This window comes from Mesoplodon mirus (assembly GCF_964341445.2).
Source record: "Mesoplodon mirus genome assembly, chromosome: 14".
In the NCBI taxonomy this organism is placed as follows: Eukaryota; Metazoa; Chordata; class Mammalia; order Artiodactyla; family Ziphiidae; genus Mesoplodon; species Mesoplodon mirus.
This window is the reverse complement of record NC_138990.1, coordinates 23,905,980-24,027,177: the sequence shown is the minus strand read 5'-3', so window position 1 is coordinate 24,027,177 and position 121,198 is coordinate 23,905,980. Positions and strand designations below refer to the sequence as shown.

Here is a 121,198-nt window from a genome sequence, read left to right as displayed (position 1 = left end):
TGAAGGTAATGTTGTTTGTTATTATGCTCAAGTCGACAGATAAGGAAACCAAAGGAGTGGACAGGAAAGCAGCTTTGCCAAGCACACGTGGTAAAATGACTACCTTTAATCTGTTTTACTAGAACATACTGAAAAGGAGTAAGTCAAAGAGAAAACCTTGAGGCACTCAAGAGGCTTTTCTTAAATACATTTATTAAGCTTTGAAACTTCAGTTTTCACCAAATGGGAGGATGAGTCTGTCCTGCTGGGCTTTAAAAATAGACATTCTTCTCCAGGAAGATGTCCATCCTAGCCCACATCTTTTCCCAGCATGGACCAGATCCATCCCAACTTGTTCTCACAAGTAATTATCCTTCCCCCAAATCACACAGCTAACTGTAATGTTCTCTACGAGGACCACCTTACCAGTGGGATGGATTCCACTCTAATGGCTGCATCACTCATGTTGATGCATTGCAAATTTCATTCAAATGAGCGTTGAATCCATAGAAATATCTGACTTATGACGTCTTTCATCAGCTGCAGTTTTACCTGATTAATCTGAGTCCTCAACTTCTGAACTAATTGAACTGACAGGCATCCAGCATTGATGCTGATCAAAATCAAGAGTTTTCTCATCTCCTCAAGTCCCCTTGTCCTCTATTGCTCGTTATCATCCCTGGCAGACACCTTGTCTTTCATGTAATCACATGACTCTTTCTTTCTTCAGAATCACTCATATTGTCAGTTCATCCCATCATTTTCTCAGCGCTCTTATTTTGTGTGATTCTACAGTAATCCTAAACTACTTGTAGGTAGCACTGTGAATATTCTCATGACTTTTGAACTTAGGAGACACGACGAGGTTAAAACGTTCATAAAGAACCTCAGAAACAGGAGGAACCGACAGGACTGCACGTTGCCACCGATGCTATCTTTTGTTCTTGGACATAATTAAGTTTTCATTTTAAAACTTTTGCTTTCATCCCATCTGTAAAAATAGAGGCTTTTGTACATGCTACTCTCAGTGTCTGTACAACCTAAACTGCCTTACAGGTGCAGAAATGGATCTTTCACCCATGAGCTGAGGAAGGATTTAGAACTATCCCATGATAGCACAACCCTGCCTGGGATCATGGAGGCAGAGCTTGCACAAATCATAAATTAAGAAATGTGTATACACACACGTATGTATATGCATTTGTATGTGTACATCTATATGTGTATACATCTATATGTATGTATATGCACGCACATGTGTGTTTGTATGTAGGTGTCTCTGGAAATTGAAGTCCCTAACTCAGTGCTGTCTAATATAAATAAAATGTGACCCAACATGGATTTTTAAATTTTCTAGAAGCCACACTTTAAAAAATAAGAAGGAACAGGAGAAATTAATTTGAATAGCCTTTTATTCAACCCAGTGTGTTTAAAACATTATAATTTCAACATGCAGTTAATATGAGCAGATTGTTAATAAGCTATCTTACATTCTTTTTTTTGTACCAAGCGTTCAAAATCTGATCTATGGAAATTGAATCTGTGTTTAGATTTCATAAAATTTAGGGTTGAAAAAATAGATTCCTATACCCAAGTTGTTCCAAACATACTTAGAAGTTATCAATAATTGAATTGAATAGCAAATTTTAAATTTTAAATGAATTAAAATTAAATTAAAAATCCAGTTCCTCAGGAGCACCAGCTACATTTCAAGTGCTCAATTGCCATGCGTGTCTGGTGTGTTGGATGGCAAAGCTCTCATAATTCTATTGACGTCGAACTTAAAAGGGAACAAGTTGTGTTGGAAAATAGATACTACCTGTAGCAGTCAGTGTGGCTGACAGAAAACCCCAAAACTACAGCGTCCCAGAAGCTAAAACACAGAGCTTGAAGGAGAGAATAATCAACAGTGTAAAATGCTGCAAAAAGATCAGGAATGATGACTGAGGAAAACTCTTTAGACTTGTTTCCTATAAGTTGATTTTTGAAAGAAATGGTGCAGGCAAAAAGCAGCCTACAAACGGTTGAGGGATTAGGTGGTGAAGAAATGAACGCACAAAGTGATGATTACTGTCTTTTTAATAGGGAAAACTGACGTTGGTATTTTTGGTAAATAATCACATGGAAAAAATGCCCATTTGGGGGGTGTATAGTTTCATGAATTTTAAGGCATGCATAGATTCATGTAATCACTACCACAGTCGGGATACAGAACAACTCCATCCTTCCCCAAACTGATTCACACGACTGCTTTAGAATCACACCCTCCTGGCACTGATCACTCCCCACACTATAGTTTTGTCTTCTCAAGAATGTCTTATGGATGGAATCATACAGTGTGTTTTCACACTGGCTTTGTTCACTCAGCATAATGCCTTTGAAATTCATCCAAGTTTTTGCATCCTCAATAGTTCATTCTTTTTCATTGCTGAGTAACATTCCACAGGTGAACGGACCACAGGGTTATCCATTGACCAGTTGTAGGGCATTTGGGTTGTTGCCAGTTTCTGGTGGTCGTGAAGAGAGCTGCTGTAAACATTTTTTTACCAGTTTTTTCTTCAATGAACACAAGTTTTCATTTCTCTAGGGCAAGGGTTTGCAAACTATGGCCTCTGTGTGGACTGGCTGCCTGTTTTTTTTTTTTTTAACAAATTAATTTATTTGTTTTTGGCTGCGTTGGGTCTTCGTTGCTGCGTGCTGGCTTTCTCTCGTTGTGGTGAGTGGGGGCTACTCTTCACTGAGGTGCGTGGGCTTCTCACTGAGGTGGCTTCTCCTGTTGCAGAGCATGGGCTCTAGGCGCACGGGCTTCAGTAGTTGTGGCACGCAGGCTCAGTAGTTGTGCCTCGCGGGCTCTAGAGCGCAGGCTCAGTAGTTGTGGCGCACGGGCTTAGTTGCTCCGCGGCATGTGGGATCTTCCCGGATCAGGGCTCGAACCCATGTCCCCTGCATTGGCAGGCAGATTCTCAACCACTGCGCCACCAGGGAAGTCCTTGGCTGCCTGTTTTTGCAAATAAAATTTTTCTGCAACACGACCATGCCCGTTCGTTTATGTGGTGTCTTAAGGCTGTTTTGCGCTGTGACAGAGTTGAGTAGTTAGTTGTGACTGAGACCTATGTCCTATAAGCCTAAAATATTTACTCTCTGGCCCTTTAAGGAAAACTTTGCTTATAAGTCCTCTAAAGAAAGACTCAGGCCTCCAAGCCAGAGTCTCGCCCACGCCTCTCACCTCATTCGTGCCACCTCCCTGCCTTTCCAGCACCCACCTCTCCCACGCCCTCCTCTCTGTGTGCCTCAGTCTCCTGCCGGAAGAAATGGGTTGAGCCCCAAGGAGGCTCTCTGAGGAGGGATGGGGGAGGGCCTGGGGAGGGTTCTACCCACTGCCCACCCCAAGCCATAGGGGCTCTAGCCAGGGCCTATGAGAGGAGGGAGCTGGCTCTGGGGGGTAGCTGCCCCCATTACTGCTGCTGCTGTCTTGCTGCAGCCACCTGTCCCATCCCCTCCCTCTTTCCCACTGCCATCCATGGTGAGGAGGAGGGAGGTGCAGTCCCCAGTCCCTACCCCCCAGGTCTGTGTTACTTGGTTTTTAAACAACTGGTTGGGATAAAATCCTAAAGAAATAAAACTTCCAGTGGATTAAAATAAAAAAGAAAAGACTCAGAAGTGGGATGGTTAGATCGTATAGTGGGTGTTATGTATAGCTTTATAAGAAACAGCCAAGCTGATAGAGTGGCCACCTCAATTTTGCATTCCCATCAGAAGTATATGAAAGATCTGGTTGCTCGGCATCCTTGTCATCACTTGGTATTGTCAGCATTTTTTAATTTAAGCCATTCTAAAAAGTGTGTAGCAGAATTTGTCATGGTTCTGTTTTAGCCCCTCACAGGTAATATTGCTGGACATTTTTTCATAGGCATATTTGCCATCCATATATCTTGTTTAGTAAACTATGTATTTTACTTGTTGCCCATATTTTAATCAGGTTGTTTGTTGTGATGAAATAAAATCTACATTTTAAGGCAGGACAAGAACATTTAAACATCAAGTTCTCTCTCTCTGTGTCCCCTGGGCTTTCCCCCTCCCTCCCTAATGAGCAGTGCGCATCTGCATTACACATTAACCAGACCTCCTCAAAGACGGGAGTGCCTGCTCGAAGGTAAAGAGCTTTCCTTTTTCCTTTCTTCTGAGCTAGCAATGTGACTTCTTAAAAGAATCGTGCTCTTTCCCAGCTCTGCATGGGGTCATGGTGACTTGCTCACCTGGGCTATGTATCCTTGGTGAACTTTATGCAAAATATCAGTAAGTCATTTTGATTTACGATCCTTTGTCTTGAAAACGGTTTATGACTGTGCCTTCGACATCTAACAACAGGTAGAACGGTTCTCAGATCTTCTGAGAGTCGGCTTCCCAGGTTATAATCCTCAGTTTGGCTCGAATAAAATTCCTTTTTTTTCTTCTTACCTTGATTGTTAATTGCATTTTCATCAACAGTTGTCTCACTGTTGAGTTTTGAGTGGACTTTAGGTATTCTGACTGCAAGTCCTCTGTCAGACATGTAACTGGGAAACATTTTCTCCTAGTCTATAGTTTGTTATTTTATTCTCTCAACAGTGTCTTCCACAAGGCAGACATTTTTTGATTTTGATAAAGTGCAGCTTATCAATTATTTTGTTTCCTGAATCATGCTTTTGCTGTCACATCTAAGGACTTATGACCCCTGGTCATGAAGGTTTTCTTCTGTCTTACACTTTATATTTAGATATATGACCCACTTTGAGTTACTTTTTTCACTAAGTGGAAGGTTTTTGTCAAGAATCTTTTTGCCTATGGATGTCTAATTGCTATAGCAGTATCCTTTTCCATTAAATTGCTATGGCCCCTTTATAGAAATCAAATGACTATGTTAGCATCTGTATCTGGAATCTCCCTTTTGTTTCAGTGATTTATGCATCTAACTTTTTACAGATACCTCACTGTCTTGATTGCTGCAGCTTTATGTATGTTTTAAAATCAAGTAGTGTGATCCTTCCAACTTTACACTTCTCTGTCAGAATTGTTATATTCTAGTTCCTTTGCCTTTCCACATCCATTCTACAATCACATTTTCTGTATCTATAAAATATTCTGTAGGAACTTGATTGTAGACTTGTTTAATCTGTAGATTAGGGCAGAGAGAATCACCATCTCTACCATGTCTTCCAGTCTTCAGTTTCATCAGTGTTTTGTGGTTTTAAGTATACACATCCTGACATGTTTGTTAGGTTATAGCTATTTCATTTTTCATAGAGCTGTTGTAAATGTTATTTTTTAGATATCAGCTTACAATTGTACATTGCTCATATAGAGAAATACAATTGGTTTTTGTCTGTTGACCTTGTATCCTGTGACATTGTTAAAACTCATCTATTAATTCAAGGAGTTTTTAAACATTTTTTTGTAGGTTACTTGGGATTTTACACATAGACAATCATGTTATCCAATCTGTATGCCTTTTATTTCTTTTTCTCGCCTTACATCATGGTCTAGGAATTTTAGTACAATTTTGAATGAGACAGGTGAGAGAGGACATTTTTCCTTGTTTCCAATCTTAAGGAGAAAGACTTTCACCAATAAGTACAATGTTAGCTATAGGTTTTTTGTAGATGCCTTTATCAAGTTAAGGAAATTTCCTTTTATTCCTGGTTTGCTGACGGTTTTTTTTTGTTTGTTTGTTTGTTAGTTTTTGCGGTACGCGGGCCTCTCACTGTTGTGGCCTCTCCCATTGCGGAGCACAGGCTCTGGACACGCAGGCTCACGGCCATGGCTCACGGGCCCAGCCGCTCTGCGGCATGTGGGATCTTCCCGGACCGGGGCACGAACCCGTGTCCCCTGCATCAGCAGGCGGACTCTCAACCACTGCGCCACCAGGGAAGCCCTATAGTTGTTTTTTAAATGGTGGCTCTAGGGCTTCCAATATAGATAATTATTCACAGAGTACTCAGAACGAATACTTCACCATTTCAAGTAGAGTGTAGAAACTTTATGGCCATATAGATAGCTTTACCTTCCCCCCTTTATGTTGTAGATGTCTTATCTTACATGTACATGAACTGTAAATGCCACTGAACAGTGTTATAATTTTTCCTTTGTCATCAAATATATTTTAAAAATAGAGGACAGATCCACTAGACAGAGATCACCAAGGAAAGAGAAGACTTTAACAATACCCTAAACAAACTAGACCTAAATGACATCTATTGACAACTCCACCCAACAACAGCAGAATACACGTGCCTCTCAAGTGCACCTGGAACATCCTCCAGCATAGACCATATGCTAAGGCATAAGATAAACCTCAATAAGTGCAAAAGAATTGAAATTATACATACGAAGTATGTTTTCCCACAACAATGGAATGAAATTAGCATTCAACTAGAGCGGAATTTGAGAAATTTACAGATATGTGCAAATTAACAGCATACTTGTAAATAACCAGTGAGTCAAGACATCACAAGGGAACTTAGAAAACACCTTGAGATGAATGAAAATGAAGAGGCAACATGGTCTGTCGTGGCACGTATGTGTCCCAGGGCCAGCTGGGGGCCGTGGGCGCTGCTGCTTCTGAGCTCTAGAAGTTCTGATAGCTCTGTGGAATGCTGGAAACTGTGCTCAGGGTGGAATGTGCTTTGCCAAGTATCCAGCAATCGCCGAGCTCCTCCTGTGGGTGGCAGGGGTACGAGGACAAAATGAGTCCTTCCGCTGGGAGCCATCCTTCTGGCAGGAACACAGACCAATACGTACAAGTGCTCAAAACAACTGCTGAATCAGAGGTGTGAGCAGGGGGTCCGGGGAACAGAGGAGAGTGACTAGTTTTGCTTGAGGAAGTCAGGAAAGGTTTAAAAAATGGGTTGAATTTGATGTGAGTCTCAAAAGTGAGGAGGGTACATGGATCTCAGGAGGGCAGGTGAAGGTCTAGGAAAGATAGTCCTGCGTGATGGGCATGGCCATTGGGAGAAAACAGACTCAGCAATAGGTTGGGACCTGCTTGTTCGGTGAGCCTAATGAGGCTGGTAAACAAGGGGAGTCAAGTGATGGCTGCTTGGAGGTCAGAGCAGAGTGAGGACAGCGTGGAGCCAGCCAGGGCACCAGGTGGGAGGAAGAAGGGCTCTGGGACCTTCTGCAGCTGAAGGGCTGGACTTTGGAGTCCTTAGCTGTGGGGATGGGAGGGGTGGGGGAGGGGAGAACAGAAGGCAACTCGACCTTAGCCTGGGAGCCTGGAGAGATGGTGATGCCACTAAGGGCAGTGGGAAAATGGAGGAAATGGGAACTGGAAGAGGGCCAGGGCCCCTGCTCCCAGGCCGGGCTAGTGGGTATTTATTCTCCTTTCAAGATCCAGCTCCAGGAGACCCTCCCCCGCCACCTGCGGGGTGCTGCCCGTGTGATCTTGCAAGACCTTATGCTTCCTCCCATGCTGTGCTGTAATCGCCCATCTCTCTTTCTTGGCCAGGAGGAAGCCAAGGCCTGCACCTGCCCAGGGGAGGACAAGGCGTGCAGGACTCAGGTCGGACATTTGAGGAGGGGAGGAGGAGCCCGGGCACGATGGAGCCCCAAGAGCACGGGGCAGCTGAAGGGTGTGAAGATAAAGAACTGAAGCAGGTCAGAATTCACAGTGAACCGTGGGAAGACTCCACCACCAGCCTACATGGTTCTAAGATTTGCCTTATATACAGCAATCAGCCCATTTGCTTTTATTCGTATACATGAATGTTTCTGTGATATACTCAAGAAGACTTGAATTTTTCACACACACAGACATCCACCAAGTAACAGGGTAGAAATGTGCACAAGCTCGGAAGCACAGGAACCACCTGTGTTCAGGTTCTGGACACGCTACGTCTTGCCGTGCAAACTCAAAGGGCCTCCTTGACTTCACAGCCCTGGATGATTGTCAGGATTAAGTAACACCGTGTTGCCTACAAGGTAGCTGCCCTGTGAATGCACAGAGGCTGTTTGACATTTTTACATGGTTTTAGATATAGTACCACTTAAACTGTTTTCCAGAAAAAAACTACATACAAGTAAAAGTTTAAAATGGCTTTAAAAAAAATGTAGAACTCTTTTTAAAATTGAAGTGTAACTGACCTATAACATCAAGTTAGTTTCAGGTGTACAATATAATGATTCCATATTTGTACACATTGCAAAATGATCACAATGTCTACTTAACATCTATCACCATGCAGTTTTTTTTCCCAGAATTTTTTTTTTAATTAATTAATTTTTATTTACTTTTGGCTGCATTGGGTCTTCGTTGCTGTGCGCAGGTTTTCTCTAGTTGCAGCGAGCGGGCCTCTCATTGCGGTGGCTTCTCTTGTTGCAGACTCTAGGTGTGCGGGCTTCCGTAGTTGCAGCACGCGGCCTCAGTAGTTGTGGCTCATGGGCTCCAGAGTGCAGGCTCAGTAGCTGTGGCGCACGGACTTAGTTGCTCCGTGGCACGTGGGATCTTCCCGGACCAGGGCTCGAACCGGTGTCCCCTGCATTGGCAGGTGGATTCTTAACCACTGCGCCACCAGGGAAGTCCCCACCATGCAGTTTTAACATTTTTTTCTTATGATGAGAACTTTTAAGATCTTTTAGCAACTTTCAAACATGCAACTCAGTATTAATAACTATAGTCACCATGCTGTACATGATATCCCTATGAATTGTTTATTTTATAACTGGAAGTTTGTATCTCTTGACCCTCTTCACCCATTTTGCCCACCTCCACCCTCCCACCCCGCCTCTGACAACCACCTATCTGTTCTTGTTTTTTTTTTTATGATTTTTGCTTTATGATTATTGGGTTTTTTTAATGATTCCACATATAAGTGAGATCATACAGTATTTGTCTTTCTCTGACTTATTTCACTTAGCATAGTGTCCTATCCATGTTGTCATAAATGGCAAGATTCCTGGCTTACGTCTAGCTGAATGATATTCCATTGATATATAGACCACAGTTTTTCATTCATTCATCCGTCGATGGACACTTAGGTTGTTTCCAAAACAGCTTTCTTAAGCACTAGTCCTATATTCTCATGGTTCCATGTCTCAAAGCCATTCAAGTTAAGCAAAACACAACAGTTATTTTTAACAAGTATGAACATTTATTAAGCACCAAGGGTATACTGCACTGGTTGCTATGTAAAAACACAATTATTGACATAGTGTCCCTGCCACTGAGCTTACAATCTAAAATGAAATACAATAACAATGCTGTAAGCCGACCTCTAAATTTCCTTAATTTAGAAATTGCTATTTTGGCAAATAAGTGAGGCAAAATGATCTACCATCAGTTACAATGTTAATAAGGCTTTGAACATGATCCAAAGAACGTTTGACTTGTACCCAAACGTTTTCCCAATTATCTTAGGCTTGATAAGAAAAAGACCACCTAGAAGTGGTAAACAGTGAATTATTTCAAACTGCCTTGTAGGATTTTAAGCCAAGATTTGCTCACTAGCCAGTTTCTCTCCGGCCAGAGGAAGCCGTGCGAAACACCATAAAGTAAGCAAGTCCGTCCTCTCGTCCACTGACAACTGTTCAGCTCTTCCTCTCCCCACGAGTGAGGGCTCTGTGTCCCCTACAGCAGAGAAGGTATGTGCCTGGATAAAACACCCCACAGCCCTGGAGGCTTAATGAGGCTGACTTGCAGGAAATACGAACTCGTATTTTATGAGAGGGGTGAGCGGTGGGACCTCTGCTACAGGAGAGATGCGAACCGAGCAGCAGTTCAGCCCATGCCTCTTCCCAGTGATCAGAAACACAGGCAAATGGGCGCCTTCTGCTCCGAATTTCTGGTGTGAGAGCATTTAGGAATTGAGCATCGAGACCCCAGACTGAAAACCCTGCACTATTCTGCCTGTATCCACAGTATAGTATTTAATAAATACTTTGAAGATTTTTGTTGCTGGTCATATATTAGCTGACAAAGGCACGCTGAAGGGATTCTGATTCTTGCTGTCAAATGCAAAGACAGTTTCAGACTTCTAAGCACAGTCTTAAACTATATATTGATTATCTTCAATCACTGATAATTCTTTGAACTCTAAAAGAACACTAAAAATAAAGCAATTGGTTATACATTAACTGAAATACAGTTTACTCTGTAAAGTGCATGCACAAATGTTTAAAAAATACATGCATACAAATATTTTAATGGCAGACTGGTAGCATCCTGAGATTTTTTTTTTTTTAATGGTAAAACAGTATTTCAGCAATTTTTGGAAAAACCAATAATTTTCCCCTAAGTCCATCTTGGCAATTTTCTTTTACATGATAACATAGCAGCAGCAACATTTAAAAAATGTTCACAAAATTTGCTTTGCATACAAGTTTATCAGGAAAGACTGGTCCAGAAACTTCAGGATAAAACTTTTTACAAAGTAAAGTAATTCACTACTTTTGACCTAAAATTGATACTTAAACATTCCTCTTCCAATTTAAAAGTGTCATTTATGCCTCCTACTTATAGTAAATAAAATCTAATTATGAGATTTGTAATGAAAAATTTGAAACACACATCAACATCCTTCTCTTCTAGTAAGATTACAGAAATTAATTTCAATGTGTTTCCCCAAAAAGTGAAAAAAAGTTTAACATATAATCATAGCTGTGGTAAATGAATTTGAGTTTACAAATCTCAGTCAGTGCACTTGTTTTTAGTTTGTAAGGTGTGAAACAGCTAGAATTCCTGATTAATGTATGTATTTTTCTAAGGCAAGGCAAGTTCATTTATGTATAAAGCACAGATATTAGCTGGTTATAAAGGCAATATGAGCAATACATATACATTCACTTTTTTTTAAAGTGATACATTCCAAACTACATAACATTTAATTTCATGTCCTATTCTAAGACTACATCTTTGACCTTAACCTTAGAAGCATAATTGATGTAATACATTAAAAAATACTTCATTTCCCCAATATTATAAAGTATACTGTATTTTCAAATACCTAGTATAAATTTTTTTGCACAAAATTTAAAAAGGAATACTATCAGCTAACTATAACTACTATGATAAGTAACTGTATGAAGAAGTTCACAAGGAGAACAAAATATAAAACTAAGCACAGTAATTACGGCATTTATAACCCTAACAGCAAAAACCCCCAAATCACGTACTTCTGAATGTACTTGCTTCTTATCTTAGTAATGTGTATATTCATTTCACAGCCACTAGTTTGATAAATGTACTAAGATTCTGTAAGGTCTGTTTTTCTTGGTTGGTTGTTTTTCTTTCTTATATCCTCCCAAACTGCAGTTGCAATTAATTTGCTTTTGAATACAAAGTAAAATAGTGTTTATATTTTTTATCTGAGTCATGTAAAAGCTGACTCCTTACTTTCATTTTTAAAAGTTATACTTAACTTTTTGGACCTCAATTAAAATTTAACATTTAACCATGTTTCTTTTGCTATTAAGTATAGTTGACATTTCAAATTGATAAGGGTTACTAACAAAGGCAAATTTTGATCTCATCCATGTTTTAAATATGATTACACAAACTTTTTTTAATGAGAAAAAGGAGATGAAGAAAACCATTCAATAGGTCCTCTTCACTCTCAACTATTTTGCGATACAGCTTTAAGTAAGGGTGTATCAGGTCAACCAATGTTGTAATCTCTTATCTTTGCATAGAAGAGAAAAAATAAAATGAAGTTATTTCCTTCCTAAGGTCTCAGCTAGCTTCTTAAGTCTTTTTTTCAGCTCCAACGGGAATTTCTCATAGCACTTCTTACAGACTGGCTTCATGTCAAACTCCACAAACTTATTCCTAAAGATAACAACAATAATAATAAAAAAGAAATTAGTGGAAATGTAGTCAATGATTTGTATATAGACAGACAAATAATGTGCAGTAACTTTACTGAAGTAAATGAAGACACTATGCATATTACATCTATATTCGTATTAGCAAAAAACTATAATTCTAATCTCAATTCTAATCATTATGGTAAACATAAAAAATTCACAATATCATTTGAAGGAAGTTGCCCTTGTAAATTGATCTTGTACATCTATCTAATACAGAATGGATATTATCGATCCATTTTAGTCTGTGCTAAGTATATAGGGAATATAATGTAAATAAAATTCAGATAATTAAAGTCAATCACATTTTAAAGTACCATGAGAGCACTTTTAAAGAACAGTCATTCAAAGCAAAGAACTATATTTCTGTAATTTGAACGATCCTCTCTTTACTGAAGGCAAAATCATCTTACTTATTAGTATTTTATATCATGTAGCTGTGAGGTTTCATCTTTCCTGGCCTCCCATCCCCAAAACAACAAGAAGAAGCATCTTGAAAAAAATCTAACATAATATATAGGTTATTTTGGTTGGCTCTCCTTTAAATCACTTTTCAAGAGCACAAGTGGACCAGGTGGTCACATCTGTGACCTGTGGTCTGTGGTCACATCTGTGAACGGCGTATATACGGAGAACTCAACTCTTTTTTAAAAGCCAGGGCAATACATACTCTCAATTCACTTGTAAAACAATTGTGGACAGGTGTTGAGATGGCCTCCTAGCTATGGGTGATACATCTCCAGCTGACAGTTATGAGGGCTTATCACCGTTGAAATCATGGGTCCTTAATTGTGAATGGAGCAAATGCAGAATTTTACAACCTGCTCATTTTCTGTGAAATTATGTTTAGGAAGCATTTGTGGGACAGGTCCAGTGATACACTGTCAGCTGTGACAAATTATTATATCTGCTGATATAATTTTAAAGAACAACATTAATGACAAAGTTAATTCCTGACCACACATTTAAAGGGAAAAATCTTTTAAAGCACCACATGGGAATTATTTTCTACTGTTTTTCAGAGATCCTAATGCTGACAGTTATTCAAATGATGTTACATCTCAACTGGCAATTTGATTTAAATAGTACCATTGAGTTAAAAGTTCTCCCAAAGTCTTCTTAGAACAAAAGCTATTAAAACCACCATGTTTTTGATGAAAGAAATAAATTATCCCTGCTCCCAGAGATAATGCTAAACAAACCTTATGTTGTTTTAATCTTATATCTGAATTTTAATTCCTCTTTCACTTTAAACAATAAAAAAATTTTAGAGCTCAGAACACAATGGTACTATGAAGGAACTGGGACAATCATGCTAGCAATTCAAGAGAATTCTGAAGATTGAAATATTTCCCATAAAAATCAGGAATACAATTGAGTTTGAAAACATCAAGAAAATGAGTTCATAACCAGCAGCATGTGGGCAGTGAATGAAAGCACATATACACACACCAGAGATGCCGTATCTTATTATGTACCTTAGAAGGTCTCTGCTTAGACAGGAAACATGCTTGAGAGGATTCAGTTTAATATAGAACTTAGAACATGCAACACTGGAATTGATCAAATTATATTATTATAGGCAAAGAAACCAAAAACCAGGATTTTAAAAGCTGCAATTATCAGACAAGAATACTTTGAAACTTTTCCAGTATCTATTAGGAGATTAGAATTCTTCCCTTTGAATCCACTGGAAAAAGAAAAAAGAAATCTATACCATATTGTGATTTAAAAAACGAGCTGAGAGAGTCTACAGGTTCAGAGACAAAAGTGAAGTACAAGCCAGTGTTAAGTGTGAACCCTTCTCAAGGTGTGTAACTTTAATAATTAGGCAAAAGGACCAGCTCTACATGGGACAAATGCTTCTACTTCAATCTCTCGTGGCTACAGATACATGCCCAAAAGTAACGAAAAAAGCAAGAGACAAAAAACAGAATGAAAACATATTCTAAAGGACTAACCAAAGGAGAAAGCAGTGAAAATGATGACACAGGGATAGAAAAGTTTACAAACAGACTGGCTTTTTCTTTTTCTGCTTGTCCTTATCCTTTGCTTCTCTCTCCCGTTTGGCAAGTCGCCTCTTAAATTCTTCTGGCATTTTCTCGTAACAGTGTTTGCAGACTGGTTTTAGATCAATTTCAACAAACTTATCCCTTTGCGCAGGACAGAGAAGGAACAGGAGAAAACAGGGAACAATTAAAGGAAGAAGCTTTGCTCTTAGAAGGCCTGAACAGAAAGAAGAAATAAGGCATCAGATCATTCTTTTTAAACTCTGTTAACAACGTCCCCCAAGCGTTCGTCGCAGGGCTCGCGGGAGCCGAGGGCAGACTTACTTGAGCGTTAACTTGGCGCTGCAGGTGGAACAGGCGAAGCAGTGCACGCACCAGGCCTTGTTGAGGGCGGAGACCACTAGGGGACAGGAGGGGGACCGTCACTCGCCGCACCCACCCTTCCCGGGGTGGGTGCCCTCCTCAAGGGCTTTTCTCACCAAAGAGCCACACACAGCACTAAAAATCTCAGTGCCATTAATGGACGCTCACAGGACCAGTCGACGTTATTCATTAATTTATCTCATCCTGTTGTCAGAACACACAACCCCAGCTCTGCATTTGTCTCCCACGACTGTAGGCTTCCCCTTAGGGAAGATCACCATTGCCTTTTCAACCCGTGTTGGTGGTTCATGTTTTCTTCTCCCGTGAGGCATCCGAACCGGCAGGTACCAGGTCTTCATGCCCACAACCCCCAGCCCCGCCCCAACTGCCAAGCTGTGACGGCGCGGCCTGGCTTTCCTAGCACAGCAGGTAATTAAAACGAAGTCCAGACACTGACTCACCGGCCTGCAGGAGCCTGTCTTCCAAGCCAACACTAAGGCAAGAGCTTCCCTCCCCTGGCAGCTGCCTCCCGTGGGCGGGGGTAAGATTTATTCCCAAAGGCGCTAGAGATCACTTTCCTGAACCCACCCCTTCGTGAAGGGCACACGGGCAGTGTTTCAGAAAGCATTTGCCGAGTTAGGCTCCCTGCTCAGAGGCTGAAGCAGGAATGTTTGCGACTTCTCCAGGAAGCTTCTGGCAGAACTTGCTGCGCCTGTTGGCAAACACAGCTGCTTCCTTCCTGTCCACATCAATCAGGGACAAGGGGGCGGGCCCTGGAAACACCTAGATATGACTGCCAGGGTGCAGGGGACCCTTCCTAAGTGCTCCCAAGAAACACGCCCTGCAGCTTCCAGAAGGAGGGACTGCACGGAGAAGAGGCCTTGGGGTCAGCCGCTCCTATGGTAACGACCGGACCCCTAAGGCACTGGCTTAGAGCATCACCATAAATGAGCAACAAGCCCACCTCTTAGGAGTTAGCATCTCCCTGCTGGAGAATACTTGGAAAATATGCAAAGAAAGAGGAAAAGTAACTGCTAACGATCACATTCCAAACAACCTTTTTCAATCTTCACATGACCCAAGGGTTTTTGTGTCAAAACGGTGCCCTACAGGTTAAAATCCCTGCAGGTACTTACCATCACCTTCTATAACACGGTTGCAGTGGAAACAAACATCACCAAATAGCTGAAAATGAAAAAAAAAAAAAAAAAAAGTAAAGATGTGTTACAACTAAGTATCAGAACACCAAACACTTAATATAAATAATTTCAGTTCTTTGTACAACTTAAAAACACACAGCTGGCTACCTAAACCCAGAATTTGCCATTACTAGAGAGAGAATCAGTAAAAGTTCACTGACTAGTTTTTACTTCCTACAATGAAAAGAATTTATTCTTCATCATGATCAAAACCAAACAAAGGCTCTGGAAATGTTCTGGATTTCAGGAAGCTAAAGGAGCATGAAAACCCTACACTGGGTCTGGTACTGGAGTGGAAAAAAGGCCAGAAGGACTTTATTGGGTCAAGTGACAGCACTGGAATGGATAGATTGAAGTAATCAGTACAGGTAACCATGGTTACATAAGAGATTCCCGTATTCTTGGGAAATGTACACTGAAGTATTTAGGGGTAAAGGACCATGGGGAACTCATCATCAAATGCTTCTGAAAAAATACGCATGTGTTTATATGTGTACATAAATTTGTATATAAGGAAACGTGCATTCACGTAAGTGTCATCTTCATAGATAGGGCAGGACACACACACATGCTGAAGCAGGTAGTAAACCTGAGTAAAACAGGTAGGTATTTTCTTTGTATATTTTTATTTTACAACCTTTCTGCGAGCCTGAAATGATTTTCCAAATAAAATGTTAAAAAGCAATCTCTATAGCCCAACGTACATTTTCCCAGAGCTCTCCTTGTACTTAAGCATTGAGAAGCTCAAGCTCATACATGTGTGTGTAGTATTCCACGAGCCCCGTCACTACCTGGTTGTAGTGGGTTTCACAGTACGCCAGGCCCTTCCTCTCGTAATGGCGATGTCCGAGAAACGGTTTCTCACACTTGGCACAAACAAAATGCTGAAAGAAATTGCGTTAGGTCATACTTGGATTGCTGTGTTTTATTTACACAGTGAAGCAAAACCCCAAAGCTGAAGTAGCTCAGAGGAGATCCATGACAGCCTGGGGTGCTTATGTCATTTGGGCCACAGGTGACCCTGTAGTGCATCCAGCCTTCGTCCAGGCATCCGGAGGCGTAGACGCGACAGCACAGAGTGAGAACAGAGGTGAACGTGGGGACACATCTCTGGGCTGGACCAGGACACGTTCTGCCTCAAGGATCTAGGAACCAAGAGCACTGCTCGCCTCGTCACTTGGAGGTCACAGAGCCGTGCGGAGTCTATGTTCTTCGTCTTCCACGAGGTCCACATGCACCCCTCAGCATCTCCCAGCCTCGCCAGCGCACCTGAGCCTCGGGCGTGCGAGGGACCCGGTCACCCCTCCGCAGGGAACTCACCTCCACGTGCCACTGCTTGCCCATGGCATTCACCACACGCCCTTCGATGGGCCGGCGGCAGGCGCCACAGATGGGGACCCCCATCTTGTCGTGGCACGGCAAGCAGTACAGCTCCCCCTTCAGCTCCCGGGCGTCGGCGGTCAGCTCCTTCCTGCCCACGAGAAAGGGACCAGCTGAGCAGCACCACCGCAAGGAAGGCAGGCAACCGGTGCGGCCCATGTGCCTCCGAGAAGGTTTCCGAAGAGAACCCACAACAACCCCTGTAGCTGCTTTTCTCCCCCTTGCAGGTGGTCAGAGTAGTCTGAGCAAGAGGCTTGAACAGGCTTCAGATTCGTATCCAAACATCAACATCATTCACTGTTGATAAGCCGGACACACACCACCACGCCGGCCACAGTTACCGTCCCCTGTCTGCTGTCACTTTAGAGTCCCTCATCTTCCTTAAAAAGCTGGGGAGGGGGATCCCAGTCGTGAGGACAGACCCGCCGATGTTATCTTCCCAAAATAACCGAGGAGTTTGGAGACTAGTTCTACTTACTGACACTCACTAGCAAGCTGCTAAGAGTAGTTTTAGGTTAATAGAAAATACACAGACGAAATGCTCAGACTGTTCCTCTTCCAAATGCTTAAGTTCATTACTATTGTCAGCCTCCTGAGTCAATAAACAGAGATGGCCCCAAATCAAGATGAATTTCATCGGTTTTAAAAGATTCTTTACAAGTGCTCATGAAAAATGAACCGAGGGAGGACAGGCAAGAGAACGAGATTAGGTAGAAACTGAACTCCCAAAAGAAGCTGTTTGTCAGCCTTCACCTCAGCTCTCCACTCCCTACCATAAACTTAGCACTGATGGTCATGCTGACTACAGTAAAGTATCTTTTCCATTAAGTTCCTGAATTAGATGGCAGATTCCGAAGCTCATAGCCTAACAATTTATCACGAGCTTTTGAGGGAAAAAGAAAATTCCCTTTAGGTATAAATACAGCAAAAGTAACAAATGTAATTTAAGATAACACTCTAATTGTCATGTACGAAGATAAGACCTTTTTAAGTTTTTTGTTTGTGGGGGGATCCTGTATCGGAAGAACACAGTGATGAAAAACAGTTGTGGGAATCATTAGGGGTATTTTCATATGAGCTGACTGTTTAAAGGTATGTGTATACATTCATGTGTACACGCACACACACAAATGTGGCAACATGTTGCCTGGTGAAACTGAATGAAGGGTATGGCAGTTCTCTATGTGTTAGTCTCCTGACTCTTCTACAGGCTTAACGTTTTCCAGATTAAAAGTTGAAGGAAACCGATTTGGGTGCCAGAGTAACAGAAAGACTCTAGATCAGTGTGATCACTGGTTCCCTCCATGTGTACAACGAGAAGGAAGACACTGCAATACCCGCAGTTGGCACAGTTGAAGTGGTCTGGATGGTAGGGGTCGTTCTTGAATATCAGAGGCTGCTCGTCAATGATGGCATGACACTTCTGGCAGATGTATTTCCCGAGGCCTCGGGCTTTCTCTCGGTTATGGCAGGGGCGACACAGATGTCTAAACAGACAGAGCCAAAACTGTTTTAGAAACTTAAATTTAAAATCTAAGGTTCTTCCTAATAATTAAAAAAGAAAAAAGATTCCCATATCTATGAAAAGAAATTAAAGAAACCATTTCTTTAAACATCACCACTGGGCTTAAAAGAGCAGAACCGAGCCCCGACTTTTCACACGGAAAGTTATTTATCCCTCCCAGAGGACCAGACTGATGGCTGAGAAACTCCCTGCAGTAGCCTCTCCCGCAGACGCCGGGGCCCACGCCCCACCTCCGTGTCCGAGGCCCCAGGGAGCACGCGCTACCGCGGAGCGCCACTGCCCACCCGTGCCCGACAGGTGACAGGGTGCCCTGCTCCTACCTCCCGGCGCTCTTGACAAACCCGATGTCTGCCAGGACCCCCTGGCAGAGGTCACAGCGGAAACACTCGGGGTGCCAGCTGTTGTTCATGGCTTTGATCACTCGGCCGATGATGAATTCCCCTGCGGAGAGGAGCGCACGGGCTGCAGCGCGGCTTCGCCGCCTTCAGCCGCTGCTGGCAAAACACCTGCCCCTTTCCCCACGTGTGCGGCTCCCGCACAAAGCGCTACGTTAGAAAAGTGCTTCCGTGTCATCTGAGTCCTTGTTTTGGGTTCTGTAGCTGCCACACTTTCAGGCTGTCTATCACATCTCTGAATCTGCTTTTCCAGAGGAGGTACCGGGCTCTCCCTCTCCCGAAGGTCTTTTTGTTTTTTTCTGGTCATAGACACAGAAAACAGAAATCCACCGCATGTTTTCTTGTACCACATACTTAATTGCTTCCTTCATTCAACCTTGTCAGCATGCTACTCGGTGTCCCCAGTCTCTCCTGCTGTGTGACACGCAGGCCACCCCTGCACGTCTCAAGGTTCCCGCTGAGGCCGCCCGGGCTGCACTGAGAGGGAAGAAAGGAATCCTACGGGGCATCGAACAGAAGTCCGGTGAGTCCTGGGCTTACCTTCACCCTACAGGCCCTGAGAAGCGTCACTAACATTACTGACGGGAAGAGGGCTGACAAAGCACCGCGCCTGCACGCTTTCGTTCCTACGAGCACTGCTATGAGGTCGTTCTGAAGGAAACTTACTTTTCACGTGCACTGGGCAGTGAAACTTACCACACTGGTGACAGCAGGGTGCAAAGAGCATCTGAAAGTCATGTTCACAGTACTTCCTTCCTTCAAACTGAAACAGAAAGTACCAGCGACTTGTAAATAGGAAGCAATCCCGGGATGAATGGAATTTTTCTGCGGAGACTGTAGGAAAGAGGTTTCTGGACTAGAGCTCTGCCCAGAATCTGTAACCCTCCTGAGATACGTAAAGGCAGACACACTTTGGTACCGTCCCGGCACCGAGCACGGGCACCGGAAAGACCCGCTGAGGCCAGAACCGATCCTCTGCCCCCAGAGAAGGGTGAGCTCCTCCACACTGGCTCCACCTGGAGGGTTCGGACAAGAGCCACAGACACCCCCCCAGAAAATGTGCACAGACGTACAAACCTCCCCCCACGCTGAGAATACGTACTTACGAACAGTAAATACGTTAGCATATTTTTTTAAAAAATATAAACATTTTTAAATGGGGCCAAAACCCATTTTAAAAAATATTCTTTTCCTACAGGTGGAAAATTATCCTTCATTTCTCTCCTTGACCTGTTTTCCTTTCATTTCCCCCCAAAAGTTTTATGCTACAACAATACTTTTTCCACCAAGGTCCTTAACTGATCATCCTACCGTATTTCTCTGCAATTAAAATGTATTGTGAAACTTTAAAATTTGTTTTACTTTCCAAATCCATAGGCCCTAAAGGTTAACATTCTTTTTCTTCTGGATTAAGTTATCATTACAATGATTATTGGTATACAAATGATGAAAACATAGGTATGTTACAAATGTTACATTTTATTCACTATTTAATTATTTACATGAGAAGCAAACCCTAATGAGATGAGCAGGGCCACTCTTTACCCTCACCATTATTTCATGCTTCCATGGATAAAGATGACTGACCACTGGAAGACTCAGGGTTCAACATTAATTCTAGATTTATTTTCTATTTTGGGGGTTGCTTGTACCCTTTTCACGTAAATAAGTCGTGGGAATTATATAATGCGTCCCTTTGAATCTCTGAGCTCCTTACCAGTTATTTGTCAAAATCACATATTGTTTGATTATCAAAATCCATGCTTAATGACGTTCCAGTTGTCAACTCAATCTCCTCAATTATGGAAATTAGCTGCAGATTTAGCTCATTCAATTTAATGACCATATCCCCTACAGCTTAACTGGCATTCCGGGCAAAGCACATTTATCTTGTGCCAGAAAAATTCTTACTTCTTTTTTAAACTCGAATGAGCTCTGATACATTTAATGAGTCTATTTTTTAAAGTTACAAACAGAAGATATTAACTCAATACACTATTACTCAATATTCCGTCACAGTGCATTGTAACGTGTAGCCCAAAGCAGAAGTTATTTATAAGTGAGATATGTTCCTTTACTGAGTGTACATTGTGTACATTCATAGAAATCTGATATTGAGCTTTTAGCAGTAATTTTTTAAACAAACATAATATAAAAATGAAGAAATAACTGTACTTAGAAATGATCGACTTTTTATCTGCCACTCCGTCTTGTTCAGTGGAGGAAGGAGACTCAAACTGTCTCAATTTGCCACTTAAGTTTACTAGTGAAAGGCTGGGTAATGGTAACAAGTCGTCGTAAAGGCTTCAGAAGGATAGTGTTTTGTGGCTTGTGTGCACACGCGAGTGGCAGTTTTAATTTATCAGTTTATCAGAAAATCAGTATTTTCTATGGAAATAACTCGATCAAAGATCTGTCACAGACTTTTGAGACCCATTAAAATCAAGTGTAAGGAGAAAAATAAAAGAAATGATCAGCAATGACTGCATTTAATGAAAAGAGAAAGACACATATTGCTTAAAAAAATAAAGCAACAGGAGGCCAGCAGTTGGCATATATGCTGTATCTGTTAGTAGAAGACTGAAAAGCTTAGGGCTGGTTGTGGTTGGAGTAAGTCTTCAAAGCTGTGATTCAGGCGGGCAGGACGCGGTGGGGCTTAAGGACCCTGCCTGCCCTGGACGCAGCCCGGCTGGACCGTGACCTGCTCGGGGCCCCGTGAGCGTCACGCCTGCTCTGCTCGGCTCCCACCACGCCCGCCCTTCCGCAGGCTCTCTGCACGCCTCTCTCTGCCTTAAAACGATGAGTCCTTTTGAAATTAGGGCAAAGTCCTAAAAGACAGTTGTCACAACGACTTCCCACATTCCCAAACCTGCCATCTTTCTGCATACAGAACACCCAATACAACGGTTCCTCAGCTGGGCTGCATCCTTAGCAAGAGAATACATAAGGCCGGGAAAGGTGGGTAGCCCTGTGGGTTTAGGGACCCCCCAAAATCTCTTCTGATTGGGGTCCTAGAGCAATTTGTCAGAGTAGGATTTCACATCCCTTCCTTTCGTCAAGGGCGAGGACTAAGCGCTATCGGGAATACAAAAATATCATCAGGCAAATCGATTTTAGGATGAACAGTCCCTGAGACCAGAATCTGAGGGTCCAGAAATGGGCCCTTGAAGCCATCCCTATGGCAACCCCCCTGCATGCCTGGGGTGTGCTCCCCCAAATGAAGACTTCTGAAAAGGGAGAGCTTCTTTTGCTAGAACAAGCTGCCTCTTTTCTAAGCATGTAGAAATGATCAGACATACTCTGGCTCGATTTCTGAGCGCAGGAGAAAGGCCGGAGGCTGAGTAAAACTCTAGGGTGTGAAATGAAGAAAAGTCAGAACGCATCAAGTTGGAAGAATCAAACTTCCATGAATACTGTCTTTCTAGGTACAACCCAGAACTGGTTTATCATAGAACAAGTCTGTAGAATAAGAAAAATTAATGCTCCAAATTCGCAGCGTTTAACAAAATGCCAAAGAAGCCTGGGACCTGCCAGGATGGGGAGGGGACCCTGGCCAAGAAAAGCCCTGCTTTTAATGGTTCTAAGTTTGGTTTGGAGTTCCGTGAAGACTCTCTTTGGGGGAAAAGAAGAATGCTGCCGCTTTAAAGAAAGCTCAGAATTTGAAACTGTGCTGATGGTCTCACCTCCAGCCACATGCAGATGTGAGAAGTCTTCCCAGGTTTCCTGTCCACCAGCCTTGCCCCCAAGGTCCAGCTTCCTGAGGAATCATGATTCCTTCCTTATTAGAGGAAATGAGGGAAGTAACCTCTTTGTAAAGTCTTCCCACTAAATCACTCACCACAAATTGGACTTTCCTGTTATGCATTTGTGATGGGGGGTGGGGGTCACATTGGGGGAATTCACACTAAGGAGAGAGAAAGGTGAGGTGTCCTGAGCGGAGCTGGGCAGGCTGCCTGGCCTCCCCCGCTCCATCCTGTCGGTAACTTTTTTGGAATCACGTCACTCTGGAACTGTTGGTTCCACTTTATTTCACAAACCATTTCCTTTGGGGAAAAATTAAGATAATCCCTTTGGAGGAAATCCTGATGTCACAAAATGAGATTTAGGAAGTGGTGTCATGGCCACACACAGTGTCAGGGCCTGGGGCCCAAATGGGTGTTTCCCCCTGGAAATGGCATTTAATCAACCGCCTATGACTTGGCCATTTTACAAACACTTCTCCACGTTATTGGAGAATGATGGGCAACACTGACAGCCCACGAAGACAGGCTTCCCTCTCGAGATTTAACCTCAACACCAAAGTAAGGATCACGAATCACACGCAGTGTTTTATTCTTATTTGATCACTGTCTTCCGATATGGATAAAGTTAAAAGATGGATAACTTTCGGGGACTTGCCTGGTGGTGCAGTGGTTAAGAATCCGCCTGCCAATGCAGGGGACACAGGTTCAAGCCCTGGTCCAGGAAGATCCCACATGCCGCGGAGCAACTAAGCCCGTGTGCCACAACTACTGAGGCTGCGCTCTAGAGCCCTCGAGCCACAAGTACTGAAGCCCACGTTCCTAGAGCCCGTGCTCCGCAACAAGAGAAGCCACCGCAATGAGAAGCCCGCGCACCGCAACAAAGAGTAGCCCCCGCTCGCCGCAACTAGAGAAAGCCCGTGTGCAGCAACAAAGACCCAACGCAGCCAAAATAAATAAATAAATAAATAAATTTATATTAAAAAAAAAGATGGATAACTTTCATAACCATTAGTAATTAAAAGTTATTTAAAATTAACATGTAGAAGTAGAATCTTTGAAAAGAGAAAACTGAATTTCAGTTTGGGGAGCCGGTTCTAGTTACTACACAGAAAGTGTGTCTTGGCTTCTGGTGAATGACGACGATATTTTCGTTACAGCTGAGTGACGAGCTGCCCAAGGATGCGTACAAGCACATCTCATTTAATTGCACTTCGCAGATAGCGTGTTTTCTACACACTGAAGGTTTGTGGCAACCCTGCTTCCCGCGAGCCTGTCGGCGCCATTTTTCCAACAGCATTATTTTTAATTAAGGTGTGTATGTTGTTTTTTAGCCATTATGCTACGGCAACTTAATAGACTACATATAGTGTAAATATAACTTTCCTATGTTCTGGGAAACCAAAAAATTCGTGCGACTCGCTTTATTGCAATACTCGCTTTCTTGGGTGGTCTGCACCTAAACCCACACTATCCGAGGTCTGCCCGTACTTATCTCCCTGTGCCAATTTACACAAGAAGGTGTATGCTTTCTTTAGGGTCTTTCTTAAGTGAGTTCTTTCTAGAAACACTTTCTAAGTACATTTTATGGCACAAGAATGCACTCTGACCGCAGTTGGATTCTTAGAGACAGACCACAAGGAGGTCTTGTTCTGTGTGGGGCTCTGCGTACACGGCCTGGGGAATGAGCCATTTAGAGCCAACCTGCTGCCAGCACAGGGAAGTTTATTACCTATGGGAAGAGGTGTTAGTGCAGCAGTCCTCAGCCGAGGGTGGCTGTGCTCCCCAGGGGAAAGCCGGCAATGTGTGTAGGTACCTCCGGTTGTCACAAGTGGGTATGTGAGGGGAGAGACTAAGGACGTTTCTAACACCCTACGACACACGGGATGCCCCACAGCAAAGCGCCATCCAGCACAGAGGGCCAGCAGTGAGAGGACGGGGACGCTGCTTGGAGCGCGTCCGGGGCTGGCTAACCGACGGGCACTGCGCATGCCGCCTGCGTCACGCTCATCACCCGGTGCTGCTGCCCAATGTGGCCGGCAGACGCCCAGCATGGGAAAGAGAAAGCGACAGAGAGGGAACAGCGGGCCATGGAAATAAGAAAAATGTTTGGGAAACAGAGCCTGCCTTTCTTCTCTGTTGCTCCCCTGGAATCTCTCTCCTAAGCCCTTTGTCATAATTACTCGTTTCAATAAAAAGATCTTAGATTTGAAAAGAGTATGTCAGGGAAAGAACACCATATCGGATATTAGAGGACCAAACTAGGTTCTAATCCCATTTATGTCACTAATCTGCTGTCAGCAAGAGCATTTCAGCCTCTCTGGGCCTCAAGGAAGAAAAGGCTTTCCAGGGTGTGGAGACCAATGTCTGCTTGGGGGCAGGCTCCCTGGAGCCCCGTAAATGTGCTCTGGGTCTGACCGCCCTGCTCCGGCTTAGGGGCCAGAGAGCCTCATGAGACCTCAGCCCCCGCCCCACCCCCTCTCCCCCTGCTCCCCTCACCCTCCTCGGCACCCAGGGCAGCCCCACCCTCCGGCTGTGGGTCACTAGGTCCCCTCTTCCACTCAGCCCCCCAAACTGTCCCTGCCGTTCCCAGCCCGAAAGCCATCGCCCTTCACGGAAAGAGAGATTCTCGTTCCAATTGCACGGGTTTCTGTCGTAGGGAACGTGTGTTTCTGGGACACAGCAGGAGCTGGAAAAATGCGTTTGAGTGAATAACATGGTGTTCCCTGAGCTGTGTCCCGACACGCTGTGCCGCAGGCTGGCCGGGAGCTTCCCTCCCAGGGGCACTGTTTCTATGGGAAAATGCTGTCGAGTTGGCCAACAATTGACTTACTAATGACCTTTAAAAACCACCGTTCCTTCCTCAGGAATGGCCTGTAAAACAGAAAAAGTTTAAAATCTGCTTGGTAGAAGGAGAAGGAGAAATCAAACAGTGGCCATCTCTGGGTATCACATAACTCTACGTATACGTATCATCACATAGAGAGACATGCAAATGCGTAAGGAGGTGATCACACACGCGCGCACGCACACACACTCTGTCGTCCTCGCTCACAGCTCGGGGTCATCCCTAGACCAGCCCCCCGAAAGCAGACGTGAGAAGGGGGTTCCAGGACTGGTCGGAATGAACACAAGCGAGCGCGGGCCACGTGGTGACACCACAGGATCAGGGAGAACAAGTGTTGGGGAAGAAGAGGAGACACAGAGAAGAGCTGGATACAGAGGGGGTGCCCCCTTCCCCCCCAAACAAGAGCCCCTTTAGGACACAGGTGCTGGGAGTCGTGGGGCAAGAGGAAGAGGGCCGTGCTGGGGCGGGGCGGGGGGCACCTGCAGGGCCGGCAGGCGAGCCCCAGGGACCCGCCAGCGTCACTGCCCAGGGCCACCCCCGCCCTTGGGCACCGCCTGTAGCTGCCGCCCCCCACCCCCCACCCCCCACCCCGGGCACACACCTCGTAGAAGAGGCCCTCGGGGAACTGCTGGAAGCACTGGGCGCACACGAAGCACTGCTCGTGGTACAGCTCGCCGTTGCTGTTGACGATCTTCTCGGCGGGCGCGAAGCCTCCCCGGCAGCGCTCACAGCTGGCGTTGGCCAGGGCGTTGGCCATGTTGCTGCAACACACAAGGAACACAGGTCAAGGACGGCGGCCCTTCCCGGGAGCTCAGTCTGAGGCCACAACAATCATATCTTGTCCATAAAGCCCGTTTCCCGCTTGCGACCCAAGGTCTCAACCCCACCCAGCGTCCGGGGTGCAGACCCTCTGGTTCACGGACATTCCTGCATCCCCTGCCAAATGCCCACGAGCGCACCCACACCGCCTTCCAGGAGGCAGGGATGCAGGGGGCACCGAGAGCCGCCTCAAGGGCTGAGCTGACAGCCTGACAAGCGGCCTCACTAAGTCCCCCTCACGTGGGTCCGGACACGCTGAAGGCCCGGCCAGACACAGGCCCCCTCGCACCCGCCGTGAGGGCTGCCGAAAGCAGCTTCAGTAGTTCTACAACCCGCCAGACGCCTCAGCCCTATAATCCAATTGGGAAGACAAATGTTGAACACTAATATTACAAAACGTGTCTTAAAAGCACAGAATTTTCCACTCTGAAGATCATTTTACAGATGGTGAAGTGCAGGTTCAGAGACGAACGAGCCCAACCTTGCAAAGCTGTCCAGCTCACGGGAGACACAGGCCCAGAATCCAGGTCCCCCGCCCACGAGTCACAACCAGATGATGGTGTCACGTCAAATGCTCGAGAGGACGTGAGAGGACCCTCTACGAGACCCCGGCTGGTGAGTCCAGGCCGGGGTCCCCCTGAACCCCAGCACACGCAGGTGCTTGCAGTAAAGGCCCACATCCCACCCAACCCTGTGCAGCCTGGAGGAAAAGCATCCAGTCAAGCCCGTGACCAGACCACTGCTTACTCTGAATCTCACATAAAGGAACGGCCTCCAGGTGGGAAGGTCCCCAGGCAGAGCAGGCACTGGCCCAGCCAGCTTCGTGGTTTGCAAGTTTATTTTCGGATATCCAGACCCCACTCAGAGCATACGCTCTGCTCTGTGGCCGGCCCCGGGGCAGCTTCTGTCCACCCAGACACCCAGTCAGCCCACCTGGGGAAGTCATCGCCGACGTCCTCCGAACCTTCCCAGACCCCCAAGCGGCAGGTGGGCGGGGGTCCATCCCGCAGGCAGACGGGCTGCCCCGTCCCATCACAGCCTACATCTCGCTGTTTCCTTAGCAAGGTTGGCACGGCGCATGCTTCACCCCCGCCTACCCCAGCGGAAGACAACCCCGCCCTCTTCCCCCAAAGCTCTCAACCAGCAGTATCCTGCCCTGTGGTATTCACACTCCACCAGAAGTGCCATGTTCACAACCCCACACCAAGCAAAACTCAATTAAAACGCCACCAGAAAAGGAAGGAAGGGAGGCAGCCTCACTGCTTGTGGCAAACCTGACCTGAGTCTCATACTAAATTGAATTTTCTACTTTGTCACTGCAAAATTACTGTGCATCAGGGAGAAAAACCCATCAACTCCCTTCGTCACCTGGCTTTGCCATAAGCCAGATGAACGGCGGTAGTTTTATCAAAACTCTGGAAAGGCTTGTTGCCCCCCTTCTCCAAAGGGGGGGCCAGCATCCACAGGCGTCCCTCGACAAAGTGTGCTCAGCCCACAGCTGCCCCCATGGGCCTAGGACCATTTTGAGGATGAAGTAAGAAAAAGTATATAAAACCACTTTGGAAACCAGAAGATGCTACTCAAATACGAAGCATTATTATTACTTTAAAACTTTCTCAAGAGTCACCAAATTCTCAATGATTTTAGTAGAACCCCAAGAGAGCTACAAAAGGAGAAATCCTGGAACATCCTGACTCATGATTTCCTAGATCAGTGACCCTCTCGGGGTGGAAATGTCCTCTCTTTTCCCACATCTCTGTGGGAGGCCACATTTTCTTTATAAATTTCATGTGAAACAACATATTGCAGCAGGATGAATGCAGGTGAAACAGTTTTATCAAGACAGACGTTAATGAGATTTGCAAAAACGTAATACAATGCCACTCTTCCCCCCAAGTTTTCTCATTTTGGAAACATTTTTTATAAAAACTTAATTAATATTAATATGTATTAATATTATTAATGTGTGATGAGCTTATTGTTATTTTAAATGAACCAATAAATACTTAAATTTTTTCTCAGTTTTATTTTCTAATACAGTAAATGCTGATAAAACAAAAGCTCTTTGGAGACCTCAATATTGTTTTAAGAATGTAAACGGGTCCCAAGATCAAAATGTTTATCATTGACCTATTTATACTCATTACACTATAGGCCGTTTACATTCAAGTTCAAATACTCAAATAGTTAGAAAACAGATAGACACATTATACAAACAAGTTTTCCCCACACACAGGAAAAATAAAGTAGTTTTAGAGATAAAGTAATATGTATTTTTGAAGAAGTACTCATTTTAATAACAAGCAGGAAAAGAAAAGAAACAGAACATTACAGGAGACTTCCAGGAACACAACCAACCAACCAATAGTCTCACCCACCTACTCAACTGTTTACATTATTTCCCTTCCTCTCTTGTCTCTGACCCTCTGGCACTGTTTTTTTGTTTGTTTGTTTGTTTGTTTTTAATAGGCTGTATTTAGAGCTGTTTTAGGTTTACAGCAAAACTGAGTGGAAGATACAGAGAGTTCCCATACATCCCCGACCCTGCAGGCACAGTGTCCCCGATGGCCAACATCCCCTGGATGGGAAACTGACACACACATTCTTTCCACACTGACTGTCACAGTTAACACAGATGATAGAAGCTACTTATTAAAAGTCAGGGATGATAGAGCTGTCACTTGGTTAGTTATAATCAATAGGCTAATTTTTCAGAAAAGGATTTCCACGTCGGGAAACGTACACCTCGGGGAACAGAAAAGCCTTCGTAACTGTCGGGTCAGAATTGCTTTGGCCGACCTGCTTCCACACATCAGCTGCACACAGAAAACCTGCCGACCTCGAGCTTTCCCTTGTTCAAGTGCCTCGTTTATCAAAGCATGCGAAACAAAACCTCGAGCATTAAAGTGCAGAAATGTAAACCCTAAAAGCGTCTTGACAGTTTACCAAGTATTTTGGTTACAGTGTAATTATAGTCGCCCAATTAGTCTTAAACAGAGCTCCTCAGGAGATGTGAAGAGAAGCAACATCTGTTGCAAAAGCGCACGGAAGGGATGGGTGGAAACAGAATCAGGCCCATTAAATGCTCCTTCCAGCTAATGACTCCCTGGAGGCCCCGGGCGCTCCCCGCTCCCAACAGGGAAACCTCAGGGCTGCATGGGCAGCCACTGAAGGCAGCGCTCTCCTCCTCCTTTCCTGCATTTCGTCCTGGACGCCCCCTCCACCCCGGGAGGCCCCACTGAAGGTGGGGTGATGTCAAAGCCCAAGGCAGGGAACTCAAGCCCCAGGAGAGGGCTGGGAGCGGCACTCACAATTTGATGTAGAAGTCACAAAACTCCTTGTAGACCCTGACGTCGCTGTGCCTGCGCTGCAGCCTGGACACGGCCCTCTCATCCTGGCCGCAGGGCGCCCGGTGTTCCCCGTTACAGGCCGCTGGGGGGACCTCCTCGCCCTCCGGGATGGCAGCGGGGCACGGGCCCGGGAGTGCCATCGCAGAGCAGAACGGGGGACTGGAGGGGTATGGACGGAGGCACAACACCCAGGCGGAGTCCCGGTCACTCCCCTCTCCGCTCCCACACTTCAGCGGCTCCAAGGTCGCACCGGCCCCTTCACATTAAGAGCTCCGGGCAAGGCAGTTGTGCCCGAGACGGTGTGGATTCGCTTAGGGTCTGGAAGCTCCAGGAACTTTCCCCGCACACACGCGACCAGCTGTGGGGCAGCCCGGCCGCCCTTGGGGGGGATGGAACAGCTGTGCAGGGGTTGCAGGCATGAACCCTGCTCTGTGACTCTGGCGCAGTGACAGCTCAGTCCCAGGCTCAGCAGGGGAGGAGCCGGCGTCCAGTTACAACTCCTTCCGTTTGGCCCCAGCTGAGCCTGTAACCAAGGCAGCCAGTCCTTCTGGGTCTTTATCACGGATAAAAGATAAAGGATAAAGGATGCTGCGCTGCAGGCTCGCTGTGCTCCTTGCACACCACTGTCGGCTCCAGTGCACCAGGGTCAGCAGTGAAGTGATGAGGACACGGTGCCCCGGGGCAGTGAGAGGGGCCCAGTCTCTCCAAACCGACCTCCCGGCACCCCTGTGCCTCCCACCAGACCAAGGGGAACAGGTGGGAATCTAACAAATACAACAGACTAGTGAACACAACAAAAAGGAAGCAGACTCACAGATGCAGAGAACAGACCAGTGGTTTCCAGTGGGGAGAGGGAAGCGGGGAGGGGCAGAGGGTTAAGAGACACAGACTACTACGTATAAAACAAATAAGCTACAAGGCTATACTGCACAGCACAGGGAATACAGCCAATATCTTCTAATAACTATAAATGGAGTATAACCTTTAAAAATGGTGACTCACTATATTGTACACCTGTAACTTAAACAATATTGTACAACTATACTTCAATTTTAAAACATCAAGAAAATAAAATCATTTTTTAAAAATTAAAAAAAATTTAAACCTACATGGTTATATAAGATGCTGAAATTATATTTAGTGGGTTTTTTTCAAAATAAAATTTAGTGCTCTAATCAAGCAAAAAGAAAAAAAGAAAACCTAGGGAGCAGGTGAAAGGCACACTGACTGACAGAGCAGGTCACACGAGACAGAAGGGCCATGAAATCATCAGCCAACAGACAAAACACGTCTGAGACGTCCGCAGCGTGACGGCCAGAACTGTAAACGGCGTTCCTAGGTGCTCACTGCCGTGTTCCGAGGAGGTACAGGTGGGGAAACCGGGGCACAAAGAGGCTGGATAACCAGTAAGTAGGTGGTGGAGTCGAGATTTAAACCCAGGTGGTCTGATCCCAGAGATGAGATGCTAACTCTGTGGGAAAACAGTTCCACGTAATTACTGGGGAGCAAGACAGGTTATCTAGAAAGGCTGGGGAGTGCATACCAAATGGGGCAGGAGGCAGAAAATGAGACATGCTCTCCCAACTCTGAACCCTAAGGATCTCAGGGTACAGGTCAGGATGGCCCCGGCCCAGAGCCTGCAGGGGATGGAGCAAGAGGTTCGCCATCGTTAAACAGGAAAGAAACAGCCTCATGGTTAAAAAATGTTTGTTTCCAGTGACCATGTGGAATAGAGAGGGAAGGAGACAGCTGGTGTGGAGAGACACACACTCAGACACACACTGACACACACTCAGACACACACTGACACACAGACACACTGACACACAGACACACATAGACACGCAGACACACACTGACACACAGACACACACAGACACAAAGATGCGTGACAGGTACTTGTTGGTGAGTGAAAGGGGCTAATCATCCATCTACCTGGTCTGGAAAACCATGAAAATCAGCTGCTGTTGGCACATCTAAAAACGTAACCAATTATCTCATTCCCTCCACAACGACTAGTCCCATCTCTACGAGACAGGAAAGCAGGACTGTGGAGAAGCTGATGGTTCCTGAACACACGACGCAATGAAGTCTCTCATCCAGCAAGGAATTAAAGATAATGTGAAGGACCTGCAATCACACTTTAAACTTTTTATTTTGACATAATTATAGTCACAGGAAGTTACAAAGATTGTACAGAGAAGACCTTTGTACCCTTCACACAGCTTCCCAATGACTGCATCTTACATACAATCAAAACCAGGACTCTGATGCCAGCGCGATGTGTGTACAGGTCTGTGTCACCTTGCCACACCTTGTAGATTCGTGTAACCGCCACCTCCATGCAGACCTGGAGCTTTTCCATCCCCACAAAGACCTCTCTCACGTGCCCTCTGATGGTCACACCCACCCTCCAGCAACACACTAGTCCGTTTTCCATCCACATAACTGTAAGTTAGAGAATGTTTTTGCTGTGGACTGAATCTCTGTGTCCCCAGAATTCATACTGACAGCCTAATCCCAAGGCAACGGGATCTGGAGATGGCCCTGTGGGGTGTCAGCAGGGTCGAATGAGGTCATGAGGGAGGGGCGTTAATCCCCCAGGATGGGGTCAGAGACACCCAGGCGAGAAGACAGCTAGAGACAGCCGCCCACCAGCCAGGACGTGGGCCCTCAGCAGACAGGATCCGCTGGAGCCTTGATCTTGAGTTTCCCAGGCCCCAGAACCTTGAGAAACAAACCCTTCCTTAAGCCATGCAGCTATGGCATTTTTGTTACAGCAGCCCGAGCCGACTAAGACAGCTGCGTAGAGGGAATCACGCAGCCTGTGACTGTCTGAGACTGGCCTTTTCCACTCAGCAAATGCCTGTGAGACCCACCAAGTTGCCACATATGTGGATTCCCTGTTCTTTTCACTGCTGAGTAGTATTCTGTGGTGTGCACACACCACAGCTTGTCTAACCATCACCCACTGGAGGACACTTCAGTAGCTTCCGGTTTGGGGCTGTTCTGAATCCAGCTGTGGGAAAGTTTCTGGGTGAATATAAGGTTTAATTTCTCTGGGATAAATGTTCCAGGGCGAGATTGCTGAGTTGTATGAGAAGGATACGTTTAGTTTTTTGAGAAGCTGCCAAGCTGTTTTCTAGAGTGGCTGTACCATTGTACATGCCACCAGCAAAGCATGAGAGATTCAATTCCTCCACACCCTCGCCAGCATTTGGTGTTATCTTTATTTATTTTAGCTGTTCTAATAGGTGTGCAGTCCCAATTTTATTATGCACATGTATTAAGTTCACATATACGCAGATAAGTACAAAAAGGAAGTCAGAAATGTCACTCCACCACACAATCGTACTGACAGAAGGGAAAAAGAGTAATACATGTTATTTGGGGAAAAAATTCAAACGCTACAGAGATGTATAGAATGAACAGTAAGGTGTCACACTATTTACTTTGTGTTTGTCCTACGAATCTCAACTGTGCCTTTGATGAACTAAAGCGCTCACTAAAGAATGACTTGAGGGCCTCCCTGGTGGCGCAGTGGTTGAGAGTCCGCCTGCCGATGCAGGGGATACGGGTTCGTGCCCCGGTCTGGGAGGATCCCATATGCCGCGGAGCGGCTGGGCCCGTGAGCCATGGCCGCTGGGCCTGCGCATCCGGAGCCTGTGCTCCGCAACGGGAGAGGCCACAACAGTGAGAGGCCCGCATACCGCAAAAAAAAAAAAAAAAAAAAAAAGAATGACTTGATTCTTGATCACCAAGGCAGAGAGTTGAGGTTGCGATTAGGGCAAATCTGGTCTGTTGTGTGTTTTGTTTCCCCGGCGCCCTGAATGCAGCCAGGCTCGCCAATCTCTCCACGGACAGAGCCGCCAGAGGCTGTGCCTGGACAGGAAACACGTCCCAACCCTCCTCCCCACCAGCTACTAACTGTTCCACACCCTCCACGAGGTCCTTCTTCTCAGACTGTGCTGCAAACTTAGTAAAGAGTCCCTCCGCTCTTGAAGCTCTGCTGTTTCGGGAACACTGTGTGAAGGCGAAGCAGGAGGAGACCCTCCTTTCTCCCGGTTTCCTCTCCTTCCAGCTGGAACTGTGCTGACGAGGGCGCACAGTCGCCCCAGAGAGACTGACCTGCCACCGGAGTCCAAGCCCCAGGTGCCCTCTGCCCATCAGCACAAGGGCACCGCAGCCGATGCCGAGGGGTAGACGAGGCTCCGTCTGCTTACATTTCTGCCGCCTCTCATTCTTTCCTCCTTTCATTTTTTTCATCACCGAGGTGTAGCCTGACTGGGAGCTGGGTCGAGGGCAGGCTGAGGTTGGAAGGGAGGACATGGAAGAGCCGTGGGCCCTTCATCACACATCTCCCCCTACCGGCCCCATCCCAGGAGCTGGTTCTCGCAGAGAAGCTCTCAGGGCAGATGGGAGTCCCTGTGCCTTCCACACGCCCCTCATGCTCAAACGACATGGGAGCGAGAGGTGAGGCTGCAGAGCCGCCGGCTGATGGGGAGGGCTGGACGGATGGTCGCCTCGGCCCCAAGGGCGTCCCAGGGGGGCGGGGGGGCACCCGGCCTCGGCAGCCCTTCGGCTGGGGTCTCAGCTTCTTAAAAAGTAACTGCTCAAGTAACTTCCTTACATCACACGTGTCACATCTGAACATACGGACCTTCTGCTACGTGCTCACCATTCTACACACCTAACCGGTACGTAAGAGGCGCCCACTCAGCACACAGGCGCGTCCGCGTGTGGCAGGAGCTGCCCGGGGATGCACGTGTGCCCTCCACTGCTTATGCAGGTGACGAGCGCCTTTCTCCCCGGGCCCTGGAGCCGAGGGCAGAGCCGTGACTACGTGGCATCCACTGGTCAGGGCACCACACGCCCAAAGGGCTGCACAGGACAGTCGGCTGGTCCCTCGCGTCCCCATCCAGCCATGCGGGGTGGACCTCAAAGACGCGTGTAAGGGCTTCCCCGGTGGCACAGTGGTTGAGAGTCCGCCTGCCGATGCAGGGGACACGGGTTCGTGCCCCAGTCCGGGAAGATCCCACATGCCGTGGAGTGGCTGGGCCCGTGAGCCATGGCCGCTGAGCCTGCGCGTCCGGAGCCTGTGCTCCGCAATGGGAGAGGCCACAGCAGTGGGAGGCCCGTGTACCGCAAAAAAAAAAAAAAAAAAAAAGATGAGTGTAATTTATCCAAGAGGGCAAAGGGTAATCTGAGGCCAAATAAACACCATCGCTCAATTTTCATAGCCAGGCATTTTGTTACTTTTAACCCATTTTTGGCACTTAATAATGTCACTCTTAGAAATGCAAACAATCCTTTTAGACTGTGATCGTAACCATGAGAAAAACATTTATCTGAACTCCCTTGACTGAAATCACTACGGGCCATACAGCGCAGCAGAACAGCCCCTGAAGCAGGTGAGAAGCTGTTTTATAAAATATCCCAAAGCCATTTTTTTCTGAACAGTGGGCCTGTAAGGTGGTTTCCTGGGTCCTGGGTTCCCAAAGGTTCTTCCCGAGAGTTTCCATCACCGGCTCAGGCCTCCTCCTCACCAAGGCTGACCTGGATCTCCGGGGGATCCCCCAGGGCAGGCCTGGACCCCAGACATCCATCCAGAGTGGAGAGACTTATTGTATGCTGGGCAGCGGCTCAGTCCTTTAGGGTCACTGTAACCAAACACCACCGACCAGGTGGCTTCTACACAACAGAAATTCATGTCTCACGGTCCTGGTGGCTGGAAGCCCGAGACCAAGGCACCAGCGCGGCCGTGTGGGGTGAGGACTCTCCCGTTCCCCTGGGTCCTGGCCGGCACCTCCTCGCTGAGCCCACACACAGTGCAGGGGCAGGGGCTCTGTGCATCCCGTTCACAAGACCTTCACCCCGCCCCCTGACCTCATCCCCTTTTAACACCACATCGTGGGTTAGGACTTCTGTACATGAATTGAGTGGCTGCGCAAACATTCAGACCAGAGCAGGCAGGATCTGGGACCCTGGCTGAGTGTGCCTGACTGCGTGTTAGATGCCAAACCACACGCAGCACATCTGCTGTTGAGCTGACCACTCCCGTGTCCTGCACAGAAGGCTTCAGGTCCATCAACCCAGCTAACGCCATGATTTCAGCCAGAACAAATTCCGCCCCTGAGGAAACACCCTGCCCAAGACAAATAAACTGCTCAGAGGCGACAGACCAAGAAAGGGCAGCTATTTCCACCAGCTCAAACATTGAGTGTAAGCCTGAGCATGGTTGGCAAAGTCAAAAACGCAACTTTTTAATAACTGGTACCTTTTAAATTCAAATTCCCTCAAATAGCAACAACTGAATTACATGCATCACTACCAAATATTTCATCTACGTTTTAAAAAAAATTTTTATTGGAGTATCACTGATTTACAACGTTGTGTTAGTTTCAGGGGTACAGCAAAGTGAATCAGTTATACATATACATAGATCCACTGTTTTTTAGATTCTTTTCCCGCATAGGTCATTACAAAGTACTGAGTAGAGTTTGCTGTGCTCTACAGCAGGTCCTCATCTACGTGGCTGAACATGTTGACTGTAAAGAGTGGGCCCTGACATAGGAAATGTGCTGTTAATGCTGCCCCTGTCACACAGGCAGAGTCGCTGTGTGGATGTGACCCCAGCACCTGGCAGGAGCTTCTCCAACCTCTACCCACAGGAACCCGGGGCGTTCGGAGTGTAGGGATGGCAAACCAACTATTTTCACTGTTTCTCTATTTCACTCAAATGGAAAACCTACTCTGATTTTCCTCTCCTATTAAAACAAAACAGTCGTGACATGCAGTAAAGATACTGGTGCTGGAAAGGTCCTTCTCATATCCCCGTCCAGCACAAATGCCCCGTTCCCTCCAATGGACGGGAGGGACAGGGTACTGCTGCTACCATGACGTCTGCCCTGTCCGTCAAACTGTTCCCAGCTCCTGGCTGCAAAGAAGGAAATCATCCACCGCGACGGGCCAGAGTGAAGAGACTAGGCTGCACACCTCCTCCAACCAAGTGGAAATGAGGAAGCTGCACACCTGTCACCTGCTGTGCAGGCCCAGCCCGGGCAGCAGAGGGACGGGGAAGCGTGGAAGGCGTCTTCACACACGGAGGTTTGGGGAAGTCACTCTGGCTTACACACAAGTTAACTCAAACTTTATGCCCGTGTATGGCCTATCAAGCATACGCCGTACGTCTGCTTTCATTATTAAAGAAAAGTGCACAGTGACCAGAAGTAAAGAACGTCCTTGTTAATATAAAAATGAAATGCCCCCCTTCCCGGGACGCCAGTGCTGGTCCTCCTTGGATGATAAGCCTCCCTCCCCAGGTGCCAAGGCCACGCTGACTCACTGTGTGTGTGCTGGTCTGTTTTTTTTTTTTTTTTTGCTGTACGCGGGCCTCTCACTGTTGTGGCCTCTCCCGTTGCGGAGCACAGGCTCCGGACGTGCAGGCTCAGCGGCCGTGGCTCACGGGCCCAGCCGCTCTGCGGCATGTGGGATCTTCCTGGACCGGGGCACGAACCCATGTCCCCTGCATTGGCAGGCGGACTGTCAACCACTGCACCACCAGGGAAGCCCTGGTCTGTTGTTTTTAAACCTTGAAGGAATGCATCCCTGGCTTGTTTAATGTTCTTTGTTCTGAGAGACATAAAACTGTGCTGAAAACCCTGCTTCTCCAGAGCAGTTCCTCAGGTTACCTGAGAGGCTGTCTTCCGGGCTAGAGTCCTCTCAGTTTGGCTCAGACAAACGCCCCAAACTCTTTTCTATTCCTATTCTAGACTGTTTATTGATTATTTCCATCAACAGGAGCAAAAGGCAAAATCTTTAATAGCAGGAAACTGGCGAATGATGTGTGCAGTGGGCAGCCCCGCGTGCAGGGACACGGGGCACCGGGACAGGAGGGCCAGACTGCACAGTTTTGTGGGGTGAGCTAGACTCCCTGACACCGTCGGCCCAAACACGGTGCAGCTTGTTACAGAAAGTGTACAAAAGGCAGAGAAGACTCACTATATTCCTGCCACACACAGAGGTCTGGGGAAGTCTTTATATCTTTATAAGTCTTTATATGAAGAAGGACTTTACTTCCGGTCAGTGTGCACTTTTCTTTAATAATTAAAACAGGTGTACGGCGTATGCCTGATAGGCCACAAACAGGCGTAAAATTTGAGTTAACTCGTGTATAAGCCAGAGGGACGCCCCCAGACCTCCGTGTGTGGAGACAGCCTGATAATATCCGATCCCTTTTCTTGTGAAAATCCACACACACTCGAGAGGGCTGTTGTCACGTGGTTGTTTACAATCGCCTTTACTGGTGACGATCAAATACTGCCAGCACTGAGGACACCATCCAAGAGGACAGGGACACTCCAGGCCCTTTCTCCAGAGCTTTCCCAGAGCTTCCAGCCCTCTGAGGCCCGCCCGGTGCTCAGATCCTCCTGTGAAGCTCCTCTGACATTCCGCCTGTGCTGACCGGCGGCCCGGGAGCCATGGGATTTGGGAAGATCTAACCCTGCTCCACCCTGCAGAGGGACCAGCGCCGCAGACACACTCTGCCACCGGCCCCATCACGCTCCTCCATCTCCCAACAGTTGGACCAGCCCTGTGTGAAGTCGAAGGGGACGGGATGGGCCAGCTGGTGGGCAGACTGCCGCCCTCCCCCGGGACTGCATGACTCCATCTAAGGGTCTCACTCACCACCTCAGCCTGGTTTCATCCCCTCAGTAAAGAAACTGCCCCCACCCCCCAAACTGTCATCACGGCTGGAATCTGGAACTGGGCTCCCAGGTTCCCTCCCACTGGGTCCCCACAGTCACTCAAACAAGCAGGGTTAGGTCAGCTTGAAGAACATGCTCAGAATTCCTCTTACAGGCTGGGCCGTTTTCTCTGCGTGTTTAGCCGTCTCCATGGGAAAACGCCCCTGGAGCAGCCCTCCCCTCTCAGGTCACTTCTGCCTGGCATTCATACTGTGATCCACAAACACACCATCTCACCCCGAAACATCCTTTTTAAGGGATCTATTGTGTCCTGACCCAAAGAGACAAACTTGAGAGGGTCTCGTATTTCAAATACAAAAGGGCAGCGTTTTTAGCAAGAGTGTGGACTCCAGAGAAAGCCCGGTTTACGAGGAAATCCCTGCAGTGTGTCCACGAGCCCTTTTACGGCCATGGTGGCCACCGGTGCCACTTGCTTTCTGGCTCTCCGTTAGGTCCTTATTTTAGTTCTGACTCAGCCGGGAAGGCTCCCTGAAAGCTGACCTTCAGCAGACCTTCGGGGGAGGAAGCCAGCCCAGTTATCTTGTGACCGTGACCGAGCTAATTGTGAGGTCTGCCCTCCTCAAGGAAAAAAACCGTGAGAATTTCAGGACAAAGGACAGAAAGAAACATTTCATTCAAGTGAAAACAACCCTTTCAAATTTTAATCTACCTGTCTCACTGCTTTTCTTTTAAACAAAGAACATGTTTTCATGTATGTTTTAGCACATTAAGCAACATTTGAAAAATATCGGACAAGATAAAGTGGGAGAACTGAAAAATCTGTGTTTTTTTGATAACTTTAAAAAGCTTTCTTTTCTTTCATTCACTTCACCTTGCACGAGGTGTGCACAGCAAGGCCGGACGTGTTTCAGCTGCCGAGCCTTAGATGCCCCCGCGGGACCGTCGGAGGACGTGAGGGGCCCGAACAGTGGTGTCCGGCACCGGCCGGCGTCTCTCCATGGGTCCACATGTGCCCCGCGTGTCCCCCTCTTCTGGTCCACCCGGCACCCCTCCCCGCACTGGGTGAACTGGGTTTCTGAAGGCCATTCCGCAGGCTGAGGGAGAAAGCTCTCGGCCAGTCCCCTGGCTTTTCTCAGGGGCGGGGGGTGGGTCTGCGTGTCTGCAGGAGCGGTGGTCACGCCCGACCCGACCCGACCCGACCTCAGGCAGGCCCGCCGGCTCCTCAGCAGCATCACTCGGGTCTCTGCTACGACCCGGTCCGGGCGCTGGGCCAGGCGACATCCCACCAGCCGGCTCCCGGCTCCCTCGGCGGGCTCAGATCCTGCCCCTTCTTCCTGGCCCTGGGCCCCCAGCCCCGTGCCCAGTGGGCTCCCTCCCTGCAGCCCCTCTTCCCAAGCCCGTTAGAGTTAGGAACTTCATCGTTGCAGTGGACCTTCCTCCTTCTAATCACTGTGTGGGTTTCCCCTCCTGATTGGACCCAGATCGAGGCACGAGGCCATGCTCAGACCCCAGGGCCCGGATCCAGTAACAGGCACGGGGCTCACTCAGCAGCTGGAAACACCCACACCTACACATGAAACTGGGCAGGGTGGCGGGTCACGTGATAAAATCACTGGGAGTCCAGGTCAGCTCCCACCCGTGCCCTCCTCTCCCATCCCGCGCCGTGTCTGTCCTGCCCCCCTCCCTCCCGCCTCAGCCACAAACCTCCCAGGAAGGTGTGGAAGGAAAGGTCTGTGCAGGGGAAGCTCCGGAGCTCAGGGCAGCGCCTGCGCTGCGTCTTTCACATTTAAGTACTTAAATGATATAAAAGCAGCCTTAAGCCTTCCTGACTGCGGGGCTCCAATCCTCTCGTAAATGGAGCTGATGGGGGTGGAGGGCGCGGTTTCCGTGCAGGAGGCCACGTGGCACCTGCCCCATCCGGGGTCCACACCAAGCACAGCAAAGCGCAAACCAGAACAACCTCTTGTCATGGCATAAAGGACAGCAAAAATGCCATCAGAACTAGCCTGGCCCAGGTCACATGACTAAGCTGGGACAACAGAAAGAACAAAATAACCGAGTTTTCAAAGAGCTCAGTCTGGGCTTCCCTGGTGGCGCAGTGGTTGAGAGTCCGCCTGCCGATGCAGGGGACACGAGTTCGTGCCCCGGTCTGGGAGGATCCCACATGCCGCGGAGCGGCTGGGCCCGTGAGCCATGGCCGCTGAGCCTGCGCGTCCAGAGCCTGTGCTTCGCAACGGGAGAGGCCACAACAGTGAGAGGCCCGTGTACCGCACAAAAAAAACCCCAAAAAACCAAAAAAACAAGCTCAGTCTACTAAGAAAGTCCATCAAAAGACGAATACTGAGAACAGTGCAAACAAACGAACAGAACCACGTGGACTGAGTAACAGTAAGAGCGGCTAGCCCTCCAGTGGTGAGGCTGCAAGGCTGCACCACAAGTGGACTTAGTTCTATTAAGAGCACTCCACAGGTGAGAATACTCTAAACCGTGGAGACAAATGACCAGGGTTATTTCAAGGGACGGTTTTCTCCTTTCAGATACACAAAAGAATTCTGTATTCAAAGGATAAATTTTAAAAACCCACCAAATCAATTACTAAGGGTAAGATGCTGGCAAAAGTGAAGGGATAGAAAAACAAGAACAGCTCACCAGGACAAAATCCACACCTTACGTTGCCATCATGGTAAAAACACTGAGTCGGACACATGGCTGAGCACCTTCAGCACGGAGTGGGGCGGGGACGGGGCGTTGCCTGTGCGGTCACCACCGGGGCACAGGCCGGAAGACCACAGCTTGGAGGCCCAGGGGCCGACGTCCACGTTTCCTCATCCAGAAGGCAGCCTGTACACTCGCTGTGCAGGTGTAGATGGTGCCGAGGTGAACTGCTTACTCACGGGAGACCTGCACGAGCCAGGTTACCTCCCCTCCCCCGTCTGACGTTCCCCATGGACTTGGATGCTTGAGCACTGGTCTTGAGCCCCGAGGCTGCATCCGGGCTCACGCACCTACCTGCGCTCATGCACCTGGGCTCATGCACAGCTCTGGAAGCTCCTTTTCAGTCTGACTCGGTTTCTCTGGGCCACCCGCGTTCCCCTGACGTCCTCACAGCTGAGGAGGAGGCCACAGGCTTTGCTGCAGCCTGACCACCCTTCCTTCCCCTCATCCTGCGCCCTGAGGTCGGGCCCTGCCCGTGCAGGAGCAGACTGTCCAGAACCATGGACCCTGAGCCCCTGGGGCTTCCTCCTGGTCCTGCAGGCCCAAGACCCTGGCTCCAGCACCTCACCGCCGACGAGGTGTCTTTAGGGACAGACGCAGCTTAGGCAGCAGCACCAAGCTCCAGCCGGGACGCCTCGGTCCAGCTCCGGGACCTCGGCCAGGGCGCCTGCCAGGGGGTCTCCTAGCCTCCCGCCCCGCCCTGAGCCCGGCTCTTCCATCTGCCCATTTCTGTCAATTCTGTGAGCAACCTGAACGCTTTCCAGGAAGATTCTTTCCTGCCTCAGCCAGCCAGAGCCTGCTACTGTCCCTGCCCCCTACCAGAACCAAGGCTGAGGAGGTGACGTGGGCCAGTGACGGGGTGGAGGTCAAACTCTGTCTGGGCTGCGAGGGCTCGGCTGAAAAAAGACCAGAGTCACAGCGTTTGTGGGACCGTCTATCACCGAGGGCAGGGGGAAAGGTCCAAGAGGCTCGGGGAGGAGGGCCCTTGAGGGGCCGGGCAAGACCCACGGGGCGCGGGAAGCAGTTACACAGACACAAGGGAGGAACCGCGCACTGGCTGCATAACATCCCTGCAAACCTGAACGTGTCCCCACGTGAAGTTTATCTGCACAAATACGAGGGGGACAGAGAGAGAAATCTTATACCATTGAGCATCGGTGGTTTCAGGAAAGCAGGTTCGGTGAACAAAACCAACGACGGGGGAGGTTTCAAATAGTTATAGTAACGAGGGTGATGGAAAAATCAGTAAAAGAAGAAGACTGCCCAGCGGTAACCAGGAAGAAGGTGTGGCTGTAGGACAGAAATCTGTCTTCTATCACTTGTTCACCCAGCAATCAGAGTCTAGGAGTTACGTGAATTGGGAATCGGTCCAGGGAATAACTGGCCCGGGAAGGTGGCCATGAGGTGTGTAGGGCATTAAATGGCCTGAGGAGGCCGGCAGACTGGCCAGGGCAGAGGGTGTTGGGGCCAGAGGTCTGGATGGCCTAGCGGATCGAGGCTGCTGTCACAGCGGGGAAGCTTCTCGACAGGGTGGCTCTGCCTCAGGACGTGCGATGGGCCCCGCAGGGCCGTGCTGCTGTCAGGGGACACGAGGAACCACGAAGCCAACAGCAAGGTACCAGGACCTTCATTTATTCCTGCAACTCAGCAACCCTGTGCTGAGTGTCTATGAGCAAGAAGCCACTGTGATGGAAAACCTGGTCCCCGCACCTCTCGCACGTCAGCAGAGCCGGGACGCCCGCCCGCCCGCCTGGCGGGGACAGTGACAGGGGCTCCCGGGAGCATGAGGGCATGTGGGCGGGGCGGCCGCGAGCCCCAGCGCCCGCTGTCCCCACCCCAGTGCCCCCGCACCAACCGGGCGAAGGAGGGGTCAACAATGGACGTGGGAGAACAGCCGCGACTTTGCGGCATCCCGTCTGCAGATGTCCGCTTCTTTCCTGGATCTCCTTCGCTTTCATTCAGCAAGTGTTTACCTGAGCCCGGCTGTGAAGTAATAAATGGAACTAGAAGTCGGGGACCAGAGGAGCAGGATGGAGGGAAACGATGCTCCCGGAAGGCTGAGGCACCGTGACAACAACAGAGACACAGGCACTGACGCTGGACCAGGAGCCCAGGCTGACTTGACAGCAGAGCCAGTGGGCATGCGGGTCTCATCTCCCTGCACCGCACCCACCGCCTCTCCTCTGGGACCCCCTGCGGCAGCCCTGGGGAGGCCACCTCCAGGCACCCACAAAGACTCCCTGCTGAGCTTTCTGACGAGGCCGTGACTTCTGAGTGTCCAGTTTCACAGGAATCCTGCTCTGTCAGCTGGGCCAGAACCCCCTACGTGCAGATCAGATGGCCCTCTGTATCTGACCGGTTCTTCGGCCTCCACCCCTCCCCCAGGCGATGTCTGATGCCCTGGCCTGTCTTCAGCAGGAATCCTGGAAGGTCAGTTTAGCCAGAATCCCTTCACCCGGATGTTCCCTCTCAGTAACTTTCCATCCGCTGACCCCCGCCTGCTCCTTCGCTGTAAATCCTGTTTTCCTTGGTGGATTCGGAGTTGAGCCCCTTCTCTCTGCCCCACTGCAGGGGTCCCTACATCCATCCTGATGGTCCTTCCTGTTCTCTACCAGGTGTCATGAGTATTTTGTCTTTGACAGTGTTCGCACCTGTGTGTAACGGCGCCCTCCCCGGTGTGGGCTGGACTCGCTGAAGGGCTCCTGACCAAAACAATTCAGTAGAGGTGGCTGGCAGTCATTTCTGGAATTAGGCTACAAAACGCTCTGGGGCCATTCATCCCATTCCAGCCTCGAGAAGAGGCAGCCCTGACTCAGAGACCCTCAGCCAGAGGCACTGGCCTGAGCTGAACCCGGATTCCTGACCCTCAGCAAGCGGGAGACAACCAACGATGGTGATTACAGGCCTGCCGTCAGCAAATCCGTGCCCACAGGTCAGATCTGGCTCCCCGGCTGCTTTTAAGTTTAGCAACACATTCACCCACATGTTCCACGGCCCGTGTTCACACTACAACCGCAGGCCGAGCAGTTGTGACACTGACAGAAGGCTTACAAAAGCCTGAAACATTTATTATCTGTCCCTTTACAGAAAGTCCGCCAACTCCCACTGCCGCTAAGGGCTGGGTAATCTGTTTCTCACAATAGAGGATTAACGCACTTGTTCCTGCAGTGCTATGGGCCTCCCTCCAGCAATGCGGGGTCTTTAAGTATCTCTCTGTTGTCTGTTGTCCACACATAAGAACTTCTATGTTAGCAGATAATGAATGTTTCAACCAGCCTCACACCCCTGGCACGTGACAGGACCTTAGCAAATGCAGACTGAACCACAAACGCCTAATGCAGAAAACCCATAACCTGACAATATATCCTTTAAATAAAGCACGACATTAAATCAAGAAGAGCCGAAACTGCAATTTGTGTTGAATAGCTGACATTTCCAGTTGAATCCATTTTTAAAGGCATTTGCTGACTGCCACACAAAGAATGATGCCATATCCAGGAAAATTTTTGATCTTTTAAATTGGCTATACTTTTATAAAACCTCGTTGTTTAAAATACCCATAACATCAGTTTATCTCCAATACTGCCAAGATGACTGACATTAGCTTTTACCATGAAACAAAGAACGTATTTCCTTGCACCTGGAAATGTTATTGAAATTTTCCAGAAAGGCTTTTTTTCTTTTTTTTTTTTGTTCCCCGACCAGGGATGGAACCCGGCTCTCGGCAGTGAAAGCGCGGAACCCTAATCACTCCCGGCGGTCCAGTGGTTAGCACTCTGCGCTTTCACTGCCGAGGGCTCGGGTTCCATCCTCGGTTGGGGAACTAAACTAAGATCCCGCATGCTGCAAGGTGCGGCAAAAAAAGAAAGAAACAAAATTTTCCAAACCACTGCAGAATTTCTGTTTTGTCCCAGTTTTGTCTGTCTGTTAGAACTGAGAAATAAAGTTGGCAGCAGACACGCTCAGACATAAGCAAACATCCTCTGTGCCCTGATGCCTGGTCAATTCCTACACTGTCCGTTCCCCCACATCCTGATGCCGGGGCAGGAGGACAAATGTTTTACGTAAGATAAAAGGCTGGACATTCTTATAGTGCTTAATTTTAATTTTAAGTAATATATTCATTATGACACAAAAATAGAATAGTTTTAGCTTTCTTAACCTAGATAGTTTCTCTGGCAAACATGTATGAATTATCTACGAGGCAGAAAAATTCCATTTTTGTTTCAACGGGCATCACAGGAGGTCACCCTTGGTAAATTTTTAACTTTTAAGATACGATCAAGTGTATTCAGACCTTCCAGGTAAGAAACCTTACCCTAAAACCTAAGTGAGGCTTAAGTGTGTAGTTAAGAGCATAAGACACACGGGGAACAGCCCCGGCTCGACTCCTGAATTACCAACCATGGGTCTCCAGGGCCCTTTTCCTTTCTTGTGAACTGCACAGCATCCCTGTGAGGACTCAGCACAGCCAGAAAAGCAGTGAAGGGCAAGAGAGGCCAAGCTGGTGTAAAGAAATAATTAATGATTTTACATTTATATGGAACATATTTATTAATAACCTTATTCACTGTGGGTTTGGGAAAGATTTCCTAAATAGGACACAAAAAGCACAAACTTTATATAAAGAAAAAGATCAATCAACTATCAAAAAAAAACACTTTTGCTTGTCAACAGACATTTATAAAAATGAGAAGACAAACTGCAGACTGGGAGGAGATACTTGCAAAATATGTAGCTGACAAAGGGCTTGTATCTAGAACATATGAAGCACTGTTTCAACTAAATACTATAAGAAATAACCCAGTAAAAAAGTTGGGTAGGGGCTTCCCTGGTGGCGCAGTGGTTGAGAGTCTGCCTGCTGATGCAGGGGACACGGGTTCGTGCCCCGGTCCGGGAAGATCCCACACGCCGTGGAGCAACTGGGCCCGTGAGCCATGGCCGCTGAGCCTGTGCGTCCGGAGCCTGTGCTCCACAACGGGAGAGGCCACAGCAGTGAGAGGCCCGCGTACCGCAAAAAAAAAAAAAAAAATGTTGGGTAAAAACCTGAATGGTAAATTTGCCAAAAAGATACAGGAACTGCAAATAAGCACAAGAAATGATACCCAGCTTCGTGAGTCATTAGGGAAATGCAAATAAAACCACAAGGAGATAGCAGTACACTCCCCTGAAAGGCTAAAACTGGAAAATATCAACCGTGCCAAGTGTGGCTGAGGGTGTGGAGAAAATGGAACCTCAAACACTGCTGGTGGGAACACAAAATGGTACAGCCTCTTTGGAAAACCGTTTAGCCATTTCTCCAGATATTAAGTGTGTGCCCACCAAACAACCCCACCATTCCACCCAAGAGAAATGAAAGCACAGGACTTGTGAGCGAATGTTCATGCAGCTTCATCTGAAACGGCCAAGAGCTGGGCACCACTCAACCGGGAACCAACAAACACAGTAAATCCATAAGTGGAAGGTGACTCAGCAGTAAAATGAGTGATACTGACTCCTGCACCACGGACGAGTCTTAAAATAACGATGCTGAGTTAAAGGAGCCTAAAGAAAACAAAGGGTACGTGACCGAATGGTTCTATTTATACACGACTCCAGAAAATGCAAGAGCATCCAGAGCCACCAGCTGCCTAGGGATGTGGGAGGGCTACAAATGCAGGCAGGGACTTGATGATGAGGAGGACGTGCGTGACTTTGACTTTGTGTACGTGTCAACACTGACCAAGCTGCACATTAAACTGTGCGTCTACTGAGGCCCATTCGTTTCACCTCAATAAAGCTGTTTCTAAAAAACTGCACACTGGAATGATCTTTAACCTTCAAAAAAACCACTGCTGTGGGTGGGATTCTGTCCCCTAAAAAGACGGGTTGAGGGACTTGCCTGGTGGCGCAGAGGTTAAGAATCCGCCTGCCAATGCAGGGGACAAGGGTTCGAGCCCTGGTCCGGGAAGATCCCACATGCCACGGAGCAACTAAGCCCGTGTGCCACAACTACTGAGCCTGCACTCTAGAGACCACGAGCCACAACTACTGAGCCCACGTGCCACAACTACTGAGGCCACATGCTGCAACTACGGAAGCCCACACGCCTAGAGCCCGTGCTCCGCAACGAGAAGCCACCGCAATGAGAAGCCCGTGCACTGCAACGAAGAATAGCCCCCGCTCGCTGCACCTAGAGAAAGCCTGTGCACAGCAACCAAGACCCAGTGCAGCCAAAAAATAAAATAAATAAGTAAATTTAAAAAAATTAAAAAAAATTTTTTTTTTTAAATAAGAAAGCTGCAGTGTATCATGCAGACACCATTGTTAGGGCTCCTACTGCAAAAGACATGTTGAAGTCCTGACCCTGGTACCTGTGAACATGACCTTATTGGAAGTGGAGTCTCTGCAGATGTAATTAAGGCACAAGCTGAGGTCACACTGGAGTAGGTGGGCCCAACTCCCATATGACTGGTGTCCTTACAAGAGGAGATACACACACAGAGGAGGACCCCATGTGGAGACAGAGCCACGTGATGAGAGAGGCCAGGGTGGGGTGATGCCCCACAAGCTGCACACACAGCCCTGCAGCTGACATCAGAGGCACGAGGAGAGCTGCCATGCTGATTTCTGACCCCGAGTCTCCAGAACTGAGAGGCCAGACATCTCTGCCGTCTGAAGCCTCCCAGGGTGTGGTACTTGTTACAGCAGCTCTAAGAAGCTAATGCAACCACTGTTTCATATTAATTCATAATTCATATTATTTCTTATTTAATGATTGTTTCTAAAAGTAGATTTTATGTAGGAGAATATTTGTCTAAAGTCTGTTTTAATCACAGAATAGCCACTGGGTCGCACAGATACACAATTAAGTGGCTGTGTTTCCAAGATATGTAAATACATATAAAATAAATAGCACTGTTTCATTTTAATAGCATCTCTCCAAAGTAATATAAAGCACACATTTTAGCCAATTGTATTTTTTTTGTTTTTATAAGTGATTTATAACTGATACATCAAGTTTTTTTTTCTTTTAACCAACAGAAAAGCAATTTATAATGATTAAAATATTGGCACTTAATTGTCATAGTAAATCATTTAGAAAACTTTATGTGAGTGACAGCAAATTAACAAATTGACTCTGCTGAGGCCGAGGTTCTCTCCCAAGGGTCTCAGAGCAGCACAGAGACACAGAACAGGACCTTCAACCCTTCAACTGTCCCTTTAACACACACTAACTTTAAGCATTAATACTATTTTTACTTTCAGCATATACCCCCTCAACTATACGGAAATACTTTAGATGACCGAGAGGAAAACATTTCCCTTCAGAAAATAAGTCTCCCAAAACCACTGAAGAAGGAAAACCGGAAGGTCACGGTCCATCCTTTGGTAGATACACTCCTCTGTGTGGGACATCAGAGGGATGGACATCAATTTAACTTACTCTCTCAGAGTCAAAGGGGTTTAACCTGGAATAAAAGAGGCACCTCGAAGCCAGTGTGCTTTCATTCCTTCAGGGAGCAGCAGACCCTGGGCAGGGATGGCTACCAGGCCCCGGGGTGGACGGTGGGGCCTGTGGCTTGGACTCAATTTAGGGGGGGTGGTGAGAAGGGTGAGGAAGGGGTGACTGTAAAACCTGTTATTCCAACAGGAACACTTGTGTGTTACACATTTTTTAAAGTGAGATAATATCGGACACGTAAACGTGCGAGTCTGAGGTGCACGGCTGCTGGTTTGACATGCTTAGTGTTGCTGTATAATCACCCCAGAGCGTCAGTGACACCTCCGTCACGCCACATGGCACAGCCCTGCTGAATGCCGTCACCGTGCCGTGTGGCAGGCCTCCCTCCAGAGCTCGTTCATCCTCTAGTTGCAAGTCTGTGCCTTAAACCGCCCCTCCCCAGGCCTCCACTCCCTGCCCCTGGACCCCCATTCCACTCTGGTTTTAGATTCTGCATTTAAGACAGAGAACACGCTGTCTGTCTTTCCCTGTCCACCTCATTCACTTGGCACTGTCAGAGCCCATCCTTGCTGTCAGGACTGGCAGGATTTCCTTCTTTCTCGTGGCTGAATAGTACCCCAGTGCGCGTGCACGCGCGTCTATGTTTTCGTGTGTGTGTGTGTGTGTGTGTGTGTGAATTACACCCTTAAACACATACGAGAAGGCACTACTACCTTTCAAAAACCAACACTGGCCGGCTGACACCTCCCTGGACCAAAGAGAAGAAATACTTGTTATCAGTTGAGCTCACTGTTGGGAAGATTAAATGTGTTCTTGCTGAACCGTGAAATGGGGACAGACAAAACGGCCAAGCTGCAGTTTCATCCCTCTGCCGAACAGATTATGTTTCTAAAACTAAAATACAAACGCTGGTTTTTCAGTCAAAAGATGGGTCCCCCAGATGATCAGCAAACAGCAGACAGGTTTGAAGGAAACGCTCCCCCAGCCCACCCCGGGCACTGGGACGGCCCAGTTCCCACCCGACAGGACGCTGAACCAAGGCCGGGAGCTGGGCCCCTTCACGGCCTGGGTCCTTCTCCCCCTTTCGGGACTGAGTTAAGAACAGAACCACGGAAGTTCTCACCACAGCGCCTGGCCCCCAGCAAGGGCTCAGTCAGCATGGGGGCCTGATCCGTGTTTCCTACTCTTAACCAAGCAAAGGCATTCTGCTGCTGGAAAACGACGCCATCCCAGATCTAGAAGGACAGGAGATCCAAAGCCTTACTTAACCACCATAAAGTAAAGGTTACTTCTCTCTGCACCCCCTTTCTGGTCCTGGTGCCCCAGCTCCACCAGGAATAGCGTAGGAAAGCACAGCACAAGTGAGTCCTCCCCAGTGGACTTCACAGAGGGGCACAAACGTCAGCCGCCTCTTCTGATCCACCTTTGCTTCATGCAGGCAGAGGGGAGGAGGGGGGCAAAACTAAAGGAACAAGAGGGGAGGACCTAAGGGTCCTTGATCTGAGCTCGAGACCAGGGGGCGACTGCAAAGAGCCGGAGGCCAGACCCGTCTTTGTGGCCACAGCTCAGCTCGGGCACCACGGCAAGAACCCACCAGAGACCACGTGTACAAATACGTCTGCTGTGTGTCAATAAAACTTTATTTGTGGACACTGAGTTTCATGTAATTTTCCTATGTCGTGAAATATTCTTTTCATTTTATTCAACCATTTGAAAAATATAAAATCCATCCTGAGCTCGTGGGCCACAGAGAAACAGGAAGATCAGGCCTAAGGGTCATAATTCGCCAGCCCCTGGTCCTGCATTAAACTTCCTTTCTGAGCCGGCTGGCAAAGACTTGATTCTGAGATGTCCCCAGTTAGTTATAGACCCCATGTGTCTGAGGCAGAGCCCAGGTGACTCTGAGAATTTTTAACGGGGGTGGGGAGTTGTGGATCACACAGGTGTGTTTTTCATTCAGGTTTCCTCAACAAAAAAAAACTGTGTTTGGGTGCAGCACAATTTAAGAGGGAGAATAAATAGCTAAGGAGTAAATACACACACACACACACACACACACACACACACACGCGCGCGCGCGCGTGGATATCTTGGACGGTATTTTCAGGCATCAGGCACTTTAGGAAGAAGGTCCCTGCCCGGGAAGGTACGAGGAACAGCTTCCGAGCCCAGGGGGTGGGAGAAGAGTTCCACTGAATGAACCCACGGGCAGAGCAGGAGGTCAGAAGTCCTGTCCCTGAATGAGGAAGTGGCACCAACGCTACCTGCATGCAGAGTCCTCAGGTCCACCTCCATGGAGGAAGGTGACGTCCAGGGGTCTCTCAGGCACGTCAGGTTCCAGCCACACTTAAGGACACGTTCTAGAACTAAGAGGCTCCCATCGCACAACTTTTTCCCGTTGTGACAAAGTCTAAACGAGATGAACCGCCTGCCATGACTCAGCGCTCAGGTGTGGAGGCTGACGGTCTGCTGTACAAAGCAAGGAGAGCACGTTTCAGGCTGTACTGGATACTTTAAAATAAAAATCAATATAGGCAGCGTTCTGTTCTAAACAGCTTGGAGTTTGAAGCCGGAAGCAGTTTCACCAGCTCTTTAATTTTTTTTTTTTTTTTGGCTGCGTTGGGTCTTTGTTGCTGTGTGTGGGCTTTCTCTCATTGCGGTGAGTGGGGGCTACTCTTCATTGCGGTGCACGGGCTTCTCATTGCAGTGGCTTCTCTTGTTGCAGAGCACGGGCTCTAGGTGCACAGGCTTCAGCAGTTGTGGCACGCGGGCTCAGTAGTTGTGGCTCACGGGCTCTAGAGCGCAGGCTCAGTAGCTGTGGCACACGGGCTTAATTGCTCCATGGCATGTGGGATCTTCCCGGACCAGGGCTTGAACCCGTGTCCCCTGCATTGGCAGGTGGATTCTTAACCACTGCGCCACCAGAGAAGTCCTTCACTGACTTTTATGTGCTCTTTAAACACTTGTGTTCTGTTTCAGAGCACAGTCTTCAATTTAAACTTAAACATGTTTTCTGGCGGTGAGCACAGCCCTGTTAGTCTCTGATGGCTTTTCTGCCAGAATCCATAAACGTGCTGAGAAAACAGTGTGTGAGTGAGGGGGTCAGAGTGGGAGTGGGTCTGTGCTACTTTGAGGTGCCCAATGTCACAGGTGCTCAGTCCAGCGACAGCTCCTGGGAGAAACACCTGCAGGTGACCCTCCAGGGCCCAGATGCTGGTGTCCCTGGGGCGGCCCTGAGTCTAACGCGGCCCAGCCTCGATGGGGCACACAGCAAGAGATGGATGAACGGTAGCCGAGTGAGTAATGCACGAGGTACCCTTCACCGGATGACAACGCCTGCCATCAAGCTGGTGGCGAGGGTTTTATGAGATAATAAACGACACTCAATAGCGGCAATGGTTTTTATCCTCCTTTTAAAGAGAAGCCACCTGAGTCCATCAAGGTTATCTGCCTGACCCAGCGGCCTGAACTGGGCGTGTCTAACCTCAAAGTCACCCTTCCAGCTCCTATTACCGGAGGAACCCGATTTCATACTAAAAACAGGCTTCCTATAAAACTAGGCGAAAACCCTGCCTCTCTAAATCGATAAAAGGCTCTTTTCCTGGCTGAGCTCGAAGTCCTAAAATAAGTAAACGGTCACTTCTCTGAACCCGGGGACAGAGACATGGCAGAAGCCTAAGCCCCTTCTAATCACCAGGGGACAATACAGCAGAAAAAGTGGGAAAATGTCTCCTCACCCCAAGGCAACAAGTAATACACCTTAAGAATGATTCTTCCTTCTGTAACTTAAACTCGAGAGAAAACAAAACAACCTAGTTGTTTCAAAGGCCATTATGACTTATATACATAACCACCCCCTCAGACATAACAGGTAATCTCATTCATGGGTACTTCTGCCACTGTCTGAAAATAAGTGAAAGTTGGCTGGTCTTGAATGTCATTTTACATATCTTATTTCTTTTGAAGTAAATTCCTTAGGACCCCGAATCTGAAATTAAAACTACTTTGGGTAAGTTTTCACTCTTGGATCAAGAGCAGATTGGAGGCAGTTTCAGGGCTCACGTCCACCCGTGCCCATCTGGTCGAGCAAGAGGGGGCTCAGAATTCTCACTAACCTTGTAGTGAAAATTTACAAGTCAAACTCTGAAGCTTTAAAATTCTGTTTAATCCAGTCAATTCAAAGTTGATACACTAATTGTAGCTAAGAGACACCCGACGTGGTAGGGAATAAATTCTAATAGTGTAAGTATCAGTACCAGCCAGAGTCAAACATTTTCAAATAAACATATCCCTCCCAAAGTACACTTCCTGTAGTAAATTTGTAGACAACTTTAATATAAGTTTAAAGAGCTTCCTTGTCAATTTTTTTCCTGTTAAATTTAAAGAACTTAAAATAAACTCTAAAAGCGAATTTATAGGCGAAATATGTATATAGAGAGGTTATAACTATTATATACTACTTATATATATATATAAAACGTATCTATTCCTCTCACCATCTGGGTGGAACATTCAAGCGCGTGGATCAAGTGTCCACAAAGGCACTGAGGTGCCACCCAGCACGCGTGCGGGGAGAAGGGTCCCTGCTGTCAGCTCAGAGTCCCCACCCCTCGCGGCAAACACAGCAGTTTAAGCAACAGCTTAATGCACAGGGGCTGTTCAGAACCTGTAACCTAAAAAGAATTCAATAGCGGTAAGAAAAACTAACACCGTGTTGTTTTAGGCCAATTAACGGTGGAAACAGAAAACCCCTAACCTTTTCAGTTAGAAAGGTCTCCCTCCCTCCCAGGTTACGTTCAAAACTTGCCCTGCCTTCCTTTGTGAAACCCACGTCGACACCGAAGAACAACACCCTGACGCCCACCCAAGACATCACCCGCGACCCTCACCGTCAAAACGCAGAGAAAAATCCCTCTGAAACGCGCCCTAAGAAGCCCAAGCGATGTGCCTTCTGACAGCGGCGGGCAGGTCAAACCCTCCCTCTGCGATCCTCGGCCCTGGGGGTGGAGCGAGGCTGCAGGGCTGGGAAGCTGACGCCAGGGGCTCAGCCCGTCGCCCCTCGCCGCTCACCGTCCGGCCGGGCCGGGGCTCAGGCTGCTGCCCCCCCACCCCGCCCCCGCCGGGCTCCACTCACCTGAGCGCCTGCTCCCGCGGCCCCAGGAGCCGCAGGCTGTCCGGCCGGTCCCTCCTCCGGCGGTAGAGCCCCGACTGCGAGAGCTCTTTGAGCTGTAAGGCCGTCATGCTCCCGGCCCGCGACCCTCGGAGCCCGGCACCGGCACCGGAGGGCGGGCGGCCGCCAGGGCTGGAGACCGCCCCGCGCACACCTGGCCCGGGGAGCGGTCTGCGGCGCCGGCGGCCGCGCTTCCTGCTTGCCGGGTACACACCCTCCCGCGGACGGCCGTGTCTCCGCGCCCGCACCTGGGAGGGCCTGGTGCTCACGTGCTCCCGCCAAGCAGAGCCCGGCCACCCTGAGCGATCGCGCCGGCTCCTGCGTGGACCGTTCCAGCATCGCTGTGCATCAAAACCGGGCTAAAACGCTCCAGAAAGGTCGTGACTCAAGAAGGGTCCTGCCCTGTTCTCTGGACCAGGAAATCCACCAACACTTCACGCGCAGCCGTCGGTTTCAAGAAGTGCCTGGTCATCACGAGCTCGTTGGGACATTTTCCTTCAAACGGAAAAGCACAGTTCCGAAGGGCAGCACGCCGCTCCGCGCTCTCCACGGTGCTCTAAATCCTCTTCAGAAAGGAAGGAAGTGTCTTTTTTCTCCCCCATTAAGTGTTACTCAAAAATTCATAACTGAAAGGGAGGTGGTTTCTTCTGCCACCCGCCATCCCGCGATTCTCTACACCCAAAGCCGCCCCCCGGGACGGGTCCCCTCGCGGGAGATGCGCACGCTGTCCGCCTACAGCGGCCCCCGCGTCAGGAGGGAGGGTCTGGTTCCCGGGGTGGGGGGTGGGTGTCTGCAGTGTGGGGGGCAGATCATAGGGGCACGTCCTTGTCCCCGGGCCCCGCGGGACGCCCGCGCGGTAGCAGGCGAGTCTGACTCAGCCCCTCTCAGGAGGACTCCCCGCCGGCGCGAGCGCGGGCCTGCTCTCAGCCAACAGCTTGGCTTCGCGGTGCCGGCAGTTTGTCTGCGTGTCAGCATCTTTCCTCCCAGAATCCCCTCCAGGACGAGAGCGCAGAGAAATGGGTCTGAAAGTTCTTTTCACACCAATAGTTAAAGAGTTAATACGTTCCCCTCTCTAGAAGGATCGGTATTATAAATTCAAATATTCAGGACCCCAAGGAAGGGGGCTCTGCATCTCACCCCTTCACTTGGGACTGTGGGGCCCCGGCTCCTTTAGGGCTGCAGCCCTGGTCCCCACCCGCCCACGCCCGCCCCAGTGGAAACACAACTTTTTACAGTCACCATCAAAGTGTAACATACGTTTTTAAAGAAAATGCAGGGGGAAAATTAGTAATTTTGTTACCACACTAGATATAACTAGTGACAAAACATTACCAAAAAAAATCGAGGGACAAATGTATCTCTTCCTCTCTCTGGAAGGATACAGAGGAAACTGGTAACATCGGGTGCCTGGGGGATGGGCAGAGCAGCATAAGACAGCTTCTCTGTAACCACTGCTCTATACCTGCTGGACTTGGAATACCCTGCACATTCAAAAATAAATAGAAAAAATTTAGAAGTTTTACATATACCTTTTGTACAAAGCTCTAGGATCCTACTGAGACATAAAACACAGAAAAGTTTGAAGTTTACAGTAATAGAAACATAAAATTAGGATTCCTTAAAGTGCCTAATTCTTACATTTTTGTCATAACAGGTGAAAAACGCAGAGAAACAAGCACCAATCTTTTTTTTTTTTAACTGTAGGCATCAAAACAGAATAAATGCCTGAGGAATAAAATACAAACTAATTGTAGCCACTGCAAACACAGAAGCCTCAACGTTGAAAAGGACTTGTTTCTATAGGAAAATGAACATAAGAGAGCTTGATTTTTAAAGAGAACTTGAGAAAGAGTAATGCAGCCCGCTGACAAGGGAAAAGGCTTGTAAACTAGTAAAGTTGACAAGACAGGAAACACTACCGAGTAGGACGAATCCTGTGTTTGATGAGTCTAAAGTTAAAAGGATGTGAACAGGGGTAAGAAAAGTTATGTAAAACAAACTGAAACAATTCTTGCCTGCGGACTTTTAAAATGGCTGTGCTGACACATACAAACTTCAGTAGATCCATGCTTGTCACAACTGCATAAAATTAAATCCTGGGGCTTTGGGCAAAGGTCTTTAACCACTGCCATTTCACTGACAACACAGACAGCGGGAGACAGTGGTACCCTTCCCTCCCCGCCACACGCAGCCAGGGAGGGGCGCCCATTTCTGGGAGGGAACAACCCCCTACCACACAATGGCTCAGGCTGCAGCCAGATGACACCCCCGAACAAAGGTTTCTGTGCATCTGCGTGGGGGGAGAGAGGGACAGAGGGCACAGCCCTGGGACGCGGCAGGTGATGTGACGCCAGGAGAGGCCCCATGTCCCCATCGTCGTCCCCGTGGTTCCCTCCTTTCACGCCCTCCCATAGAAAGTTATCAGTTGAGCCTGGATTGTATATCAGGCCTATTTTAAATGAGTTCTGAATTTCAAACGACTGTCTTAGCATTTGAGGGAGGCCCACGTGGGTGTCCACACAGGGATGTCCATTTCGCGGCGTAAACGGACTCTGAAGGGCCGCGCTGCCGCCCTTAGAGCCCAGCGGCTGTCCACGAGCAAAGGTTCACAGAACGTGTGGAGGGGGCACCCCGGCCCGCTCCCACCGCGGGGTGGCGGCTCTGTGAACCTGCCCACTGCTCCCCCCGACCGCCGGGCTCTCCTGGGACCTGAGCTCCGACTCCCAGCGAAATGCGACATCAGCTCAGCGGGTACTTTCTACTGCAATAGGTTTGTGCTCTTGGTTGAAATGACTAAACAGGAAGGCCCAGATGCATCACACCGGGCCTCACTCTGCAGGCTGACCTCTGACCCCGTCCTCCACCTTTCCAAGTGGAGGGGGGAGGCAGTCACGGACCTTCTGTGAATCAGAGGAAGGTCAGTGAGTCTCAGAAATGCACGCGAGCACAACACTGCCCCCGTCTCAGGGCACTGGCAGGTGGACTCACCTTCCGACCTGCACAGACGTCCCTGCTCCAGGGCGGGACACTGACCTCAACTGCGGGCCAGACGCTGGTTCAGAAGAGCCCCTGTTGTACCCCGCCCCCCATTTCTCTCCACCTCCCAGTCATCTCTCTGCCTCTGGCCTCACCCACCTCTACTCTATCCTCCAAATTTCCAGGAGTTCTTTCCAAATGTAAACCGGTCACTCGCAGGTCCTGGAAGACCCTGTGGTGACCCGATGGCTGCTCCCCGTGCTGAGCGCGGTCCCAGGACAGATGGGGCGTCCTGGCCCCGAGTCCTGCCTCTGGACTCAGCGCAGGGGTCCCTCTCACAGGAGGGCTTTGGAGACCCTTCACTCACTATCACCAGGGTCTCCATCCCCCCATCCCCCCCCAGATAACAGCCCTCCCAGGGCAGCCGTGTAGCTACTGTATCGCTGCGTCTTACAAGGCCAGGTACATGGTAGAGTGTGCGTTTGCTCAGTAAGTTCTCTGGTTTAGTTGTTCCACCAACTGATTTTGAGAGCCTCGCCACTTTATGATGATGCTGCGTTTCAGATGAATGCTCCAGAGCTTTGAAACTGGTTTTGTTTTGTTTTGTTTGTGCATTTAACCCTCGACATTACCTAAATGAGATTCTTAAAAGGCACATCCATTCCACAGTTTTGGAAAACTGTACTTTCCTGTGAGATCGCAAAAACTCAGATGCTGCACATTTGTAGAGTTGAGCAACACCTTCCACCAGTATGAACACTTTCCATTGGGGATAAGAACTAAAAAACCACCCTCTACTTGACTCAGTCCAGTTCTCAGTGTACTTGGTCCCAGTACTCCCTTCAGGCTCTGGGGGGTAAAGAAACCTAATTAGGCATCAAGCCCCAAAGACCCGTCCCCAGTGTTCCTGCGCTGACGGCTCCTTCTCGGCAGAACTGAGGGCTGCACCCTGGCTTCGGGGCCCAGCTGGCGGCTGGCCCCGTCAGCAGACCCTCCAGACCAGGGGCCTCAGGCCTGCAGATGGTCGAGCAGCTGTAAGTTTCCAGGCCATTAATTTCCTTGTACACACGCAGTAAGAGAAGAATTTTGTTTTGCAGCCACTCTGAACTTAATGGAAATGAATCCTTTTTAGTTTAACTTTATCCTATGAATAATCCCCTGCAGGGGAAGTAAAGCTTCTCTGATAAAGCAGAGCACCGGCCTCCCTCCTTCCACGATCCCGTCTGCAAATCCACACGGGCCCCCAGGCGTGTCCCGGGTGTCACACGAGGGCTCAGACCTCGGCGATTCTCGGGGGCACGTTCAAGTTCAAGTCAACCAGAGCAGAGTGTGAGAGGGCAGAATCCACCGTCCAAAAGCGTCAGAAAATATCACCAAAGACATGGTCCCTGGCCCGTCTGCGAGCCCCTCTGAACATCCCCTCGACCCTCCTCTCGCCGAGCAGGCGGGGGAGCCTCGGCCGAAGTCTGAGACCCCATAGGTCAGTCGTCAGAAACAGAGAATCTACACGGGTCACCCACCATCTTCTGCGAGACCATCACAGAACATTCCCAAAGCCACGCCGCAACAAGCAAGCTTTCCTGCATCCTTCAAAAGGATTTAAAACAAAACTCTCGGTCACCCTCCCACCCCCAACCTTTCTACGGGGCCGAGGGGGGGGAAAGCTGGTGCGAGGGCGCAGAGGGAGCCCGGGGTCACCCGGCTGGTGGGTCCACACGAGCAACGTCCCGGCTGCGGCCGGTGGGCAGGCAGGCACACGAGTCACATCACTCCCGAAGGCCTCAATCTTTCCCTTCGGAAATAGAGCGGTCGAATCCGATGATCTGAACGGTCTTTTCTGCAGATTAAAATTTCAGCAAGGGTCCACGGCAGGGGAGGGCCTGAGGCTGGCAGGCTCCCGGCACACTCACCCCTCCCCACAGGTCAGGCTCCCACCCCGGACCCAAATGGGGCCTGAGGCTGGCTACACACGCTCGGCCGGCCGTGCCCCCGATCCCCGGCCTGACCCCTGCCTCGGCCCTCTCCCCGGCCACCTGCTCCACAGCCAAGAGCCGAGATGCACATAAAACCCCAGGAAGGGACCCTGACCACCCGCCTGACGCATGAGCCGCGGAGACGCCGAGGCCACGGGGAGAGACAGGGCAGAGTCAGCGGGGCCCCGGCCTCCATCCACGGGCAAGTGCAACCCCATGTGACACCGTCAACACGGTTTCAGAAGACTGCACATCAAGCTAAACTTCTGTAAATAGGATAATTTTTAATTCTCTGAAGGAATTCTAGTGGTCATATGTTCACAAAAGAGAGCTTTGCTGAAAATCCAGATTTTCACATGATTTGACTTAAAATGTGTTTTGCTATCACCTTCTGTATAAAGTTGCTACACACACTGTTTCCACTCATTCCACCCATCCACCCCGCAGCAGGCATGGACCTGCTGAGCACATTTCCGCACTAAACATTCCTGTGACAAAACCAACAGGTGAAGGTCCTGGAGCAAGAATCCCCGGACGGCAGAGTTACCGGCAGCAGTTCTGAGCTTCTGAGGCCGTGGCTCTTCTCCCCGGAATTCCAGGGTGTCGTGAGCATGACCACAGCACCTGCGCGGCCCCAGCCTGGTTTCAGTGCCACAGATACTACTGTCAACTTCCACCTCCAAACCATTTCACCAGGGCATCAAAACATCCCCGGGTTCTGTGTAAAGTCTCATCTTGAAGCTTTCTGTCTGGGGGGACACCTTGCCAACCATCTAACCCACAAATAAATATGCAGCTGAAAATGTGTCAAGTCACAGGAGACAAGGTTGCTGTGAGGACGGCAGGGACGCAGGGAATGCCTCCCAAGACAGAAACCTCGGGTCTGATCCTCCAGAGCCGGAGGGAGGGGAGGCTTGGGGAGAGAGCAGCTTAGCTCATGCAAAGGCCCGGAGGCTGCAGGGAGGGGCTAGGGGGGTGAGGCGAGAGAGCCAGTCAGGGGTGTCTCTCCGGTCCAAAGACCCCTCTCCCAGGCCTGGGGTGGGGGGAGACCGAGCTGTCAGGGCGGAGACGGGTGGCGGCTGGGATGGGAGGGTGGGGAATGGGCGGGAGAGGGTCTTAGGGAGAGGAACCGGTGGCAGACCAGACGCGGAGCCCGCGCTGCACTCGTGCTGCCTTAATCCTGCCCGCAGAAAGCCAGCATTTTAAACTGATTGAACCTAAGAAGACCGTTTTCAAAGAGTACTTACAAAAGCAAGGGCTGGGGCACAAAAATGCCCACGTCGTGCCGTGCGTACGCGGAGCTGATGTAAGTGCTACTCACAGCTGAGGAACACGCTCCCATGTTCACCTCCGTCCCACCAGCCGTGGATCATTATTGTCCCCACTATGCGTTTGAGGTAACTGAGTCTCCAAGCAGCTCAAGGTCCTGACAGGCAACACAGCCAACGAGGGAGACTTGATCCACACCCAGGTCTGAACGCGGACAAGCCCAACCCAGGAAGTTTCGGGGACACACAGGAGCAGGGCAGTGTTGGGGTCCAGGGTGAGCTGCCCCCAAATGTCCCTCAACAGCACATGGATTATTCTGAATTAAAACTGCTTAAGAAACGGCCGATGTAAGAGGGACACTCTGACCCCCTCCTGTCTCCCTGAAGCAGGAGATAAGTCTCCATGTGAAGGAGGGAGAAGGACACCCTAATGGCCAGAGACAGGGCAGCCCGCACAAACAAACCCGCGACCTCTTTCGGTGACTAACCCCAGGGCCAAACCGTTCAGATCCTTCACTAACTGAGCATCCAAAGCCTACGTTTCTTAGTCCTGTCAATTCCTCACAAATTTATTGTTTCTTTGTCTAAAAAAGCCACCTGCTTTGGCCACATCTTAGGTCCCATTTCTGCGAGACCTCCGTGCGCAGGAATTGAAACTTGTTTCTTCTTCTCCTGTTCATGTCTTGCACCAGTTTTCCTATTAGTTCAGCAACGAGAACTCCAGGGGGCAGGGGAGGTGTCCCCTTCCCACTGTGGGCACAGAGGCCCTGGGGACAACCCCAGACTAAACACAGGCTGGAGACAGACTAAACCACGGTCCCCCCGCCTGCCCACTTTCTCTCCCAGAAATGAGGCAGGAGCCCAGCTGCACCTGGGTCCACGCGGTGGTCGGGCCGCCGAGGGCTGGGAAGGAGGCCGAGGTCACTGACACAGACCTTCCTCCTATAGCTCCGGGGCAGAAGCCAGTGGATGGCGTCAGACTTGAGCCTTGATGTCGCTGAATTCCTGGACTCCTTGGAGGCTGTCTCCCTTCAGGGTACATGTGATGACTCAGGCCAAGCGTTCGGGGAAAAAGGCAAAGATTCTAATGAAAAAGGGTGTTCTTGAGACCAAGTGTGTTGTTGGACAGCAACAGGGGACCTGATGGAGGCCCACGTCCCCAGCTCCCGGTCTGCCGTCCCTCCTGGTCTGACAGCCTCCCCAGTGTCTGTCAACAGGAAAGTGCATGTAACAAGTCGTGACCCCTTCCTGGAATACCACACAGCTATAGAAGAAAAATAATTCACTAAAGCTGCACAAATCCACATGGATAAACCTACCCAAGAAGAGAGAGAGTGAAAAAGCACAGCTTGCACAGTATCACAAAGAGCACACACTATTTAAAATCTAAAACAAAATAAACAACCCCATGAGTTCTAAGAAGACACAGTGTGTAATAAAAGGATGAACAGGAGAGTGGTTCCCTCCCAGAGGAAAAGCGGGAGGGAAAATCAACAGACCGGGAAGTGTACCAAGAGCTTAACTGTACTTGTAATGTTTTATTTAAGGCAGGTGATGGGTATTTGGAGGCTCTACAAATTCTACACCTTCATTTAAAAAAAAAAAAAAAAAAGGATGAAGATGCAGAGCAGACATTCTCTTAGAGCAGGTTTGTAAACCCACAACTTTCAAAGCACCACTTCTGCCACCATGTGGCTTCTCAGGGTATTGCATGCACACGATTTTTGGGAAATGAAAGGCTAAAAAAGGGCATTGTTAATTCTCAGGTGCAAAGTCACAGGAATGTAACCCACTGCGAGAGCCTGAATGTCAACCACTCGATACGTAACCAACACTAAAAGCCTTTCTTACCACTTCTGAATGATGCTTAATAACACAGAAGACAGAAAACATCACGCTAGGTGCAAAAGAATGAAACTGGACCCCTATCTTACACCATGCACAAAAATTAACTCAAAATGGATTAAGGACTACATGTAAGACCGGAAATCATAAACTCCTAGAAGGAAACATAAAGGAAAACATTCAAAAGAATGAAACTGGACCCCTATCTTACACCATGCACAAAAATTAACTCAAAATGGATTAAGGACTACATGCAAGACCGGAAATCATAAACTCCTAGAAGGAAACATAAAGGAAAAGCAACTTGACATCTGTCTTGGCAACGATTTTTTTGTATATGACACCAAAAGCACAAGCAACAAAAGCAAAAATCAACAGGTGGGGCTACATCAAACTGAAAAGCTTCTGTCCAGCAAAAGAAACAATAAAAAAATAAAAAGGCAACCTACAGAATGGGAGAAGATATTTTCAAATCACATATCAGATACGGGGTTAATATCCAAAATGTATAAAGAATGCATACAGCTCAACACCAAAAAAAAAAAAAAAAAAAAAAAAGAATCTGATTTAAAAATGGGCACGAGGGCTTCCCTGGTGGCGCAGTGGTTAGGAATCCGCCTGCCAGTGCAGGGGACATGGGTTCCATCCCTGGTCCGGGAAGATCCCACATGCCACGGAGCACCTAAGCCCATGTGCCACAACTACTGAGCCTGAGTTCCATGTGCCACAACTACTGAGGCTGCAGGCCACAACTACTGAAGCCCGCGCGCCTAGAGCCCGTGCTCCACAACAAGAGAAGCCACCGCGATGAGAAGCCTGTGCACTGCAATGAAGAGTAGCCTGACGGGGGCCCATGTCCCTAGCTCCCGGTCTGCTGTCCCTCCTGGTCTGACAGCCTCCCCAGTGTCTGTCAACAGTATTGTTAATTGTTGTTATACCCCCGCAACTAGAGAAAGCCGGCACACAGCAATGAAGACCCAACACAGCCATCCATGAATGAATGAATGAGTGAATGAATGAATGAATAAATAAATAAATAAATAAATGAAAATGGGCATGAGGGAATTCCCTGGCAGTCCAGTGGTTAGGACTCGGTGCTTTCACTTCCATGGACCTGGGTTCCATCCCTGGTCGGGGAACAAAGATCCCACAAGTCGTGGGACGCAGCAAAAAAGAAAAAAAAAGGGCACCAGACCTGAACAAGCCATTTTTCTTTCTTTCTTTCTTTCTTTTTGGCCATGCAGCATGTGGGATATTAGTTCCCCGACCAGGGATCGAACCCATGCCCCCTGCATGGGAAGTGCTGTCTTAACGCCAGGGAAGTCCTTGAACACACATTTTTCCAAAGACATACAGATGACCAACAGGTGCACAAAAAATGCTCAACATCACTAATCATCAGGGAAATGCAAATCAAACCACAATGAGCTATCACCTCACACCTATCAGAAATGCTATTATCAAAAAGACAAGAAGGGACTTCCCTGGTGGCAAAGTAGTTAAGACTCCGCGCTCCCAATGCAGGGGGCCCGGGTTCGATCCCTAGTCAGGGAACTAGATCCCACATTCATGCTGCAGCTAAGAGTTCGCATGTCACAACTAAGGAGCCCGCCTGCCGCAACTAAGACCCAGTGCAACCAAATAAATAAATATTAAAAAAAAAGACAAGAAATAACAAATGTTGGCAAGGATGTGGAAAAAAAGGGAACCCTCCTGCATTGTTGGTGGGAACGTCAATTGGTGCAGCCATGATGGAAAAGAGTATGGAGGGTCCTCAACAAACTAAAAATAGAACTGCCATGTGACCCAGCAATTCCACTTCCGGGTCAATATATCTGAAGGAAATATAATCACGATCTCAAAGAAATATCTGTGTCCCCTTGTTCACTGCAGCATTATCCACAATGACCAAGACATGGAAACCACCTAAGTGTCCATCGCTGGATGAACAGATAATGAAAACCACACACACACACACACACACACACACACACACACACACACAGGAGTGTTAGCCATAAAAATGAAGGACATCCTGCCACTTGCAACAACATGGATGGTCTTTAGGGCATTACACTAAGTGCAATAAATCAGAGAGAGACAAATACTATACGATCTCTCTTACATGTGCAATCTAAAAGCACCCACAGAAACAGAGTAGAAGGGAGGTGCCAGGGGCTGGGGAGTGGTGGGGCAGAAATGGGGAGATGCTGGTCAAAGGGCACAGAGTTCCAGTTACGAGAGGAATACGTTCTGGGGATGTGATGTCCAGCATGGTGACGACCATTAACAATACTGTATACTTGGAAGTCATGAGAACAGTTTTTATGTTCTCACCAGCACAACAAAATGGTAACTATGTGAGGTCACGGGTGGGTTAATAACCTTACTGTGGTAAGCATCTTGCAAAACTATACACACATCTCAAATCATCACATTACACACCTTAAAATTACACAATGTTACACGTCAATTACATCTCAGTAAAGCGGGAAAAAGAAAATTTTTTTGAAACATTATGCTATGAAGCCCAAAGATAATGAGAAAGTATTGGACATAAACTGTAGGAAAAAAAGGATGCATGTAGGCTACATCAGAGTTAAGAGGGTTAAATGAGTCATAAGGTCAGCAAAACCAGGTGAGCGGGCCGGCTTCCAGACACAACTACCTGGTAGGTGAATGAAGACCTCTACTCCAAACCCAGAAGTAAAGAAGCAGGAAGAGCACAGTAAAAAGAAAGCTGTCCACAGTATGGACGCTGACGTGCAGAACGTACTACTTTTAATAGCACACTTTACCTGAGATCAGCACCAACACCAAGGTTGGAGAGAAGCAAACCTAAAGCTTATACACGGTGGTCTTAACTAGACATGTGGAAACACATCCTCGTGTGGGATTATTTGCACACGTGCACTTATTTGGTGGAGGGGGCAGACAACTGGCTTAACTGCGGTCCATTCATCCCTGGGGGGGAGGGCGTACAGCGGCGCTCGCCCGACCCCTCATCCTGATCAGGCTGCCCCTCGCACTCCGCTGCCCCCAAACCCCCAGTCGCCCTCAGCAGCCTCCTTCTCACCAGCCCAGCCACTGTGAGAAAGGTCACGTCGCCCCTCCCTTCATATGCACGCCCCCCCAGGCCCCCACGCCACCACCGCACACCCCGCTGTCCCCCGGTCCCGAGGCCCGCCATTCTGCGCTAGGCCAGGCGTGGTCGGTCAGCCTTGAACTCAGATCCCAGCCTGGGCAGGGGCTTACTGGAGAGTTTTTCTTCCTAAGGGATGGTTATACCCATGCCCCACGGAGCTACTGTGAAAAGGACGTGGATAAATGGAGTACTAAGCACACTGGGAGTGCTCGATGAAAAACAAGTATCACATCATCATCAATACTTCGCCTTTTCCTCACTGCTGTCAAAGCTGTATTTTTTTTTAAATGCGAATCTGAGCATATTATGTTTCAGTTCGGAAGACGATGTCTATTTTCCAGGGGGCGAAGTCCAGGGACCCTGGTGTCGCAGGAGACATAAGCCTTCACCACCTCCTTGCCTGCGGCCTCATTTCCTGCCACTTCTCCCTCCCGGAGTCCACACGCTCTGTGTCTTCCTCCGTGATGAGCTGCCAGACACCCCTGCCCCACTAGGCCGGTAGCAGATCCGGATCCCCACAAGGTTCCACTCTGTGGGGACTCGCAGAGCTCCCGGAGGGGCTCCTGCAGACAGATCCTCCCCACGGCACTTGCTACACTGTGATGCTCGGAGGCAGCACACAGTGGGTCCACAGAAAAGCCTGCTGAATGACTGACATTTGGAAACTTCACAGAAACACAAGAATGTTGATCGATTTTTTTTAAGTGTCTCACAAAATTGTGATACTTTTTCTTACTAACGTATACACGACCGTAACTGGAGTTAACCCCAAAGAGGTACGTGATTCATGGGGACAGTTGGCTGGGTGCTGGGAAGGTGAGCAGCTTCCCATAGAGAGACTCTCCTTGGTGAATTTTCAAAAGCTTGAAAGCTTGACCTTCAGTTTCTGAAGGCTGGCAACCCCGTTTTGTCAGTTTATCCAAAGTGGACGCGTCTCAGCAGTTGTGATTAACACGTGTAGAGCGGATATGAAAACCAGGAAGCCAGGCTGTAACCACCAGGCTAACTAACACACTCAGTTTGCACGACCAGCCCGTCCCCTCCCGGGTGTAGACCAGGTGAGAAGTCAGATCACCGTCAGGTTTGTCTGGTGGGCGTCCCGGGGCATCACACAAGCTACCAGGTTTGCTGCGGGGGAACCTGGTGCTCAGCCCTCACCTATTTCCTTCTGTTTCTTTCTACATTCAGTCATTCCGTCCTTGAAGGTGACTACAGGTCTCTGTCCTGTACTGATTTCAAAGTCTGACCTCCTTCCTTCCTAAACTGCTCTTGGGCTCCTCACTGCTGTCCCCGAGTTGACATGGGCACAGAGAACCTGGGGACTGAGGTCGGAACCATCCTTCACAACACCCCCTAAGTGAGGCATCACTACAGCCCAACGTGAAACGTTCCTCTGCTGACATTTAACCACACGCCTGGCAGGTGGCAGGTACACAGTAGATAACTGTGGATATAGAGGAAAAGGTGGATAACATAGTATATCAAGAAGAATAAATAAAAGTTTCAAAAAGAAAAAAAAATTTTTAATACAAAATATTTGACATTTTGAATGGGCACTTTCAGCTCAACACACGCAGGTTTTCTAGGATGCAGGCAATATAAACCACCTCAGGTTAATTTCAGCAGAAGAGGTACTTAAAAAAGGATGTTGGGCTGTTCACAGAATCTCCGGGATCAACAAGGCACTGAGCTCATAACAGCAAAGAGAGCCTCCTGCCCACCGGCCGGCCAGTCACAGATCTTCCCCAGGCGCAGACAGCACCGCAGGGGCGTCTGGCCCCCCAGCCCAGCCCCGCTGCAGCCACGCCCTCTAGGAATGATGGCGGGCATCCCTGCCTGCACCTCTGAACCCGACAGCCGGCAGTCACGCCTGGGTCTCAGTTGCACCCAGGGCTGGCAAGGCCGGGGCAGGGGGCTCAGCGCCTCGAGTGGGAGCAGGACTCAGCATCCCGTGGAGAATCATCAGATGGGGAAATCGACAAACAATGGGATTCCATTAAAAAGGAATGATATAAATTAACCACCCCCCCAAACAAAAACAAACACAAACCTCCCCCCAGGGGAACTGTTCTTACCTGGTAGAGGTTCAATGTCTGACTGCCACGTGCTGGCGAGATTCGGGGCCGGCCCTGCAGCTCTACAGACACCCCAGCCCCCAGCCCCCTGGTCCTTGGTTGGCTCCAAGGAGCAGAGGGCAGGCGGCCCTGATGAGTCTCCAGTTTTCTTCCAGGACAGGAAGGAAGGAAGCTAGTTCATGCTGGTTACAAGAAATCCACTCGTGAGGATGGCGACCAAGTGAAGACTTGTTTTGATGTAGTTAAAGTATGTCACTATCTAGTCATTTCCACAGAACTGGATTTAACTTGCGAGGATCTGAATGCAGTGATGTCTAAAACCTGACAACGTTAAACAGTGTCTTCACGATTGCTAACCTCCTCCGCAGCAGGGCCAGCAGACTGTTTCTATAAAGGTCAGAGTGAGACTATTTCAGGCTCCAAGGCCCACACGGCCTCTGTCATGACTTTTCACCTGATCCTGTGGCTCAGAGGTGGCCCCGGACGACAGCAGACAAATGCTGGGCTGCCTCCCAACACTGATGTTTGAGTTTCGTGTAATTTTCACATCTTCTTTTCATTTTTTCCAACCATTTAAAAACATCAAAACCATTCTTTGCTCACAGGCTGTGGGCTAGATTTATTAGCCTGCAGACTGAACCATATCTGGCAAACTCACTCAAAGCACCATTTCCTGGAGAGCCGTGAGAAAACAGATTTTTCTTTATGTTAACTCCTCAAGCAAAATATCCGACCCCACTTTCCCAAAACGAATGCCCCAAAGAACCACAATCACAGCCTTCACAAGGACGAGGGCGGAATTTCAACAAGAGAAAAACAGACTCCCAGCTTCCACTGCGCCTGCACACATGACAGCGTCAACACGGGGTCTGACCCGCGCACACCCGCCTGGCCGGGGCCTCACTCCCCACGGGACGACCTGCGCAGAGAGGAAGATGACAGCTGCGGAGTCGGGGAAGAACGGGGACTGCTGTGCTCAGGGGGCAGACACACCTTCCTCTCCCCAAACTGCTAGTGTACAACAATCAGGACTCCGTCCCACGCAAAATTCCAAACTGGGTGTTTTAGCATCACTGACCTGCACCGAGATGCCCACCGCCCAGGTGCTCCGTCTTCAATCTCTCCTTCTAAGCATAGTACTAATCAACTTTTCCTTTCTCCCAGCTTATAAGAAGCCATAAGTTTCCTTCAATTCTATTAAAGCTGTGATAAGAAAAAAAAATCTGGTAAACTACTTTAAACTAAAATGTCAAGGATTGAAACTATAATTCCCCAGAACATTTTTACTTGACAGTTACCTTCATTATTCTGACCAACAACATGGAAATACCACCCACAGTGGGAGGTATTTTTTAGCAGAAAGCTTTCTTTGCCCCTCAGATCACATCTAAGACCCACCTGGTGAAAAAATCCACTTGTAAAGTAATAAATTTGGCAAAAGTATATATTTATTTTGGTTCATTGTGAATCTGATATACTGGAAACTTGACTAGTTGGAGGGTCTTGAGCCAGCTTCTTACACATCAGGTCCTGATTCTAACATGCGTGCCCTGCAGGGCTGAGGCAGGGGTCAGAGGTGACTTGCACAGCCCCACACGGGGTAGGTACCCGCAACTGGCAGTTATCACCATAAACAGGACGTCTAAGAAAGAGCTTAGAATTTAATGTGTAGAACATGTCGGAGAAGGCTTTAAAAGAACAGCATTTCTGTTTGCATTATGGAAAAGGAAGAAAAAGGAAATTCTTCTGGTTGTGGAAGTGGAAAGACAGAGCCTGTGTGTGTCCCTGTCTCTCACACAGGCAAACACACACATACACAGGCACCTGCCGGAAAGTACCAGACCGCTCTGTGCTAGTGAATTTGCAGCTTATTCAGTTATCAAGAATTCACAATATTTTAACTGTCCTATTTAATCCAAGGCTTCTAAAAAAACTTCAGAAATGCAGTCGCCATTACAATCGTGTGTTGTGGTAGAGGCTGGGAGCACGAATCCCCTGACGTTCTAAGAAAATTTTCGTGTACGTGCTTCTGTGCATTTTTCTGTAAAGGTAAGCCTCAGCGCCTCAGAGTGGTCTGGACCAGTAAGTCCAGCTAAGCCTGTAACGACCCATCCAACTGCTCCAAGCACCTCCGGCCTCTCTTCTCCACGCCCTCGTTGTGCCTACCCCTACCAGGGATGCAGGACAGGAGACCGAACCCACCCACGTGTTATGTTATCATTTTACACTAAGCTAAGCTTCCTGAAGGGGCGGCCACGTCCCCACCCCTTCTGCACAACGCCGTCATCACGTGCACCGTCACCTCCAGGGGGCGTTACCACCGACGCGACCACCTAACCTAACCTAAAACTCTCATCTTCTCAGCTGTGCAACTGAGAAAACTGCGCGCGTCTTTCCAACTGGTCTGGCCAGCCTATCGCTGTGACATCTCAAGGCTGAGAGAAGTGGCTGACAAAGCCAGAGTGATGGGGGCCCCTCAGCCTCTCCAGTAAATTTCAACTGTGAACCCACGTTCTAGAATATGACCCTGTGGGGTGGATTAAAAAGGCTGAGTTTAAGGATCATTTTCTGGACTTCGGAATTGAGGTTCAGTAAGATTAACTGCCCCCCCAAACAAGCAAAAATACCTAAAGTGAGGGGACTCTGCTCTGGCCACTGGGCTCTGTTAACTTTAATTAGAACAAATAATTTTTGGTGTCCTGGATAGAGAGGATGCTTAATGATGTACAATCGCTATCCCTTAAAGGCTGCACATCGTTAAAAAGTATTTTACGAAAAGAGGGAAAGTAAGTTGTATTGAAAATCCTCATCTTTGCAGAGAATTGTCAAATTAAATAACTATTTTTAAAGCTATATTTGAGGTATATATTGAAGACTAACATTGAATAATAAATTATTTTTTTGCCCTTTTTTCTTATCACAGAGTATCCTCAATAACTCATTTATGAATGGGAAAAAAATGAGGCTCTAAACCCTAACAAAGTGATGTCTCTTGCAGGAATAGAAAAATCCATCCTAAAATTCATAGGAACTTCAAGGAACCCCAAAAAGCCAAAACAATTTTGAAAAAGATGAAGTTGGAGGTCTCACACTTCCTGATTTCAAAACTTACTACAAAGTTCCAGTAATCTAAATAGTGCGGTGCTGGCATAAGGACAGACACACAGACCAATGGAAGAGAACGGAGGGCCTGGGAATAAACCCTCACAAATATGGTCAAATAATTTTTCAACAAGGGTGCCAAGGCCACTCAATGGGGAAAGTGCAGTCTTTTCAACAAATGGTGTTGGGAAAAATGTATATCCACATGCAAAAGACGGAAGCTGGACTCTTAATCTCATACTATAAACAGAAGTTAACTCCAAATAGCCCAAATAAAACTCTTAGAAGAACATATAGGAGAAAAGGTTCATGACATTAGCTTTGGTTATGATTTATTGGATATGACACGAAAAGCACAGGCGACAAGAGTAAAAACAGACAATGGGAACTACACCATCATTACAAACTTCTGTGCATCAAAGGACGCAACCAGCAGAGTGAAAAGGCCACCTACAGAATGGGAGAAAATATTTGAAAATCATGTATCTGATAAGGAGTTCATATCTAGAACCTATAAAAAACTCACACAACTCAACAACAGAAACCAACCAGATTAAGTGGGTATAGAGGGGAAGAGAGTGGAAGACAGAAGTTAAGCGGGGCAAAGAGGACAAAGGAGGCAGAACCACAGGAAGAAAAAGGAGGAAGGGGAAATTCCAAGAACATTTAAAAATAATTTCTGCTTTGCTGGAAGAGAAGTGTGCACCGTGGCTGATCCTGCCCGCAGTGGAGCTGAGATCTGTGGAAATTCCCATATAAGGACGCCTGCTCATGGCTGTTTCCGCAGGCAGACGCTACAGCTCCTCATCTGAGCAAGGCATTAGGCATTTGGAGGAAAAGCTTCTTTGGCAACAGCGTCCATATATACATTGAAGGCTGTGGTTTCCATTCTTTTTTTTTTTTTTTTTTTTTTTTCTTTTTGCGATATGCGGGCCTCTCACTGTTGTGGCCTCTCCCGTTGCGGAGCACAGGCTCCGGATGCGCAGGCCCAGCGGCCATGGCTCACGGGCCCAGCCGCTCCGCGGCATATGGGATCCTCCCAGACCGGGGCACGAACCCGTATCCCCTGCATCGGCAGGCGGACTCTCAACCACTGCGCCACCAGGGAGGCCCTGGTTTCCATTCTTAACGGCCCGTAGATTTGCCAAGACAAGTCATCCCGCCCAAGTATGCTTCAGCGTCTGGCAGTCAAGGTCTCACAGTTTTCCTGTGGTCACTGCTGGCCGTGGACACTGAGGCTGCATGACTTCACTGCTCTCTACGAACGGCCCCTCAGTCAGGAACGTGCTCACACGTGCGGTGACATTCTGCCGTCTGTAAGTGGGACCTTTCTGTCTCAGGCGAAGCTGCTTCCTGCCCACCCAGAATCCCTCCCGAGGGCTTCAAACAGAGCCTCTATGTTTGGATGAGTCTCAGTGACTTCTCCTTAGGCCTACGCTGTGCAGCTTGGTAGCTACCAGCCACACACAGCAACTCAGGTGAGGCGAGTCCAAATCGAGGCATGCTCTAAGTGTAAAATACACTCGGGATTCCAAAGATTTAGTTCCCCAAAGTGTAAAGCATCTCAGTAATTGTTAATGTGACCACAGGATGTATAGTTTGGACATAATAATAGTTTGGCATTTTGAGTTAAACCTAATATAGTATTCAAGTTAGTTTCACCTGTTCCTTTCTGCACATGGCTGCTAGGAAACGTTAAACTACACAGTGGACGTGGCTCACGTGACATGTTATTGGACAGGCGGTTCTAGATAAGGTCACAGGTCCCGTTTACGGAATCAAGAAATGTGGCCCAGAAATCATCCTGAGGCCAAGGCACTGAAAACTCAGGTGACCCCGTCCAAACGCAGGGTAACAGGAGCCTTTGATTCCTTTCACTGTAACCGTGCAGCCAGGGGTGGGGCTGGGAGGGCAGCCTGGGCTGGGACCCCTACCTTCATCAGCTGGGGCAGGTTCGACTCCGCCCGTAACGCGCGCACATGAAGCTCTCTTGGGGGTTGCAGAGGACTAGAACCAAAGGAAAGCACTTCCACAGTAGCACGAGGAAGCGCGTTCTCAGTAAGGGTGCTGCCCTTTCTTTTAAGGTCTTAGAAATCCTGTGGACATGCTCAGTGGCTGATTCAGTCACCCCAGGGTTAGTCAGAGAGCCTGATCTCGAGTCTCTTTTTTCCTTCCTCTCCACTCCAACCACGTCCATGGAATTCAGCCTCACAGGGCAGGGCGTGTGCAAAGCCTTCCGGGCGAACGCATCCCCTCCCACAGCTGCACTGCTGGCTCCCATCCTCCGTCAGCTTCTCCCACCTCCTCGCGCTGGTCCATGAATTCACAAATCAGTACAATTAACTCCAAAATTCTGGCGGCGGCTCATGTTCTCCTTAGGACTGTTATTAATAACTGGCTGCTACCGCCCACATTTAAGTGTAGCTCTGCCATAACTGTAGCTATTTCCTGCCCACGCCTGCAGCCTCCTAAGACGCATGGATACGTCCTTTATTTACCACAGGGTCTGATCAGATGCACCACAAATGAAGACCTTTACAGTGGCCTGAGAAATAAGTAAAGTCAGACTCAACACGGACTTTCAATTACTGGCCAGGCCAATCAGGATTACAAGGAATGAAAAGCACCCTGACTAAGATATCCTGACTTGGCAGTCTGGACTTTATTTCTGGCTGGTTTGTGGAAAAGCCACTTTTATGACTTCCTTGCAGCTGTTGCTAGCAACGTGCTGGGCTGGCAGCCTTGAAGACTGAATTTCCTGCTTTGATGATGCCATTTTCTTTCTTTTTTCTTTTCTTTTTTTTTTTTTTTTGCAGTACGCGGGCCTCTCACTGTCGTGGCCTCTCCCGTAGGGAGGGAGGGAGACGCAAGAGGGAAGGGATATGGGAACAGATGTATATGTATAACTGATTCACTTTGTTATAAAGCAGAAACTAATACACCATTGTGAAGCAATTATACTCCAATAAAGTTGTAAAAAAAAAAAGTCGTTAGCAGCAGAAACTAACACACCATTGTAAAGCAATTATACTCCAATAAAGATGTAAAAAAAAAAAAGTCGTTAGTGAAACTTAAGACTCCTTCCCCTCCCCCCACCCCCCAAGGAGACCCGGGTTCCCACCCCATCACGGAGCCCTCACTTGAGGATGTCCACACACCTGGCCCCACCAGCTGCACCATCTCTCCGTCATCTTAGTGTCCCCAGGACCTAGCGCAGCGCTCAGCATGGAGCAGATGAGTCACTGTCACCTGGATGACGGAATCGGTGACACCACGTTTCATGTGCCACCACCTCCCAGTCTGCCCCAGGGCAGAGGGGGCCCAGGACAGAGGGGGTCCAGGACAGGGCACAGAGCAAACATGCCCTCGTGAACCAGCTGTCACTCTGGGAGAGGGAGGCAATGGAGGGTTCTGAACAGAGAAGCCAACCTGACCTGCAAACCTTCCTCCTGCTGTCCCGCCAAGCCCCCTTGAAGAGCCCCCTTCCCACTGCCTGTGAGTGTGAAACACACTCATTCTCCACAGCCCATCACCCACCACCCAGCGCCACTCCCGAGGATTAGCGCTCCCCCTCTCACCCCCGACGTAACCACACTCATGACGGTCTGATTGTGTTTGTTCTCTGCTGCGTTTTTACACCAAGTGTGTGTGTTCATCCAGAGTGTTTTTATCCTATCAGCCATGCACAGTGCCTCTGGCTGCAAACTAAAGTATGCACCCTTTTTATTAACTGAAAGGCCAAATGGAAGTGATCAGTCATCACCCTCTTTTTAACTTTTCCTTTCTTGTCCCTGAAAAAGATAATTCTCTTCTCCTGATCACTATAACTATTCCATATTTCATGATTATGTATGCTTCTATTATATATATATACAGATACATAAATACACCCCACCCTGTACCACAGGACTACTCCTCTCAAGGTTATCATGTTCCTGAAGATTAGCTGTAAAATAAATGTTTTCATAAATACATTTAAGTCTCTCAGGAAATTCACTGCATAGGGCAAATCATGTGTAAGGCATGAGATCCTTTTGGGGTGAATAATCTCCTCCTGATAAACGTTTTACAAATGCAGACTTGGCGCATTAAGTTTTCTCTAAAATGTCCTCCCAGTTTTTAAACAGCTGCCGGTTAATGAGTAACAGCAGCTCCCCCACTAGTTATGCTGCTTTTTTCTCACCACGGTAAGACCAAAGTTCACAGTGTTAAACAGACCCTAGACAGAATCTGAGTTAAAAATATTTCATGTAGGGCTTCCCTGCTGGCGCAGTGGTTGAGAGTCCGCCTGCCGATGCAGGGGACACGGGTTCGTGCCCCGTTCTGGGAAGATCCCACATGCCGCGGAGCGGCTGGGCCCGTGAGCCATGGCCGCTGAGCCTGCGCGTCCGGAGCCTGTGCTCCGCAACGGGAGAGGCCACAACAGTGAGAGGCCCGCGTACCGCAAAAAATATATATATATATTTCATGTAATAAAATGCCAAAAAGCATCCCTGAGGTCTTTGATAGAAAAAGTCTCTGCAGGACCATAAAGTCTATGGCACTGAACGTTATCAAGGTTGTTAATATTTTCTCTGCAAACATAGAGTATAACCTCCCCTTCTCACCCACCCTTGCTGTGAAACCCATAAAACATATAGCTGCTTTTACACACATTCGACAATACACACCCACAGGAAGTAACGACCACATCGCTGCCCTTTGCAGCAAGAAGCAGACATTAGCATGGCCAAAGGCTACTAGGAGGCCATTCTGCTACTGTACTTGCAAGTTTAGACCAATGTCTTTGAGGTTTGCTTTCAAATGACTGAGAAGGACAGGTCAGGAGGGAAACAAACCCAGAAACACAACAGAAGCCCGTGACTGGCTGCTCTGGGCGGTCACCTCCACTTCTCTGGAGGCCACTGCCCATCTTCTCCCCTGCATGTGCATGGCCACACCTCTGCAAAGAGGTCCTTACCTGCTGCCTCCAGACTCAGGAATGGGGGACTCCTCTCTGTGCGTCTGCCCTTACTCCCTTCATTTATCAGGGCTCTGGAAGCTGGGTTCCCATCACAGCGAGTTATCTTTAAAGCTCCTGTTTCCTACACTGCATAGAACTTCCTCATCTCAACTCTGTGTCTGTTGCCCCGAACTATATTTAAGCTGATGAAGCCACATGGAGGGTTCTTCCTGCACGCAGTTGAGCCATGTGACAGTGTTACACGATAACCCCGCAGCCCTGAAGCAAGACAACACCCTCAATGTCACAACTCACATCCTGTTGGCTTGTTTTACATACTTTACTAAGTCAAGAAGTTCATCCACAAACTTACTGAAAGCACTTGTAATATGCAGGAAAATATTGAGGAAAATAAATAACAACTGGTCAGCACGCAAGGAGCTGAACCCCTTTGGGTCTTGACGACACCTTCACATGTGAACTGACCGAGCATCTCTAAAGCCTTCTCTGGCACATCAGGTCAAGCAGCTGGTCTTTATTCATCTTCTCGGTGACGTGGCCCAACCCAGAGCCGGGCGGCCGTCCTCTGTCAGGCCGAGCGGTGGAAACAGCTCCTTCTGTCCTGGCTGACTCACAGTCAGGGCCACCTCATGCCAAGTTTCCACAGAAGAATAAAGGGGTCTTTGCTGGAGATGCAGGAAGAACTCGGGAGCCACTAGGTCAACATTTCTGCAAGAACACGGCATCCCCACCCGGATTCACCGAGAACACAAGGCCGGTCCTTAACCGCCTCCTTTACTACAGAGCAGATTCCTGGGTTACAGGCCCTGAGGCTAATCTTTGAAAACAAGAAAACAACCCATGGCCTCTGCTTGTCCTCCAGCATGGCAGGCCCCTCGAAGGGCATCTGACCTCAGGGGGTCTGGCACCTAGTAGGCAAGCCAGGGCAGAGAAAGTTCTGAGATTCGGGGCTCAGCCCTGAGCTTCACCCTGACCCTCAGGACTGGTGGAGATTTCTCACACGATACACGCACAGTAAACTTGCAGCAAGAATCTTCCTCTGGGGGCTTCCCTGGTGGCGCAGTGGTTAAGAATCCGCCTGCCAATACAGGGGACACGGGTTCAAGCCCTGGTCCTGGAAGATGCCACGCACCGCAACCAAGAGTAGTCCCCGCTCGCCGCAACTAGAGAAAGCCCGTGAGCAGCAACGAAGACCCAACGCAGCCAAAAATAAAATATAAAATCAATCAATCAATCAATCTTAAAAAAAAAAAGGGGAGAATCTTCCTCTGGCCTTGATTTTTACTCCCTTTCAGGAAGCGGGCAGTGCAGGCCAGTCTGTGGGGAGAAACAGGCCCTCACCCCCAATTCCTGCCCCAGACACAAACCCTGGGAAGCAGCCACGATCTCTCTCAGGAGAAGGAGAACAGAATGGAAGTCTCAGGAGCTGCAGCCCCGGGATGTGGAATTCTCCCTAAGAATGTAGCTCATGCTACTGCAGTTAACACCCAAGAGGGGAATGCTGACTTCTTGGCCCCATTCTTGACTGATCACGGGCACCGCAGAGGACACCCACAGGGTGTGTGGGCAGGGTGTCCAGACGGCCACCTGGAGCCCCTCCTCCTTTCCAGATGGTTCTCTAAGGGCATCCCAGTCGTTCTCCAACTCTCTGCCGTCGGAAACACCTCTTATTAAGGTCCCAGTCACCTTTTAAAAGATAAAACCAGGAGGCTGTTCTCAATCCTTCCCTCATGTTTGACTTTATAAACTAGGCTCTCCAGCAAGTTCCCAACTCAATTCCCTCAGCCTCCAGACGGCCCCGCCCGCATCAGGGTCACCTGTCACTGTCTCCTGCAGGACCCCTTCCGCTCCTGCCTTTAGGAGGGAGAAGCCCCCATCCTGGCTCCACTGTCTCCCCATGACCCCCCTCCTCACGGCTCCACCACCTCCTCTGTGCCAGCAACGCCAGCCAGACCCCCCCAACTTCACGGTCAGGCACCAAACTGTCTGCGGGCTACTTCTACGGGACATCCTCCCCAGTAACTCAAGGATTAAATGAAACTGCCCGCGCGGCACCTGCACCTTCTGGGCGAGCCTCCTGTGGCCCGGCCATGCGCTCCAGCCACTAGCCGGTGAGCTCCCGGCCACCCGTGCCTTCCTGTCCTCAGACCCCCCGCTTCTGCTCAGTCTGGCTCCTGAGCAGTTTTCCCATTTCTTCTCTCCCACCTCACCGTTGTTGGAGCCCAGCCCAGCCCAGGCCCCCTGCTGCCCACCTGGCCTGCGGTTCCCGGGTGCCTGGCCAGTGCCCGTGATCAACCCCCAGAGACCCAGCCAGCAAGGACTGCCCCAGGCAGAAGGTCCCTAACCAACTGGCTCCGCTCAGCGTGGAAGCTCACCTGCAGCCCCTGACCCACCCCATCCCCGTCCTCTTCTCTGGACACTCCCGCCACTCAGGCAGTGCAGCCCGGCAGCTGCACACGCGTGCGCACACACGCTCACACACGTGTGCTCACACACGCGCACGCGTGCACACGCACAGACACACACAGGCACACAGTGCGGGGAGCTGCAGCGCACACTGGCCTCTCGGCCCGGAAGACCCTCCTCACGTGCCCTCACCAACATCCCTGCACACGGAGGGGGCACCGGGTTTGCAGGACCTCGACCCTCGTGTTTCTGCTGCACGGCTTCCTTTCCTGCGCTCCGTGGGGCTGGACTCCCGCCCGTCCAGGCCCCGGGCCCATGCCTGGCACACACTGGGCACTTGGCAAAGTTCAACGAAACCGAGCCTGTAGGAGGGGTGGCGGTTTGAACCTCTCAGATGAGGACGGTGGTGCAGGCGGAGGTTCCAGACTCCTTACGGCCCCCAGGGAGAAGCATCAGAAGACAGCCGCGGAGGTCAGAGCACAGCCGCCACGTGAAAGCCTGGTTCTCAAGAACAGGACGCCTCTCAGAGCGGGGACGGGGCTGTCGCCCTGGAGCTGGACAGGGGCTGCGCGCAAGTGGTGCCTGGTACACCCGCAGGTGGACAGCGAGCAGGGAGGCCCAGCCGAGGCCCAGCATCCTCCACCAGGTGGAGCTTCTGCTCCGTGTCACCCCTGCCTCAGGCTGGGTGCCTGGTAACGGGACCGTCTTCTCTGTCCGTCTGCGGCCAAGCTTCTGTTTTCCCTCGCAGGCCTCACACAGACAGAAAGCAGTCAGGTTAAATGCCTTCCATGGGGTACCCCCTGAGTGCACATGGATCTGGTTTATAACGCGTTCCATGTCCTTGCATGTCTTTCCCTCTCTGCCTTTTAAAAACTCTGGAGTAATTTCACCCAACTTGTTTTACTCAGTCTATCAAGTGCTACTGAACTGCTCCATCTTTAAATACTCTTCTTAATCCTGACTATGAAACACATTTATAACCCCCCAAATTTGTCATATTCATCCCTATATATAAGCTTTCCCTGAGGTCTCTGCTCTATTTCACTGCAAAAAATATTAGTTTACTTTACAAGCCATCTCTCATTTAAAAACAAACAAAACAGAACAAAACAAAAACCTTTCCAGTAGATTGTAATCAATGTCTTAAAGGCTTTGAGCTCCTAAATAGGATAAAAAAGAAATTAATACCACTTATGAGAGTAAAGACTAAAGTAAAATCCCAAGCAAACTTTGTGCTTCACTCAATTTACAAATCTCAGGGCATTCCTAGAAAACTTAGTGTTAATTAAAACTGTGTAAAAGTACTCTGTGATCATTCTAAGATAAAAGTGTGTGCTATGCTCAGAGAATTATAAAAACGTTTTTCCCCTTTTTGTTTTAACTTGAACCACAGTCCTGTGGATGCGAACTGTGTGACATCCAGCATCCCTGACCTTATCCTGCATCCCCGGCCCCATCCAGCATCCCCAATCCCATCCAGCAACCCTGGCCCTAGCCAACTCCATATCTACATGCCCCAAACCATCAAGGTAACAAAAAATGCCCACAAGTTCCCAGTGGCTCCTTAGGGAACAGCTCTAGCCCCACTGAGAACTACTGACCCGGAGGATTTCTGAGGCCATCAAGCTACCTAACGGCAAAAGCGCTGATTGAGTATCTGAGGGACCCTCTGTCGCAGGCCTCCCCTCCCCACCAAGCCCCCTGCTCTGCCTGCTCCTCCCCCACCGAGTGCAGACAAACGTCACACTGGCCTCGGTTCAGTCCCTCTGTCTCCTGAGGCAGATGTCCTTTCAGTGTTACCCTGCAATTTCTCCTGTCCTGTTGGCACCTCTTTGGGGCTGGGTTTGGCTACAGATTCAAGAATGTTGTATCCCACATTATCCAAGTAGCCCCCCTGACTCTCAGAAAGACTAAACAACCTGGTGACTCAGATTGACTTCTGGACAGTCATTACAGATCAAAACATAAAATTCTTTAGAGGAAAGAGAGCCTAAGAGGAAAAGGGAGCACAGGAGGGCGCAGCTGCACTGCCCCGCCCCGCCCACAGGTCAGCATCCTGTCCAGACCCTCAGCCCCACGATGGCAGGACCATGAGGCCGCAGCGGAACAAAGGCCCCGACAAACTCCCCGGAGAGAAGGGGAGAGCTGAGGACATCGGGATGGCTACAAGGCCGGGAACGGAGAGGGAGCCATGCTGGGTGGGCATGAGTGGGGAGCCAGGCCTGGCCTCACAGGCATCGGGGCCAAGCTTGCTGCCTTCTGTTGCCCACTGTTTGAAGAAAGGTTAGTTCCCGTTTTTAAGCATATCCTATGTTTGCAAATGTATAAAAAAAAAAAAGGGAGGCATGGGGGTGGGTGGGGGAGGAATGAGGCGGCAAAGCCCAGAGGATCTGGGGGCAATAAAAACACTGCATGAGACCATAGCGGTGGATGCACGTCATTACACATGTCTCAAAACCCACAGAATGGACAACACCAAGAGTGAACCCTAACGTAAACTAGGGACTATGATCTGTCAATGTAGGTTCATCAATTATAATAAATGCACCATCTGGGGGGGATGTTGATAATGGGGGAGGCTGGGCGGGGGGGCAGGGGGTGTATGGGAAATCTCTGCACCTGCCCCTCAACTTTGCTGTGACCCTAAAACTACACTAAAAAATAAAGCCTTTAAGAAAAATTAGCAAGGCTGTAAAAACCGAATGATACCCAAGTAGTCCCCAACTCAAGCATCAAAAATTTGAAGCCAATTCTGTTTACAGTTTTGCAATTTCCACAGGAGCCATATAATAAATTTCATTAATAAAATCATGACCAACACACAAAAGCTTGCTCAAGTCCAAACTGTAGCTGAAAAGGGAGACAGCATAGCAGCAATCCAGGGATGATCACCTCGGACAAATTACGTCACACTCCTCGTCTGTAAAACAGGTATGGGAATACCCGCCATGGGAATTTCATGTGGTGTTCAAGTTCAAGTGAGAAAGTTACACCCGACAGTCATGAGGGACAACCCCCCTGAACCCAATCTGGGGCCGAGTGACAGGCGGAGGGGAGTCCAAGGTTCAGCAGCCTGGACCACGGGTACAGGGTCTGTGTGGAAAGGGGGTCCTGGGCAGTGGGAGACGGGCCAGAGGGAAAAGAGCCCCCAGCCAGGGCGCCTGTCAACGCAGAAGAGAGGCATCTGCTAAGTACGGGTCGTGGTGAGCAGGGAGCACCTTACACAGCCCTGCACTGCCAAGTGCTCACGCAAGGGCAACAGCAAAAGGTTTCCAGAGCTTTAATCATCTGTTCTCCTGTGAAAAGTCTTTCCCTGATGTTATCTAGCTTTCTATGGCCCCTAGAGAAATTTCATCCACTTAAAAATGGAAATTCAACCACAAAATTCATGTATTTTCTACCCTAGGAAAAAGATATTCAAAGCCTTGGAAAATATCCAGACCTAATCAAAAGCAAAGTCCACAAAGAGAGCAGACTTTCAACCTAATTCCTTGACACACGTAAACTGCACTCCCAAATGGATTTCCACTGTATTTGGATTCAGGCGTCTTTTAAACCAGGAGCATGGAGACTGAATAAAGACTTTAAAGCATGATAAAAAAAGCCAAATTTAAATTCAAACCCAGATCAGCCATCTACTACCTGGGAGAAAGGTCTTTAACTTCACTGAGCTCCTCAAAACCCTCCGGGAGCCTCACCATCACTGCTGGCTTTGATGGTGGGGATGGCGGTGGGGGGGGGGGGCCTCTCCTCTGCCCCTTCGTATCTTTGCTCAGAGGTCATGGCGGTGAGACCTTCCCCAACCTCCCACCCCAGACCTTCCTCTAACTTACGTCTCTACCCGTCACTTACCACCATCTAATGCGTCTCATTTGTTTGGTTATGATCTCTCCCCACAACAAAGACATAAGCCCCCTGAGTATGGGGAGTTTCATCTGCTCTACTTCCTGCTGTATCCCCAGAGACTGGGACATATCCGGCCCAGAGTGAGGTTTCAGACATATTTAACTGAATATGTGAATTCAAGTGAATTAATTCACCCCTCTGCTGAGAATCAGACACTGTGATCAAGCAGAATTTTATTCCAGAGATGTAAGGATGGTTCAATATCAGGAAATCAATCAATGTGATACAGCATATTAACAAAATGAAGAATAAAAATCATATGACCATCTCAATAGATGCAGGGAAAGCCTTTGAGAAAATTCAGCATCTATTCATGAAAAAAAACCTCTCAACAAAGTGGGTACGGAGGGAACATACCTCAACATAATAAAGGCTGTACGTGACAATCCCATAGCTAACATCATAAAAATAAAAATGTTTTGCACACTGACCGGCACACAGTAAGTACTCAACTATTGTTAGTTTCCTTTCAGTTCCCAAGTCAAGATAATTGGCCAACAGCTGCTGAACACTCCAAGTGGGAAACTCTAAAAGCATGGTCAAAAGATCACTCTACCCAGTAAAACAAACAGGAAAAGCAGAGTTGTCTATCACAGTACTACTCAGTGTAGCTGTGACTATGAGATTTTCTTTTCAACCTACAATGAGATCAGCGCAGAAATTGAGAACAGGTATAAAGTTACTAACTTGACAGAGAAATTTTACATCTTCCGAATCTAAAAAGAAAAAAATTGAGATTTGTACTCATATGATTTATTTTCACTTCATTCTTCTAGTAACCCATTTTTATTGTCTTTTACAGAAGCATCGGTAAACAATGGACCGGAATTTTTTTTTTTTTTAAAGAAAAGCCTCACTCTTCACTACAGTCTGGGGAGCACTGGTCACGCACACCTGCCGGGGCCTAGGAAGCAGCAGAGAACCAGCAAAGCTCGCTCGCATTGCCTGTGTGGAACTGCAGATCGGGCCGGGTTCTCGGTCAAGAGAGGGTAGACGAGGGGCGGGCGGAGACGTAGGCTCGGCCAGGAGCTGCCTCGGGGGTCCAGGCTGGTTCCAGAACATAAGAGAATTCCCTAAGACGATGTTCTCAGATTCTCCTATGACTGCAGTGGCAAAGGAATCAGAGGCCCAGGGGGAGAGGATGACAAAGGAGCACGAGGGGCCTTGGGGCTGATGGGCTGCACGGAACCACCCTGTTGGCAGAGATGACGTCACGAGGAAAAACTGACAGTGTGAAGCTCCGTACGCAGCTTACGTGCGCCAGTTACACCCCAGTACAGGGAAATTCCTGTAAGGCGAAGGAGAGACATAAGGCACGGAAGATGGATATGAAGTCAGGTCAGGATGAACAGGCTGCAGTTCCTCAAGTCCTCCGTCCCCAGCAGCTCTGACGGGCCACGCGCAGCACCGCCAGCGCGCAGACATGAGCTGCAGCGCACCCACTGCTCGTGTGTCTGTGTCTCATCACGGTTTTGCAACCGCTGCACTAAATTCACACTGTCCGGGAGAACTTCACCCTTTACCCACCTTTTCTAACAGGTAAGGGTCAGTGGTCCTTAACCTACAGGCAGGCTGTTGGTCGGATCTGGCCGAGCTCCCGAAGGACACATGACTCCGAGGGAGACCTTCCCCGTCGGCCACTTGCAGGACTGTCTCTGGGCTGCCTGCCCCTCCACCCCCGGAGCAGCTCCCCCAAATAAGGACTTGAGCCCACGCCTCTCTGTGTGTACCTTCTTATCATACAGGATTATGTGCTAAAATGCACAAAAACTAAAGAGCGAAAGCCTTCCAAGAAAGAGCAGGTGAAATGTTTGAGGTTCACTGTCTAAAACACTTATCACTCTCTTTTACCACCGGCTGGTGAGCGTTTACGGAATGTCACGTGAGGCTGCTTTGGTTCCTCCTGAATGCGACCCCAGAGGAAGGTATCACAGCGTCTCCACGGGACTGCACTGCCCACCTGGCGTCAGTCGTGTGGGGATGAGCGACTACATCCGTCCATGTCTATTTTCGGGGGTATCCACAGTGTTTGCAAACAGCTCCAAGAGAACATCCAGAATAGTGGAACAGGGATGAAACGTGGCTCAAAACATTTCTCAGTTACCATCCTCCCCGATGGGACCCACAGAAGTCCTGCTACTTCCACACAAGACGCAATGTGGTCGAGGACCTAGACCCATAAACTACATAATATTTCACCCCAGCCTTAAAAGACCTCTCTCTTCCTGCAGATAACTTCCAAAGAATATCTAAAAAGACCACCTTCTGTCTTCTCATTGTTATTACTGTTACTTACAAACATCTTGTCTTCTGTACCGCACTGTGACCTGAGGGGAGGATGCCTGACATTTAAATCCCTCACAATAAATAATACACACAGGGCTTCCCTGTTGGCGCGGTGGTTGAGAGTCTGCCTGCCGATGCAGGGGACACGGGTTCGTGCCCCGGTCCGGGAAGATCCCACATGCCGCGGAGCGGCTGGGCCCATGAGCCATGGCCGCTGAGCCTGTGCGTCTGGAGCCCGTGCTCCGCAACGGGAGAGGCCACAGCAGTGAGAGGCCCGTGTACAGCAAAAAATAATAATAATAATAATAATACACACATACACTTAACACTTACTGCAGAAACGAAAGGGGTAAAAACACTAATACGGTTTCCATAAGCCTATTTATAGCCCAGAGATTTTAGCAAGAGAATCAGACATTTGAAATGTTTAGCAACTTAGAGAAATGTTAGCACATTAGTAAAAAAACCATATATTTACATGTATGACACAAATGAGAGGGTTATACCTGTCCCCCAGTTAGCGGCGCAGAGTCCCCGTGGACCAGTTCTCCTGGAGCCCGTGTCTCTGGGCAGCCTGAGGCCAGCGCTTCAGCTGCAGGAGGAGTGGCTCTGTGCCCCCGACCCCCGCCGGGGCCACACAGCTGGGTGCCTCAGGGGGTCCCCTTTCCTCAGGGTCTGTGCCCAGGCCCTCCATGATGGTCACCACCCCGAGATGCTCACGCTCCAAGCCAGGCCGGTGCAGAACAGGGACACAATTCGGTGGAGGCATGGGCTCTGTTTCTCTCTTGCAAGTGCAGGGCCTTATGACTTTGCCAATAAAAAGGTCTCCTGCCCCCTCCACCAACCTGCCAGCACTTCTGGCTTCCAGAAACCCTGGGTTTCTGGAAAGTGGAACTCTTCAGGGCCAGAGAGAATATAGTATTACTGTCATGTCTTGACTTACTTCTCTCCACACAGACAAATATAAACAACACTTGAACTCTAAGTTGAGGCAGCAACTTCTCCATAACTCTTGTAAAGATGTCACACAGGCAAAGATTTACACATGCCTTTCTCCATGAATGCAGCAGTAATCGAGCTAAAAAATACTTGAGCTTTATTTTTTCCCCAAATAACTATCTCCCCCACTTATCACTCTCTCTCTCCTACCCTTAAAAAACAGCACGATGGGAAAAGAATCTCTCCAACACATAATGCTGGGAAAACTGGACCTCTATATGCAAAAGGAGGAAGTCAGACCCTTAACTTGAACTATATACGAATATTAACTCAAAGTGAATTAAAGACCTAAAAGTAAAACCCAAAACTATGGAACTCCTAGAAGAAAACATAGGAGAAAAGCTGCATGACGCTAGATTGGACAAGGATTCCTCAAATATGACACCAAAAGCACAGGCAAGAAAAGCAAAAATAGACAAATTTGACTATATCAAACTTAAAAACTTCTGTGCATCAAAGGATACAATCAACAGGGTTTAAAAGTCAACCTATGGAATGCGAGAATATATTTGCAAATCACATATGTGATAAAGGGCTAATCAGAATATATAAAGAACTACAACTTAACAACAACAAAAAATTACATAATCCAACTAAAAACTAGGCAAAGGACTTAGAATAGACACTTCTCCAAAAAAAGACATACAAATGGCCAACAGGCACATGAAAAGATGTTCAACATCTCTAATCATCATCGGGGAAATGCAAATCAGAACCATCATGAAGTACCACTTCACAGCCACTAGGATGGCTACTACAAAACAAAACAAAACAGAAAATGACAAGCGTTGGTGGGGATGTACAGAAGCTGGCAGCCTTGTGCGTTGTTGGTGGGATTGTAAAATGTGCAACTGCTATGGAAAAATGTACAGCAGTTCCTCAAAAAATTAAAATACAGAACTACCAAATGATCCAGCAATCCCACTTCTAGGTGTGTATCCAGGAGAACTGAAAGCAGGGTCTCAAAGGGATATTTGACGTCCCATGTTCACAGCAGCATTATTCACAATAGCCAAGAGGTGAAAGCAACACAAACATCTATGGACAGATGATGGATAAATAAAATGTCGCCTATCCCTTCAGGGAACACCAGGCAGCCTTACAAAGGAAGGAAACTCTGACACGTGCTTCAAAATGGATGAATTCTGAGGACACTATGCTCAGTGAAATAAGTTTGTCACCAAAGGACAAATATTGTATGATTTTGCTTACGTGAGGTAAAGAAGTGCTAAAGTAGTGAGATCCATAGACAGAGAAAGCAGAAGCAGGACTGCCAGGGACTGGGGGGTGAGGGAAACGGGAGGTGCTGTTTAATGGGTACAGTTTCAGTTCCACGGGATGAAAATGTGGAACTGGAGATCTGATTCACAACAACGTAAATATACTTAACACTACTGAACTGTACACTTAAAATGGTTACGATAGTAAATTTTACATGTTTTTATCGCAATTTTAGAAAACCCACGACATATTTGAAACAGCACGAGTCAGAGCGTTACAGACCCACGTTTGCGTCCCGTCAGCCCTGCCACTCACTGGGTGGCCCGGGGTAAGCTGCTGTCTGAGTGCCAGCCTCCTCATCTCTATAAATGAGGATATAAATAATATATATCCTAAGACGCTGATCTGAAGCTTAGAGAAGAACGGCTGACACAGAAGACATGCGCGGTGATCGTACCTCCGGGACTGCACCCCTGCATCACACCATCAAGGCAGCCTCCACCCCCCAAGGAAAGGCTCGCTCTGGGAGATTCGCCAGGAATCCACATCCAACCCTCACAGGAAGGAAAGTCGGCAGGACTGTAATCCCCACTTTGCCGAAGAGGAAAGTGAAGCACTTACTTTGGGGCCTGACCTGCCCCAGCCCCAAAGTAAGTGACGGAGCCCCGACAAACCCTAAAACACTCACTTTCCTTCACAGACAGGAGACGGAGCTGGCAGTGAGAGAATAAAAGTGACAGCGTGGAAACAAAAGGGGCCTAACATGGGAAACAGGCCATAAGGACAGTGTCCCAAAGGTCAGTTAAATGATCAGACAGGATTAAAGAAGATACCTTTTCCATTTACAAACTACGTTTCCGAACATTGGTTGAAAGGCCATCTAATCTCAGGCCTACCTTTACACAAGGTCAGGCCCCCCGCAGACACTCATTTCAAGGCAGTTTTAACTCCACCTCATGATGCAGTTTATTTTATTTTATTTTTTTGGCTGCACCATGCGGCTTTCGGGAGCTTAGCTCCCCAACCCGGGACTGAACTTGGGGGCGGTGTGAGCACCGAGTCCAAACCACTGCACCGCCAGGGAATTCCCATGGCTAAATCAATGTACTTTCTTACTTCTTACCCCAACTAAGATGGAAAAGAGCCCGTTAACACCCAGGCTGAGCTGGAAGGAGCATTTCAGAGGTCAGTCCAGTGTGGAGCAGCCCTGGGCGTAGACAGATCAGGCTAGAGAGAGCTCAACGCCCCAGCCCTGCACACACCTCCTGAAGCTCCGCCCCTCCCTTCCTGAGACCCAGCAACAGCAGCCCTCAGACAGACCGGATGCACTGTCACCCACGCCTCCTCCTGGGAAGGAGGTCAGGGGTCAGGGACAGGAGGTCACAGCCATTGACAGGGAGGCACCGCCCCGGAGAGCGCCCCTCAGGGCGATGGAGTGGGCCCTGCAGCCAGCTGTGGACAAGAGTGGCGGCTGATGAAAGCTTCTGGGCGGGGGGCCTGGCTGGTGAGCCACAGGAACGCAGGCGGGGCACCGACGGCTGTCAGCCACTGCGAAGACCTGGGCTGCTCTACGGCCAGGGGACACCCAGGGAGGCCTCTGAGCCAGAGGCCAGGAAGGCGCTCAGGGTTTACCGAGATCGCTCTGGCTGCTGTCTGAGCAGGCGGGCGGGGAGCCAGGAGGAGGAAGGGGACAGTCAGGGGTCGGCTCCCACAGGCCAGGTGCGAGGTGACTGCGACCTCATCAGACCCCCTCATTTATTCCCTGGGGCCCGCCGTGAACCCGAACGCCCACCTCCTGCTGGGGCAGGGAGTGAAGAGGCCAGGACCGTCCAGGTGGGAAGCCCACGGCACTGGGGGAGGGGAGGGAGGGGCTCCATCACTCACTGCGGGGGATCCCCAGCGCCTAGGGCGGGCCCTGGGATAAAGGTGTGCAGAATAAACGACCTGCAGATAATGGCTCTCAAGGCTGATTTAGTGCCAAACCAGTTATAAATGTTTGCCTGTTTGTTTAAACGTTGACCAACTCACTGAAAACATCGTAACACACACAGCTCACAAGCGGGTGCTGAAGGGGACTCCAGATCTCCCACCAACCGTACCACAGAGTAAGTTCCACTCCACAGAGGTTGTATTTGAGGGTGGAGGGTAATAGGCTGTTTTAAAAGGTCAAGACAAAATTATTTTAAGTGTGCAGACTGGGATACCTCTTCAGAGGTTAGAGTGTCACCACACCCCTTCATAATCCCGCAGTCATTTCCAATGGAATACAAACCAATACTGTGCTGCAAAATAAAAGTAACAGTTTGGGAAGTTATTAATAGTCGATTATAAGATGACAATTAGAAAGTTTTATTTTCTTACTCAAACACAGCCAATTAGAATCAACTCATATTTACAGACTAAGAAACCAAAAGAAGCTTCTTCGATGCCATGCAGCAAGCTACCTGAGGACAACACACTTTGGTTCTTTTCAGACACTTTAACACTGCTAAGGACATTTAGAAACTCTCAGGATCAATGCCCACGTTGTCCAGACGGGCATCCGGAACAGCTGGGAGCATCACAGGTCTCCACCTGCATAGCCTCTGGACAGCTGTCACCTGCAGGCTCTGAGCCGAGGCTGGTCTGCATGGGTGTGGATGTCAATCCACACAGAACAGCTTCTAGGAGGAGATGTGAGCTCAACCGCCCCCGAGGGTGGGACCCAAGTGCTGCGTCACGCACCCTGGCGGGGCCGCTGCGCTGCTGCTTCCTGACCGTTCAACGTGTTCTTAAAAGTTTTCTCACAGCTGATGTCAAAGGATGTTTGCCTCCAATACATTCTGCAGACTAAGCCAATTTGACTAAGTCACATTAAAAAAAAGAGAGAGAAATGCCAGAACAACAGGCATTGAGCATTATAAAAACATGAGCAAGCTCTGCTGGGCTGTTAGAACGGAGCCTACAATCCAAGGAAGGGAAGGGTAAACACTTGTACATCTGTGATTACCTGCCAGGAGACATCAGGGACGCTGCAGCAAGAATGCCCACAATGACCTTCCTCTTGCTCCTGAACCTGCAATGTCTCGGGTGTCTAACACTCCAAGGTCATTTCTCTTTGCTGGAAAGCGTTAACATCTAACGGTCCAAGGTCATCTCTCTTTGCTGGAAAGTGTTAATAGAGCAGTAAGATCTTGTATTTTACATCTTTATTTCATTAGACATTCAACCCTTTGTTTTTCCTGCATCATAAAGATGCCATGTTTACTGGAAGAAATAAATCAATTCTTTCTCAAACACACACACAAAGTTGGGTACCTTGACATCGAAAATCTCATGAAGCATTTTACACTTCAAACTTTGAAACTTTAACTTACAGAAACTGCCTATTCTCTCATTTTGATTAAAGAGGTTAATATATACGAATCTGACAGTATGTCCAGCGTGTTATAAAAAAGTCAGTTCATGAGTCCCGTGTTAAAACTGTTAAGTCCTTGCAATCAACGAAAAAATACGGTCCCAAGAAGAAAGGCATAGGTTCACCTTGTAATCTGTTTCTAAATATAAATAACTCATTAAAAAAAATTTATTTATTTATTTATTTATATTATACTTTTGGCTGCCTTGGGTCTTTGTTGCGGTGCGTGGGCTTCTCATTGCTGTGGCTTCTGTTGTTGCGGAGCACGGGCTCTGGGCGTATGGGCTTCAGTAGCTGCAGCACACGGGCTCAGTAGCTGTGTCTTGTGGGCTCTAGAGCGCAGGCTCAGTAGTTGTGGCACATGGGCTTAGTTGCTCCGCGGCCTGTGGGATCTTCCCGGACCAGGGCTCGAACCCTTGTCCCCTGCATTGGCAGGTGGATTCTTAACCACTGTACCACCAGGGAAGTCACAACAACTCATTTTTAAAAAGACTCAAGTTTTTAACACTTTGGCGATTCCTCAAAAAGTTAAACACAGAATTACCATATGACCCAGCAATTCCACTCCTAAGTATATAGTCAAAAGAATTCAAAGCAGGGACTCAAACAGACATTTGCACACCCATGTTCACAGCAGCATTACTCACAAAAGCCAAAAAGTGGAAGCAACCCACGTGTCCAAAACAGGTAAATGGATAAACAAAATGAGATCCATACATACAATGGAATGTAGTTCAGCTATAGAAGGAAGGAAATCCTGACACCTGCTACGACGTGACGAGCCTGGAGGACATTGTGCTCAGTGACATAAGCCAGACACTAAAAGACAGATCCTGTGGGACTCCACTTACACGAATTCTCCAGAGTCATCAGATTCGTACAGACAGAAAGTAGGACGGAGCCCCCAGTGGCGAGAGGCAGGGGCACAGGAGTTAGCATTTAACAGGGACAGGGTTTGTTTGGGATGATAAAAAAGTTCTGGAAATAGTGGTGATGGCTGCACACGTTTGGGGGTTTTTTTAGTTGTAGTATAGTTGACATATAACATTATTTTCGATTCAGGTTTACAACATAACGGTTTGACATTCGTCTACACTGAGAATTGATCTCCACAATAAATCTAGTTACCATCCATCACCATACAAAGTTACAAAGTTTTCTTTCTTGTGATGAGGACTTTCAAGATCGACTCTCTTAGCAGCGTTCAAATACACAGAACACCATTATTAACTATAGTCACCATGGGACGTATGTATTTCCTAAGTGCAAGTCTGTACCTTTTGACCCCCTTCACCCACTTTGCCCACCCCCGCTCCCCACTTCTGGCAACCACCAATCTGTTCTCTGTATCCGTGAGTTTCGTTTTGTTTGATGGTTTGTTTTTTGTTTTTTTTAGATTCCACGTTAAGTGAGATCATTTGTCTTTCTGTGTGACTTATTTCACTTAGCATGACACCCTCCAGATCCATCCTTGTTGCTGCAAATGACATTATTTCATTCTTTTTATGGCTGAGTAATATTCCACTGCATACATACCACATCTTCTTTATCCATCCATCCGTCGATGGACACTTAGGTTGTTGGTGCCCTTTCTTCTCAGCTTAAAGAAGTCCCTTTAACATTTCCTACAAGGTCATGACACCATCTAGATCCATCCTTGTTGCTGCAAATGACATTATTTCATTCTTTTTTATGGCTGAGTAATATTCCACTGCATACACACCACAACTTCTTTATCCATTCATCTGTCGATGGACACTTAGGTTGTCGGTGCCCTTTCTTCTCAGCTTAAAGAAGTCCCTTTAACATTTCCTACAAGGTCAGTGTAGTGCTGATGAACTCCTTCAGCTCTTGCGTCTGGAAAACTCTTTATCTCTCCCACAAATCCAAATGATAACCGAGCTGAGTAAAGAATTCTTGCTTGGAAGGTCTTTCCTTTCATCACTTCAAATACGTCAAGCCACTCCCTTCTGGCCTGTAAGGTTTCTGCTGAAAAAATCTGACGAACTTAACAGTTCTGAACTGTACACTTAAAAGTGGTTAAATGGTAAATTTTACATTATGTATGTTTTAGCACCATAAGGAAAAAACAAAAGCAATTAGAAATGAGAACTAAACTGGGGAAAAAAAGGAGTCCAGTTTTCAAAGCGTTTTCACCTCCACCATTTCATTATTATTCTTTCCATTTTACAAATGAAAAACTGAGGTCCAAACACCACATCAGGGCAAAGCACGGATCAGCTCCCCAGCCAGCGGGCTCTGCAGCCCAGGGCTCGCCCCCTCTCTGGACAGCCTTCTCGTTCTTCTTACTCCCCCTCTCTCCACCAACCTTCAACTGAACAATTTAATGATCATCCGGGGGTAAAAGCATTATTCATAAGACTAAGAGAAAAACCTGTGACCATCTGCAAAAGTAGGTATTTTACAGAGGATGGGCACATACAACACCTTGTGTGTCCAGCACCCATTTCCACGTCTGGATGCATTAGGATGCTTTCAGCTGCAAGGAACAAAAACACCCAAAGTCAAACTGGTGTACACTATGAGAAATTTATCACACATAATTGGGAGATCAGGGTTGGGAGAGACCCAGGCCCAGGACAGATCAGAAGCTCACAAATCCAGGTTCCTTCCATCCTCAGTTCTGACAGCTTCGTGCCAGATTTGTCTCAAGGCTGATCCCTTCATGGTCGCAGGATGGCTGCCAGGGGGGAACGAGGACTACCATTTAATCATCTGCAGGTTCATTACTACCATTATTACAAAGGGCACTGAGAAAACAAAAAACAAAAAACAAAAAAAACAAACAAAAAAGAAAAACACAGGGAATGGATGCTGCTAGGCAAGCAACAATGCCCACTCTGCAGTGTCTCAAACTTTTATAGGTCCATGAATCCCCCAAGGATCTCATTCAGTGGGTCAGGGCGGGGTTAGGTCATAGGTGATGCTGAGGCTGCTGCCCCCCCGCCCCAGCATCTGACAGCCTCGTCTTGTATCTGTCAGGCTGGCTGCCGGGGCGCTTGGGAGCTCACCATGCAGCTCTCCCTCGGCTGCACAAAACACACAATGGTGACAAATCAACCATAAACTCCAGCCCTAACGCAGATACCAGAGCTGCCCCGAGCGAAAGACATCAACACCATATCAACCCAGCACCCCCTGGAGTCTGTGGCTTGGAAACATTTCTTAGTGAGAACTGTTCCTTCGAATACTGTTTACTGTATGAACTAGTCCCTCCCAAGGTTCAGGCCGCTGAAGGCCCCCCCCGCCAACCTTCTCTGGCATCCTGCTGCACCTCTACTCGGTCCCAGGCTGCAGACTTTGCTCTCCTGTCTCTCTGGGTCTCTCTCTTTAACATACAGGAAAATCCTTCAAAAGGAATAAGTCTCAGCTGTGTCTGCAGACCCCACTGGGCACCTGGTGCTCAGATTAACAGTGCCTGAATCACCTTTGTTTTTAAAAGGATGGACCACAACCAGGCAGAAAACATTTGTTTTCCCTGATCCACCCCCGTTTCTAGTGCTGACGCCTCGGTTCTCCTTCTGTGAGACCAAGTGAGGAAGCCCTGCTCCCCCGGGTGGACACCTGCCCACTGAGGCCAGGCCGACCCGCTGCTCCCGACACCAGGATCCTGAGCCCAATGACACAGCGGGTAAAAAAGCCAGAAAGGACTCATCCCAAGAAAGGCAATCTGAAGACAGGGTGACTAATACCCCGGTTCTTTCCAGGACATGAATAATTAGTTTTCCTCTTATCTACAATTTCACAACCTTTCCAATAACCCCCTTTCTTGACTTAGGTTAGCCAGAGCTGCTTTCTGTTGTCTGTAACCGAAAGAGCCCAGTGGACAGACAGAATGACTGCGGAGAACCACGCACTTCCCTGCACAGCAGGACGGGTCACTCAGCTTCAGAGACGACCCAGAGCCCTTCACCTGACAAGGGGACGGGGTCCATCAGCACATGTACTCCGTGCCCCTTTGCAAACATGGAGCGATTCCTTCTGTGTTTTATGGCCAACAAAGAGGGCACTTCAGACATCAACGAACGGTACTTTCCCAAAGGAAAGCCCCAAACTGGAAGGGTCCACACTGCACGGCTGACACAGCTACAAACAAGGCACAAGTCCTGCCACGAGGGCTCACCTCACACACTCTAGAAACGGAACTGTCTTCCTCAAACGTGCAAAGGAAAATGACCAGAGAAAGAAGCAAGCCACAGAAAAAGATACACGGGTTCCCCTAAGACCAGAGACGCACCCTTCCCAAGAACCATAACAAGAAGAACGCGCCAGGAGCTGTGAATTCATGGTCAGTGGACATAATGGGCGTTGATCACATCCTAACTCACCGCATGAGGCCAGTGCTACCCTGACACCAAAAACCAGACACAAAATAAGAAAACTATAGAACACAGCGATTATGAACTCAGACTCAAAAATCCTTAAAAAAAAAAAAAAAAACCCAAAAACAAAAAAATGAAAACCTAAGGAAACCTAAAAAATAAAACATTGCAAACATCTAAAAAGGATTTTACACCGCGATCAAGTGGAATTTACCCTAGGAATGCAAGTTTGGTTTAATATCCAAAAATCAATCAATGTAATATACCATATTTACAGCCTAAAGGACAAAAACCAAAATCCCCGATTCTATCAACGGGCGTAGAAAAAGGATTTCAGCAGCCTTTCATGATAAAAAACGCTCCAAAAACTAGGAATAAAAGAGATATACTTAATGGTCAAAAGATGAATGCTTTCTCCAAAAGATCAGAAACAAGACAAGGAAGCCACTTCTAGTCATCCTTGTACTGGTGGGTCTACACATACAGTGGATTATTACTGAGCCTTAAAAAGGAAAGAAATTCCGACACAGGCTACAAAATGGATGAACCTTGAGGACACTGTGTCGAGTGAAATAAGCCAGACACAAAGGGACAAATCCTGTGTGATATCCACTGAGACAGAAAGTCGATGGTGGGGCAGGGGCTGGGGGAGGGGACGGGGAGCTGATGCTTAGTGGGGACAGAGGTTCAGTTTTACAAGATGAAAGTTCTGGAGACGGATGGTGGGGACATTATGAATGTATTTAATACCACCGAACGGTGCTCTCAAAAATGGTTAATTTTACACTCCAGGTGGATAGTGTCAGAATTGAATTAAAATGTAGGACAAACTGTAGTATAGATAATGCTGCCAAAATCTTTTCACATCAAATTCTCTTCACATTTACAATTACTTTCTTGGGTTTGATTTACAGAAGTGGATTTTCTGGATTACAAGTTATAAATCATTTCAGACTTGATACATACTGCCAAATTATTTTCCTAACAAATTTTACAAATATACCCTCATACCAGTGATATAAGATAATTATGTTTTTAATAAGATCTGCTAATATTGGAGGCAACTGATAATGTCTTATTTCTTTGATGAATCACTAATCACGCTGGGACATTTTTTGTACTTTTGTACATTAATTATATATCCTCTTTTGTTTCTCTTTTGTTGTAGTATCTCTGTTCATGTTCTTTCCCCTACACATGTACTAGGGTTTTCACATTCTGATCAACGCATAATACCAACATTTTCTATGTTGCTTTTGTTGCAAGTGTTTTTCCCAGTCTGTTTTTTGTTTGTAATTTTCAGAAATTTAATTTATTCTTATTCAAATGTCTTTCCTTTTGTAATTTGTTCCTAGAACTTCTAAATTTAAAAAGTACTTCTCATTCTAGGACTTTCCTGATTAGAATCCGCCTGCTGGAGCTTCCCTGGTGGAGCAGTGGTTAAGAGTCCGCCTGCCAATGCAGGAGACACGGGTTCGAGCGCTGGTCTGGAAAGATCCCACATGCCACAGAGCAACTAAGCCCATGCGCCACAACTACTGAGCCTGTGCTCTAGAGTCCGTGAGCCACAACTACTGAAGCCTGCACACCTAGAGCCCGTGCTCCCCGACAAGAGAAGCCACCGCAATGAGAAGCCCGCGCACCGCAACGAGGAGTAGCCCCCGCTCTCCTCAATTAGAGAAAAGCCCACGCGCAGCAACGAAGACCCAACGCAGCCAAAAATAAATTAATTTATTTTATAAATTATTTTATAAATTTAATTTAATATTATTTTATAAATTTAATTTATAAATTAAGAAGTACTTCTCATTCTGAGAAAGTTAATAAACATTTCTATTATATTTTAGCATTTATCTGGCTGAATTTTATAAGTAACTATTAAATATTATCCATCTGGAATTTCTTCTGATGTAATATAAGGCTATAAAGCTATAAACTGGTTTTCCCCCCCCAACTGCTAACAAATGATCTCACCATTTGTGGGACACTAATTGAATAATTTGCCTCTTTCCCCCTGAAAAACTCATTATCACAGAGCTTGTGTGATGACCTATGATGTATAAACAGCCAACACGGCTCATGTCCCCCCCACCACCACCACATTCTTCCCTGCAGTAACCAGCTTTCTGTTATTCTCGCCCCTTTATTCCTCCAAAGAAAGAAACGTCAGGATAATTCTATCAATTTTACCAGATGGCTCCCACCTGGAATTTTGATTAATGGTATTGAAGCTATATATTAATACGGAAAACTGAAGAAGTTCACAAGAAAAAATGTTCATGTTTGATCCAGAAGATTTCACCCATTCACCTGGAAGCCTCACTGGCGCAGAACGGCATCTTCCCGTGTCCGAGAACTGTTCCTGCTCTAATCCCGAGGGAGAGAAGAAGTACTGAAATGCTGCACAGAATTACTGAAATTACATGGAGTTGAAATAAGCCTTCAAATCTATTTTAATGCTGACTGAAGGCATCTTTATTAGCATTTACTCACGTGTTATTGTTATAACATTAACATTGTTAATGTTATACGGCAACATTTAAAGAGCTCTACCTCACTAGGCCAAACCCCATACATACCAAATAAAACATATGACACCATTATTTATTCCTTTGACAAGCACTTACTGAGTGCCTCCTGTGTGCTCTGCATTGTCACTTGGGCGTGGGATACACAGGTATCCCAAAAAGCATCAGCAGCTTTTTGTGGGACAATGTTGCATTCTTACAACTTAAGCCCTTTAATCAAAATTTATCTAACAAATCCAACCTCAAATTTTGACTTTCATCCCATTTGTTTAGCTAATCTCTAGCAATGCTTCCTCCTGGGAGGCATGATTAACCAAGACTGCGTAAAACAAAGCTTCATTTCTAAAAAGTTCCCAAGCCCTGTATCCTTGGCTTTCCCATCACTCACTTAATCTGTCTGCTGCAGCCTTCACGTTCCAGAAACTATCACCACAACTTCCTTCATAGAAAGCATCTAAATGACCAAACGTATTATCAGAAAGAGATGTGGGTGTTTCTTTATTTTAAAAATCAAAAGGGCTCAAGCTGGGAAAACGCTTCTTTTTAAGTCTGGTCTCACGGTCCTCAAATGACCTTTGTGGGAAAAAACAGACCTCTAAAATTTTGAGGAATCGCTGGGACTTTTTTGTCTGCTGTCAAATTCAATAGACAGCTATATAATAAAATTAAGCACCGCTTTCTAAACTTCACCGATGTCCTTTGTCATCACCAGTAACACGAGAGAGGGGAAAGCACCTGACAAAGGCTGGAAAGCCCAGTTCTAACACAGGGAAGCAGAAATCACGTAGCTTACATACGCATAAGTACCCACGCTAACACATTCTGTTAAAAGCACAAAGAAACTGCCTTAAACAGACATCTGCAGATGCCTTCTGCTTTGTGCAAATCTGGCAAATGCCCAAGAGACAAAAAGTGCTCTCATTTCCTGATGCGAGGAAGCCAGCATTTAAAAAAAAAAAGGACATTAAGTCCAGAACCACCATTAAATTATCTCAGACATTAGCCTGGCACCCACTTCAAAGTTACATCATTGTAATTCTGGTCTGTCTTATAAAACAGATAACCTAGTGTCCTATACATATATCTTTAAAAATTTTTTAAACATATTTTTTTCATCATCATCCTTAATCATGTAAATATACTCAATCACCCGAAACCGGCTAAGTGCTAACAGAACTTTCCAGATTCTAGTCGGAGCTGAAGCTCCTACTATCTTAGACTCATTTTTTTTTTTAATTTATTTATTCTTGGCTGCGTTGGGTCTTCGTTGTTGCACGCAGGCTTTCTCTAGTTGCGGCAAGCGGGAGCTACTCTTTGTTGCGTTGCGCGGCCTTTTCAGTGCAGTGGCTTCTCTTGTTGTGGAGCACGGGCTCTAGGCGCGCGGGCTTCAGTAGTTGTGGCACGGGGGTCAGTAATTGTGGCTCACAGGCTCTAGAGTGCAGACTCAGTAGTTGTGGCGCACGGGCTTAGTTGCTCTGCAGCATGATCTTACCGGACCAGGGCTCGAACCCGTGTCCCCAGCATTGGCAGGCGGACTCCTAACCACTGTGCTACCAGGGAAATAGACTCTTTTGAAAACAGAAAACTAGTCTCAGCCATGTTCCCTGTAAAGCCAAGGATCCTTGGCTTCTACAAAAACATCACTACCCACACTCCAAAAACAAAGGCTGCTCGTTTGGTGGATGAATTACTCCACCTCCAGATTCTAATGAAGACTACTCTCTCATCCCTGACACATGTCTCATGGTGACAAAATCTACACCGTGCTTCACAGAAAGAACAGTTCTGACAGCAATCCATTAGGACCCAAGGGAATTGGGGTATTCTAATGCGGGCAATGACCTTAAACTGTGATGTTTTGGACACCATTTTACCACACTCTCTCCGAAAGAGAAAATTTGAAAGTAGTGAATGAATATTTATTTTGTTGTAAAATTTCCCATTAGAATATCAGAAAGAGGCATTCAGCTCAAGCCTGAGGAGTCAGGCTCAATTTTAACCTATATTCAAACCTCTGAAAAATAAATCCAAGCTGCAAGGAAGGCATAAGCCAGACGCCAGAGGTCCCTTCTTTAATTATGGGCTCATTACTGATTAGCAGGGGTCGTTTTTACGTTTCTGCATCTGCCTCTGTGAGCCCAGTACTGACAGCACGACTGCCCTAGAGGGCGTCCAGGCACTCGAGGCAGCGGCTGCTGATCTCCCCATCACGTTCCAAAGATTCGAGAGAGACATCCTCGACTGACGTCACCACATCCCGCCCCTCCCCGGCTGTCCTCCGGTGGAGGCGGTGGAGGCGGCAGGACGCCAGCAATTCCCACAGAAGCCCCGCCCGCAGGGCCACCGCCTGGACCTGGACCTGGCCGGGGTCAACCTCCTGGGCAGGCTCAGGGGCTCATGAGCTACTGGAGGAGACCCACCCCCACCGAGGGAAGGCGCACGGCTCAGAGCACGGGTCTCGGCCCCAAGCGAGCCCTCTTGGAACAGGAGCACGACGATCGGGCACCACAACCACGTGCTCGTCCGAGTGCAGGGCTCCCGTGCAGCACGAGGCTCAGGGGGCAAGTGTGGGGCAGCAGCAGCCATGGACAGGGGCCTGGACCGAGTCACCTGACAGTGCGCACCATCTGTCACCTGGTTACACTGGGTTACCAAGTCGTCACGGAGGAAGAGGAAGCTTCTCTTCTCAAAAGCGCGGCAGCTAAGACAGGAAATGCCTTCAACTGCAGCATCACGACATCAGCCGAACCCTAAGGAGTTAACCATCTGGGTGGGAAGTACGCAAAACGCGGCCCCCAGGCCTGTGAGCTCAGAGTTCTCATGTGTTCACCCGTGTTCAGGAAACCTCCTCTCCTCCCTCTTTCCTGACAACCAGCATGGAGGGTGCGTGATGTGCGGGGCCCCATTCGTTCTGGATGTCTCACACGTGGAAACTGGTCTAACTCCGTGACCAGCACGTGAGACCAGCGCTATTCCCTTTGCTCCGCACCCGAGGCAGAGGCGAGCCGGGCCACCCCCAGCGGGTGAGCGCAAAGCTGGGGTCTGAGCACAGGCTCTTTCCCATGGTAACATCTGATCGCACAGCTCTTTTCATCCCCGTAACATGGAGCTGGCCGGGGTACAGGAGCGCCAATGGGCCGGTGCTCCAGCTGGAAAAACCAACATCCCTGGAATCAAGTCACCAGAATTCAAGCTCCAGCTCCTTCCTGGGTCAGCTTCCTATCCTGACCGCATCTTTCAAATTCCCAAATCTCCGATTCTTCATGAGAAAGTAAGGATGTTCGTATTTATTCTTATTAGTCATTCACCTACTTACTGAGCATCTAAGAGGTGCCAGGCATTGTCGCTAGATCCTGGGACACAGGCTGAACTGAGAAAAACCACCTCTGAAGGGAGTGGGGTGTAGGGTGGAGCTCTGGGGAATCACCCCTCACAAGCGACGTGGCAGGTTTTATACCATTGGGGTCATGGTGCCTGGGGCTGGCAGCGGGGCTGGGGAGGGAGGAGGGGGAGCCACAGGGCTGGACTGCCAAGGCAGCACGGAAAAGATCACTCCAGAAACGAACCCAGAGGACTGGGAACACCTCACAAGGCACAAAATGTTGGGAAACAGGATATGTAAAAACCTGAAGACACAAAAGAAAAAGGTGTGTCCTAATTTCAAACAGTTCTCAGAACACATTTCTTCTGGGGAACTGGGGGAAGGGAGGGGCGGATGAATCACAAATGGGGCTGTCAAGGTAGGGACTGGGGGATGACACAGAAGGTTTCATAAATCCCAAAGCTCTGCACACACAGACGAGGTTCAGGACAATCGTTACTAAGGCCCAAGTCATCACCAACGGTCAACATTCCCCTGTGATGTGAGGCTCGCACAGACACAGCCCGGACAAGCTCAGACACAGGCTCCAAGACCTGTCCTGAGCTCTGCTCCAGAGGCACCGGGGGGCTTCATACCTTCCCACCCTTTCCATGCAAAAGTTCAAATCCAAACAACTGCAGTTCTCAGCCAGACGGTCTGCATCTGGAGAAGCCAGCCTGTGTTTCTAACAGTAGCTTAGAGGAAGCTGAGATCTGCAGGGTCCTTATAAAGACCTTTCAGTCCCCCACTTCTGGGGGAGATGTAAGAGTCCAACACTAAAAACACTGTGCCGCTTCCCTCCAACCTCCATAGTCTCTGATGAAAACCTGTTGTCTTTCCAGTTCCTTCCCATAAACGAATGGTGTCAATTTGCTCTGGCTGCTTTCAAGGTCGGTTTTTGTTGTTGTTGCTTTAATATTTACCTCTTTATTTATTTGGCTACACCGGGTCTTAGTTGCGGCACGCAAGATCTTTAGCTGTGGCATGCGAACTCTTAGTTGCGGCATGTGGGATCTAGTTCCCTGACTAGGGAACTAGGGATTGAACTCAGGTACCCTGCACTGGGAGCGCAGACTCTTAGCCACTGGACCACCAGGGAAGTCCCTTTCAAGGTTTTTTTTTTTTTTTTTTTTTTAATGTCTTTAGTTTTTAGAAGCTTAATTATGATATGTCTTGGCCTGAAATTTCTTGGGTTTATCCTATTTGTGGTGTGTGCAGCCTCTTGAATCTGTAGGTTTACGTTTCTTGCCAATTTGGGGAAATCTTTAGCCATTCTTTCCTCTGGGTCTTTTCCACCCCACGCTCTTCCTCCTCTGCTTTCAGAAATCCAAGGTCCCACAGGTCCCCAAGGCTTTGCTCTGTTCCCCAGTCTATTTCCTCTGCCGTGAGTGCGGGTGAGGCCACAGTTGTTTTTGGGTGTTTGGTTGAAGTTGAGCATTTACTGTCTACACATTTTTCTTCTTGTTAGACTGTCTTTCCTGGTCTAACAGAGAACAGTCTTCATTGTGACATGTTTTGGGTCTGTACCTGCTGGCATTTCTAGATGGCCAGAGTCTGGGATAAGACGGGGATAAGAAGGTAAAAAGAAAACCCAGACGACTCATCACCCCATTGTTCATAGACCCCATGGTCCCTGCCAGCTTGCCTTCTGTGGAGAGACCACATTTCAGAACTTTTTTTTTGGCCGTGTCATGCAGCTTGTGGGATCTTAGTTCCCCGACCAGGGATCAAACCCAGGCCCACGGCATTGAAAGCACCAAGTCTTAACCACTGGACTGCCAGGGAATTCCCCACATTTCAGAGTCTTACACTTGTTTTATACATAATGTCCAGCGTTTATTGTGCTTAGTGGGAGGAATAGGAAAATGTCCACCTGATCCATACTTCCCAGGTTCTTAACAGTTTGAATGCTGGGAAAAAATCTAAAGGTTAATACTTTGCGACATGTGAAAATTCTATGAAATTCAAATTTCAGTGTCTGTAGTTAAAAGGTCACTGGAATGCAGCTGTGCCCATTTACTTACATGCTGTCTACAGCGGCTTTCACGCTACAACAGCACAGCTGAGCCGAGGTGACAGTATCTACCACGTGGCCCTTTAGAGAAAAGGCCTGATGGAGGGCCCTGATCATCCACAGCTGCCAACATCATCGCCTCCTGACGGGAGGACTCACTGCCTTCCCTCATGCAGACACGGGTGTGGGAGCCCAGTCAGGCTTCTGGGCCACAGCTTCCAAGAAGACGTGCAGGTCGAGGCCACGTTCACACCAACACTAAGACAGCAACTGCCTCTCTCACTCTCCTCTCACGGGTCACTGTGAAGTCTTCCAGAAGCTACATGACATGAAGTATTACAAAAGATGAAAAGCCAGCTGTCTTCCATTAAGACATTGACGAGATCTGCCCAAAAAGTATTTTTAAAGCCATTCTTCTCTATACATCTAAAGTATTTTAAAGCCACTCCACTCTTCACTATTTGTTTTCTTTGGAAAATAATCACAAAATATTTATGTTAACATACAAAAGGTTGATTAAATTTCAAATACAGCAAATATCAAGAAGCTCTTCAGGATCCTCAATAATTTTTAAGAGTGGAAAGTGGTCGTGAGGCCAAGAAGTTTGAGAATTGCTTCTTTAGATCCAACAATCAATTTATACACTTTATAGGAAACAAAGAAGTTAAACTATGCCCAGAGGATGCGACCTGCCAAATCCAGACTGTAGGAAATTCTTCAAAACAAGGAACCTGTTTCTTCAACAAAAAAAATCACAAGAACAGGAAGGGGGGAAAAAAAAGATGGAAGGGGTACCTATATGTTAAAAGAAACTGAAAGACTTATCAAGCTCTCAAAAGGTATGAACCTTATTTAGATCCCAATTCAGAAAAAACTATAAAGTGAATGTCTGAGATAAAACGAGAATTGAACACTAACTGGGTAGTTGATGATATACAGGAAATAGTACTAATCTTTTTCAGGTGGGATAATGATGTTGTAGTTATGTTTAAAAATCTTTTCTAGAAGAGTCCTTACCATCTTAGGATACCTATTAAAATCTCTAGGAACTTCTCTGGCGGTCCAGTGGTTAAGAATCCTTGCTTCCACTGCTGGGGGTGCGGGATTGATCCCCGGTCAGGGAACTAAGATCCCACATGCTGCGAGGCCAAAAAATAAAATTAAATAAATAAAATCTCTAGGATACGACACAGGGCAGAGCAGAGGGACAGGACTGGGCCTCGGTCACAGGTGAGGTCACGCCAAGCAGTGAGGACTAAAGCTAAGGTAGGACATGGGGACACATTATTCTACTTTTTGTGTTTATGTCTGAACTCTCCACTAAAAAAAGTTTAGGGGTTTCCTTGGTGGTCCAGTGGTTAAGACTCCTCGCTGCCACTGCAGGGGGCACTGGTTCGATCCCTGGTCCGGGAACTAAGATCCCGCATGCTGCACAGCACAGCCAAAACATTAAAAAAAATTTTTTAATTAAAAATAAAACAAGTTTAAAAGTACAGACTTCATGACATTCTTCCCCAGAAGCAGGGGATAAGGCTGGCCAATCTGCACTGGCACGACTCCCATGCGGGGAGCTCTGCAGCCCACGTTTCAGGAGTGGCTCTACCCGGTTCCTGACTCTCCCCCGTGACGTGCCAAGTAAACCGGGCTCCCGATTGAAGGCTGGCATGTCCCTACCTCCTGAGGGGCTCAAGAGACACTGCCTGGGGCCCATGTCTTACATAAATGACAGCAAAGCTATAATAACTGGTGACAAATGATCAGTTCCTCCTTTAATTTCGCAAAGACTTTTTTAACTTCTCCTCTGGTACCTGGACACAAATAACCCCCACACAAGACAGACAACGAGCTCCACACTGCATCGTAACCACACCCCCCCCGGCTGACAGTACCGGACAGCGCACAGGACAGACCTGCACTGAACTGGAACGTCGGTCCCCAGATTTGTCAAGGTCACCACCACATGCGCAGCACAGCCAGGAGCTCAAAATGAAAACAAACACACACACACAGACACCAAATGTAAGTGAAGAACGTGATCTCACCTGACACGTTCTCGGCTGGGCCTCCAGAGTGAGATCCGGCACCCTCCAAGTTCAGAAAGAAGGACCGTCCGGCAGTGAGATGATGTAGCTCCCTCGCGGCTGCCATGCTCGGGGAGCAACTATTAACCACACAAAGAGGACGCCTTGAAAGCGAGGAGAAGTGGGAGCCACAGCCTCGCCTGAACAGGAGGGGACACGGGGAGGGGGCAAAGCTCAGCATCAACCTCGGCTCATCTCACCCTGTCCCTGTGACGCGGGGACTTCCCAACCTCCTGTGCTGTTTCCTCATCTGTAAAATGGGCATAAAAATCCTGCCTCAAAGTGCAGTCGTGTCAGATTTTTGAAACAGATGTTTAACTCCTTTAAAGTACTTGTGTCATCGCAGGTCATTAATAAAAGATGGTTATTACTAAGAAAGTTTCCAAAAGAGGGGCCTAGCCATGAAATGAAATAATCTAAACAGGGATGACATCATTTGAACTTCTTCCCAGTGGTCCGTGGATGCTGGGCCTCTGCCTGCAGAGTTAAGTTAAACCACATGTGAAGGCCATCTCGTCTTAGCCCACGTTCTGCGAGTTTATTCAAGCACTGTCACAGACACTCAGAAGAGCTGGCTCTGGACTCTTCAACTCACTAATGAATGAAGGAATAAAAGGAGAAATAAAGCTCATTTCAATCCCGTTTGTTTTTTCTTGGACGTCTAACAAACATGATGAAGATGTTCCTTTACTTCCAGAGCCTACAATTTGGCAGAAAAGATTAGATATCTATACGAGTAACTATAACATAAAACAGAAGTTGATAACTACCCGAAAAGAAGCCAAAGTGCTTTGGGAGGAAAGACACAAGCTCTGAGCCCTGAGCCCCCAGCACACAACCTCAGTCCACGTTGCACGAACTCAGTATCCAGGGGCCAGAGGCAACCCTGCCCCGACTGCAAACAAGACACAGGAGAGGAAGGTTTTCCAGCCCAAGAGAGCCGCGTGGACAGAGGCCCTGCGATGGGAGAGCACCAGATGTTTTCAGAACCAAGGGGCCTGTGACAGGCTGGAAGGTGACAAACAGCCTGAACTCCAGGCGCGGGAGTTTGGCCCTTATTTGACAGGCAATCGGGAGTCTTCTCAACATTCTGAGAAGAGGGGGGACATGACCCACGTGATGCTTTAGGAGAATCTGGAACCGACATGAATGACAACAAACTGAAAGATTCTCATGAGCTGGGACCACATCCCATCCGCCTGGGAATCTCCGCAGCCACACCCACCTGGCACCTGAGAACCACATGCCGCATCCATCCACCATGTCGAGAAGGAGAAGGATCCACCAATGGCCCAGTGCCACCACCAGCTGTGCCCACACGCCCCCCCAGGCGGGCCCTGTGCTGCTTGGCAACGCGCCGGCCTCAGGAGTCGAAACAGACACACGAAACACGACACAAGGACTACCACTCTCCCCGTGAGAAATACCTCTCGGTCTGTCTAAACGGATGGTCAGACTTGTCTAACAGATGCACCAGCAGAGGAGCCCACCAACAGGAAGGCCTCTCGGGCTGGCCCTGTGGGGACAGCGCACGGGGTGGAGAGGAGACCCAGGCCTCCGGGGACGAAGAGCCACCATCACCAGCACGAGGGCCTCAGAACCCCAAGTCCCCAAGGATGCGCTTCACAAAAGGAATCCACTTCAAAGAGGTTGATATCCGGGACCTTTGTGATACACTAGCTCTGGGGCAACATCTAATACTTCATCCAGACGTTTCCAGAATTACCATGTTCATGGGGCTCAGATACACCAGACAAGGTCTCACCTGGGCGTCTGCAGCCTATGGGGATGTCCCAGGGTCAGGACCGCAGGTAAAACCGGGGAAATCCGAGTGAGATCGAGGGACTGCATGACCGTTGATACTGTGGCTTGGATCGCGCACCACCATTTTGCAAAATGTTAGCCATGGGGAAACGGGGTAAAGGATACACTGGATCTTTCTGAATTCTTTCTTACTGCCGAATGGGGCCCTACGTGACCTCAGGTGAGCTACGTCGCTCCTGCGTGTCCCAGCCCAAGCCCACCCTCCACCCTCTGCGTCCCTCCCCTTCCACAGGATGCACTGGCCACGGCTAGCTGTGTCTGCACCTTCCAACCCACACACAGAGTGTCACTGTGGACTCATCAAGGCAAAAAGTATGCTCCGACGTGAAAAGGATGCAGGAACGTGACCCCCTCTCCCGTGAGCCCCTGTGTGCGAACGTCTGATGAGGTGAAACGAGAGATGAATGGTCGTCGCACAAGGGGTAAAACCACAGCTGCTGGAGGGTCCACAGAACGTGGCAATGGGCACCCCAGCTCTCACTTCTCTAGTATCTTAAAATTAAAGTTTTTGGAAGACAACCTGGCCACGGGCCAGCATGTAATGTAGATGTCATTTCTGTAGGCAGGAAACCACAGCTTAAAGCACAATTAACGAGAAATGTAAAATCGACCAGCAGTTTGAGATGCTTTTCCTTCTATTTAAGTGCAGCCCTAGTTGAGAACGTGACCTACGCTGAGGTTTATTTACATGATCTTCTGAGGAACAGACACAAGATTACTGAAAACAGAGGCTCCTGGGGTAAAGCTCTGTGCTTCCATCACCGACCTAGATCTGCCTTCCCCACTGCAGGCCCCCGGACCCTGAGGAGGGCAGGAAGGTCCCCTCGGGGAGGAAAGGGAAGGCCACTCACTGCACCCACATCCAGCAGGAGAAAGAGCGTCCAGGAGTGGTTCAGGGTCACCCCAAAGGAAAGGGGGGACGATGAATAGTCAAGACAGCAGTCCTGACAGTCCTAGGCCTGCAGGGCACACGGCAACCAGAACTGAGGCATCTTTCCTACTACCAAGTTTTCATTAGTTTCCTTAAACTAAGTGCTCAATTTCCGCAGCGCACAAACAGGCAGAGAGCACTGAAGACCTACGAAGACCCTCACTGTCAGGACACCTTCCCTTTTCATAACACGCTGGCATCGTGCCCGGAAAAATCCTTCAGGGCAAAAGTTGCTTTTCCCCTAGTGGTTCTTCAAGTCCCACTAAAACTGCCTCCAACTAGAAAGCACTCACTACAACAAGCATTTGCCACACATTTCTAAGAAAACTCTTTGTAGATTTCCCTTTTTAAATATTCCAAATATCTGCATTTCCCTCATGATTTCAGGTTATGTTAACAGTGGCTCTCAAAGGGTGATCTCGAAACCCTGGAGGGTCCCCAGACCTTTTCAAGAAGCCTGGGGATGAAAACTGTTTTCATAATAATGCTAAGAAGCCCCGGAAGGATGCTGAGCACCCCACATGGTGCTGGCACTCTCACTGATAGTGCAAAGGCAGCCGTGGGCCCAATGCCAGCCCCCAGCACCAATCAAGGCAGGGGCAGCGGTGATGGGACCCAGCGCCTCACCCCCAGGCACCTGCAGGGAAAGAACACCCCTTTCCCTTCTCAGTGTCCCTGATGAAAGCGGTGTTGCCCCAGCCACTCTGGGAAAGTCTATGCTCCTGAGAAAGCTAAACATGGAATCACCACGCACCCGGCCACTGCTCTCTTGGACAATTATTCCAGAGAAAGGGACGCTTATGGTGACACCAAAAACCTGTCCACAAACGTCCATATGTCCTTATTATTAATAGCCAAAACCGGAAACAGCCCAAATGTCCTTCATTTGTCCCTCATTTGACAGTTAAGCTGTCCTATATACACCCACCCTGAGGAGGACTACTAAGCCATAAAAGGAGAAACTACAATACACACAACAGCCTGGACGAGTCTCCAGGGAATTAAGCTGACTTGTTTAAAATGCAATCCCAAAGGTTAAGAACGGTATGATTCCACTCATACAGTATTTCTGAAATAACAAAACTTTAGAGATGCTGAATGGATGCGTGGTTTAAAGAGCAGGCGGAGGAGAACACAGAGGAAAATGGAATAGGAGGGACCCTTGGGGTGAGGGCACTAACTGTCCTCTATCTGGACCTCGGTGGATACACACACCCACACTCGTGATAAAATTACACAACACACACACGACTACAGGTAAAACTGGGGAAATCTGAATAAGATTAATGGATTGTATGACCATCAGTACTGTGGTTGAGACTGTGCACTACAATTTTGCAAAATGTTATCAATGGGGGAAACTGGGTAAAGGATACACTGGATCTTTCTATACTATTTCTTACAACTGCATGTAAATCTACAATTCTCTCAATGAAAGTTTCTATTAAAAAACGTACACCCCGGGCCTCCCTGGTGGCGCAGTGGTTGAGAGTCCGCCTGCCGATGCAGGGGATACGGGTTCGTGCCCCGGTCTGGGAGGATCCCATATGCCGCGGAGCGGCTGGGCCCGTGAGCCATGGCCGCTGGGCCTGCGCGTCCGGAGCCTGTGCTCCGCAACGGGGGAGGCCACAACAGTGAGAGGCCCGCATACCGAAAAAAAACAAACAAACAAAAAAAAAAAACAAAAAACGTACACCCGGGCTTCCCTGGTGGCGCAGTGGTTGAGAGTCTGCCTGCCGATGCAGGGGACGCAGGTTCGTGCCCCGGTCCGGGAGGATCCCACATGCCGCGGAGTGGCTGGGCCCGTGAGCCATGGCCGCTGGGCCTGCGTGTCCGGAGCCTGTGCTCCACAACGGGAGAGACCACAACAGTTAGAGGCCTGTGTACCCCAAAAAAACCAAAAACAAACAAACAAAAAGTACATCCATGTTCATAGCAGTGTTATTCACAATAGCCAAAAGGTGGAAACAACCCAAATGTCCATTGAAGGATGAACAAATAAACGAATGGTATAAACATACAATGGAATATTATTCAGCCTTAAAAAGAAAGGAAATCCTAACACAGGCTACAACATGGATGAACCCTGAGGACACTATATTGAGTGAAATAAGCCAGTCACAAAAAGACAAAGACTGGATGATTCTACTTATATGAGGAACCTGGAATAGTCTAAATCAGAGACAGAAAATACAACAGGGGTGGCCAGGGGCTGGAGGGAGAGGGGAATGGGAAGTTGTTTAATGGACAGAGTTTCAGTTTTGCAAGAAAAAAGAGTTCTGGAGATGGACAGATGCCAGCGATGGCCACACATCATGAACGTGCTTAATACCACACAGAAAAGTAAGGCATTGTGAAGGGAAAATTCAGGATGGGAATGGGATGGGATCAGAAGATGACCAAGGCTCTTAAAAGGAAAGGGTTATACTCTCTTTTTTTTTTTGGTTCTACTCTTAATTCATACTGTATACACTGTATTGTTATTCTTTATATCATACATATATGTTAAATTTTGTATTGATTGAATTTTCAATAATTTTTTTTTTTTTTTTTTTTTTTTGGCGGTATGCGAGCCTCTCACTGTTGTGGCCTCTCCCGTTGCGGAGCACTGGCTCCGGATGCACAGGCTCAGCGGCCATGGCTCACGGGCCCAGCCGCTCCGTGGCATGTGGGATCTTCCCAGACCGGGGCACGAACCCGTGTCCCCTGCAGCGGCAGGCGGACTGACTCTCAACCACTGCGCCACCAGGGAAGCCCTCAATAAATTTTTTAAAAAACAAAAAGAATGTCCTTGATGAAGCAATACAAATTACTGTTATTAAATCTCGAACTTTGACCTCGTATTCTGTTTCTTGTGATGAACAAAGCACTTGGGCTGCATACCACAGTAAGAGGATTGTCTGCAGGGAAAGCACGAGTGTGATCCAGTGCCGGCTGAATTAGATGCTTTTTTTCATGGTCTACCACTTTTACCAGAAAGAATAACAAACTACGGTTTTTACACTTGCACTTGGCAGACATTTCTTGAAACTAAACAAAGTGAGTCTGTTACTTTGAAGGAAACAATTGACAAGAGTTTCCCATCTATAATAAAAATCAAGCTTTCAACTGAAAATTAGAATGTTGGAAAACTTGTATCCACCACCTGGAGCTTGACAGCTTCTCAAACTTAGAGAGTTTCTAAGGAGATCAGCGGTGATATTAAGAAATGTTATTTAGTGATGCTGTATAAAGAGATGTGTCAACATTTGGAAGAGCTGCCTAACTCAGTGAATCAACATTTTCCAAATGAGGGTGATGTTACAACGGGGCACAAGCCCCTTCCAACTGCAGGGCAGACGGTGAATTTTAATGTCATGGAGAGTGAAAACCTCCTTGTAAGGCTTCAGACTCCACATCAAACTAATCTTTAAGAAACATTAAGCTTGTCTAGTTTTGGAGTAATAACGAAAAATACCGCAACTACGTGAAAAGCTATTAAAGTACTACTGCTCCCTTTTCCAACCACACGTCTGGTTAGGAGCAGATTTTCTTCAGACTTCAACCAAAACGGACCGCAATGGACTGAAAGCAGAGCAGGCAGGAAAATGCAGACATTTAGGAGATATGCAAAATGTAAGAGCAGGGCTCTCGTCACACTAATTTTTTGTTCAGGAAAATGCTATTTTCATAAAGCATGCGTTAGGAAAATGCTATTTTCATAAAGCATGCGTTATGTATGTTGAGATCACAGACTTATTTTACGTTTAATGAATGAGTCAATGTCCTTTAAAGTCTCAGTTTCGTTTCTAATTCGGTAAATCTCGAGCCCTGAGACGTCCCCGCCCTCACGGACGCCTCTCGCAACCCGAGCCGGGCTGCGAGCGCCGGGCGTGGTGAGCGCCGGGCCGGGACGCGGTCCACTCGGGCCGCCGGCTCTGCAGGCCCGTCCGCCAGCGCACGGGGAGGGGCCGGCAGCGCCGCCGACGTGGCTCCGGCTCCGGCTGCGGGTTCACGGCCGCCGCGGCCTTACCTGTTGGTCATTCCTGCCGCCACGCCCAGCATCTCCGGCGGCCACGCGAACCCGCACCGCGTACCCGCGCCGCTCCCGCCGCTGCCGCCGATCCTCCTCGCCGCGCGGACTGGCAGGAAGGGGCGGGGCGGGGGCGGAGGCCGCGCCCACCTAGGCTCGGCCCCGCCCAGCCAGCCCCACCCACCCCCCACCCCCGGAACCGCCCGCCCGGATGTCGGCCCCGCCTCCAGCTAGGACCCGCCCGCGTCGGCCCAGCTCCCGGAACTGCCCAGCCTCCAGCCCGGGTCCCCGAAACCGGGGTCTCGGAGGTCGACCCCGCCTCCAGTTAGGCCTCGCCCCTGGACCGCCCCATGTCGGCCCCGCCCCGCCTTGGCTCTGCCCTCGCCTTCAGACCGCCCCGCCCCGCGCGCCGAGGCCCCGCCCTAGCGGAGTAGGACTCTGTCCCGGGGCCTGAGGGCCCGGCCCGGTCCGGGTGCGGGGCCGGGTCGCCCTCCGTCCTGCTCCGCTGTGCCCGCACCTGAATCCCGCGGGCGGGGAAGGTGGGCGGTGTCGGTGCTGATGTGAAGTCAGCTCCGCTCTGACCCGGTGCGCGCTGTGGGGCCGCTCCCGGAGCTGCAGCAGCGCTGAAGACCCCGTTTACGGACTGTTCTCGCGGAGCGTTCCGGGGAACCCGGTGAGCCCCGAGGGGTGGCGGCTGCCCCTTACGGAGGACTGCAGTGGGGGTGGACGGCGTGCGGCAGCGGAACAGAACTGGTCACACGCTTGTACAGGCAGGGCCAATGCAGTTTGTTTTTAAGAGTAACTGAGGAGGTTTGTTTAACCAGGACATTAATGAAATAAATCACGGTTTCTACACATACTACTACACAGATGTTAAAAAAATAAGAATAGCCAACAAGCACATGAAAAGATGCTCAACATCACTTGTCATCAGGAAAACGCAAATCGAACCGACCTCACACGCAGGGTGTTGTGTTGGTTGAGAAACTGGGGCCCTGGTGCACTGCGGGTGGAAATGTACACTGGTGCAGCCAGTGTGGAGAACAGTACCGAGGGTCCTCAGAAAACTAAAAAGAGAGTTGCCACATGATCCAGCAATCCCACTTCTGGGTATTCATCCAAAAGAGTTGAAAGCAGGGGCTAGAGGAGATATTTGTACACCCAAGTTCATTACCAGCATTATTCACAAATGCCAAAGGTGGAAACAGGTCCATGGATGGAGAAATGGATAAACAAAATGTGGTCCACCTATACAATGTAATATTATTCAGCCTTAAAAAGGAAGGAAATTCTGACGTACGCTACAACACGGATGAAACTTGAGGACATTGTGCTGAGTGAAATAAGTCAGACAAAAAAGGACAAATACTATCTGATTCCACTTATATGAGGTCCCCAGAGGAGTCACACTCATAGAGACAGAAAGTAGATGGTAGCGGCCAGAGGCTGGGGGAGGTGGAAGTAAGGAGTTTTGATTAACAGGTACATTTTCAGTTTTGCAAGATGAAAAAGCTCTGGGACTTCCCTGGTGGCGCAGTGGTTAAGGATCCACCTGCCAATGCAGGGGACACGGGTTAGAGCCCTGGTCCTGGAAGATCCCGCCTGCCGTGGAGCAACTAAGCCGGTGTGCCACAACTACTGAGCCCACACGCTGCAACTACTGAAGCCTGCACCCCTAGAGCCCATGCTCCACAACGAAGAGAAGCCACTGCAATGAGAAGCCCGCGCACCGCAACCAAGAGTAGCCCTCGCTTGCCACAACTAGAGAAAGCCAGCGTGCAGCAACAAAGACCCAACGCAGCCAAAAACAAATAAATTAATTAAAAAAAAAAAGATGAAAAAGCTCTGGAGGTTGGTTGTACAACAATGTGAATATACTTGACGCTACTGGACTGCACACTTAAAAATGTTTAAGGTCAATTTTATGTTATGTATATTTTACAACAGTTTAAAAAAATAAGGCAGATGATTTGTAGTAATAAAGAATGACCTCTGCAATATATTTTAAGTAAGGAAACAATGAAAAGGAGAAAAGTTTGTTTAGTATGCTGCCGTTCGAGGGAAGAGAAAAGGGAGACACCACCCACAGGCGCGTGCGCGCGCACACACACACACACACACACTCACCACTTGTATATTAAGAAATATCTGGAAATATAAGATATGCAAGAAACTAGTAACAGTTGAATCTGTAGAGGGTCTAGGGATTAGAAAGGATTAGAACATGCACACAAAATACATTTCCTTAATGGAGTATTATAAATTCATTAAAAATTCTAGTTATAAGAGTAGTAATTTGAGAAAATATGCAGTATGGTTAATTGTATGGGATAAGTTAAAAATTTTATATACAGTGTGTGATTTACAACTGGTTAAAAATGCTTAAATATCAACAGTAGTTCTGATTTGTTTGGAGAACAATCTATGTGATGTTTTCCTATATTTCTTTGTTTTCTAGAAAAGAATATGTATTAATTTTTAAAGAAAAAATCAAAATATTTAGAGACTTGTACTTGTCTTGATATCTCATCTCCCAACAAATTTCATCTCCCACTTCTTTTCGAATAAAGAGTTGGGGTTGTTTTGCATATATATTCCAAATGTTCCCAAAAGTAAGAGATTAATTTCATATCAATTATTTTGCTTAATTGTTGTTGTGGTTATATTTTATAAAGCAGGTTTCTTTTCATGGTAGCTTGCTTCCAACATGCTGTAGTTTGTGATCTATTAATCTTGCTGTCACTTCAGGACACTTGGCTAAAAACTGGCTACCTCTGGGTCTCTAATGGTGGTTTTAAAGCAGTAGTGCATTTCATTATAGTTATCCTGTCTGTGGATGGTTATCTGGGTGAGCTGCTTCTGTGGTTGACCAATGTCTATCACAAAGACGGAAAAAAATATTGTCTCTTGGTCTTAAATGTTAAAGTGTATTTCTTATTTTTCATATTTCCTTGGAGTCTCTCAGGATGAAACCACAATGTCTCCAAGACTGCTTCATTCATTTTTGTTTTGACTCTCATTACTCAGCTTTCAAAAATGAAATTTGGTATTTGTAAGTTTATGTGTTATACGTATGTGGATACACATTTACACACAAAAGGCATCTGATTGGAAATAGTTTAGAGGTTGTATTCAGAATAAACACTTATTTAATGTGGCTTTTCTTCTTTTCATCCTCCATGAATCTCCAATAGACAAGTACATACTAGGAGGACAGGGAAAACAGCGTTTATCTGTCCAGAAATGGTGGGTTAGTTAGACAGCTTTTTCCTGCATCCTCAGGCGATATATACTGATCTCTTTTCTGGCTCCATAGCAGAAAAGCTCTGCTTATACGTGATGTGTCCTGGTTGAGAGGGAAGGGTGTGGGCTCAGGCACATTCTGGTTCAAACCCTCCCAGCCACCTGCTGAGTGGTTCACCTTCTCCCTGCTTCAGACTCCTCCTCCTCAAAAAGGAAATAACAACGGGGCCTACTTCAAAAGTTAGTTAGAGGATTAAATAAGATTCACCTTTCAACAAATATTGGTGCCAGGCACTGGGGAATCAGTAGGGGAAAAAAAGACACAATAGAAGCACTGAGAACAATGCCAGTTACATAGAAGCATAACAATTGTCAATACTCTTTACTATTCAGGAATTCAAACATTACATAAACAGGTAACTTATCAAGAGACAGCATATTGTAATACCTGTGATCTCATGTTGCAGAGATAGTAATTGAAAACAGTTTGGTGTCTGTTTTCCCAGATGTTTTCTATATGTTTAGCAACTGTGTATGTTTTCTTAAATGGCACTATATATACTATTTTGCATCTTAATATTTTAAAAATATATATCCTGGATAGTCTTCTACTTCAATACGGATATCTCTAGTTCATTCTTTTTAACAGCTGCACTGTATATTCCATTTATTTATAGATCAATGGATCTCGACCCTGGCTGATAGAATTACCTGAGAAGTTTTTAAAAACTGCCAATGCCACTGGGATTAACAGACACATGCTACCGTATATAAAGTAGATAAACAGCAAGGATTTACCGTATAGCACAGGGAACTACATTCAATATCTTGTAATAACCTATAATAGAAAAGAATCAAAAAATATATATATATATATACATGTAACTTGTTTCCTCTCCCTGTGCTCACACCAATTTCTTCTCTAATCTGACCTCAGCTCTCTGCAGGCTCCAGTGGATCCTTGTTGCTAAGTCCCCCGGACCGGTGGTTCCCAAACTTGAGTGTGGACCAGAACCACACAGCATGCATGTTAAACCCTGCCTGCTGGGCCTCTGGCCTGTGGTTCTGATGCAGGGGGTCTGGGTGGGGCTGAGACTTGCATTTCTAACCAGCTCCCTGGAGATGCTGTGGCTGCCGTCCGGGGAGCACACCTTGAGAACCACTGAGCAAAGGGAATGAAGCGATCAGATCTGCAAGCAAGAACAGGCACATGAAAAAATAGAGTCCTAATTGGTTTTAACCCCAGGGGGGAAAGACTTGTTAATCATTCCACTATAGTTAGTAATTAATGCAAGGCCCTTCTCACATCCTTTCCATTCTCTTTTCAATTTAACTTAAATTTTCTTTCATAATTTCTTTCTCCTATTTTTTCCCTTCACACTCATGCCCTCCCTCCCCACTGCTCCCAACTCTAAGGAAGGATTCTCACAGTTTTGGTATACGTCCTTTCTTTTGCTTATGTTGTTGGAGAATATGTATGGTGGTTTGTAAATGTCCACGTTACATTATGTGAGGGGTGTTGGGCTGTAGGTCTCGCCGTCTCTTGCTCTGCCCTGTGTTGAAGCACCACCTGCACGCGAGCCTCTATTTCAGGCGCTACTGTAGCTCTGCAGATCCACCTCCACGCCGCCTACAGGTGGACACCAGTTTGCCTCCCCACTCCCTGCTACCAGGGTGGATGCTTAGACGAAGACTCCCGGGCTCGAGCCTACGGCCTCCTGAAAACGCCCCACTTCACGTGGATAAGAAAGAGCCCGGCGCCAGGGGACATTGCACAGGATGCTGAAAGGTGAAGGAGGCTCAGCTTTCATACAGGTTCCTAAAACTCTGCTCCTTTGAGCTACACAGGGACCAGCCCCTTACCCTCCCCCTCGGGGTTATCCGCCGCCACGAGGTCAGTGCAGTCACAGCAGAAGCCAGTCTGGCTTCGTGTGTCGCCTGGTGACGTACGTCCCACAGTGTCACGGCCGGGGAGGGGCTGGTCAGGAGGGCGATGGGGTGTGTGTGTGATCACTCATGGAGGAAAACACGGCAAAGAATGAACCACAATGTTAGTAACGGCTTCCTCGGGGTGATCTTTACACTGCTTGTATTTTTCAAGTTTTAAACTTTAGGGACATGGAACTGGTTGATCATAACACTTTGTTCCTGACACTTTCATCCTTGGTCCATTAATGGCTCACTTTTAGTTCATCGTTTTGTTACACAGTTGATTATTTTTAATAATGTAGTAAGAACCCATGAAAATACCACTTAAAGAAAAGCTAGGTCCTTCATAATAATTTACATAAATACATGGTTACCCCCTGGAACCATCCTCTTCCCTCGCTCCATCCAAGGCGGCTCTCATCCTGAATTCCTTGTTTACCGTCTCTTCTTTTTATATAGTTTTATTGAATCTATATGAATTCTTGAACATACACTCACATATCTGCAAACAAGCAACTAAAACTTTAGTTTGGTTTAACTTTATACAGAGAATACACTATATAAAATCCATTAGAACTTTTTTAAACAATTTGCATTTTTCTTTTTTTTTAATAAGCAGATAATTCATTTTTAATTATTATTTATTTATTTTTTGGCTGTGTCGGGTCATTTCTGCATGAGGGCTTTCTCCAGTTGTGGCACTCTTCATCGCGGTGCGCGGGCCTCTCACTATCGTGGCCTCTCTTGTTGCGGAGCACAGGCTCCAGACGCGCAGGCTCAGTAGTTGTGGCTCACGGGCTGAGGATACTGAGGATCCACCCAACTTAGTCATGAGGTATTATCTTCTTTTACACATAGTTGGATTTGATTTGTTAATCAAATTTTGTTTAGAAGTTTTGTAGCTATATTCACTATGAAATGGTTTGCAATGTTCCTTTCCAATTATATCTTATCTGTGGTATCAGGGTTTATGCTGGCCTTATAGAGTAAGTTGGAGAATATTTCCTTTTTATTGTCTGAATAAATCTGTATGAAATTGGGTCAGTTGTTAATTGAAAATGTGGTGGGACATGACTGCAAATGTTTTCTTCTTGAGAAGATTTTAAACACCATTTCAATTTCTATTGTAGGTATAGGGTTTTTCAAGCTTTTAAATTCTACACAATCATCGTACACAGTAATACAGAGTAAATTTAAATTTTAAAGAAATTGTTTTATTTCATTTCTAAAGTTTCACAATTGTTAACAGTTATTTATATTATTCTCATATCTTTTAAAATTCGACTTTATCTATTATGTGTCCCCTGTTTATTAATAAAGTTACTTGTGTCATCTCTCTGCTTCTCTTGGTCAATCCTGCCAGAGTTGTGTCTTTTAAAAGATATGAGAATAATAAGCAGGATTTTACTACTTTTCTCAAAGAACCAAGTTATTTTTCATATGCCTTTAAAATCTCATGTGTATTTTATACTTACAGTATATCTCAGTCTGGAATAACTACATTTCAGTCTTTCAATATCCACATGTGAACAGTGGCTACTGTATTAGACACAGAAGTTCTAGAACAAAGGAGTTCATTCTAAAATATTTCAAAGTCGTCATATATAAGGCAGTTTGAAAGCTGATCTGAATGGTTCCTCCTTTTCCAGGAAAGGAGGCAGAAATAGTGCAGTCATGAAATTAAGTTAGCTGCATATTTTATGGGTCCCAGGAGAAACGCACAAGGCCAGAGAGACTGATCTCAGTCAGAAGCTCAGAATGAATCATAGGAATTAAACACTGGACAACGTCCGGTGGTTAACAGGAGTTTTCAGCTTACAATGAGATCACTCTATACCATAAAATGTAGAGAGTTCCTAATCATGCTTAGTGTAACAGGTATACTGATACGCTGTTCTAGACGCTACAGATCCATAACTTTGTGAAAAATGGCATTTCACTCTTTGGGAACTGTATCTTATCATCTTAAACTGCACTAAAATAAATAATATAAACTATCTGTTACATTGCTCAGAACAGGTCTGAATTCTAGCCTCTACTTTGGTTATAAGTAATAAAAATCATGCTTTTGTGCACAAACAAGATATCGAAAGAAATCAATTGTGAATAACAAGCAGTGCTCTTAGCAAAGGGTGACTCTTTTTGGAACCTGGTACAGTATGGGCACAAGGTCTGTTTACTGATTGTTTTTCATGTTTATAAATTTTCTTAATTTTAAAAAGAATCCCTTTCACTGAAAGTCTGTGGTGTCCTCGGTTTTCTTCCATCTTTGTGCCACTAGACTTAATGCACCACTACCCCTTCCTCCCCGTGCAGTGAGTCACATTTATACCTATGCTCAGACAAAGCAACTGGAAAATACATCATGGGATAATGTAGGTACTCTGAAGCCAGGCAGACCAGGCTTCACGCAGTTCCATTTCCTCGGGGAAGTTACTAAGAGTAAAGACTGAAGTTAAAACAGAAGTGTTCTCCAGGGAGTGTGGCCTTCTGGTAATCTACTGGGGTAAGAAAAGGAGCAAGAAGGCATGGCCAGTCCTCAAGGGCCCCCCCAGGAAAGCGTACCCTGTGTCTAGCCAGCAACAAGTTAAGAAACAGCATTTAAAGTTGATCAAAAGCCAAACAAAACCCAAACACCTGCTTTCTTCAAAGTTACCAAAAAAGATACAAGAAACACAGCTAGCAGAAATCGCAATATCTTGGATAAACTACATTTTAAATTGCTTTTGCTAATTAGGAAAGCAGTAACAGAAATGACCTAAATGTCATTGATATTAATTTTAAAAATATTTAATTTTTGTACTTAGAATTTAGTACATCCCTCAGAAAAGATTTATAGCCACAAACAATGGTTTCTCTGGATAACATTAATGCTAATCTTCTTGGTAATGACAGTGACAAGAGTGTGCTGAAACTAGTCTGTAATTCTACATTGAAAGTGGAAAATAAAAACATGTAACATTTATTGTGTGTGTCCTATGTCCCAGATACTGTGCTGAGTCAGCCTCTGACTGCATCATTTCATTTAATCTCCTGAGGTTATTACTTTTATTGGGCAATTAGGAATGAGTTAGTTGCAATGCAACAGGAATTACACAAATTGGCAAATCTACAGACAGAAGGCAGATTAGTGGTTGCCAAAGGTGGGATGGGTTAGTGGGGGAGAGGCTAACAACGGGTAGGGAGTTTCTTTCTGGAATGATGAAAATTGGGGCTGGTTTCACAATCCTGTGACTACACTGAAGCCATCCAGCTGTACACTCTACACAGTGAGTTTTATGGTAGGTAAATTATACCTCAATATTTTTAAAAAACACAATGTACAAATTATGTAAAAAAGAGAAAACTGTGTGCTTCAGGTGGGGAAAGAATGCATAAAATGAACATGTTTGTCATGAGAAAACCATGAATTTATTGTTGATCCTCTTTCATTTACACTCTCACCCACTTTTCCCTCCTCCCATATTAATTTAGATCAAATGTGACTTTAATAAATATTTCAGCATGTTTTTAAAAGAATTCTTTTTAAACCTAAACATTATCAAAACTAAAAAAGCTAAAAATATTTCCTTAATATCAAATATGTTGTCAGTGTTCACGTTTCCATTTCCAACACCTTTTTTTTTTTCAGTAAAACTGTTTTTTATTTGTTTGTTTTTGGTTTTTTTTTTTGGTACACAGGCCTCTCACTGTTGTGGCCTCTCCCATTGTGGAGCACAGCCTCCAGACGCGCAGGCTCAGCGGCCATGGCTCACAGGCCCAGCCGCTCTGCGGCATGGGGGATCCTCCCAGACCGGGGCACGAACCCGTGTCCCCTGCATCGGCAGGCGGACTCTCCACCACTGCGCCACCAGGGAAGCCCAAACTGTGTTTTTTTTAAATTGGAGCATAGCTGATTTACAATGTTGCATTAGTTTCTGCTATACAGCAAAGTGACTCAGTTATACATACACATATATCTACTCTTTTTTAGATTCTTTTCCCATACAGGCCATTACAGAGTATTGAGTAAGAGTTCCCTGCGCTATACGATAGGTCCTTATTAGTTCCAACATCTTTCAAAAAAACTTTACACATTAGCTACATCAAATAATCTATTATTTCCACTTTTTTTTTTCCCTAGGAGGACCCGCATTTGGAACCTTGTTTATTCATCCTCAGCCTCTTGGCCACTGCCCAGCCACCATCCAGGGACCCGGCTCAGTGCTCTCCCATGTCGAGTCTCTGCTCGGTGGCTGCTGTTTTACGTGTTCTTCTCCCTCTGCAGCAGGTTCTCTCAAAGGTTCCTTAGAAAGGACATGGGAAGTAATTTTTTTTTTCTTCAGTGCTTAAGGATCTGAAAATGTCTTTCTCTTTCCATTTAACTGAGAGCTTGTGTTTACAGAATTCCAGGCTGGAAATCATGTTTCCTCAGAATTTTGAAGGAATTTCTCCAGTGCCTTGAGGTGCGCAGTGCTGCTGTCGAGAGGTCTGATGCGGCTCCCCTTTCCCTCCTGTGTCCTGCGTATGTGACTTGTTTTTTTTCTCTTTGGAAACCTTTTAGGAGCCTCTTTTTCTCCTAAAATTTACATCGATATTCCTGTTTCAGTCATCTTCCTCCACTTACCATGGGGCTATGTTCCACTAAACCCACTGAAAGTGGAAAATGCATTTAGTACACCTGACCCCATAAGTGTTGTAGCCCAGCCCGCCTTAAACGTGCTCAGAACACTTACGATAGCCTGCAGTTGGGCAAAATCATCTAACACAAAGCCTGTTTTATAACAGAGTGTTTACTATCTCATGTAACTTGTTGAATTCTCTACTGAAAGTGAAAGCAGAATGGTTGTCAGTGTACCAACTGTTCACCCTCTGGTCGCGGGGTGACTCGGAGTCATGGCTCCACTGCCCAGCAGCACGGCAGGGGCCGAACCACGTACTGCCAGCCTGGGGGAAAAGAGCCAAATTCAAAATTCCAAGTACGGTTTCTACTGAATAGGTATCGCTTTCGCACCATCAAAAAGTCAAAAAATCTTAAGTCGACCTGTCGAAGTCAGGACTGTCTCTACTGGATCTTTGATCAGCCCTTTATTTTGAACTTCTCTTTTAGTTGCTCAAAGCTTTCTTGCAATATTTCTTTGAAATTTTCTATTTCTTTTATTTTCAGAGACCAGAGACCATTAAATTCTGAGCTTCCTAGATTAGAATAGAATGTCTGCTTCTTTTTGTTCAATTTTTTTTTTTTCTGTTTGAACTTTAATATCACGAGCTCATTCCATATTGCTAGTTGAAGGCCCTGGAACTCTTGCCCCAGGTTTCCGTGATCCCTGAGCATCAGCTTGGCCTTCTTTGCGCTGGGCTTTCCCCACTCCTTCTGGGCATCCGGAGCCCCTGCGTTTACACGTCTCGATTCCGGGCGCACAGGCAAGCTGACTTGACTCTCGGTCCCAAGTCCTCACCCTGAGAGAATCTAGGTGGTCTGGCTCGGGTAGGGCCCTGCACCTGGTCCAGGTGACTATGGCTGGGCCTCCCTGCATCTGTATGGTGTGTGTGGGGAAGGGGCAGTGACCGTCCTCAGAGAGCAGGGGTGAGGGCAGACTCTGGAGAGGTGGGTGGGAGTGGGCCCATCCTCCAAGGAAACCAGGTGGTCACCTGCATTACTGAACCTGAAATCACGTTTCCTCACCATATTCAGCATTCAACTCACAGGAGCCTTTCTATTTTTTTAAACGGTAACAACTTGAATGTCAGAACTTGATTCTTTTCCCACGTAATCACATTTTGAATGCAGGTGAACAACATTTCCCTTCTCCATATAACCAAATACATAAACAACCAGACGCTTTTTAACACTCATGGGTGAAAATCAGCCCAAAGACACCGCAAAGTTGTAACAGGTTGTCCTCCTGGGC

At 47.8% G+C, this 121,198-nt stretch overlaps 1 protein-coding gene across 7 annotated transcripts; it reads right to left on the bottom strand.

The window, feature by feature from the left end:
• Positions 1-9,081: 9,081 nt before the first annotated feature.
• LIMS1 (LIM zinc finger domain containing 1) lies at positions 9,082-110,223 on the bottom strand. Of its 7 annotated transcripts, XM_082643098.1 has the most exons (11): positions 110,136-110,223; positions 103,330-103,448; positions 25,875-26,034; positions 19,382-19,448; positions 18,611-18,731; positions 18,103-18,252; positions 16,706-16,856; positions 16,177-16,269; positions 15,323-15,371; positions 14,148-14,223; positions 9,082-11,776 (listed from the first exon to the last, which is right to left on the bottom strand). In XM_082643098.1, exons 3-11 carry the CDS (start codon positions 26,028-26,030, stop codon positions 11,662-11,664), a joined length of 978 nt encoding a protein of 325 aa, XP_082499224.1. In that variant the 5' UTR covers positions 26,031-26,034; positions 103,330-103,448; positions 110,136-110,223; the 3' UTR covers positions 9,082-11,661. The 7 variants fall into 7 exon arrangements, with proteins under 7 accessions (XP_082499224.1, XP_082499221.1, XP_082499223.1 ...); XM_082643095.1 differs by lacking the exon at positions 103,330-103,448; XM_082643097.1 differs by lacking the exon at positions 103,330-103,448 and having other exon boundaries at positions 110,200-110,223.
• Between the last annotated feature and the right edge of the window lie 10,975 nt (positions 110,224-121,198).

Coding starts and splice junctions, on each gene's coding strand:
- LIMS1 (XM_082643099.1), bottom strand. CDS start 53,550: ATGACGGCCTTACAGCTCAAAGAGCTCTCGCAGTCGGGGCTCTACCGC. Junction 18,732..19,381: donor ACCCTGCTGTCACCAGTGTG/GTAAGTTTCACT, acceptor TCCTCTCCGCAG/GGGAATTCATCATCGGCCGA. Junction 13,968..14,147: donor AGCGCCAAGTTAACGCTCAA/GTAAGTCTGCCC, acceptor TCCTGCGCAAAG/GGATAAGTTTGTTGAAATTG.